The following is a 144,179-nucleotide window of genomic DNA, read 5'->3' as shown; positions in this document are numbered from 1 at the left end:
AGGAAGTCCCCGTTGAGCTGCAGCAGTGCCTCAGCCTCCCGCTAGCTCAGCTTCCCATGGAACCAGGGGTCCCCTCAGAGCTGCTCAGCCATGGACACCAACTGGGGAGGAGGAGGCATGTGAAGAGCATCTTCAAAGGGCTTCATGTCAAACAGATCCCAGGGTGTGCTGCCATTGATGGCAGGATTGGGGGTCCCAGCACCACCCCCTGCTTGCCAGGACTTGTCTAGGTTCTGCACGTTGACATTGGAGGGATCATCAAAGAGCTCTCTGGCTAGACAGGGTGGGGGAGGTGGCATCTGTTTGCAAACTTCTGGATCTCCCCCAACAGACTGTCCTAAAGGCAGTGTAGCTCCCAAGTGGCTGGGGGTCTGGGCACTTGGTGGAGTGGGTCAAGCAGCTCCTGGAGCGGCTCCTTCCCGAAGCCTCATGTATACCACATGCCAAAGAGGGGGTCCCTTCCCAGGAAGTCATTATAGTGCTGATGGCCAGGCGGCTCTCCCTCCTCCTCATCCCAAGCTAAGCCATCAAAGCCAGTCATCCTGTCATAGGGGGTGACGAGTTTGGGTGGTTTCCTGGGGCATTGTTTAAAGTGCAACTCGAAGGCTGGCCAGTGGTGCTGATGACATCCTGGGCAAGCCCTTGAGGACACTCCAGAATGTGGCAGGCCTTCTGATTCACAGGGTCTTTGGCAATGTTGGCGACATACTCGGCTGTGTCCGGATCCCCACTGGATGCAAATGAGATAGATTGCATATGATGGTTAGTGATAATGTTTGCAGTCTGCAACCATGACGTTGAGGCTGCTGGTGGAGATGGTGACAGTGATTATCATTCCAGCAAATTTCAGGTTACTCCTTCCCAGGATAGAGCTGAGTGGATGGCTACAGGGCTTTCTCCTCCCTGTCCCCCCCGCCCCTTGGCACCTGGCACAGCCTCACACACAAGACTGATGGCCTCCCTGGTGACCTGAGTCCAGGTGTTGAAGTCCAGGGCACTCATTGACTGCAGGACCTCCACACAGCCCATGTACCAAACCAAGTAGGAAACCCCAGGTCTCATGACTTTGTCACTGGGATGCAGCCAGCCCCACATGGGCTTATTGACAAAGCTCCCATGGCGGGTCCACTCCTCACCTCCCAGCTGGCCCCCTTCCACCTGAGTCCTGCACCCACCACCTCCACTCAGCTTGTTCATGTCCTGGAGGAGGGGTAGGGGAATGAGTCTGGCATGGTTGCCCCTACGATGCCCTCCCCATCATTGGCTGCCCTTCCTGGGTCCCCCTTAGGCCCCAGGTGTCCCCTGGCCCGATTGGCCAGCCTCAGGTTGCTCATCCAGGGAAGGAGCACAGGGTAGTGGGACTAGGGTTCCTAGGCAGAAGGGGCAGGATGGGCCCCAGGGATGAGGCTGATGGGGAAGGCAGCTCCTCTGGCAGGGTGGACCCTGAAGGCCCCTCCTTCAGCGATGACAGAGACTCATTCCGCAATGCATTGTACTTGGGCTTGTGGGGCAGGAGATTCATAGCTGAGGTGACAGAGGGGCTGCTGCTCAGCCTGGCCCCTCTGCCAGTTTGGGCAAGGAGGCCAGGCAGGCGGTATGCCCAAGCCCTTAGCCTGGTCGGACCTCTGTGGCCCAGGAGTCACAGAAGTCCTGGGGCATGAGAGGTACCAGTGGTTTCTGCTCCCCAGCTCAGACACAGACAGTTTTGGGCCCCATCCCCACCCGATGTGGAGCCTCTTCCTCAGATAAAACTTTTTAAGCTGAACCGAGGCATGGATTTGTATCATCAAATACCTATAAGTTGGGTAAGTTTCCTCTCCTCTTGAGGTTCCAAGATAAACCTGGGGCTCCTGGACCTGTCAGAAAGTGGCATTCTTTACCTACCACAGGTCAGAAACCTTGTACAAGGGTTGTGTAGACAAAGGTATGAGGGCAGTTTTGATTCCTTAAAGGAAAGCACACTATTCCAGTCAAAGCCCTGGTAAAATAATCAGCTTCTCCAATTGTGTCCTGTTACAAATGAAAACAGATTCTTTATGCAAATAATTGTATCGTCATAAGTCAAGAATACTTAAAAATAGTTTCCAAATCCTGGAGAAATCATGTAGAGAGAAAAAATATGCTCCAAATTTTGTTCAGAGGAGCATACTAAATTGTTAAAGCTGTCAATAGCTTTAAAGAAAAGTTTCAAGACTAAAAAACAAAACAAAGGATCAGCAACATTTTTAGTGAAAAGTCAAAAAGATTAGTCCAGTCCATGCCATTAATTCCTGTTTTGCTTGATAGTCATAAAAGTTTTAGCTCTCCATGAGTCCTGAAAGTGTTTCCTCTATTCTCAAGTCACAGTCTCCAAAGTTATCAGAAACCTGCATTCAAGAGCACTTGTTAAGAACTTTATAGCTAATTATAAAACCACCTTCTAAAGAGGACCAAAACAACATGACAATTGTCTATGGATAACAAAAATTTTAGGGCAGCCATACTTAAAGATACAATTGACAACGAAATGTTTTACCTCTGTGGCACACAATAATTTTAACATAACAATTATGATTATTACCGATAATGAACCCTAAATCATATCAGAATTACAGGAGTTTCCCATAATTTTGGAAAACATACCAATAACATATTTATACAAATACACCCCAAAGAAAACCAAACACAATTTCATATTTGACAATGCTTCCTGTATACTTTTTGTACCAAATGAGTCAAATTATGTCATTTTTGAACTTTAGGGAACCTAATATCTTAAAGAATTAATTAGGTCCAAAAATACATAATCTATCATTTCATTTTGGAAACCTTGTCAAATATAAAAGGTTTAAAACGCTTGATATTACAAAATAGAATCACAGGTCATTGTAAAATACATCATTCTAAATGAATCACCAAAGTGATAACTCAAGGGTTTCAAAAAAAAAAGGCCAAAACCATTATTTGTTGTGAAAGGAGACTTGATTTTCAAAATAACTCCTAATAATAACAGCATGAAGCTGATTAAATTTGTTTCTCAAAATTTTATAAACAATCTATAAAATTTTAATTTTTGACCATCAGATATAACCTCCGTAAGCCTTTATAACCTTTATTAAGGAGTTGGTTAGTGCTTCAGGAAAACCTTGTTAATCTGACACAGGGGCCCATATGCTGGTCTTGCATCAGTGTGTCTCTGACATTAATGATTAATTTATAGTGAAACTGAATTTATTTTATCTTTCAAAATCAGCCCTTACAATCTTCCATGTCCAAATCTTCCATGATAGTCTCTGGGCCTTGAGTTGACATAGCTTTAATTTTTGGCCTGTATCTCAGGAATACAGTTTATTTTGGTTGGTATCTTCTACGGGGCCTGAAGATGAGACTTTAATTGCTCTCAGTGTTTAAGATCTAGCAAGACTTGGTGCCCTTTTTACACTCAGGAGTCAAAGCCCTGTAACTCAATGTCACAAGGACATTAAAAGCACATACAGGAAGATACACGAATGTAATAACATTAATTAAAAACAATTTAAATCTCAGTTTTTTTCCTAAGCAAACCAAACGCAATAATAATGGCATAGAAATTATTTTAATAAAACGTACAATGTATTAGGCCAGTTACCAAAAGGCAAAATAAAAGACCTTCTGCAGTGCACAGAATATTATGTTGGAAGAAAACATTTCCTTTAGACCTTTAAGAAAATGTGCCTTTTAAAAGGGGAGTGAGAGAAAGCTAAAAAACAGCGAGATGCAATAAAAGTTGAACTTTGGGTTAAAAGAAATTAAAATAGCTTATAATTTATAAAGAGTAAATCAACCCCTTAAGAAAATTTCATTGTTCTAACAATTGATTTAGTGTATAAGTGTTTTTTTTAAGATCAAGCCCAATCTCTAGAAAGAGCATTATAATTTTTCTTTAATTATATACAACTTGATCATATAAAAGGGTTTTTTTTTTAAATCCTCTTTTGTGACTTACACAGACCATTCATGACATGCTGGAACTTTCTGGTTTGTCCTGAATATCACTCTTTCTAAAACAACTAGTCATTTTATTTTAGGTCTAAATTTACCATATAAGATTCTTTCTCATATAAAATTATTTCTCGTTAAGCTTTCTTACCACAAAAAACCTCTCTATTTTTATAACTTTCTTTATGTCTCTTATTTCCTGCTTCCTTTTCCTTGTTTTATATATAACCTTTAAATAAGGTTCAAATTACACAAAACTTTTCATCTTTTTAAAAAGTACACACTTTTTTAGCAAGAATGTTTTCCTACAATATATTTTTATTGGAAAATACCCAAATAATGAAATATCTATTATTTAATTTAATATAACTGTATATTCTAAGTTACGACAAGTTTGTCTATAAGTATTTATCCCATTACGTTTACTCATTTTATTTTAATTGTTTACCTAGATTATTTAGGAAAACTGTGATAGTCATCATTTAAAGTTATTGAACAACCATTGCAAAATTATAACTGAGACAGAGAAAAAGATTTGACCTAACTGACTCCATCTTGCTTTTAACCTCCAAGCTGTCCTTGTTCATTCCTGGGCATAGGCTGAACTAACTTTGGGAGGAACTTAGTTTATAGTTTAGCTTTGAAATGAATATGATAACAGTCCTTTCCCAAAACAAACCTTCTTATTGCCAGGGAACTAGACTGCCTAAAGCCACAGGATTAGAAGTTATGATAATCTTACTAAATTCGAGATGCAGTTATTTTCATTAAACCAATATCAGTCTTATAAACCAATATCAGTCTTATTTATTAAAATTACACAAGCAAATATTATGCTGTTTAGGGTTGGGTTTATAGTTTTGTAATCCCTATGCCAAATTTTGACAACTTACAGTATTTGGCAGGAATAAGTATGAAATTACTTGATTAATAAATGCAAACAAAATGTATGCTGGCAATTCTTAAGACATTTCTAATATTACTTTACCAATAATTTTAAAGCTAGCTTATTTAATAAAGATTTTAACTTAACTTACATAAACTTGAAAAAGTATTTGACTAGTCTTTTCTTTTTTCCTGATAAAGTATTTGATTCAAGTGCTTTTATTTTCTTAAGCCAATTAATTAGAGCTCTTTATATATTTTCAGTAGTGAAACATTTTGTACACAACACATAAATACATAGATGTATTAGGCATGCTGATAGAAGTACATCTTATAGATTTCCAAAACCTCCTCTTGTTTTTCCTGTCTTAAACTTGCAAACTCTTGATAACTTGTTTCCTTACCCTGGCAGTTGTCAGCTTCATAGACCTAAATCTGCATATTAAAGGAAAAAATTCTGGTGAAAATCAGATAGCAAAATTTACATTATAAGGTACAAAGAGACTGTCTGGTGAGCTAGAGGGAAATTGAAAGGGATTTAATTGCCAATTGAACATAAAATTATAGTAGTCTACTATAAAGGCCTTCAAATATATACACACACATATACATACACACATACACACACACACAAAGATTCTATAGCTTTTACTTCAGTGTTTTAGCCATGAGATAAATACAAATTCACCAGCTTGTAAAAAAAAAAAAAATTAGATCCAAACAGTGGTTTTTATTTCAGTGGAAAATAACAGCAGATTTAAAGCAGGCAGAAAAGAAAAATAGAGAAAATTGGGACCTACAAACTCTATAGTCTGCAGGTCAGCCTCGGGACTCTTTTACTTTAATGTAAATATGCACAAAAACCATATTACTTCCATTTTACTCTGGCAAGCAGAGGTTCCATAAAACTTACAGAGTGCTCAAAATGGGGTCATTCTCCTTATTTTCTCTTCATTCTTAGATTATTCATTTCCCAGTTTTTTTTTTTTTTCTTAAAAGGAGAAACTGAGCTGTGGCCTAAGGGTTTTGTGTTGTGGATCAATATGTGCTGCTTGTGGGCAGGACTCCACAGTTGGTCACAACTGAGTCAGTTCCACCCTCTTATGTGTCTCAGTTTCACTCCAGAGGTCTATAACCTCTGAGAGGGCTCAAAATGCCAGATGATCAGCCCTTATATGAGTTTCCTGGATGAGACATTTTTAAAATTAATTTTTCTTGGGGATTTCTCTACAGGGTCACTGCATGTCATGGGGGTCAACATGGGGGTAGTACTTGAGCTATTCCTTGAAGAATGTGTGTGATGTTTCAAGATCCAGAATTTCCAGAGCTTGAAGGACCCTACATGATATGGTGCACTTCTCATTGTACAGATAAGAAAACTGAGGCCCAGAGAGAAATAAAATCACAGGAAAATGTTAAGATTAGAACTAAGATTATTTCCATGTTACTCAACTTCAAACTATACCACAGGGCTACTGTAACCAAAAGAGCATGATACTGGGACAAATACAGACAAATAGACCAATGGAACAGAATAGAGAGCCCAGAAATAAGGCCACACACTTATGACCATCTGATCTTTTATGAAATCAATGAAAACAAGCAATGAAGAAAAGACTCCTTATTCAATAAATAATGCCAGTATAACTGGCTAGCCATATGCAGCAGATAAAATCTGGACCATTTCTTACACCATATGCAAAAATTAACTCAAGATAGATGAAAGACTTAAATGTAGAACCCCAAAGTATAAAAACCCTGGAAGACAACCTTGGCAATACCATTCTGAACATAGAAACTGGCAAAGATTGCATGACAAAGACACCAAAAGCAATCACAATGAAAGCAAAAATTGACAAATATCTCATTAAACTTAAGAGATTTTGCACAGTAAAAGAAACTATTAACAGAGTAAAGAGACAACCTACAGAATGGGAGAAAAATTTTGTGAACTATGCATCTGATAAAGGTCTAATATCCAGCATCTACAAGGAACTTAAACAAATTTACAATAAAAAATACCAAACAACTCCATTGAAAAGTGGATAATGGATATGAACATACACTTTTCAAAAGAAGACAAACATGTGACTGACAAGCACATGAAAAAAAAATCTCAATACCACTGATCATTAGAGAAATGCAACTCAAAACCACAATGAGATACCATCTCACACCAGTCAGAATGGCTCTTACAAAAAATTCAAAATAACAGATGCTGGCTAGGTTGTGGAGAAAAAGGAATGCTTATACACTGCTGGTGGGAGTGTAAATTAGTTCAGTCATTGTTGAAAGCAGCATGGCAATTCTTTAAATAGGTAAAAACAGAACTATCATTATTCCCAGCCATTCTATTACTGGGCATATACCCAAAGGAATATAAATAATTCTACCATAATACATATGCATGTGTATGTTCATTGCAACACTGTTTACAATAGCAAAGACATGTAATCAACCCAAACACCCATCAATGGCAGATTGGGTAAAGAAAATGTGGTATGTATACACCATGGAATACTATGCAGCCATAAAAAGAATACAATCCTGTTTTTTGCAGGAACATGGTTAGAGCTAGAGGACATTATCCTTAGCAAACTAACACAGAAACAGAAAATTAAATACTGCATGTTTTCACTTCTAAGTGGGAGCTAAGGGATGAGAGCACATGTACACACAGAGGGGAACAACACACTGGGACCTATCAGGGAGTGGAAGGTGAGAGGAGGGGGAGTATCAGAAAAAATAACTATTTGGGGGTTTGCCAAGATGGCTAACTAAAAGCAGCTAGCGTGCACAGCTCTCACAGAGAGGAATGCAAGGGTCAAGTAGATACAGTAACGTTAACTGAAACATCCAGGTGCATGCATTGGGACTAATCAAGAGGACAACTCAGCTGGGAGTGGTGGCTCACGCCTGTAATCCCAGCACTTTGGGGGGCCGAGGCAGGTGGATCACCAGGTCAGTTTGAGACCAGCCTGGCCAAGATGGTGAAATCCCATCTCTACTAAAAATACAAAAATTAGCCAGGCATGGTGGCAGGCCTGTAATCTCAGCTACTCAGAGGCTGAGGGAGGAGAATCGCTTGAACCCAGGAGGTAGAGGTTGCAGTGAGCCGAGATCGCGCCACTGCACTCTAGCCTGGGCAACAGAGCAAGACTCCATCTCAAAAAACAAACAAACAAACAACAAAAAAAAGAAAGAAACAAAACAGAAAAGAAAAGAAAAGAAAAAAAGAAAACAACTGGACCCACAGGGAATGGAGAAAAGCAAGGCAAGATGACAGCCTACCCAGGAGTGACATAGAGCCAGGAGAACCTCTCCCGTTCAGAAAAGCAGTGAGTAAATGTGCAACCCCAGAAACCTATGCTTCTCCCATGGGTCTTTGCAACCCTGGGCTCATGAGATCTCCTTGGAACCCACTCCATTAGGGCCTTCAGTCTGATATACACAGCTACATGGAGTGTCAGCAGGGCAGCCACTCAGGCACACATAGAGACCTGGGAGCCTTAGATACCCAGGGTTTCTGGGCTTCTCAGCAAAAGTAGCTGCAACTCTAGTAAAGCGGGAAGTTAAACCCCTGTACATGCCTCTAGGAAAGGGGTTGAAACCAGGGGGCTGGGTAGCAACAGTTTTCAGGTCCCACTTTCATGGCACTTCACAGGATAAGACCCACTGGCTTGGAATCCCAGCCAGCCACTGGTATGAGTGTTGCAACTCCCTGAAACAGAGCTCCTGTGGGAGAGATGAACCATGATCTTTGCTGTTTGGGCTACTTAGCCATTTCAGCCTTAGGACTTTGGAGAGTCCAAGCCACCTGGGGACAGAAGCAGTTCCCCAGCACACCACAGCTGCTCTATGAAAACGTGACCAGACTGCTTGTTACAGCGGGTCCCCAATCCTGTTCCTTATCACTGGGTGGGACCTCCCAACCAAGGTCTCCAGCCATCTCCGCTAGTGCTCTCTGGCTTGCAGAGATTTCAAACCTCCCTGGGATGAAGCTTCCAGTGGGAGGGACAGGACACCATCATTACTGTTTGGGTAACTTAGCCATTCCAGCCTTGAGACTTTGAAGAGTCCAAGTGAACTGGGGCTAACACAGACCCCCAGCGCAGCACAGGTGCTCTATGAAAATGCGGCCAGACTGCTTTTTAAAGTTCCCCATCTTGTTCCTCATCAGTGGGTGGGACCTCCCAACCAAAGTCTCCAGCTACCCCCACTGGTGTTCTCCAGCTGACAGAGGTTTCAAACCTCCTGGAATGAAGCTCCAAGAGGAAGGAGTGGGCTGTCATCTTTGCTGTTTGGGTGACTTAGCTGTTTCAGTCTTTGGACTTTAGAGAGTCCAAGGTGTCTGAGGGCTGGAGCAGAGTCCCAGCACAGCACAGCTCCTCTATGAAAACGTGGCCAGACTGCTTTTTAAAGCAAGTTCCTGATCTCATTCCTCCACACTGGGTGAGACCTCCCAACTGAGTTCTCCAGCTATACCTGCTAGTGTTCTCTAGCCAGGAGAGGTTTCAGGTTTCCAATCACCCTGGGATAGAGCTCCCAGAAGAAGGGGTGGGCCACCATCTTTGCTGTTTGGGTGACTTAGCTGTTCCAGCATTTGAGCTTTGGAGTCTCTGATATGACCAGGGGCCGAAGCAGACCCCTAGCATAGCACAGCTACTCTACAGAAATGTAGCCAGACTGGTCTTTTAAAGGGGGTCGCTGATCCCGTTCTTTCTCTCTGGGTAGGACCTTTCAACTGGGGTCTCCAGCCACCTCCTACAAGTGTGTTCAAGCCAGCAGCATATGCATACCTCACTGGGACTGTGCTTGCAGAGGGAGGGGCAGGCTGTCATCTTTACTATTTTACAGCCTTCACTGTTGATACCTCTAGGTACTGGAAAATCTGAGCTAACTAGGAAGTGGAGTGGGCCACTAGCATATCACAGCAGCCCTATGAAAAATTGGCCAGACTGTTACATGGGTGCCCATTTCTATAACTCCTCATTAGGCAGGTCCTCCAGGCCTGGGCCTCCAACCAGTCCCCGCCAGAGCTGTTGAGCCAACAGCAGCTCTGCAACTTCCTGGACAGAGCCTCCAGGGGCAACTGAAAGCCTTTCTGCCACCTATGCAGTGGAATTTCCCTTGCTATCCTCGGACTAATGAAGGTGCGGAGACCCTAAGTCCACACCTGCAATAAGCTGTAGTTGAGCCAAGGAGAGAAGGCCAATCCATCTCCCACAGGTCCCACCCACCCCCACTACTTGTCACAGACAGGAAACCCCCACTTTGGGCACAGAACACAGACCCTCTATCCTGGGCTGATTGCACTGAGTGATGACTGATCTGTATCTTTCTAGGGTGGTGTCTCCAGGAGACAAGCAAAAGACCCTTAGCTACAACCACTACTAAGTTCCCTTCCTCTGCTGCCTCCAAGTTTGGGAAGGAACATAAGCACTGATATCATCCCAGAGCTGCAGTGGGCAGCCCAGGAGTGCCATGCTGAAATCTACAGCCAGCACTCAAGGGGGAGAGGAATCCACACTTTCAGAGCATTCAGAAGGAACATGGATGTAACCGTGAGGAAACAGGGAAATCACACAACTGAGCAAGAGCCTATCAACTGACTAATACACCTAAGTGCCACCTACCAGATTATACCCCAAAGCTTCAACACCAGAAATACCTTGCTAACATACCCCACACTGAAACCAAGGACAAGAAATCAGCTTCAAATAAAGATGCTTCACAAAGAATCAGCCCTGTGAAAACATCCAGAAAAGAAGTCTATTGACTGTAATTAATCAACACTACAATTAAATGAACACACACACACACACACACACACAGAAATGAGAAAGAACTCCAGTAACTCAAATGGAAAGAGTGTTGTATGTCCTCCAAACAACTGCACCAGTTCTCCAAGAAGAATTCTTAACCAGACTGAGCTGGCTGCAATAACAGAACTATAATTCAGAATATGGATAAGAACAAAAATTATCAAGGTTCAGGAGAATGGAAAAACGCAATCCAAGGAAACTGAAAATCACAATAAAATGTTACAGGAGAGGAAGGACAAAGTAGCCAGTATAAAAAAGAACCTAATGGATCTGACAGTGCTGAGTAACACAATAGGAGAGTTTCACAACGCAATCACAAGTATTAACAACAGAATAAACCAAGCTGAGAGAAGAATCTCAGAACTTGAAGACTGGCTCTCTAAAAGAAGACAGTTAGACAATTTTTTTAAAAAGGAATGAACAAAACCTTCAAGAAGTATAGGATTATGTAAAGAGGCCAAATCTGTGAATCATTAACATCCCTGAAAGGGAGGGGAAGAAAGCAAATAACTTGAAAACATATCTCAAAATACCATCTGTGAAAACTTCCTCAACCTTGTGAAAGAGGCCAATAGTCAAATTCAGAAAATACAGAGAACTCCTGCAACATTCTACACAAGAAAGTCATCACCAAGATACACAATCCTCAGATTTTTCAAGATCAAAATGAAAAAAAGAATGTTAAAGGAAGCTAGAGAGAAAGGGAAGGTTACCTACAAAGAAAACCCCATCAGGCTAACAGCAGACTTCTGAGATGAAATACTCCAATTCAGAAGAGATTGGGGGCCTATATTCAATATTCTTAAAGCCAGAATAATAACCAGGTAACAACACAATGACAGGGTCAAATCCACACATATCAATACTAACCTTGAATGTCAACAGGATAAATGCCCCCACAAAGTGGCAAGCTGGATAAAAAAAGCAAGACCCAAAGGTATGCTGTCTTTAAGAGACCCATCACATGTAATGACACCCATAAGCTCAAAATGAAAAGATGGAGGAAAATCTACGAAGCAAATGGAAAACAGAAAAAAGCAAGAGTTGCAATCCTAATTTCAGACAAAACAGATTTTAAAACAACAAAGATCAAACACAGAAGCAGCCAGATTCATAAAGCAGGTGTTTAGAGACCTGTAAAGAGAAATAGTATCCCACACAATAATAGTGGGATACTTCAACATTCCACTGCCAATATTAGATAGATCATTGAGGCAGAAAATTAATAAAGATAATCTGGACCGGAACTCAAATGTATTAGTCCATTCTTGCACTGCTATAAAGACACACCTGAGACTGGGTAATTTATAAAGAAAAGAGCTTTAATTGACTCAGAGTTCCACCTGGCTGGGGAGGCCTCAGGAAACTTATAATCATGGCAAAAGATGAAGGGGAAGCAAGGCACATCTTCACATGGCCAGAGCAGGAGGAAGAGAGAAAGCAAAAGGGGACATGCTACACACTTTCAAATTACCAGATCTTGTGAGATCTCTATCATGAGAACAGCAAGGGAGAAGTCCACTCTCCATAATTCAATCACCTTCCACTAGGCCCCTCTTCCAAAACTGGAAAATACAATCCAACATGAGATTTGTGTGGGAACACAGAGCCAAATCATATCATTCTGCCCCTGGCCCCTCCCAAATCTCATGTCCTTCTCGTATTTCAAAACACAATCATGCCTTCCCAAAGGTCCCCCAAAGTCTTAACTCATTCCAGCATTAACTCAAAAGTCCAAGTCCAAAATCCCATCTGAGACAAGGCAAGTCCCTTGTGCTTATGAGCCTATAAAATAAAAAACAAGTTAGTTACTTCCATGATACAATGGAGGTACAGGCATTGGGTAAATGTTCCTGTTTCAAAAGAGAGCAATTGGCCAAAACAAAGGGAATACAGGCCCCATGCAAATTTGAAACTCAGCAGGGCAATCATTAAATCTCAAAGCTCCAAAATAATCTCCTTTGACTCCATGTCTCACATCCTGGCCATGCTGATGCAAGGGGTGAGCTTCCAAGGCCTTGGGCATCAACATTAGACCAAATGAATCTGACAGACCTCTACAGAACTCTCCAATTAAAAACAGCAAAATACACACTCTTCTCATTGTCACATGGCACATAATCAAAAATTGACCACCTAATTAGACATAAAGCAATCCTCAGCAAATGCAAAAGAACCTAAATCATACCAAACACTCTCTCGGACCACAGAACAATCAAATTAGAAGTCAAGACTAAGATATTGCTAAAAATCATGCAATTATATAAAAATTAAACAACAAGTTCCAGAATGGCTCTTGGGTAAATAATGAAATTGAGGGAGAAATCAAGAAGTTTTTGAAACCAATGAAAACAAAGATACAACATAGTAGAATCTCTGGGACACAGCTAAGGTAGCATTAAAAGGAACATTCAAAGCACTAAATGTCCACATTAAAAAGTTAGAAAGATCTCAAATTAACAACCTAACATCATAACTAAAAGAACTAGAGAAGCAAGAATGAATCAACCCCAAAGCTAACAGAAGACAATAAATAACCTAAATCAGAAATTAACTGAAGGAAATTGAAACACAGACAAAAAATTCCAAAGATCAGTAAATTCAGTTTTTAAAAAAGTAACGAAATATATAGGCCACTAGCTAGACTAATAAGGAATAAAAGAGAGAAGAGCCAAATAAACACAATTAGAAATGACAAGGGAATGTTATCACTGACCCCACAGAAATAAAAGTAACCATCAGAAACTACGATGAGCTCTTCTATGCACACAAACTAGAAAACCTAGATGAGATGGATACATTCCTGGACACACACACACACCCTTCCAAGACTGAACCAGGAAGAGATGGGTTTCCTGAACAGATTGAAAATGAGCCCCACAATTGAATCAGTAATTTATCAGTAATAAATAGCCTGCCAACCAAAAAAAAGCCCAGGACCTGATGAATTCACAGTCAAATTCTACCAGATGTACAAAGAAGAGATGACACTATTCTCACTGAAACTATGCCAAAAAATTGAGGTTACACTCCTCTCCAACTCATTCTATGAGGCCAGCATCATCCTGATACCAAAAACTGGCAGAGACACAATAAAAAAAAAAAAAAGAAAAACTTTAGGCCAATATCCCTGATGAACATCAGTGCAAAAATCCTGAACAAAATACTTGCAAATCGAATCCAGTGGCACATCACAAAGCTAATCCACCACAATCAAGTAGACTTTATCCCCGAGATGCAAGGTTGGATCAACATAGGCAGGTCAATAAATGTGATTCATCACATTCATCACATAAACAGAGCTAGAGGCAAAACCCCATGATTATCTCAAAAGGTGCAGAAAAGCCTGTCGATAAAATTCAACACCCTTTCAGGTTAAAAATTGTCAATACACCAGGTATTGAAGTAACATATCTCAAAATAATAAGAGTCATCAAGGACATACCGCCAGCCAATATCACACTGAATGGGCAAAAACTGGAAGCATTGCCCCTGGAAAACCAGCACAATATAAGGATGCCCTCTTTCACCATTCCTATTCAATATTGTATTGGAAGTTCTAGCCAGAGCAATCAGGCAAGAGAAAGAAATAAAAGGCATCCAAATAAGAAGAGAAGTCAAACCATCCCTGCTTGCAGATGACATGATTCCATGTCTAGAAAACCCCATAGTCTTGTCCCAAAAGCTCCTTCGGCTGATAAACAACTTCAGCAAAGTTTCAGGATGCAAAATCAATGTACAAAAATCACTAGCATTCTTATACATCCACAATAGTCCAGCCAAGAGCCAAATCAGGAAGGAAATTCCATTCACAGCAGCCACAAAAAGAATGAAATATTTAGAAATACAGCTAACCAGGGAGGTAAAAGCGAACCCAGAAATAAAGCTGCACATCTATTACCATCTGATCAAAGCTGACAAAAAGAAGCTATGAGGAAAAGACTCACGACTCAATAAATGGTGCTGGGTTATATATCTAGCCGTATGCAGAAGGTAGAAACTGAACCCCTTCCTTCAACATATACAAAAATCAACACGAGATAGATTAAAGATTTAAATGAAAAACCTCAAACTTTGAAATCCCTGGAAGACAATCTACACATCCTGGACATAGGATTGGACAATGATTTCATGACAAAGACATCAAAAGTAATCACATAAAAAGCAAAAAATGACAAATGGGATATAATTAAACTTAACAGCATCTGCACAGCAAAAGAAACTATCAACAGAGTAAACAGACAACCTACAGAATGAAAGCAAATATTTGCAAATTATGCATTCGACAAAGGTCTAATATCCATTTTCTGTAAGGAACTTAAATAAATTTACAAGAGAAAAGCAAGCAACCACAGTAAAAAGTGGGCAAACAACAAGGACAGACACTTTTCAAAAGACACACATGCGGCCAACAACCATACATAAAAAAAAGCTCAACATCACTCATCATTACAGAATGATTTGCAAGTCAAAACCACAATGAGATACCATCTCACACCAGTCAGAATGGCTATTACTAAAAAGCCAAAAAAATAACAGATGCTGGTGAGTTTGTGGAGAAAAGGGAACGCTTATACACTGCTGATGGGAGTGTAAATTAGTTCAACCATTGTGGAAAGCAGTATGGTGATTCCTCAAACAGCTAAAAGTGGAAGTACCATTTGACTCAGCAATCCCATTATTGGTTATATACCCAGAGGAATTTAAATCATCCTACCTTACAGACACATGTATGAGAATCTTTATTGCAACACTATTTACAATAACAAAGACATGGAATCAACCTAAATGCCTATTAATGACAGACTGGTTAAAGAAAATGTGGTACATATATACTGTGAAATACCATGCATTCATAGGAAAGATTATGTCATTGCAGGAACATGGATGGAGCTGAAGGCTATTATTCTTAGCAAACAAATGCAGGAACAGAAAACAAAATACTGCACGTTCTCACTTATAAGTGGGAGCTAAATGATGAGAACTCATGAACACAAAGAAGGGAACAACAGACCCTGGATTCTACTTGAGAGTAGAGGGTGGGAGGAGGGAGAGGAGCAGAAAATGTACTATTGTGTACTGGGCTTAATACATGTGCGATGAAAGAATCTGTACAACAAAATCTTATGACACGAGTTCACCTATGTAACAAACCTTGACGTACCCCAAAACCTAAAATAAGAGTTAAAAAAAGTAAATATTTGGTACTACGCTTAGTACCCAGATGACAAAATAATCTGTACAACAAACCCCCATGACCTCGAATTTATCTATATAACAAACCTGCACATGTACCCCTGAACCTAAAATAAAACTTTTTTAAAAAACAAAAGAACTAAGGGTTTTGGGTTCCCAGTTTGCTGCTCTGTTCACCAGGTGTTGTGAAGTGGGGTGATATGGTTTAGAAATGTGTCCCCAGAAAAACTCATGTGGAATTGATAATCCCCAATTTTGGATGTGGGCCCTGGTGAGATGTGATTGGATCATGGGGCTGGATTTCTCATTAATGTTTCAGCACCATCCCGCTTGGTATTGTCCTCATGATAGTGAGTGAGTTTTCATAAGATCTGGTCACATAAAAGTGTGTGGCACCTGTCCCATTATTCTCACTTGTTCTTGCTCTGGCCTTGTGAAGTGCCTGTTTCCCCTTTGCCTTTCACCATGATTGTAAGTTTCCAGTTGCTTCCACAGAAGCTGAGCAGATGCCAGAATCATGCCTCCTGTGCAGCCTATGGAGCCATGTATGAATTTAACCTCTTTCCTTTATCAATTACCCAGTCTCAGGTACTTATTTTTTCTTTTCTTTTTTTTTATACTTTAAGTTCTAGGGTACATGTGCACAACATGCAGGTTTGATACATAGGTATACATGTGCCATGTTGGTTTGCTGCACCCACCAACTCGTCATTTATATAAGGTATTTCTCCTAATGCTATCCCTCCCCCAGCTCCCCAGCCCCCAACAGGCCCCGGTGTGTGATGTTCCCCACCCTGTGTCCAAGTGTTCTCATTATTCAATTCCCACATATGAGTGAGAACATGCGGTGTTTGGTTTTCTGTCTTTGTGATAGTTTGCTGAGAATGATGGTTTCCAGCGTCATCCATGTACCTACAAAGGACATGAACTCATCCTTTTTTATGGCTGCATAGTATTCCATGGTGTATATGTGCCACATTTTCTTAATCCAATATATCACTGATGGACATTTGGGCTGGTTCCAAGTCTTTGCTATTGTGAATAGTGCTGCAATAAACATACATGTGCATGTGTCTTTATAGTAGCATGATTTATAATCCTTTGGGTATATACCCAGTAATGGAGTTGCTGGGTCAAATGGTATTTCTAGTTCTAGATCCTTGAGGAATTTCCACACTGTCTTCCACAATGGTTTAACTAATTTACACTCCCACCAACAGTGTAAAAGCATTCCTATTTTTCCACATCCTCTCCAGCATCTGTTGTTTCCTGACTTTTTAATGATTGCGATTCTAACTGGTGTGAGATGGTATCTCATTGCAGTTTTGATTTGCATTTCTCTGATGACCAGTGATGATAAGCATTTTTTTTCATGTGTCTGTTGGCTGCATAAATGTCTTCTTTTGAGAAGTGTCTGTTCATATCCTTTGCCCACTTGTTGATGGGATTGTTTGTTTTTTTCTTGTAAATTTGTTTAAGTTCTTTGTAGATTCTGGATACTACCCCTTGGTCAGATGGGTAGATTGCAAAAATTTTCTCCCATTCCATAGGTTTTCTTTTTCACTCTGATGGTAGTTTCTTTTGCATTGAAGAAGCTCTTTAGTTTAATTAGATCCCATTTGTCTATTTTGGCTTTTGTTGCCATTGCTTTTGGTGTTTTAGTCATGAAGTCCTTGCCCATGCCTATGTCCTGAATGGTATTGCCTAGGTTTTCTTCAAGGGTTTTTATGGTTTTAGGTCTAACATATAAGTCTTTAATCCATCTTGAATTGATTTTTGTATAAGGTGTAAGGAAGGGATCCAGTTTCAGCTTTGTACATATGGCTTGCCGGTTTTCCCAGCACCATTTATGAAATAGGGAATCCTTTCCCTGTTGCTTGTTTCTGTCAGGGTTGTCAAAGATCAGATGGCTGTAGATGTGTGGTGTTATTCCTGAGGCCTCTGTTCTGTTCCATTGGTCTATATCTCTCTTTTGGTACCAGTACCATGCTGTTTTGGTTACTGCAGCCTTGTAGTATAGTTTGAAGTCTGGTAGCGTGATACCTCCAGGTTTGTTCTTTTTGCTTAGGATTGTCTTGGCAATGTGGGCTCTTTTTTGTTTCCATGTGAACTTTAAAGTAGTTTTTTCCCATTCTGTGAAGAAAGTCATTGGTATCTTCATGGGGATTGCATTGAATCTATAATTTACCTTGGGCAGTATGGCCATTTTCAGGATTCTTCCTACCCATGAGCATGGAATGTTCTTCCATTTGTTTGTGTCCTCTTTTATTTCGTTGAGCAGTGGTTTGTAGTTGTCATTGAAGAGGTCCTTCACATCCCTTTTAAGTTGGATTCCTAGGTATTTTATTCTCTTTGAAGCAATTGTGAATGTGAGTTCACTCATGATTTGGCTCTCTGTTTGTCTGCTATTGGTGTATAGGGATGCTTGTGATTTTTGCACATTGATTTTGTATCCTGAGTCTCAGGTATTTCTCTATAGTGATGCAAGAACAGACTAATACAGAAAATTGCACCAGGAGTGGGGCATTGCTATAAAAATACCTGAAAATGTGGAAGCAGCTTTGGAATTGGTTAAGAGGCCAAGAGTTTGGTGGGCTCAGAAGAAAACAGAAAGATGAGGGAAAGTTTGGAACTTCCTAGAGATTGGCCAAATGATTCTGACCAAAATGCTGATAGAAATATGTATGATAAAGTCCAGGTTGATGAGGTCTTAGAAGAAAATAAGGAACTTATCTGGAACTGGAGCAAAGGTCACTTTTTTATGCCTAAGAAATGAACTTGCCTGTATTGTTTTCCTGTCCTAGGGATCTGTGGAACTTTGAACTTTAGAGTGACAATTTAGGGTATCTGGTAGAAAAAATTCTAGCCAGCAAAGTGTTCAAGATGTGTCCTGGTTACTTCTAACATCCTATCATCACATATGTGAGTGAAGAAATGATCTAAAGTTGGAACTTATATATAAAGGTGAAGCAGAGTGTAAAGTAGATTGAAAAATTTGCCGCCTGGCCATGTGGAAGAAAAGAAAAGCCAATTTTCATGGAAGTAACTGAAGCAGGCTACAGAAATTTGCATAAGTAAAAAGGAACCAAGTGCTAATAGCCAATACAATGGGGAAAAGGCCTCAAAGAGATTTCAGAGACCTTGCAGCAGTCCCTCTCATCACAGGCCCAGAGGCCTAGGAGAACTGCATGATTTTGTATGCCAGGCCCACAGCCCCCAATGCTCTACATAGCCTTAGGACACTGCTTTCTGCATCCTGGCCACTCTTGCTCCAGCTGTGGCTCAAAAATGCCCAGGCACAGCTCAGGGCTGCAGCTTTGGAGGGTGCAAGCCATAAGGCTTGGTGGCTTCCATGTGATGTTAAGCCTTCCGCTGCGTGGAGTGAAAGAGTTAGGGCTTGGAAGCCTTTGCCTAGATTTCAGAAGATGTACGAAAAAGCCTAGGTGTCCAGGCAGAAGATTCCTGCAGGGTTGGAACCCCCACAGAGAACCTCTACTAGGGCAGTGCAGAGGGGATATGTGGCACTGGAGCCCCCACACAGAGTACCCACTATGGCTTTGCCTAGTGGAGCTGTGAGAGGAGAACCACCATCTTCCAGCCCCAGAATGGTTGGTCCATTATCAACTTGCACTCTGCATCTTTAAAAGCCACAGGCACTCAACACAGAAAGCATCTGTGGAGGTTTAACCCTACAAAGCCACAAGGGTGGAGCTGCTCAAGGCCTTGGGAGCCCACTTCTCACACCAGTATGCCCTGGATTCGGGACTTAGAGTCAAAGAATATTACTTTGGAAGTTTAAGATTTAATGACTGCCCTACTGGGTTTCAAACTTGCATAGGGCCTGTAGACCCTTTCTTTCGGCCAATTTCTCCCTTTTGGAATAAGAATATTTACCCAATTCTTATACTCCCATTGCACCTTATAAGTAAATAACTTGTTTTTGATTTTACAGGCTCATAGGTAGAAGGGAGTTCCCTTGTCTCAGATGAGACTTTGGACTTTGAGTTAATGCCGGACTGAGTTAAGACTTTGGGGGACATTTGGGAAGGCATAATTGTATTTCACAATGTGAGAAGGACGTAAGATTTGGGGGCCAGGAGTGGAATGATATCGTTTGGAACCGTGTCCCTACCAAATCTAATGTCAAATTGTAATCCTCAGTATTGGATGTGGGGCCTGGTGGGAGGTGATTGGATGATGGGTTGGATTTCTCCTGAATGGTTCATCACCATCTCTCTCAATATTGTCCTCACAATAGTCAGTGAGTTCTTGTGCGATATGGTCATTTAAAAGTGTGTTGCGCCTCTCCTCTCAATCTTTTTTGCTCCTGCTTCAACCATGTGAAGTGTCTGCTACCCCTCTGCCTTCTGTCATTATTGTAAGTTTTCTTAGTTCTCTCCACTAGCCAACCAGGTGCCAGCATCATGCTTCCTCTACAGCCTGTGGAACCGTGAGCCAACTAATCCTCTTTTTCTCATAAATTACCCAGTCTCATATATTTCTTTATAGAAGTGCAAGAATAGACTAATACAGAAAGGGTTGTATTCTAGGTGCACACAATTTTTAAATAGCGGACCAGATCCCAAACGCTTGAAGGAACTACTTTAACCCATATCTCTTCCCAACACACACACATGCACACACACACACACACACACACACACACACCCCTTCAAACCTGGTCTGGAATCTTCTATTTTCCTGAAGAACATATTAATTTAGTAGGTGAAACACATAATACTGAATTCAAATTACAGGTCAAACACCAACTATTTTTTATTTAGTTATAAATGGGCCACATGTTGCTCAATGGCCTCTCTGACATAACCTGCCATCTCAAAAGCTTCAAGGTTGAGAGGCCTTCTTTCTGTTCCTTTTTGTCCAATCACCACAAGGCTTACAGACTCGATCTGAACTACCATCACTGCCCGGCTGCCCTGACTCTGGCCTTTAGTGCGCAGGTACATGGTGTTGTTGCCTTCAGTGTACAGATTGTCTCAAATCAACAAGCATTTGGTCCCTGCAAGGGTGACTCCTTGGAGAAACAACTTCTCTCTCCCCTCTCTTGCCAGTAAAATCCGAATTTCTTCCTGGGTCAACTGGAACAAGTTGCCTTCAGAGTAAGATGCTAATAACCAGGGTGGGGAATTGGTAATAATTACTGCATCACAGCACGTACCAGTCGGTAGAAAAAGAGTGAGGCAGTCCTGCCAGACCTCTTCACTGACATCCTGTATGCACTGCATGATTCAGGTAAGCTGTCTCTAGCAAGTTGGTCTTCAAAGGAAACTTGTTAGCACTTGGCTCAAGAAGTCTGATCAGCTGAGACTGAAATAAACTAAAAATACAGTCTATTTCTTATGGCCTTTCCCCAGAAGCACGGTATAGGAGGTCTTGGTGACTTGAATAAAGTTGTGTCTCAGCTGCCATCTGCTGTGATTTATCAAGCTACCTCAAGAATAGGAGTGAGGTCACAAATGTTCTGTGACTTTTTAAAGAGTCATAATCAACTATATCATTGGTGATCTCTGGCAGTAGCTTTCTGAGGCTGTATCTATAGCTATAAAGATAGTGGGTGCAAAGTATACTTACTTACTTCCCTGGTGTACAGTGGGAAAAATACCAACCCCCAATAGTAGGAAAGACCTTAGTAGAACATAAGTGGGAAATAATTGAGTTGAAGGCTTACATGTGAAATAGGACAGGTGAGATTTACTGCAGTAATTAGTATCTCATATGTTGGTTAATCTTACTGAGACCTGAGCTTTAGGTACAAAGTCAAAAAGCCCACAGGATTGTCAGTTCACAACTTCTTTTGAGATGATCACAACAGCTTCCTACTTGGTTTCCTTGCCTCCAGACTTCTTCCCTTTAGTTTACCCTCTGGCCTACATTAGCTGTTAGTCCAAAGTCATTCATTTAGTTATTTATCAAACATTTGCTCTTTGCCAAGAACTTGTCTAGGCAGTAGGGTACAGTAGTGAACAGAACAGAGACAAACTGCTGCCCTCATGGAGCTGACATTCTACAGGGAAGAAACAAATAATAGATGCTACTAGTATCTCTTTCACTGAAAATATTTTCATTAGCCTAGTAGTTTTTTCTTCCAGATTTTCTCTCTTATTTCCAGGCTTTCTCTACTCCTATGGGGGTACATTCTGACTTGTGGCTCTTCTGTAACCTTTGGCAAGTCAGTGTGTGTGCATCAATTTACCCTGAAATGACATCAACTTGCCTTAAAAAGGGAATGTTATGAGAAATCACTAATATTAATGGTAGGAAAAATTTGAGCTACTGCTAAAAATATTTGTCGTTTTTATTCAACAAATATTTATTGAGTGCCTACTATGTGTTAGGACTATTCTAGACTTTGGAAATCCAACAGTGAACAAAAAGTCCCTGCCCTCACAGAGATGACATACTAGAGAGGGAGGTAATAAATGACAAATACATCTATAATATATCAGGTAGTATTGATAACTATGAAGGAAAAAAGTTAAGAGTGTAGAGAATGTTGGAGAAGAAGTAGTGATAGTTTTATTTTATATATGGTACTCAGGTAGGTAAGGATTCTCTGATACAGAGACATTTCATCAGAGACCTGACAGAGATGAGGGAGTAAACATATAAATATCTTGGGGAAGAGCATTCTAGGCAAAGGAAATAACAAACATAAAGTCCTTGAGGCAGAAGAATGTCTGGTATATTTAAGAAACAGCAAGGAAACCAATATGACTTGAGGAGACAGAAAAAAGAGTGATAGAAGATAGATATAATAAGAGTCGTACTGGGCTTAGATATTATGTAGGGATTTATAGACTATGGTTAATGTTTGGCTTTTACTCTAAGATGGAGAGCCAGTAGACAGTTTTAAACCAAGAAATGATATCCTTCTAGATTCTAGATTCTAGTCCCATAGAAGATGCTATGTAGACTACAGGTTCTAGTGGGACCAAGGCCAAAACATGCAGACCAGCTAGAGGCTGTGGCAGCAATCCAGGCAAGAGGTAACAGAGGCTTGGGGCCAGGCACAGTGGCTCATTCCTATAATCCCAGCACTTTGTGAGATGGAGGTGGGAGGATTGCTGGAGTCCAGGAGTTGGAAACCAGCCTAGGCAACATAGAAAGACATCGCCTCTACTAAAAAAAAATAAAAAGAAAAAAATTTAGCCAGGCATGGTGGTACACCTGTAGTTCCAGCTACTTGGCAGGCTGAAACAGGAGGATCACTTGGGCCTGGGAGTTGGAGGCTGCAGTGAGCTATGATCACACCACTGTACTCCAGCCTCAATGACAGAGACATTGTCTCAAAAAATAAAAAATAAAATAAAATAAAACAGAGGCTTGGGCCAGGATGCAGCAGTGAGAAGTGATTGAATTTGGAGACAATTTTGAAGGAAGAACTCATGGGATTTGATGATGAATCAGGTATGGGATATGAGAGAAAAGGATGCCTCCAAGACTTTTGTCCTGAATGACTGTGCTATGTTTTAATGTTTGTGTCTCCTCCAAAATTGGTATTGAACCTTAATCCCAATGCAACAGTATTAAGAATTAATTATTAAGGGGCATTTAAAAGGTAATTAGGCCATGAGGGCTGTAGTCTTACAGATGGGATCAGTGCCTTATAAAAGGGCTGGATGGAACTAGCCATGTGTGTATCTCCTGCTATGTGAGGATACAGCGTTCATCACTCCAGATGGCATTTAAGATGCCATCTTGGAAGCAAAGAGAGAGCACTTCTCACCAGACACTGAACCTACTGGCACCTTAATCTTGGTTTTCCAGCCTTCAGAACTGTGATAAGTACATTTCTGTTCTGCACAAATTATCCAGTCTAGAGTATTTAGTTTTAGCAGCACAAATGCACTAGGATAAACTTGGAAGGATAAAATTGCAATTTCCTGAGATGAGTAATACTGTGTAAAGAGCAGGCTTGAGGATTCAGGTAGAAATCAAAAATTCTGTTTTGGATGTAATAAGTTTGAGAGGTCTCTAAGATACCTGAGCAGACATGTCAGTAGGCTGCTGAATATTATGTTAAGCTTTGAGTTCAGAGGACAGATAAAGATTAGAGATAAAATTTTGGGAGCTGTCCACAAATAGATGCTATATAAAGCCATGGCACTGGATGATAGCACCCAAGGAATAAGTGTAAATAAAGAAGAGGATCAACGTCTGAGCTCTGGCAGCATTATAACACATAGAGATAGGTAAAATGAAGTGAAACAGCAAAAGAGATTGGGAATGAGAAGTCAGTGATGTAGGAGAGAGAGTGGTATCCCTATCCCTGGAGCCAAGTGAACAAAATGTATCAAGGAGAAGGGAGTGATCAAATACTGCTGAGAGGACAAAAAGAGATCTGAGGATGACCAATGGATTTTGCAATGGGGAGAATATTGGTAACCTTGACAAGAACAGTTTGGTGGAGTGGTGGAAGAAATGCCTGATTAGAGAGGTTTCAAGTGAGAATAGGACAGGAATAGAAGAGAATGGATTTAGATAAATCTTTTGAAGGGTTCCGCTATAAAGTATAAGAGGAATGGGGGGATGGCAGGCTGGGGACAGAAATGTGCGTCCAAAAAGATATTTTTTAAGATTGGAAATACTATGGCATGCTTTCATGCTGATGGCAGTGATCTGGTAAAGTGGGAACATTTAGTAATAAAGGCAAGGAAACAAGTGAGCAGGCTAAAGAGAATGAAATTGAGTGGACAAGTGGCAGGGTTGCCTTAGGAAAGCTCAGGAAGAGTTCGTTAATTGAAGACAGATTATATGGGCTCACATGCAGGGCATCAAGCAAATTTGGCTTTGGGATGATGTGGAAGTTCCCTTCTCATAGCTTCTATTTTATCAGCAAACTAGGAAGCAAGGTAAGCATTTGAGAGAGAAAACAGAAATATTTGATAATAAAGTTGAGGAAAGGAAGCAACCTATCAATATTCATTTTGTCTTTACAATGTTCCTGGAACCTCATATACATTACATTTTGAATTTCCACAAGGACTTTAAGAGAATAGGTTTACAGATGAGAAAACTAAGGCACAGAGAGTTTCTGTAATTTGCCTAGGGCCATGTATTATTAGCATATTGCTAAACCAAAATTTGAACCTTGTCTGATTAGAGTCCCACACACTCTTTCCACTATCCTAAACAGCATGGAAACAAGGTTTTGAGTCTGAGTAACTGGGTATATGGTGGTGCAATTAGTAGGGATAGGAAAAACTTGAGAAAGAGCAAGTGATAGAGGTGGGAAAATGCAAGGGTGTTGTGAGAGAGTGTGAAAGATGAGTTTGTTTTGGGCCATGATGCCTTTAATGTGCTAGCAGGAACACACAAGTGGAACTGTCAGAGGGCAATTGGAAATTCTAAATTTGAACTCAGGAAAAAGGTCATGGTACTTGAGATACGAAGTTGGGCATTCCCTACTGAGGGTTCATTAGCCCCTTTTCACACTGCTATAAATAAATACCTGAGACTGGGTAATTTATAAAGAAAAGAGGTTTAATTGGCTCACGATTCTGCAGGCTGTACAGGAAGCATAGTGGCTTCTGGTTCTGGGGAGGCCTCAGGAAACTTCCAGTCATGGTGGAAGGCAAATGGAGAGTGAGGCACTTCACATGGCCAGAGCAGGAGGAAAGTGGGCAGGGGAAGGTGCCACACACTTCTAAGCCATCAGATCTCATGAGAACTCACTCACTATGGCAACGACAATACCAAGGAGGCTGGTGTTAAACCATTCAGAAGAAACCACCCCCATGATCCAATCACCTCCCACCAGGCCCCACTTCCAACATAAGGGATTACAATTAAACATGAAATTTGGTGGGGACACAGACCCAAGCCATATCCAGGAGTAAGGGTTTAACTTGTGGAAGAAATCAAGATAACCAAAAGAAAGAAAATAGAAGAGGAATGAGGATAGAAGCCAGGAAAATGTCTTAAAAAAAGGAGAAAGGAGCTGGGAAGGAGTCAGAGAAGGAACAGTTGGGGATGCAGGCAGTGAGTTTGTTTATAATTAAAGGTCAAGGGAAGAAAGAATGTCAAAAAGGAATATGAATCTATAGTTTTAAATGCTGTAAAACAAATAGAAAATGAGCACTGAGAAGAGCTGTTGGAATCAGCAGCTGGAATCAAGGATGATGTGAAAGAACCAATTGAGTGGAGTGGTAGGGAGGAGTGAGTTTGTTATGGAGAAGTGAAGGTGATGATAAGTAGACTATTCTTTTGAGATATTTGGCAGTGAAAGGGCTGAACATGATGGAACGATGGTACAAGGGTGAATAGGGTCATGGATCAAGGGAAGGGCCTTCAGGCTAGAGAAAAAGGCAGAATATGATAAACGAGTAGTTTTGCTAGCAAATGTTATAAGAACTCAAAGAAGAACAAAATTATTTTGTAGGGGCAGTGAGATTGCAAACCATAACACTGCAATAGTAGAGCTAGAAATTACCCTGAGATAGTGGCCAATACCCTCATTGTAACCTTGGTCAACTTAAGACCCAGAGAGGTGACATGATTTCCCCAAGGTCACATAGCAAGTTAGTGGCAGACCTGAGAGGAGTAGAACCCAGATTTCTCAAGTCTCAGATTGTTCTTTTTTCCACCACAAATCTGACTTGGAGCACACCACTGAGGGTCTGCACCTATTTGCCTCTCATCTGATAGCTGGTCCAGTGGGCCCTTCCTTGGTCCTCTTCCCATATCTATGATGGCAAAAGTGATGAGGATACCATAGTATTCCAGATTTTAACTAGGTTGATGGCAGCAGACACATAAAGGAGAGATAGAGAGGAGGATATACCTTTCCATATTTCAAAAAATATTCTCTGGTGACTTGCCCAAGGTCTCACAGCTAGGAAGCTCTTCAGAAACCCAATTGCCAGCATGGGGCAGCCTGTGTTACCGCTGCAGGATGCTATCATTGTAATATTAGAGTAAATGAGTGACATCTGTGTTCAGAGCCCTTATAGCATCAAGGAATGTGAGAAGGGTGGCAGTACTCGAATCTGGGACTTAAAGACTCGGCCAAACGTTGAACTTGAACCAGAATAATCAGTTCCCCGAAGAAAAGGGCACTTGCCAGGAAGCAAGATGGCGGGAACGGCTATGGTCAAAGTGTCGCGATAGTAGCTTCCGCCGAGGATCAGGTGACGAGAGTTTGAGCCAGGACCAGGAGAGCGGGCGTAGAAACCCGGGTTGGGGCAGGAGGCGGCTAGAGCGGCAGCGGCGGCGGCGGCGGCGGCATCCGGAGTAGCACTGAGATCTTCCGGTGCCGGGAATTGCGGTCATGGATCATATTACGGTACCCAAGGTAAGGAGAAGAGTTAAGCGAGGCTGACAGCTGCGAGCTTCCTGTTGGTGCTCACCTGGGAGCCCAGACACATCTCCTCAGCCTTCTCAGCCTTCTTTGACGCGTCTTTCCTGTGCGGCGTCCCGGGTTCTCTTTCTGGGTCCACACCCCCTTTCAACCAAACACCTCTTCTTAGGATCTGCTTGCGGGCGTCGGCGGCCGGGAAAGAGGTGGTCTGCGCCACTGTCCCCTTACGCGACACCGCCCCCGCTCCTGGTGCACGCCTGTTCTGGCCCTCTGACTCCAGCTCCTCCCTAGCATTGACCTCACATCCACTCTTATCTCAGCTTTTTATACTAGCCGCACTTGTAACCGCCATTCGCGAATACCCCACATTGCTCTGCCTCCTGCAGAGTTACTTCCTTTATCGAGCGTTTCTTCACCATCCTCTTGGCTCCTCCAGCCACTAACCTTCCCCAGGCACTGCCCAGAAGCCCCCTCTCGCCCCAGCTCCACGGCATGCCTGTGAGGGTTTGTGGGGCCACAGCATCTCTTCAGCCAAAGCTGGGCAATGGAAAAGGAAGGGGAGTGGGGCAGAGTGGATCTGGCCCTGCTCAGCCGGTAGGAGAAACCCAAGAGGTTTATCTAGCCAGTTGTCGCCTGTTTTTAGCCAGTCCCGAGTCAGAGTTACTTTTGCTGCTTTTTCCTCTCATCTTTCCAGATCCTACTCCTTCCCTTCCCAACGCCAGCCCCTTTCTGTTTCAAATCCACTTCCCTCCTTTCTCCTGTCTGGGGCTGGGGAACAGTGAAAAGTTCACAACTAGTCTGTGGTTATTTTTTCCTTTTGATCATAACACACGTGGCCCAGGCTAATTGAAGTCCTGGTAAAAAATCCAGCGTGTTTTTAATGGAAAGAGCATGGATTTTGAAGCCAGAAGACTTGAATTAAAGTGCTGCCCACTGCACCCCCACAGACTACTAGCTAATGACTTTGGACAAATTATTTAACCTCTCTGAGCCTTAGCTTTCCTCACCTACTGATAGGGTTTTTCTCTGTGTCCCCACCCAAATATCATCTTGTAGCTTCCCTAATTCCCGCGTGTTGTGGGAGGGACCCGGTGGGAGATGGTTGAATCATGGGGGCAGGGCTTTCCTGTGCTGTTCTTGTGATAGTGAATGGGTCTCATGAGATCTGATGGTTTTAAAAATGGGAGTTTCTCTGCACAGGCTCTCTCTTTGCCTGCTGCCATCCACGTAAGATGTGACTTGCTCCTCCTTGCCTTCCTCCATAATTGTGAGGCCTCCCCAGCCATGTGGAACTATTAAGTCCGATAAACCTCTTTGGTAAATTGCCCAGTCTCGGGTATGTCTTTATCAGCAGCGTGAAAACAGACTGATACACCTACCAAATGAAGATAATGAAATTTGCCCAGCTCACTTCACAAGATGGTTGTGGGATTAAATAAGAGGATATGTGTGAAAGAGTTTTTGTAACTAGTAATGTTTTGCCCACTTTTTAGCATAAGACTTTGATGCTGCCTGATGGGCAAAGCACAAACTCCAACCTTCAACCTTTTTTTCTGACTCCCTCCTCTTCAGGGCCTTTCTCTGTGGAGGATAACCACATCCCCTGTAAAAGCCAGCCTTGCCTTTTTCTGTGTCCCTTTGTTTCCAGATCATCTCATTTGTATGGGTCCTCTGACATGGTATAAGAAGGTGGTACCATTAAAGGAAAGGAACTTCTGTTGTCCAGACTCCCTCTTCTCCCAACCCACCTAAGCTTGGGCCACATTACTTGTCTAGTTCAAAATCAGCTCACTTGAATACTCCTTTTTTCTCTCTTTTGACAACTGAGGAAGATGGAGAGGCAGAACTGCTCCTGTCCATGAGTGTTAAAATATTAAAATTGCCCTGTTAGGGATTGAAGCTGTAAACTGGGCTGGCTGTATGGAAATTGGAAGGGAGAAGAAACCATTAACGGGCCCATATGAAAATTATGATAGCAGCTAATACGTATAGAATATTTATGTGACAGGCACTGTGTTAGATATTTTACATGAAATATGCCTTAAATCCTGACAATAACCTATTAGGAGATACTATTATTATTCCCATGTTACAGATGAGGAAACTGAGATGCATAGATGTGGAATGCTTGCCTATTAAATAAAGATAGGAGTGCTCAGACTGGTGCTGGGATAGGGTTCGTGCTCAAGAAAACTTAAACTTGCATCATGGTCAGACTCCATTTGTACTGCATGGATAGTGTCATTAGTCTTGAAATATAAATAAAAACTCCAAATGAAGACTTGATTCTTTAAGCAGAATTAGTATTTGTTTTGGTGCCTGGCAGAGCTGTGAGTGCCCGCAGGTGGTATGCTGCTGTGAGTCTGTTTTTTTCTCAGTTTCTAGAAAGGATTAGGGTTGCATTAATGGCTCAGGATTAAAATGGCCTCCCTTTTGTTAACTCACTATTTCTACAAAAGAGAGAGACATCTGCCTTGTCCATCTCAGGTCAAAGGGATAACTTTGAATTTGTCAGTCATTAGTTGTGCATGTAAAGTACAAAAGTGACTTTTATTTTTGGCTTTTGCTTGAGTCTTTTTCTTTACTCAGGAAGACTTTAAAAAATTATTGAAGTACAGTACACATAAAGAAAAATGTATAGATTGGAAGTATTCATTGTGCTATAAACTTATAAACAGGACACACCTCTGCAACCGCTACTGAGATTAAAAAAAAACAAACAAAAAAAACAAAACCAAAAAAAAAAAAAGAACATTACCAGGAGTCTGCTTCATGCCCCCTTCCAGTCAATACCCCTCCCAAGGGTAAACCACTATACTGACCTCTAACAGGATACATTCATTTTACTCTTTTGTTGTACTTAATATAAATGGATTAATACATTCTCTTTTGTGTTTGACTTCTTTTGCTCAACATTGTTTGAAAGATTTATCCATATTATTTCTTGAAGTTATAGATCATTCTCATTGCTATATTATGTTTTGTTAACATGCCACATGCGATTTATCCATTCTTCTGTTGATGGGGAATTTCCAGTTTCTGCCTTTCACCAATAGTACATTTTGACAGATTTAAATATACATTTTTGTTGGTATAGGCCATCGGAGTGGAATTTCTGGGTCATAGAATATGCATATGTTCATCTAGACACTACCAATTTTACATTCCCACGACCTATGTATAAGAACAGATCTATCTTTCTAAGATATAGCTTAGGGTTCAACAACCATTTTTGGAGTGTCTCAGACCTGCCCTAAAGTTTGGTGACTCTCCTATCTGAATCAGAATTTGTTCTATGTATTTTTCCCTACCTCATTGCATCTGTGTCAGTTGGCACCCAGAATTCTTAATTACTTTTTTTTCCTGGAATGGAAGCTTAATAATAAGGCTTTATGCAATTAATATTTATTGAGCTTCAACTGGTTTGACAATTTGCTGTGGTTTAAGAGTGCATACTTTGGAGCCAGGCTGTCTGAAATAAAATCTCAACTCTGCTACTTAACTAGCTTTGTGATTTTGGCAAATATGTAATCTCTTTTGCCTCAGTTTCTTCATCTATAAGACGGTGTTGAAAATAGTATCTATCTCACAGGGTTGTTATAAGAATTAAATAAGTTAGTATCTGTAAAGTGCTTAGAACAATGTCTGGCACATGGTAGATGCTTAATTTAGCTACCAGTTACTATCATCATCATTATTAATTATATGCAGAATCTCACACTGGGAGTTAAGGATACATAACTGGATATAGATATGGCAACTGCCCTCTGGGATCTCTTAATCAAGTAAGGTAATGAGATGCCAGGCATAAGGTCCAAAAATGAAAGAGACCGAAAAATATGTCTGTTCTGTCTTGTGATCTGATGGGAGCAGCCTGACAGGCAGGGAGAAGCTCTTCCAAGTTTACAGCCCCTTAGACCTCAGTAACTACTCTAGAGAGTAGTGTTAGGTGTTTAATTCATGAATCTCTTTAATCAAGGACAAGGATAATTTAGTCAAAAATCTGTTTTCTGGACTCTCCTTCACATAAATAATTGCTAGCTCATTAAGGAATGTTTTAACACAAAAAAAGTAATTTCTACATTTGTGTGGGTAGAAAAAAAGACAGTGGAAGATTTTATAGATTGTAAAGGACTTTGAATGTTACACTGAGGAATTTGAACTTGTAAATAGCCAAGGAGCTACTAAAGCTTTGTAAGTCTAGAAATGGAAAAGTTAGAAAGGACCTTTTAAAAGATTATCTAAATGAGGAATGGGGATGAAGTTTCTTTTTGGAATGATGGAAATGTTCTAAAATTACATTGTGATGATGGTTGTACAACTCCAAATTTACTAAAACTAATTGAATTGTATACTTAAAAGAGTGAATTTGGCTGGGCCTGGTTGGCTCAAGCCTGTAATCCCAACATTTTGGGAGCCCCAGATGGGAGGATCACTTGAGCCCAGGAGTTTGAGACCAGACTGGGTGACATAGTGAAACCTCATCTGTACAAAAAATTAAAAATATTAGCTGGGTGTGGTGGCTTGCACCTATGGTCTCAGCTACTCGAGAGGCTGAGGTGGGGGGATGGCTTGAATCTGGGAGGTCGAGGCTGCAGTGAGCTCTGATAGTGCCACTTCACTCTGGCCTAGGTGACAGAGTGAAACCCTGTTTCAAAAAAAAGGGTGAATTTTATGGTATGTAAATTATAGTTCAATAAAGCTTCTAATAAATAAGTTAATTAATAAAGATCATCTAGTGATGGTCCAAGCCTCTCATTTCACAGATGTGAAAACTGAGTCTCAGAGAGCTAGAGTTTTTTATCCAAGGTCAAACATCTAGCAAGTAGCAGAGGTAGCATTGTCTTTTAATTGTTTAGTATGCATAGCTTGTTCAGACTATAATAAACTGTGGAGTTATCACAGAAACAACATCCAAAATAATTGGAGTGCCAGATGGGTACAGAACGCTATCCTGGATAGTAATAATAAAAAATAATAACACTTTGTAGTATGTTAATAACACTTTGTAACACTTCGTAGTACCACACAGGAGATTACAATTTGTATGAAGCCTTCTTAAAAGCAGATAATTTTTGCCTTTACTTCCAGGAAACTAAGGCCAAATGTTCAGTCATGTTAACTACATTTGTCCTTGTACTTAGCATAATTGCTTCCTCCCACTCTTCATGGCTTTGGTTTTCTATTCTAATAACCTATTTGTAGATCTGTCTTTTATTATAAACAACCTGAAATGCATTTAGACAAGAAGCAGGGTCAAAATAAAGAAATATAAAACTGGGTAAAAAGTGTTTTTCATTATGAAGGAAATGAGATTTCTAGAGGTGAGAATTGTGCTCCCCTTCCAGTTCCCAAAATTGCAAATCCAGTTGGCTTCACTGTGATCCTTCCAGTCTAGGAAATAGTGTGATATAATTGAAAAAGCATGGACAAAGCTGGATTTGAATTCAATCTATATTATTTATTAGCCCTGAGTTCTTGGGCAATCACTTAAACACTCTGAGTCTGTTGGGACTATGATAAAGATTAAGATAAGGTATGATGAGGGCCTGGCACATTATAAGTGCTCTGTAACTGTGTGTTTTTTCGTCTTTCCATCAGAGCCAAACAATAGTAGAGGCTTTAATATACATTAGTCATGGGAGGTCTCAAAGATCAGCCTGTCTCAGGGAGATTTGCCTGAGCATCCAGAAAGGCTCTTGGTACTACATTGCAAGGAAAGAGGCTACCTAGGAAGCCCTGGTGGCAGTGGTCTGGCATTTTTGACACTGTTTTATAGGCATTGGAATAATTTTCCTCACCACCAAAACCCACTCCTTCAACCTCACTTTGTACTTGGGAAACCCCAACTAAGCAGTTACTCCCAGAAACCACTGGGATTTGTTTTAGGATTGTGTCTTTTTAGATATCATTTTCTGGTTTTTGTGGTAAAATACTTAAGGCTTTAGAGAGATTTTTTGCTAAGTTCTAAAGACATTTTCGTCATTTGAGACACCAATACTAGACAGAGAGTTAGGAGACCTGAATTCTGGCCCCACTTCTGATACTGACATGCTGTGTGATCTTAGACTGTCTTTTTACCTCTCTAGGCTTCACTTTCTTCATCAGTAAAATAATATTTAACCTTTATAGAGCAATTGCTATGTGCCAGGTACTATTCTAAGTGCTTTACATAAATATTACATATTTATATGCTAATTTAACCCTTGCAACAACACTATTATCCTCATTTTAAATATAAAGAAAGCATCCAGAAAGCTTAAGCAACTTGCCCAGAGCTGGAAATATGAAGCCAAACAGTCTGTGACCCAAGTATGTGCTCTTTACCTATGTACTATAGTGCTTCAATAAAATGAGCTGAGAGATATACTAGCATTTCCTAAACTATGTTCCTGATGAACACTAGTCCCACAAGATAATTTGTTTTAAAAAAATGATTCTAAGGTAAAATATATTAACACCACAAATACTGTGGAGATTCATAGTGAGTGTTCACCTATTAAAGGCTCCGAGAAGCCCTGCAATAAACCTGCTTATGTTTGTTTCACCCTGTGTTCCCCTATGCTGACCACAGAACTGTGTGTGTGCATGTGTGTACGTGCCTATTAACATCTGTGGAACTAGGATTCATAGAACATGCCTTAAGAAATGCTGGTATCAATCTGGAAGGTTCATTCTAACTCTTGAGTGCTTTCAGCATTTAAAAATGATAGATGTGGGGATCTCAAGATGCAGGATTCCTTTCCAAGTCTGAAATTTGCTTTAGTTGGAGGGACATGGAGAAGTAGGGTGTGGAGAGGCATAAGTTCAAGACTAGTCTGGATTGTATTTTTAACACTTACCTTCAGTGACCTTGTACATCTTGACACAAAAGTATTCCACCATTCCCCTTCCTTCCTCCTGTTACATATTTTCTCACTTATTACTTTAAAGAAGAGACCTAAATTAGAGAGGCTTGTCATGAAAGCCTGCCCTTTTTAGTACATACACGGCACAGCAGTTGTTTTCATGATGAATCCTCTCTGTTGTTGGAGGCAATGACACAAGCGGCAGGACTTGCTTGGGACATGGGTGTGACTGATGAATATCATTACGCTGGTTGGTATTCTAGAGCCAGGTGTCACTTCTTTTATTTATTATTGCAGTGCATCTAAGTTGTTACCAATAATTGCGGCAAATCAGGACAGTAGATGAATTCAGAGACCTCTGAAGTACACCTGATTTCCTCTCTTCCTCCCTTCCTAGAAAGGACATGAGAAAAACAAACAAATGTGGGTTATGGTTCACAGCTTCTCCAAGAGCAAAGTTCTTATAAATGCCGGAGTTCTCTATCTACAGCTCAGGAGTGGAGAAATAACAAAACAATTGGGTGGCCTGCCTGGGAATTAAAATCTGTACCTTACCTAGTGGTGGTCAGCCTCTTTTCTCCCCTTTTCTCTCTGTTTTCATCTTTCTCTGTCTCCTCTTTACTCTCCCTCTCTTCTCCTTTTTCTTCTCTCTCCTCCTCCCTCTTTTCCTCTCTCCTCCCTTCTCTTTTACCTTCCCTCCTGCATCCCCTTCTCTCCCCTTCCTTTTTGTCTTTTCCTTCTCTCTCACCCCAATCTCTCTGTCTCTTTCTCTCTTCCCCTCACCCCCAACCCCACACACATATTCTGTGAGACCTCAGTTTCTGCCAGGTAAAAGCACTACGGGTAGAGGAACCCTCTTATAACACTGTGTCAGAAACAGATGGGGCCCTGGTGCCCTTGAGTAGAAAGAGGGGAGGGTCTGAGTAGCTGCAAGTCTCCTAGAAGGTCCTACCTACTAAAAGGCACAGGATTCCTGCCTTGGGGAGACATGCTATATAGGAAGTCCAGCCTGGATAGCAATAATTTTCCCCTCTCTTCAGGCTTCCTCAAAAACTGTTCTCCAAGTGTCACACAGCACTCTTTGTACTTGCGTAATGTAGCCTTTTGGTAGGTAGTGCCCTGGGCCTTAGCAGGGATTTCTTATGAGTGGCCAGTTTTTCCTCTTGTCGAGCATCTCCTACCATTCAGGACTGCATAAGGATCTCTGGGGCAGTCAGGAGAAAGCAAAGATGCCTTGTTTTTTTCAATTCCTACTACTCATCCCTTGACCATTTCTTTCCCCTGAAGTGTGACTTCTTTTCCTGAGTGTGAGTGAGTGAGCCCCTGTGCAATTGACACTGATGTTTTTCTTTTAATCTAATCACAATACACTTTGTCTAGCAAGGGCAAGTTTCTTGTACATGGGATCAGTAGTGATGGCCCCTCTTTCACTTCTGGTGTTGTGTCTTCACTCTCTTTCTTAGGTAGCCTGGCTAGCATCTTAGCAATTTCTTGATCTTTTCAAAGAGCCAGCTTTGGGTTTTGTTGATTTTCTCTATTGATTTCCTGTTATCAATTTCATTGATTTCTACTCTGTAATATTTCAGAAGTTTACTTTGGATTAAATTTGCTCTTGTATTTTTTAGTTTTCTAAGGTAGAAGCTTAGATTACTGACCTTAGATTTTTCTTTGTTCTAATATATGCATTCAATGCTATAGATGTTCTTCTAAGCACTGCTTTTGCTATATCCTTCAAATTTTGTTAAGGTGTATTTTCTTTTAGTTTGAAATGTTTTAAAAACATTTTTCTTGCAACTTGTTTGATCCATGTGCTACTTAGAACTGTGTTGTTACATTCAAATGTCAGGCTGGGCACAGTGGCTCGTGCCTGAGACCCTAGCATTTTGGGAGGCCAAGGCAGGAGGATCGTTTGAGGCCAGGAGTTTGAGACCAGCCTGGGAAACATAGTAAGAACTCTTCTCTACAAAAAGTTGAAAAATTACGTTGGCATGGTGATCCATGCCTGTAATCCCAGCTACTTGGGAGGTTGAGATGGGAGGATCACTTGAGTCCAGGAGGTTGAGGCTGCAGTGAGCCATGATCATATTGAAAAATATGTTCTTAGAGAACTGACCCCTCTATTTTTATGTAATTCTTCTTGTTTTAGTCTGTTCAGGCTGCTATAACAAAAATATTATAGATTTAGTGTATTAGTTTTTTCTTGCATTGCTGTAAGGAACTACCTGAGACTGGGTAATTTATGAAGACAAGAAGTTTAATTGACTCACAGATCCACAGGCTGTACAAGAAACATGGCTGGGAAGGACTCAGGAAATTTACAGTCATGGCAGAAGGTGAAGGGGAAGCAAGCACACCTTCACATGGCAGAGTAGGAGAGAGACAGAGTGAAAGGGGAAGTGCTACACACTTTTAAACAATGAGATCTCATGAGAATTCACTGTCATGAGAACAGCAAGGGGGAAGTCTGCCCCATCATCCAGTTACCCTCACCAGGCCCTTCGTCAAACATTGGGGATTACAATTCGACATGATATTTGGGTGGGGACACAGAGCCAGACCATATCATTCCACCCTGGCCCGTCCCAAATCTTATGTCCTTCTCACATTTCAAAACACTATCATGCCTTTTTAACAGTTCCCCAGAGTCTTAACTCATTCTAGCCTTAATTCAAAAGTTCAAGTCCAAAGTCTCATCTGAGACAAGACACATCCCTTGTGCTTATGAGCCTGTAAAATAAAAAACAAGTTAGTTACTTCCAGATACAATGGAGGTACAGGCATTGGGTAAATATTCCCATTCCAAAGGGGATATATTGGCCGAAACAAAGAGGCTCCATGCAAGTTTGAAACCCAGCAGGGTAGTCATTAAATATTAAAGCTCCAAAATAATTTCCTTTGACTCTATGTCTCACATCCAGGCCACAGTGATGCAAGGGGTGGGTTCAGAAGACCCTGGGCATTTTGCCTTATGGCTTTGCAGGGTACAGCCCTCTTGGCTGCTTTCACAGACTGGTGTAGAGTGCTTGCAGCTTTTCCAGGTGCACAGTGCAAGCTGTGGGTGGATCTACCATTCTGGGGTCTGGAGGATGGTGGCCCTTTTCTCACAGCTCCACTAGGCAGTACCCCAGTGGAAACTCTTTGTGAGAGCTCCAATCCCACATTTCTCTTCCACACTACCCTAGTAGAGGTTCTTCATGAAGGCTCTGGCTCTGCAGCAGACTTCTGCCTACACATCCAGGCATCTCCATACATCCTCTGAAATCTAGGTGGAGGCTCCTATGCCTCATCTCTTGCCCTTTGAGCACCTGCAGGCTTAACACCATGTGGAAGCTGCCAAGGCTTGTAGCTTGCACTCTCTGGAGCAGCATCCTGAGATGTATCTGGGGTCCTTTTAGCCATGGCTGGAGCTGGAGTGGCTGGGACACAGCAGTGTCCCAAGGTTGCACAGGGCAGCAGGGCCCTCAGCCCAAACCACAAAACCTTGATTCATTCCTGGGCCTCCGGGCCTGTGATGGGAGGGGCTGCTGTGAAGGTCTCTGAAATGCCTTTGAGGTATTTTCTCCATTGTTTTGGCTATTAACATCTGGCTCTTCTTTACTTATGCAAATTTCTGCATCCAGTTTGAATTCCTCCCCTGAAAATGGGTTTTCTTTTCTACCACATGACCAGGCTGCAAGTTTTCTAAACTTTTATGCTGTGCTTCCCTTTTAAATATAAGTTAGAGTTTCAGATGATCTCTTTGCTCACATATATGAGCATATGCTGTTAGAGGCAGCCAGGGCACATCTTGAACACTTTGCTGCTTAGAAATTTATTCCGCCACATACCCTCAATCATCATTCTCAAGTTCAGAGTTCCACAAATCCCTAGAGCAGGGGCACAATGCCACTAATCTCTTTGCTAAAGCATAGCAAGAGTGACTTTTACTCCAGTTCCCAATAGGTTCCTCATCTCCATCTGAGACCACCTCAGCCTGGACTTTATTGTCCATATCACTATCAACATTTTGGTCACAACCATTCAACAACTCTAGGAAGTTCCAAACTTTTATCTTCCTGTCTTCTTATGAGCCCTCCAAACTTTTCCACCCAAAGCCTATTACCCAGTTTCAAAGCTGCTTCCACATTTACTGGTATCTTTTTAGCAATGTTCCTCTTTTTTGGTACCAATTTTCTGTATTAGTATGTTCTTGCATTGCTATAAGAACTACCTGGGACTGGGTAATTTATAAAGAAAAGAGGTTTAATTGACTCACAGCTTTGCAGGCTGTACAGGAAGCATGGCTGGAGAAGCCTCAGGAAACTTACAATAATGGTGGAAGCAAAGGGGAAGTAGGCACATCTTCACATGGTGGAACAGGAAAGAGTGAAGAGGAAGTGCTACACACTTTTAAACAACCAGATCATGTGAGAACTCACTCACTATCATGAGAAGAGCAAGGGGGAAGTCCACTCTTATGATCCAGTCACCTCCCACCAGGCCTGTCCTCTAACACTGAGGATTACAATTCAACATGAGATTTGGGTGGGGACACAGAGCCAAACCATATCACTCAGTGAGACAATAAAATTTATTGCTCACAGTTCTGGAGGATGTGAAGTCCAAGATAAGATGCATGCAGATTTGGTATCTGGAGAGGGCCTACTTCCTGGCTCATAGACAGTGGTCTTTTTGCTGCCTCCTCACATGGCAGAAGGGGCAAACAGGCTCCTTTAAGCCTCTTTCATAAGAGCACTAATCCCATTTATGAGCAGAGAGCCCTCATGAGCTAATCACCACCTAAATACCCCACCTGTTAATACTGTTGCATTGGCAGGGGTTAGATTTCAACATATGAATTTTTGAGGGACACCAGCATTCAGACCATTCCACCTCTCTTCATTCCTGATAACTTTCCTTGCTCTGAAGTCTTTTATGTCTTATATTAATATATGTACTTCAACTTATTTTGATTAGTGTAAGCATGGTATATCTTTCTGTATCCCTTTACTTTTTTTTTTCTATTGAGACAGTCTCTCTCTGTCACCCAGGGTGGAGTGCAGTAGTGTGCTCTCAGCTCACTGCAGTCTCTGCCTCCCAAGCTCAGGCAATCCTCCCACTTCCTCAGTCTCCTGAGTAACAGGGACTACAGGCACCCACCAGCATGCCCAGCTAAGTTTTGTAGAGATGGGGTTTTGCTGTGTTTCCCAGGCTGGTCTCAAACTCCTGGGCTCAAATGATTCTCCTGCCTTGGCCTCCCAAAAGTGCTGGGATTACAAGTGTGAGCCACCACAGCTGGCCATTCCTTTACTTTTTTTTTTTTTTTTGGCTGAAAACAATATAAATTTATTCCCTCACCGTTCAGGAGCCCAGAGGTCTGAAATTCACACGTTGGCAGGGTTGCCCTCTCTCTGGAGGCTTTAAGGGAGAATCCTTCCTTATTGCATCTTCCAGTTTCTGGTAGCTGTCAGCATTCCTGGTGGCTATATCCATCACTCCAATCTCTGCCTCCATTTCACATAGCCTTCTCTGTGTGCCATCTCCTCTCTGTCTTTTATAAGGACACTTATCATTGGATTTGCAGCCCACCTTGGCAGTCCTGGATGATTTCATCTTAGATCTTTAACTTACTTACATCTGCAAAGACCCCTTTTCCAAATAGGGTCACATTCACAGGTTCCAGGTATTAGAAAGAAGACCTGTCTTTCAGGAGGCTGCCATTCAACCCACTATAGGTGTTCAGCAACCTTTTTCACTTCTCTTTAACTACTTTCATTCCACTCTTGGCTGAGTATAATCCTTATTCTCTTTCCTAAATACTGATGGTACTTCCTTGACTGATTTGTGAGCACTAACTCTGTTAGTCCTTTAGGGTAAAGAGCATGCTTAGACTTCTTTAATTCTATAACATTTGACACAGTGCCTGGCATATAGTAGATTCTCAATGAATGTTTGTTAAATGGATTGTTGTAGGGAGGGATCATGCCTTGTTTATTTCATTTTCCCTTAAAATGCCTAACTCCATAGTTTGAAAATAGTAGATACTAGCGAATCTTGAATTAAAGAAAGAATACCTTTGAATATTCAGTTCTAGGTGTCTCCCAGGGGAATCTTTCTGAAACTTGGACCTCTGGTTGCCCTAGTGCTCTGCTCATGCACCTGTTTTGGCATTTACCACAGGGTGTCTTTTGTTATGTTGCATTGAGTTGGGTTTATGTGTGCATTCTTCAACAAATTGTAAACTTCTGGGAGTTTATAATTTATAATGTCTCATACATTCTACTTTTATTTCCCATAGGATGGTTTAGCACAGAATCTGGTACATAGTAGGCATTCAAAAAAGAATTACTGAATACTAGCTTTAGTTGTTTGTATTTTTGCTGTTGTCTGGCTCTGTGATAGAGTGAACATCGAGATATCTGGCTGAAAGAAAACTTCCTGAGTCCATTTGGCTTTTTTTCTTTGAGCCCAGTGCTGTACCATCTTACTACAAGATCAGTATTCTTTAGATTCAGTTACTTTGGCAGGAAGTTCCCATTATTACTGCCTTGTCTCTTCTAATCTGTCCCTGCCCAAAGAGAATGTGGTGTGCTTAGATTGGGGTATCTTGGCATCTTCCCCTAGTCTCCATGCTTTGACTACATTTTTGTTACCTTTCCTTTTCTCTTTTAGAGGGTGGGCCATAGGGGTGGGAGGTTTTTTCAGTTCCCTTCCTCTCCCCAACCACACATGGTTAATAAGTCTGTGGCAGTATAGTATAATGGTGTATTAGTTCATTCTCACACTGCTATAAAGAAATAACCGAAGATTGGGTAGTTTATAAAGAAAAGAGGTTTAATTGACTCATAGTTCTGCAAGCTGTACGAGTAGTATGGCTGAAGAGGCCTTAGGAAATTTTCAATCGTGGCAGAAGGTGAAGGGGAAGCAGGCTTATTTTCAAATGGCTGGAGCAGGAGAGAGAGAGAGGGACGTGCTACACACTTTTAAACAACCAGATCTCATGAGAACTCACTATCATGAGAAGAGCCAGGGGGAAATCTGCCCTCATGATCCGATCACCTCCCACTGGGCTCCTCCTTTAACATTGGGGATTATAATTCAACATAGGATTTGGGAAGGGACACAAATCCAAACCATATCAAATGGTTAAGAGTTTGGGTTCTTTCTTCTCACTGCCTGCCTTTACCTCACCACTTAACCACCCATGTGGTCTTCGATAAGTTAATTTACCTCTCTGAGACCCAGTTTCCACATATATGAAATGCTATTAACAATATCACCTGTCTTACATAGTTATTATGAGGATTAAATGAGATAACACATGTAGAGTATAGCACAGTGTTTATCATCTCTCTTTGTTCCCACTTTTGGCTTGGACATACTTCCTAGATTGGTGTTATTGGGGTCTGTGGATTGATTGGACCAGCCCTGTTAGAGTTATTTGTCTGACAATGAAGTACTCTTTTCCTTTAAGTGCATACATATGAATTTTAATTTGTCATTAAAAAATATTACAGAAATTGCACTCTTGGCCATTTATCCCAGAGAAATGAAAACCTATTTTCATGCAGAAGCTTGTGCACTATGTTCATAGCAGCTTTATTCATAATAGCCCCAAACTGGAAACTACCCATATGTCCCTTCAGTGAGTAAATGGTTAGATAACTTATAATATATCCATTGAAAAGAGGTAAACTATTGATATAGGCAAACACCTGGATGAATCTTAAGAGAATGATGCTGGGTGAATAAGGCCAATCTCAAAAGGTTGCATACTGAATGGTTCTGTTTATATAATATTCTTTAAGAATTAATTGTAGAGATGAAGAACAGATTAGTGTTTGCCGAGGGCTTGATGGAGGAGGGATGGGTGTGACTCTAAAGAAATAGCAGAAGGGAGTTTTGTGGTATGTATGTATGTATCATGATTGTGGTGATAGTTACACAAAGCTATACGTGTGATATAATTGCATATAGCCATACACACACAATTTATAACTGTACCTGGTATACATGTATAACTACATATATAATGGGTATAATCCAAATAAGATCTGTGGATTGTACCAATATCATTTTCCTGGTTTTGATGACATACTGTAGTTATTGTAAGATGTTAAATTTTGAGAGACTGGGCAAAAGGTCCTTGGGACTTTCCTGTAATTTTTTTTTTTTGCAATTTCCTATGAATCTATAATTATTTCATAATAAAAAAGTTTTAAAAATCTTAACATTAAGGATTACCCCAAATCCTGTCATTCTACATTTAGGCTACCATTTTCATTCCATTATGTTCTCATCCACTCTTTGTATGCATACCTACATTGTTTAACATATTTATAATATTTTTACTTAACTTTTTAATTTATTATTATGTTAAATATTTTTATACAGTTCTTGAAAAATTTTTAATGGCACCAAATTTCAGATCTAGTTAATTTTTTGGACACTTAATATGTGAAAGGCACCTACCTAGGAACCATAGTATTATTTATCTACTAAATAGTCCATTTTAATATAATGTTCTTAAATTTACCTAATCCTTTCCCCTATTATTGGACATACAGGTATTCCTAGTTTTCTCCTATTATTGGCAGAATCTCAGGGAATATTCTCATGTGTACATTTTCTGAGGATAAACTTCTAAGAGTAGGGATATTGGGTCAAAAGATACTAGTTCATACTTATATGTTCTTGACAGTTTTTCCATATTGCTTTCTAAAAGTGATATAGCATTGCAATCAGCAATGTATAAGGATAAATTTCTGAGGATAAACTTCTAAGAGTAGGGTATTGGGTTAAAGGATACTGGTTTATACTTATATGTTCTTGACAGTTTTTCCATATTGCTTTCTAAACGTGATATAGCATTGCAATCAGCAATGTATAAGCATACCAGTTTTGCCACAACCATGCTAGTATTTGATGTTTTGCAAATTTAATATGTATAAAATAGTAGCTCCATGTCATTTAAAATTAGCATTTCTGTCATTACTAGTGAAATTTAACTCATCACATTTTTATTTTCTCTTATGTGAATTATCTGTTCATGTTCTTTGGCTACTTCATCTGTTGAGCTTGTAATGCTTTTCTTATAAATGTAAATACGCTACTTATACTTTACAAGATTAATAAGGAGAACGTTTTTGATACTGATTGATTTGTTAATTGATTGAGATAGGGTCTTGCTGTCTCACTTAGGCTGGTGTGGAGTGGCATGGTGCAATCGCAGCCTCAAACTCCTGAGTTCAAGTGATCCTTCTGATTCAGCCTCCCAAGTAGCTGGGATTGCAGGCATGCACCACCATGTCTGGCTAATTATTTTTATTGTTTTTTGTAGAGACGAGTTCTTGCTATCTTGCCCAGGATAGTGTTGAACTCCTGGGCTCAAGCAATCCTCCCACCTTGGCTTCCCAAAGTGCTGGGATTACAGGTTTGATCCACCATACCTGGTCTGTCTTGGATACTGAGCATCCCTAATTAGAGCACATTTACAGTTACAGTCATGCATCACTTTACCATGGGGATATGTTCTGAGAAGTGCCTCACTAGGCAATTTTGTCATTGTGTGAACATAGAGTGTACTTACACAAACCTACTACACACCTAGGCTATGTGGTATATAGCCTATTGCTCCCACCACCATTGTATTTGTGGTATATCGTTGACTGAAACGTTGCTATGTGGTGCATGACTATATAAGAGAAAGCATCAAGGCCTCAGTAGATAAATGAATATCCTTTTCTTAAATGTCTTCAGGGAAGAAGGTGATACCATTTTTGTGTTATCCCTTTTAGCTATATGTAATTTGCCTACATAATTTGTCACACTGGCAGACTTTGGGCTAATGACTCATGGATGTCAACAAGAGAATATGTGAATGAAAAGATCATTGGGCTGGGGTTTTATGTTCACAAGCATCTCGCCTTTCCTTTTTTTTTTTTTTGTAAATGAAAATCATGACACCTAAGGGTATGGATATACATGTTAGAAGCATGGGTTCTGAACCACTCATTCACCTATGAGTTAAAGAGGCCAACATCATACAACACCATTTAAATATCTAAGATTATTTCTCATGTTTCTGAAAAGGAAAGGTGGCTTTTTGTTTTGTTCTATTTTTCTAACCTCAGGTGTATTGCATTGAGTTCATAATGTGCTGCTCAATTCTTGGTACTTATCATCATTGGTCCATGAAAAGCTACCTCTTGTTTTTATTTAATTACTTAGCTCGTTTTTTTCCCATTCCACTCCCCCATCACAGGCAAACATTCTAATATGATTAATGTGATTTATATTAGAATGTGTCTTTCAAAACATGATAGTTGTTTTATACACATGAATTTTTAGTTTATGTAGTGATGCCTTCTGTATATCATTGTTTCTTACTTTTTTCCATCATATTTATTTTGCTGTATGTACATCTAACCCATTGCTTCTAATAGCTGCATAATATCCCACCACATTTGACCTTCTGAATTGGCCTGTTCTTGCATTGCAATAAAGAAATACCTGAGACTGGATAATTTTTTTAAATTATACTTTAAGTTCTAGGGTACATGTGGACAATGTGCAGGTTTGTTACATAGGTATACATGTGCCATGTTGGTTTGCTGCACCCATCAACTCATCATTTACATTAGGTATTTCTCCTAATGCTATCCCTTCCCCTGCCCCCTACTCCATGACAGGCCCCCATGTGTGATGCTCCCTGCCCTGTGTCCAAGTGTTCTCATTGTGTGAAGTTTGGATCTTTCCTGCTTTCTCTTGTGGGCATTTAGTGCTATAAATTTCCCTCTACACACTGCTTTAAATGTGTCCCAGAGATTCTGTTATGTTGTGTGTTTGTTCTCATTGGTTTCCAAGAACATCTTTATTTCTGCCTTCATTTTGTTATTTACCCAGTAGTCATTCAGGAGCAGGTTGTTCAGATTCCATGTAGTTGTGTGGTTTTGAGTGAGTTTCTTAATGCTGAGTTCTAATTTGATTGCACTGTGGTCTGAGAGACAGTTTGTTGTGATTTCTGTTCTTTTATATTTGCTGAGGAGTGCTTTACTTCCAACTATATGGTCAATTTTGGAATAAGTGCAATGTAGTGCTGAGAAGAATGTATATTCTATTGATTTGGGGTGGATAGTGCTGTAAATGTCTATTAGGTCTGCTTGGTGCCAACCTGAGTTCAAGTCCTGGATATCCTTCTTAACCTTCTGTCTTGTTGATCTGTCTGATAGTGACTGTTGGGTGTTAAAGTCTCCCATCATTATTGTGTGCGAGTCTAAGTGTCTTTGTAGGTCTCTTAAGTACTTGCTTTATGAATCTGGGTGTTCCTGTATTGGGTGCATATATATTTAAGATAGTTAGCTCTTCTTGTTGAATTGATCCCTTTACCATTATGTAATGGCCTTCTTTGTCTCTTTTGATCTTTGTTGGTTTAAAGTCTGTTTTATCAGAGACTAGGATTGCAATCCCTGCTTTTTTTTTGCTTTCCATTTGCTTGGTAGATCTTCCTCCATCCCTTTTTTTTAAGCCTATGTGTGTCTCTGCACGTGAGATGGGTCTCCTGAATACAGTACACTGATGGGTCTTGACTCTTTATCCAGTTTGCCAGTCTGTGTCTTTTAATTGGGGTATTTAGCCCATTTACATTTAAGGTTAATATTGTTATATGTGAATTTGATCCTGTCATTATGATGTTAGCTGGTTATTTTGCCCGTTAGTTGATGCAGTTTCTTCCTAGCCTCGATGGTCTTTACAATTTGGCCTGTTTTTTTCAGTGGCTGGTACTGGTTGTTCCTTTCCATGTTTAGTGCTTCCTCCAGGAGTCCTCATAATGCAGGCCTGGTGGTGACAAAATATCTCAGCATTTGCTTGTCTGTAAAGGATTTTATTTCTCCTTCACTTATGAAGCTTAGTTTGGCTGGATATGAAATTCTGGGTTGAAAATTCTTTTCAAGAATGTTGAATATTGCCCCCTACTCTCTTCTGGCTTGTAGAGTTTCTGCCGAGAGATCCACTGTTAGTCTGATGGGCTTCCCTTTGTGGGTAACTTGACCTTTCTCTCCGGCTGCCCTTAACATTTTTTCCTTCATGTAGTGCTTGGTGGATCTGACAATTATGTGTCTTGGTGGTGTTCTTCTTGAGGACTATCTTTGTTGTGTTCTCTGTATCTCCTGAATTTGAATGTTGGCCTTCCTTGCTAGGTTGGGGACGTTTCCTTGGATAGTATCCTGAAAAGTGTTTTCCAACTTGGTTCCATTCTCCCAGTCACTTTCAGGCACACCAATCAAATGTAGATTTGGTCTTTTCACATAATCCGATATCTCTTGGAGGCTTTTTCTTTCTTTTTACTCTTTGGTCTCTAAACTTCTCCTCTCACTTTATTTCATTAATTTGGTTTTCAGTCACTGTTGCCCTTTCTTCCACTTGATCGAATCGGCTATTGAAGCTTGTGCATGCATCATGAAGTTCTTGTGCCATGGTTTTCAGCTCCATCAGGTCACTTAAGGTCTTCTCTACACTGTTTATTCTAGTTAGCCATTCGTGTAATCTTTTTTCAAGGTTTTAGCTTTCTTGCGATGGGTACGAACATCCTTCTTTAGCTCGTAGAAGTTTATTACTGACCTTCTGATGCCTACTTCTGTCAGCTTGTGAAAGCCGTTCTTCGTTTAGCTTTGTTCTGTTGCTGGTGAGGAGCTGCAGTCCTTTGGAGGAGAAGAGGCACTCTGGTTTTTAGAATTTTTAGCTTTTCTGCTCTGGTTTCTCCCCATCTTTGTGGTTTTATCTACCTTTGGTCTTTGATGCTGGTTACCTACAGATGGGATTTTGGTGTGGATGTCCTTTTTGCTGATGATGATGCTATTCCTTTCTGTTTGTTACTTTTCCTTCTAATAGTCAGGTCCCTCAGCTGCAGGTCTGTTGGAGTTTGCTGGCGGTCCACTCCAGACCCTGTTTGCCTGGATATCACCAGTGGAGGCTGCAGAACAGCAAATATTGCAGAGCAGCAAATATTGCTGCCTGATCCTTCTTCTGTAAGCTTCATTCCAGAGGGGCACCCGCCTGTATGAGGTATCATTCGGCCCCTACTGGGAGGTGTCTCCCAGTTAGGCTACACAGTGGTCAGGAACCCACTTGAAGATACAGTCTGACCTTTCTCAGAGCTCAAACACCGTGCTGGGAGAATCACTGCTCTCTTCAGAGCTATCAGACAGGGACATTTAAGTCTGCATCAGTTTCTGCTGCCTTTTGTTCAGCTATGCCCTGCCCCCAGAGTTGGGCTCTAGAGAGGCAGCAGGCCTTGCAGAGTTGCAGTGGGCTCTGCCCAGTTCGAGCTTCCTGGCAGCTTCGTTTACCTACCCAAGCCTCAGCAATGGTGGACACCCCTCCCCCTGCCAGGCTGCTGCCTTGCAGGTCAATCTCAGACTGCTGTGCTAGCAGTGAGCAAGGCTCCATGGGCGTGGGACCCACTGAGCTAGGCGCAGGATATAATCTCCTGGTGTGCCATTTGCTGATACTGTTGGAAAAGCACAGTATTTGGGTGGGAGTGTCCCGATTTTCCAGGTACATTCTGTCACGGCTTCCCTTGGCTAGGAAATGGAAATCTCCCACCCCTTGCACTTCCTGGGTTAGGCAATGCCCCACCCTGCTTCAGCTTGCCCTCCATGGGCTGTACCCATTGTCCAACCAGTCCCAATTAGATGAACCAGGTACCTCAGTTGGAAAGGCAGAAATCACTATCCCTTGCATCAATCATGCTGGGAGCTGCAGACTGTAGCTGTTCCTATTCAGCCATCTTAGAACAGAAGAGACTGAGTAATTTTTAAAGAAAAGAGATTTAATTGGCTCACAGTTCTGCAGTCTGTGCGGAAACCATAACACAGGCATCTGCCTCTGGGTAGGCCTCAGACAGCTTACAATCATGGCATAAACTGTAGGTGAGGAGCAGGCATCTCACATGTTTGGAGCAGGACCAAGAGAGTGCAAGGTGCCACACACCTTTAAACAACCGGATCTCAAAAGAATTCAGTCATTATCATGAGGACAGCACCAAAGGATGGGGCCAAACCATTCATGAGGAATTCACCCCCATGATCCAGTCACTTCCCACCAGTCCCCACCACCAACACTGGGCATTATATTTCAACATGAGATTTGGGTGGGGACAAGTATCCAAACTGTATTACCTGACTATTCTCAGAGTGATGGACATTTGCTGAGTCGTAGGAAATACATTTTTTTTTTTATTAAGTAGTGCCAGATTGCCCTTCCGAATGGCCCCCACCTGTCTGTAACCCCCTGGTTGTAGTGGATGAGGATTCCTATATGCCTTGAACCCTACCAACACTTGGCATTTTCTAGCTGTCTAGTTTTTGCAAATCTTGTAGTCTTAAAGCAATATCTTAATTTAACTTTATTTTATTTCCAATGTTTTGAGTTTCTCTTCATGGTTATATGCTTCTGGGATTGCCTCTTATGCAACTTGCCTATTCTTATGCTTCATATATTTTTCTTTTAGGGCCTCTTTTTCTTACTGAGTTGCAAAAGTCCCTTGTATATTCTAGATAATAATTCCTTGTTAGTTTTAGGAGTGGCACATATGTTCTTCCATTCTCTTATTAATTTTTAAAAAGTCTTTCCATGTTCATAGATCCAAGGTACTCTGCATTTTTCCAGTAACTTTATAGTTTTATGTAAAAGTTACATATAGATACATCTAGAATCTAGTTTTGTATATGGTGTTAGGTAGGGATATGGCTTTATCTTACTGCATGTACTAATACTGTTTCCCCAACACATCTAGTAAATACTGTTTTGTCTGTCAATTTGTAGTGCCATGTTTATGCTCTTATAGACTCCCATTTTTTACATCAATCTGATTTTGAGCTCTGGTCCTTTTCCATTGGTTTATTTTTCTGTTTTTTGCAATAGTACTAGAGGTTTTTTTGTTGTTGTTGTTGGTTTTTCTCCCCCACAGCTTTGAGTATGTTTTAATACCTAGTAGAGCAAATCTTCCCCTCTTTACTTTTTTTTAAGGTTGATTTAGCAATTTGTGGTGTTTTGTTCTTCTGTGTAAATTTAGAATAAGTTTATTAGAAAATCCACTTTGAAATATGATTGAAATTGTATTGAATTTATAGATTAATTTGAGGGATAATTGCCATCTTTATTATATTAAGTTGTCCTATCCATAAGCATAGACATTATTTCTTTAGATTATATTCTATATCCTTCATTAGACTTTTAAAGTTTTCTCTGTAAAGGTCTTGTATATGCTTGGTTAATTAAGCTAATTTCTAGATTCTATATAATTTTTGTTGCCATCATGAATGGTATTTTTTTAATTATGTTTTCTAAGTGGTCATTGCTGGTATAGGAAAATGTTATTGACTTTTGTAGGTTGATATTATATTTGGTATTCTTGCTGAACTCTTTTATATTAGTTCTGAGAGTTTGGTTGATTCTTTTCTTTCATTTTTTTCTAGTTCAATGATTACCTTCTGTAAGTGGTGCCAAATATAGAACTTCCCTTCTGGTCCTTGCATTTCTTAATTCCACGCCCCCTTTCCTCATATTATTTAGCCAGGATATTTAAAACAGTAGCAGTGATAGAGTCAAGTTTGTCGTGTTCATGATTTTAAATTAATGCAGTTAGTTTCTTCATTATTCATAACATACTTTGTAGGTTTTTTGTATATAATTTTTACCAAGTTAAGACTGTTTACTTTTATTCCTTGTTCACTAAGGATTATCATTATAAATAGAATTAAGCTATATTAAATGCTTCTTTTTCTGTATCAATTGAGATAAAGCATATGATTTTTCTTTTTAGTCTTGGTGATGTGTTACATTGACATTTTCTGATGTTGAACTCCCCATGCTTTCTTGTGATAAACTGCACTTGATCAAAATGTATTTTTTAAAATATACTGTTGATTCATTAACATTATTTAGCATTTTTTGTGTCTACATTTCATAAATGAAATAGCCCTAAACTTTCTTACTTTATAATTGTCTTCATTTGATTTTAGAATCAAGATTAAATTGCCCTCATAAAATGGACTGAGTAACTTTATTCTTTTTCCAGGGACTGGAATCAATTGGATAAGGTAGTAATTAATTATCTTTTGGAAGTTTAGTAGAATAAACCTATGACATCATCTGGGCCTGAGGGTTTTGTTAGGGAAAATCTTTGACTATTGCCATTTTATTTTTTTCTTCATATTTAAAAACATTTCTTGTAAGTTTTCCAATTTATTAGCATATTGTTGTTCATAATAGTGATAGTTTTAATTTTTTATGTTTTCCCTTTTTCATTCTGTATTTTGTTTATTTGCATCTTTTCTCTTTTTTAGCAAAGAGCTATCCTATTAACCTTTTGAAATAATTAAATTCTGGTTTGTTAATCTTTTCTGTTCAGGCTGTGTGTGTGTATCTGTGGAGGAGGATTCTCTGGTTTTGAATTTCTGTCCTTTATCATCTTATTTCTCTGTTCTTTGGCTTATTTCCATTACATTGACTGTTTAACTAGTATGTTGTTAACCTTTCTCATTTCATGATAAACTTACTTACTACTATACATTTACTTCTTAGTTCTGGTTTAACTCTGTCCTTCAAATTTTTATTTGTTGTGTTTTTATTATCATTCACTTTTAAATATTTCTTAGTTTCCTTTCCTTTTTCTTTTTAACCCAAGGTTAATTTAGTAATAAGCTATCGTGTTTTCAAACATATGCTACATTTTGGCTATTATTTTGTTATTAATTTCTAGTGCTATTGCATTGTGGTTGGAGAACCTAAACTGTATGATATTGAACGTTTGGAATTTATTCATGTTTCATTTACAGCTATAATCATGGTCTCCTTTTGGAAATTTTTTTTTTGTCTTGAATGTTCCATTTGTTGGATATAGAGTCCTACTCTGTATATAATAGCTTGAGTTTTTTAGTTGTAATGTGTAAGTGTTCTGTATCTTCACTTGATTTTTTTTTTTTTTTTTTTGGTCTGCTTGACCTATCGGTTCCTAAGAAGAGTATTAAAATATCCATGTGCACTTGTTCCTTTTCTCTTTGCAGTTCTGCTAGTTGCTTGATATATTTTGAGACTGTATTATACAATATGTTTATATTTATGATGGCTATATCTTCTTGTCCTATTGATTTTTGTCACGTAAATTCTATTTAGTCAGATATTGAGACTGCTACCTCAGCTTTATTTTGGTTCATATTTGCGTGGCATATCTTATTATTTTCAGTTTGTGACTCTAAAGTATATCTCTTCTAGTCTGAATATTGTTGAATCTTTTGTTTTAGTCTGTGTCTTTCTTTTAATTGGTAAGTTTAATTCATGTACATTTATTGCAATTACTTTTATATTGGGATTTAATTCTGGCATTTCTTTTTATGTATTTTATTTATGGTACTCCTTTTGTTTTGTTTTGTTTTTTCTCCTTTTCTGTTTTTTTCTATTCTTGGCCTGTGACATAAGATCTATCTTCATGTTATTTACCCTTACTGATTTTTTTACACATACAATAACTGCACCTTCTTCCAACAAGATAAGTACCTCAGCAGGCTCTCAGGTTCTATATATTTTCCAGTTATACATACCTCATCTTGTAAACTTTGTGTAGAATTTTTATCTTTTCTAGAATACAGGTTTTCCTATCACTTTCATAGTTTTTCCAGCACTGATTTCAGAAAAGGTAATACGGATCATAGTAGTTTTCCACCTTGGCAGGAACTGGAAAGACTCAAGTTTTGTAGCAAATTAACAGCATTTATCTTGCTTTGAATGGCCCCTCTTCAATCACAGGTGGTGAGTTGGTAACTTAATCAGTATTTTTTCCTCCAATAACAGGTAGAAAACGTGAAATTGGTGGATCGTTATGTGAGTAAGAAACCAGCTAATGGGATTCTTTATCTTACTGCAACCCACCTGATCTATGTGGAGGCTTCAGGTGCAGCCCGGAAAGAAACATGGGTATGTTCATGAGAAGAAGTATCAAAGGGTCTTAAAGAGTTGTGCATACATGCTCTCTATATGGTAGTTTCTTGAAATTTCAAGTGTAATTTTTAAATTGCTGTAAAACCTTTTCTTCGGCCAGGCGCGGTGGCTCATGCCTGTAATCCCAGCCCTTTGGGAGGCCGAGGCGGGCGGATCAGGAGGTCAGGAGATCAAAACCATCCTGGCTAACACGGTGAAACCTTGTCTCAACTGAAAATACAAAAAATTAGCCAGGCACGCTAGCGGGCGCCTGTAGTCCCAGCTACTCAGGAGGCTGAGGCAGGAGAATGACGCGAACCCAGGAGGCGGAGCTTGCAGTGAGCCGAGATCGCGCCACTGCATTCCAGGCTGGCCGACAGAGCCAGACTCCATCTCAAAAAAAAAAAAAAAAAAAAAAAAAAAAAAAAAAAAAAAAAAAACCTGTTCTTCAAAGGACCTATTCTAATAATCTTTTTATGGTCTGAATTGTATTACTCCTCTTTTTTCAAGTTATTGGCTCTGGTCATCGTAGTCATTTTATTCTACGTGGGAATATTCCTGGGGTTTAGCTAAATTATTTTTAGGTAGAATAGTTTCTGCTAATTTCCTGAACTATGTTTGTAAGCATCTTGAAGTAATTTAAAGGCTTGCTACCCATAAAATGTAGTTCAAGAACCAGCAGCATCTGTAGCGTATGGGAACTTGATAAAAATGCAGAATCTCAAGCCTAAGATTTTGAATTTCTAAAAAGGGCTCAGGTTATGCTGATGCTAAGGCCTCATGGACTTTACCTTGGGCAGCACTAATTTAGACCATCTCTCTGTCCTAAGACAGGATTTTACCTGGGTATATATGTGTGTGTGTGTGTGTGTGTGTGTGTGTGCATGCACGGGCATGTGTATGTGTTTCTTTTTACACCTGTAAGTAATGTTTTCTAATTAATTCAGCACCCCAACATTACTTTATGCCTTACCCATCCTAAAGATCATAATTTAATCTTAACTTAATCATTAGTTATATTTATACCTAGACCTCTCCATTTATAAGAAGTACAATATGCTTCTTTTATACAGCATAGCTTAGTGATTAAAGCTTTAGAGCCAGTCTGCTCAGGTTGAAATCCCAGCTTCAACATTTACTACTTTTGTATCCTTGGGCAAGTTGTTTAACTTTTCTGTGTCTTGCTTCCTTCATCTGTAAAATACAGATAAAATAATACCTTGAATTAGTTTTAAAAAGTCAAGATACAAGAATTATAAAGTGAGTGTTTGTAAGTGCTTACAACAATGCCTGGAACATGGTAAATACTATCATATAAGTATAAAATGAATTGAGTATGCATATGAAAGAAGTATCTTAATACTTCCTTTTAAAACTGAACTTTCCTCATATGAGATTGTATCTTGTCATTTTGCTGTGATAAGAATGTCAAAAGAGGAATGAAAGCTGGGCTAGACTAGGCTCTGATGCTAACTGGCTATGTAACGTTAGGCAAGTGATTCTTACTCCCTGGGCTTGTTTCTTCATCTGTAAAATGAGGTGGTTAGATTATATAATTAGTAAAGATTCTTGTAATTCTAACAGTTTAGGAACCAGTTCTTTAATACTGTGCCATAAGCCTATCTCCTATCTACCTGCATTTATAGACAGTACAGATGTCTCCAGATTTGTTCCTTTTGGGTATTATTTCAAACCCAGTGGACTGTATCTGGAAGGGAGAACTTACACTTATTTCTGCATGTCAAAGGAGGCTTATTTACCCAATTATGGAAGTTCTTCCCAGCCTTAGTCTGCCTACCTTCCCCTGACCCTTCCCAGTTTCACCACAATTGTTTGCCTGGGCCCTGATCTCGATTTTCAGTATTGTACTACCAAAATACACATCTCTCATGCTGACTGGAAGATCTTTGATTTTCTTGAGGTTGAATATATTAATTCATATTACATTTTGTGATACTTTCAGAACTGCCATGGCAGGACCTGAGTGTGACAAAACAGTTAAGATAGAAATTAATCATACCTGTGATCCCAGCAGTTTGGGAGGCTAAGGAAGAAGGATTGCTTGAGGCCAGGAGTTTGAGACCAGCTTGGGCAACAAAGCAATACCTAGTCTCTACAAAAGTTAAAAAATTAGCCAGGCATGGTAGCACACAACTGTATTCCTAGCTTACTCAGGAGGCTGAGGCAAGATGATCTCCTTTGAACCCAGGAGGTTGAGGCTGCAATGATTCATGATTAAGCCACTGCACTCTAGCCTAGGCAACAGAGCGAGACCCTGCCTTAAAAAAATAGAAAATTTATCCTAGGAATATCTGAATCATTTCCACACTTGCTCCCTTCTTAGATGGTGGATATGATTGAAAGACTTCATTGAAGAGATGACTTTTCCAAATAAATTAGGGGCTGGGGCATTGAGGTAATGGGAGAGCAGAAAAGGCACTATTGATTGGAAGACCATTCCAGGCACAGGACAGGGAGTCTAGAGAATGGAAAGAGCACATCCAGGCTCCATATTTGCAGAAACATAAGACAGGGATAGGAGGAGAACATCAAAGATCAAAATGCAAAACCATGATTCTATGGCTTTTTGAATCAATTAAGAGAGAATTATATTATTTGGACACATTTTGTTTCATCAGTTCCCTTTACATGCATTTCTTTTTTTGCTGGCATCAGCATGAACAGAAGTAATCATCCTACATTCTTTGCTTTACTGTCAGTAGAGTTTAAAATGTAGACGAATAGTTCCTCCCTAACATTTCTAGATAAATCCTTATTCCAGAACTAGAGTTTTTAGAATTCCCAGAGAAGAATCCTGGACTTAAGGTTAGACTGCTATGGTTCAAATTCTGTTTGTGCCACTTCTTGGCTATGTGATATCTGATGAGGAATTCACTTCTCAGAGCTTTGTTTTTTTTCATTCCTGAAATAGGATGATTACACGTCAAATGGCTCTTCCTAAATAGCTAATGGTCATGGACTACATTGTTTATAATAAAGCACAATATCAGCTATTAATAATTATCTTAATTAGTAATTTGATATAAGAAAAGAAATTCCTGTTTTCCTCTGTAACAATTATTCTGATTGTGAACTCTATCACAGCATGCTAAAAGCCATGTATTCTGAGCCGATCTACCAAAATTGTCCCACAAACTTGGTAATCTCGTATCCTCAAGGAGAGAGAAGTTTTCTAACACTGCAGTCTGCTTCTTGTTGCTTTACCACTATTATGCTTTAGTTCTATTTGAGAGAACCCCAGTTGTGTCTTACAAAGAATGGTTGTAGGCTATAGATGTAGCCTACAGATCTGGTCATGCTGTTACGATTACGGAGAGTCAGGAATACTGATAGTGATAGAGATATTGCACATCTGTATGTTTACGCTGGTTCTTTTATGTTTTTCAGATTGCACTCCATCACATTGCCACTGTGGAGAAGTTACCCATCACTAGCCTGGGCTGTCCCCTGACCCTCCGCTGCAAGAATTTCCGGGTGGCCCACTTTGTTTTAGACTCTGACCTTGTGTGCCATGAGGTTTATATTTCACTGCTCAAGCTTTCTCAGCCAGGTAGTTATGATAGTATTTTTGTCTAAAATCATTTTAATATTTTTCCAAAATGGTATAATGGAAAGATCAGGGCTATGGAGTCAGAGGAGGGTTTGGATCTGGGCTATGGATCCAGTGCCACTTATTAGCTCCATTATATTTGGGCAAGTTATATAACCTCTGAACTCATTTTCTTTACCTGTAAAAGTAAGGAGAGTAAAAGCTCTTCAAGGGGGTTGTTTTGAGCGTTGAATACCTTCATGTATTAGTATATAGTAGATGTTTAATAGATATTTTCTTCTCTCTCCCTCCCTCCTTTAAAGTATCACCTTGTGAATGTTTTCTCAGTTCAGGAAGGAAGACTGCTGTGGAAGAAAATTTGTTTCCTGTTGTCCTGCAGACTTTTTCTTTGGCCCACGATTTCCCCCCCTACTTTTAATTCCAACTAGAAGACCAAGGCAGTTCATCAAAGTCCTCATTAATGTAGGACTTAATGCTTCCTCCAGCATCACCCTTTCATTCCCCAGCCTCCACCCCTAGGCAATTAACCAGCTTCCTCTGATTTTAGTCTTTGATTTTAATCATGCTCTTACATTTTCTCTCCCATTTTTCCCCTTTTCCCTCAAAATAATTCCTCAATATTTGCTGATTTTTACTGATAAAGTTACCTACTGGATGCCCTAGCATTTTACAAGTCTGTGATAGGCTCCATTCATCTCTGGAGAAGTTGTTGCCATATAAATTGGTCAAATGAGTTATTTGATTGGATGCTGTATCTCGTGAAGGGAGGAAGCAGGACTGACAGATAAAAGAGAGGAAGGGGCCATTTATAAGTCAGAAGTTTCTATTGGTCTGACAAGTAGAATGCAAAAACACTGTTAAAGATGTGCAACATGTTACAATAAACAGTACTATTAGGACATGGGAGCCCAGTTAAAAACTTTTGGTAAGGACTCTTTTCTTAACTTGTGAAACCCTGAAGCCTCAGTTCAGTCAATTATCCAGCATTCTTTTTTTATAGGAAGCCAGGCAGAAAGATCCCACTTTGTATTGATAACACAAAAAATTAAAACATTTTTTAAAAGAACCCAAACAATATTCCAGTTTTTATTACTTACATAAAGGCAAACTTGCACACACCACAGTCCTTTTCTGGGACTGTTTGACAAACATTCCCTTAGGAAAAGGAAATCTAGCCTTTGTTTGCATTGTTTGATGATTTTTAGGTTTCATTCATCATTTTGTTTTCCATGCCTATCTCTCTTCTCCAGCATTACCTGAAGATCTTTATGCTTTTTCTTATAATCCCAAATCCTCAAAAGAGATGAGGGAAAGTGGATGGAAACTGATTGACCCAATATCAGACTTCGGGCGTATGGGAATACCCAACAGAAACTGGACCATAACAGATGCCAACAGAAACTATGAGGTAATTTTGTCCTTGTTTGCCTTTTGGTGCATTTAATTAAAATGGCAGAATATCAGGAAACAAGATTTTGAAAAAAGAGAGAAATGACTCATAATCTCTCTCTCCTTTCCATTCAACATTCAGCCATTCAACAAACATTTATTGAGTACCTACAGTGCAATAGGCATTGAGTAAGAGATCTCATCGCCTAAAGCATAGGGTGTTATGGGAGCATAGGTGCAGGGCATGAAAATCAGCCTAAGGAAGCCAGAAACATCCTGATGCTTTGCGGAGTAGCCTTGTGAAGGCTAATTTACTTTTAACACTTTTTATTTTTAATTATTATGGATATATAATAGTTGTACATATTTATAGGATACATGTGATATTTTTATACAGGCATACAATATGTAATGATCAGATCAGGGTAATTGGGGTATCCATCACCACAAGTATTTATCATTTATTTGTGTTAGGAACATTCCAATTCCGTTTTCAGTTATTTTATTATTGTTATCTGTCGTTGTCTTGTTTTGTTACTGAATACTAGATCTTATTCCTTCTATCTAACTGTATTTTTGTACCCATTGAGGATCCTCTTTTTATCCCCCCACTCCACTACCCTTACCAACCTTTGGTAACCATCATTCTACTCTCTGTCTCCATGAGTTCATTTTTTTTTTTTTTTTTGCTCCTACAACATATGAATGAGATTATGCAATATTTGTCTTTCTATACTTTATTCATTTCACTTAATATAATGTCCCCCAGTTCCATCTATGTTGTTGCAAATGGCAGGATTACATTTTTTTGTGGCTGAGTAATATTCTATTGTGCATATGTACCACAGTTTTCTTTTCTTTCTTTTTGAGACAAGGCCTCACTCTGTTGCCCAAGGTAGAATGTAGTGGCATGACCATAGCTCACTGTAGCTTCAATCTCTTGGGCTCAAGTGGTCCTCCCATCTCAGCCTCCCATGTAGCTGGGACCATAAGCACTCACCCCCATGCCTGGAGAATTTGTTTCATTTTTTGTAGAGATGGGATTATTGAACTCCCGGGCTCAAGTGATCCTCCCTCCTTGGCCTCTCAAAGTGCTGGGATTATAGGTGTGAACCACCCCGCCTGGCCAATAGTGGCTGTACTAATTTACATTCCTACCTATTGTGTATGAAGATTTCATTTTCTCCATATCCTCACTAGTATCCATTATTGCCTTTTTGATAAAAGCCATTTTAACAGGTGAAATGATATCTCATTGTAGTTTTGGTTTACATCTTTCTGATGATTATTGATGTTGAGTGTTTTTTCATATACTTGTTGGTCATTTGTATGTCCTCTTTTGAGAAATGTCTATTCAAATACTTTCTCCATATTTAATTGGATTATTTGTTTTCATTCTATTGAGTTTCTTGGGCTCCTTATATTTTCTGGTTATTAATTCCTTGTCAGATGGGTAATCTGCAAATATTTTCTCCTATTCTGTGGGTTGTCTTTTCACTTTGTTGATTGTTTCCTTTGCCATGGAGATTTTTAGCTCAGTGTTAACCCATTTGCCCATTTTTGTTTTAGTTGGTTGCGTATGCTTTTGAGCCATTACTCGAGAAGTCTTTGCCCAGACCAATATCCTGAAGTGTTTCTTTGCATATGGATATCCAGTTTTCCCAGAATCATTTATTGAAGAGACTCCTTTCCCCCAAATATGTGTCCTTGGTGCCTTTGTTGAAATTGACTGAACTGTAAATGTCTGAATTATTTCTGAGTTTCTCTCCTAATTTATACAGGGGGAGAAGGAAGGAGGTCAGGAAGTGAAGCCATATCATAAAGGGCTTCATGACCAAATTAAGGAATTTGAACTTTATCATGAAGACAGTTGTGAGCCACAAGAGTATTTACGCTTGAAAGGAACATATGTATATTTGTGTTTTAGAAAGATAACTGTTATTAGTGTGGAGAATTCATTTGCTGGAGCTAAGAATGCAGAAGAATGATATGTGAAGTTATGAGAACCTGAACTAAGGCAATGGCTGTAGATGGAGAGAAGGAGATGGTTTTAAAAGATATTTAGGTGGTAGAATTGAAAGCAACTGGTGACAGATCAAATGTGGATAGAAAAGTGGAGGAATTTAATATGCATCCCAGCTTTCCTGGTTTCTGGCTTTGATGACCAATGAGTAGTGGTGATGTTAACAAAGATAAGGACCACAAGAAGAGGGGCAGGTAGTGTCTTCAATTTTACACTTGACTTCAAGGTGATTAAACAGATATCAAGTATTTGATTTCAAGCATTTGGGTTTGGATCTCAAGAGCGAGCTCTGGGCCAAATATGGACATCTGGGAATGTGTTGGAGGTCCCAAAGACTGTTCCTCAGGTTTTGTGATTTACTAGGAAAATTCATAGGACTTGGTGTATAGTCATACTTATGACTGTGATTTATTACAGTGAAAGGATACAAAGCAAAAATCAGCAAAGGGAAAAGGTTCATGGGACAAAGTCAACAAAACCAGGAACAAGCTTCCAGAGTCCTCTCTCAGCAGAGTGGCATAAGGCACACTGAATTCCTCCAGCAGAAATTGTGACAACACTTATGAAATGTTGTCTACCAGGATGCTCATTAGAGGCAAAGTGCTCAGGGATTCTACTGGGGCCTGCCCACATAGGCACGTTCTGCCTAGTGTATGCCAGAATTCCAGAAGTCCAGAAGGAAAGCAGGTGTTCAGGATAAGCCACATTGTTTGTACAAACAGTTTTAAGTACAATGCAAGTAGGCCTTTCTAAGGGTAGTCTGATGGTTAATATTGTCAATGTGATTGGATTGAAGTATGCAAAATATTGTTTTAGGTGTGTCTGTGAGGGTGTTACTAGAGGGGAGATTAACCTTCGAGTCAGTAGACTGGGAGAAGCAGACCCACCCTTAATCTGGGTAGGCACCATTCCCTCAGCTGCCAGCACAGCTAGAAAAAGCAGGCAGAAGAAGGTGGAATGAGCAGACTTGCTGAATCTTCCAGTCTTTATCTTTCTCCCACGCTAAATGCTTCCTGCCCTCGAACATCAGACTTGAAGTACTTCGGCTTTTGGATTCTTGGACTTACACTAGTGGTTTGCCAGGGGCTCTCGGGCCTTCAGCCACAGACTGAAGGCTGCTCTGTCGGCTTCCCTACTTTAGAGGTTTTGGGACTTGGACTGATCCACTACTGGCTTTCTTGCTCCTCAACTTGCAGACGGCCTACCATGGGACTTTACCTTTTGATTGTATGAGTCAATTCTCCTTAATAAACTCCCTTTCATATATACATATATCCTATTAGTTCTGTCCCTCTAGAGAACTCTGACTAATACAGGTAGCAATCAGGCCTGCTAGGATAATTTTTCTGCAGAGTCATTGGTGTTTAAGTGATATCCCTGAATCGTTCATCTTTAACAGTGTTTTTACTATCATAATAAGACTGTAATTGCATTGACTTTCTGGTAACATAGCTTTGAATGTCTACTAGGTATGGGGATTGATGAGCTGTGACTTCGCAGGGTCATCTGTGAGGTGGCTTGTTAGGGTCATGCTTGAGAGGAATGAGTAGAGATTGGGTGTAAAATCTGTCCACCTCAAATGTGTGTCTGAGTCTCCCAAAGAAGGTCTGAAATACTCTTGTTGGTCTTTTTGATGTGTATAACCTTCTAAGCTGAATGGGGAGCTCCATTTATTTTTCTTTGTATGCCGTCTTCTCCAAAGTTTAAGTCCAGGTAAGGGGGTGGAATCACCACACTGAGTTCCACAATGGTTGAACTAGTTTCCAGTCCCACCAACAGTGTAAAAGTGTTCCTATTTCTCCACATCCTCTCCAGCACCTGTTGTTTCCTGACTTTTTAATGATGGCCATTCTAACTGGTGTGAGATGGTATCTCATTGTGGTTTTCATTTGCATTTCTCTGATGGCCAGTGATGATGAGCATTTTTTCATGTGTTTTTTGGCTGCATAAATGTCTTCTTTTGAGAAGTGTCTGTTCATATCCTTTGCCCACTTGTTGATGGGGTTGTTTTTTTCTTGTAAATTTGTTTGAGTTCATTGTAGATTCTGGATATTAGCCCTTTGTCAGATGAGTAGGTTGTGAAAATTTTCTCCCATTGTGTAGGTTGCCTGTTCACTCTGATGGTATTTTCTTTTGCTGTGCAGAAGCTCTTGAGTTTAATTAGATCCCATTTGTCAATTTTGGCTTTTGTTGCCATTCTTTTGGTGTTTTAGACATGAAGTCCTCGCACATGCCTATGTACTGAATGGTAATGCCTAGGTTTTCTTCTAGGGTTTTTATGGTTTTAGGTCTAACATGTAAGTCTTTAATCCATCTTGAATTAATTTTTGTATAAGGTGTAAGGAAGGGATCCAGTTTCAGCTTTCTACATATGTCTAGCCAGTTTTCCCAGCACCATTTATTAAATAGGGAATCCTTTCCCCATTTCTTGTTTTTGTCAGGTTTGTCAAAGATCAGATAGTTGTAGATATGTGGCATTATTTCTGAGGGCTCTGTTCTGTTCCATTGATCTATATCTCTGTTTTGGTACCAGTACCATGCTGTTTTGGTTATTGTAGCCTTGTAGTATAGTTTGAAGTCAGGTAGCATGATGCCTCCAGCTTTGTTCTTTTGGCTTAGGATTGACTTGGCAATGCAGGCTCTTTTTTGGTTCCATATGAACTTTAAAGCAGTTTTTGCCAATTCTGTGAAGACAGTCATTGGTAGTTTGATGGGGATGGCATTGAATCTATAAATTACCTTGGGCAGTATTTTCACGATATTGATGATGGGACGTATCTCAAAATAATAAGAGCTATATATGACAAACCCACAGCCAATATCATACTGAATGGGCAAAAACTGGAAGCATTCCCTTTGAAAACTGGCACAAGACAGGGATGCCCTCTCTCACCACTCCTATTCATCATAGTGTTGGAAGTTCTGGCCAGGACAATTAGGCAGGAGAAGGAAATAAAGGGTGTTCAGTTAGGAAAAGAGGAAGTCAAATTGTCCCTGTTTGCAGATAACATGATTGTATATCTAGAAAACCCCATTGTCTCAGCCCAAAATCTCCTTAAGCTGATAAGCAACTTCAGCAAAGTCTCAGGTTACAAAATCAATGTACAAAAATCACAAGCATTCTTATACACCAATAACAGACAAACAGAGAGCCAAATCACGAGTGAACTCCCATTCACACTTGCTTCAAAGAGAATAAAATACCCAGGAATACAACTTACAAGGGATGTGAAGGACCTCTTCAATGACAACTACAAACCACTGCTCAATGAAATAAAAGAGGATACAAACAAATGGAAGTATGCTATTATTTTCTAGAAAGGAAGGGATTGAGACATATAAGAACAAAATGTACTTTTAGAATTAGAAAAACAAAAATCATAGACAGGAACACACATAAAAACCCATCTTGAAATTCCTACGTGTGCATATCAGAGCAAAAACTATAACTGTAAAGAAGTAAATTAATATGAACAGACACAAATATGAAGCAGACAGGTAGTGGAGGAGGAAATACGATGTACTCTTTCATAAACTACATACTAGGTTCCTAGTATTCATATCTGGATGGCCTTTAAAACACCAGTCTGGGGGTAGAGGTGTTGACATTTTAGGTGTGACTTACTCTATGAAAAGACTGACATATTTTCTCAAGTTTATCAGCTTTTAGTGGTTACCAAAATATGTATTTCCAAAGAGACAGTTATATATAAATATGTATATTTATATATATTGTGCTTATTTTCTTTTAGATATGCAGCACCTATCCTCCTGAAATAGTGGTTCCTAAATCTGTTACCTTGGGAACGGTGGTTGGAAGTTCAAAGTTCAGAAGTAAAGAACGTGTCCCTGTGCTCTCCTACCTCTACAAAGAGAACAATGTAAGTTAAGCATATTTCTCTAATGAGAATTAAACTTGGCTCTGGAAGACCTGTTTTAAGTTTCATGCTGCCACTTAGTAGCTGTGTGACCTCAAGCAAGTTACTTAACTTCTCTGGACTTTCATACTTCTGAAAGTTTTTGAGAGGATCCCAGGAGGAATAATATATGTGTACTTTGTAAATTGTAAAATTTTATGCAGATGTTAAGTGGCATTTTAGTGTGTTTATTTCTTTTTTCTTTTTTTCCTTTTCTGTGGGATCCAGCTTTGTGGAAAGTTGTGAAATGACAGGAAATTAGTTGTATACAGGATTTTTTGGGGCTGTGGCCTCCCCGTAGAATACAGATATCCTTGATACTTTCTTAGTGCTTTTCATATAATTTCAGGTAGTAGTAAGAAAGTGCTTGACTCCTCTGTGTTTCAATCCCCTTACTTATGTAGTAAGTGATAATATTTATCACCTCTTGTAATCACTCTGAGATCTGGGGTTAGACAAATAGGCAAGTTGTCAGGTGGGCAACCATTCAAGTGCTAAGGAGTATAGTAATGCAATTGGGTGTCATATTATTGAAGTGAGTTGACCCCTTAAAAACCACATCAAAGTGTAATGAATTTCATTAACTAATCATTACCAGACATTCATGTTAAATAGTTATGTTGTTTTTGTGTTAAAGTGGCTTGAAACAAACCACCCTTCTGATTTGGCGTTAACTTCTGAAACTAGTGAACCCTGTTTTCTTAAGACACTGTAGATCTTTGCTCTATCTTGAATTCTGCTGCCTCTGCAAGCTTATGGTTTATGTGGGCAATATTACTCGGACTGTAAAAAGTGAGGCAGTTTCAGAAAAATAGCCCATTATGTATCGAGAATAGAATTTCACTAAGGAAATACTCATGATGTGATTTTTTTTTTTTTTTTGTAGTCTGATTTGCCAAGACTGGGTTGGAAATTAGAGCCACATGCCCAGGGTAGGCAGGAGGTTAAGCCCAATGTCAGTGGAGAATGACTTTAGAGTCACATTTCTCTTTGCTTTGGACACTATCTTAAGTTGGCTCATCCTCTCCCTCTACTCATGGAACCTGGCCAGGGTCAAGAAAGACTTTTGACCATTTGTGAATATAATCACTCAACTGACACACCTTTTCCTTACAGGCTGCCATTTGCCGCTGTAGCCAGCCTCTCTCTGGATTTTACACTCGCTGTGTAGATGATGAGCTCTTGCTGGAGGCCATTAGCCAAACAAACCCAGGGAGCCAGTTTATGTATGTTGTAGACACAAGACCAAAGGTATCTATTTGTCAGTGATTTCTTTGATATTTCTGCTTCTTGCAGTCTACCTCCTCATATATTGAGACATGCAGTGTTATTGGGAAAGTTAGGTTTGTGTATGTGTGTTTATTACATCAGACATTGTGTAAAATCATTTCAGGAAGCCATTTGGGGCTCCTTTTGTAAGGTTGTCACTGTCAAGTGAGGTTATGAGAGGGTATTTCAAACAACCTGGCTTTCCCACCTCAGTGTGACGTTCTGCATAGAAGGCTCCTTAACATCCCTCATCTTTTTTACCAAGTCTGTTCCTTAACCAGAATTTTCAGTATTCCCATTCTGTAGTCTAAATTTACTGTTAGAGAAAGAGCTTCAACTTAGACATTGGAAACTTACTACAACCAACATGTTTTTTTCTGTAAATGTGTTAGGCCACAGTAATTTAATAATACTTTGGTTCTCCCAAAGCACCAGGGTTCACAAATTTTATTGCTATGCAATTAACACAAAATCTTTAGCTCATATGGCAGCAATTCTTTTTTAGCATCTAGTACTGTTAGCTGATTAAATTTTTTCCAGTTTAGTACAGTGCAGTTTAAATTTTGGTCCCAGAGAATAAAAAAGACCAAGTTCATAAATTTGCCATGGATTTTGGCAGTGGACATGGATAGACCTAGTCAAATCCTTTGATCTTTCTAATAATCTAATGCTGCATGATTTGTTGCAATGTGTTTTCTCAGGCTTTGTCTCTTTCAAATATGAACATTGCTGAACAGAGTGTCCTCATATTAACCTAAGTATCAGCTTAAACTTCTCTCTGCATTAATTCCTTAACCTTCAAAGTTTTGTCTAGCTCTATATGGGCTGTAGAAGAACTCATTGTGTCCCACAAAGGAAGTAAAGGATAGATTCCCTATTCTTAAATGTTGTCCTTTTTACAAACAGCCCCAGAAAGAAATAATTTTGCTTATAATTTGGTATGTAAAGTGTGGCTGACTAAGAGGTTTCATTGCTGATTCTAGTCATTACTAAATTGGTGATTTTCATCTAAGCCTAAGCCAGATGGTTGTGACTTAAGAGTTGAGCAGTTGGATGTAAATGAAACCAGATAGTTGCCTTAGACAGCTTTCTGCCCCATCTTTGTGATCCCTCAGTGGCTATTCTCCAGAGCTACCTAGGACTGACTGAGCTCAGGAGAGAAAATAATTTCCCTTTCTGCTCAGGCCCATCCTTCAGTTTCTCAGAAGCTTGCTGTCTTGTTTCAACCATAACTGCATCTGAAATTCTGCAATTGAAAAGAGTTTAATCGAGTCTGTATCTTTAAAAATTAAATAATCTTAAAATAGTAAAGAGAAATACACCAAGCTTTTGAAGAAACAAAAGAGTTGGTGCCTTTTGTTCAAATCTAACACCAAAAAGCCCCTTTTAACAGGTTCCATTTTCCTCTCTCCAATTTGAGCAAATTAAGACAGGCCTAGAAATATCAGGCATTCCCTCTCTTCTGGATGGCTAGATCTGTACTTTTAGTAGGAACTATATTCTACTGACAAAATTTTGTTCTAGGAGTCAGTCAAACCTGTGGTCAAATCCTCCTTTCAGCCTTTATCCATATCATCTTGGGCAAATTGGTTCATCTCTCTGAGCCTATTTTCTTATGGGGATAATATAGCACCCATTTTGAGAGGCTGTAATGCGGATTAAATGAGATAATGTACATAAAGGATTTAGCACACTGTCAGGCATATAGTAGGAGCTCAATAAATACGACATTGCAATAAATATTACATCTGACATCCTGCAATTGGAAAGAGTTTAATCGCATCTGTATCTTTAAAGATGAAATAATCTTAAAATAGTAAAGAGAACTACACCAAGCTTTTGAAGAAACAAAAGGGTTGGTGCCTTTTGTTCAAATCCAACACCAAAAAGCCCCTTTTAACAGGTTCCATTTTCCTCTCTCCATTTTCCTCTCAGTTTACTACCTGAACATTAAATAGGTATCTGTTACTCAGATCTGCCAGACATATTTTTAAAGAGTGAATACTGGTATGAGGTAGCTAGTTATCTGCATTAGGTGGTCTACCCAGATCTGAGTAGTGACTAATGTAATTATTATTATTATTATTATTATTATTATTATTATTTTTGCTGAAGTATCACTCATAACAAACATCCTTGCTACTAGGTGACTATCGCTTATGCTTCCACAGGTGTTCCTTTGACATTTGTCATTAATTTAATGAAAGCTCAGTAACAGTATCAATGTGATAAAAGATCAAAATTACCATCACATTTCCCCTTTTAACAGATGTCTTGCATTGTAAACAGAATATGTTTAGCACACTGACTTTTTTCCCTCTGCATGTTCTAACTTGAATAGTTTGTGCTTTGAGGTTTTTGTATTCTTTTAATACAAAAATTATACCCTGTCCACATACATGCTCCTCTTGCCTTCTGAAATGTGCAATATTGGGAGATGAGAAAATAGGCCCAGAAAACAGAAAATCACTTAATTAGTAAGATGGTCATTATCATAGATGGTATCTTGGCTGCCTTCTAGTTATTATATTCATATTTCCACAAGTCTCATTTACTCCCTACCCCACCCAGCATTCTTCATATGACCTAGAGATTCTCTGATTACCACAAGCTGAACATAGTGTTAAAACAATTGGTGATGTTTCCATTTCAATTTTGTCAGTGAGTAAAAGTCATTTATCTCATGCAGTCACATTTTAGACATTTTTCTAGAATAGCTATTTAATTGGGCTGTATGTGGTGGCTTATGCCTATAATCCCAGCACTTTGGGAGGCCGAGGCAAGAGGATTACATGAGTCCAAGAGTTCAAGGCCAGTGTGGGGAACAGCCAGACTGTGTCTTTACAAAAAAATTAGCCAGGCATGGTGGTGCATGCCTGTAGTCTTAGCTGTTCAGGAGGCTGAGGCAGAAGGATTGCCTGAGCCCAGGAGTTCGAGGCTGCAGTGAACTCTGTGATTGTGCTGCTCCACTCCAGCCTTAATGACAGAGTGAGACTCTGTCTCTTAAACAAATAAATAAAATTAAATCATCCTAAAGTTCTTAGGCTTCTTTCTAGAGCTTCTCAGTTGTAAATATTTTTGAACTTTCACATGTTTCTCAGTATAAAACCCTTTCAGCTGAGAAAACATTTGTGGTAGGCAGCTCAAAATTATTATTTCAGTTTTTTAGATCAGATATCCTCATAGCTGCCATATCCTTTATCTCTTAAGAAAGGTTTTCATAATGAAACAAAACACTGTATCTCCCTATTTTCCCCTATATGAGTCTGTTACTAAAAGTACCTGATGTAAAAACTAGTGAAATTCTCTCCATTCCAGAATGTATCTCATCTGATTTAACTTCTTTTTAATTGGGTAGGATTTTAAACAGTTCAGAATGAGGCATTGAGATTGATGAACTCCATTCTTTCATCATCTGGCCTATCTGCTCTATTATGTCCTCCACTATTGCAGTTGAATGCCATGGCCAACCGAGCAGCTGGGAAGGGGTATGAAAATGAAGACAACTATGCCAACATACGCTTCAGATTCATGGGCATTGAGAACATCCATGTAATGCGGAGCAGTTTGCAGAAACTCTTGGAAGGTACAGGGATTTCACCTTGGCTAGGCAAGCGACCATAGCTTTGCATTATTATGTAAGCAGAAAACATGCCTGATTTGGGGTGGAATATAAAAGCAAGCAGGTGAGCAGAGTCAATAAGTGGTTAGGTGTTTAACTATTGTACGAATCTAGCTTACATAGTACTGAATTTAGCAGTGTTGGTCTGGAAAAGGGACTAAGATGTGCAGTTGCGTAATTCGTTAAAGTTCATCTGGGTCTAGTTGGTATGAAAATTATTTCTCTCTGTAGAAATACAGAGGTTGATTTTCAGGGATAGGCAAATCAACATAAGTATTAAATAAATTGGGATTCATTTTATCATCCTCAAGGTAAGAAATTACCTTTTTTAAATTTGGTATAAGGATTCAGTCTGATTTCATCACTGTGCTGATGAAGTTGAATTTAGACCTCAAAAGAATAAAGTTGATATCAGACAGTTTTGGTGATCTGTTATCGATTACAAAATGATTAGGGTCAGAAAGGGGGCAAGGTGAGATTGGGGCCTTACAAGACTCTTGGGTGTAGAGCATTTCTCCTAAAACCACTACCTAGGATTCCATGATGTTCTATGTCAACTCAGGCAGAGAAAGTGAAAACCTGCCTTCTTTAGTGAACTCCCCATTCTTCCTCTCCTTTCTTCAACTTTGTACTTGTGTAATCTGCCATGACCTTTCATTTATATCACCCTTGCCAGATCTCATCTGCTCAGTCTGCATCCCTTTAAAAATATTAATGTCCCTCTTCCTTAGGTCTCTTACTCCTTTCTTTTTTGCCCCAGAATATTTTATGGAAGAGGACTTTGTTTTACAGATTTTTAAGGCAAAAGATTTCCCTCTGCTGGGTAATTATTGCAAAGTGCATAAAAATTAACTGGTAATTTTTTTTTCAACCTATTGATAGAACAGGGCTACAGGGAGTAGATGGGGGTGTGGGAGTAGAGACAGATGCTGAGAGCCTTCAGAGTTAGCATAAGTGGGTGGGATTAGGATAGGGATCAAATATGTTTTCTAATCAGAGGAGGTGTTTTCCTGTAGATGCTAATTTAGTCTTCTGGCTCTCTTCTTGAGACATTTCTAGGGGCTTGAGAGTGGGTTCTACAGCGTGATAAAGCAGAGGCCCAGGCGAGGAGATCTGGTAGGCTTTAGACCTAGTTCTGTCCCTGACTCACTGTGTGGTTTCTAACTAATCATTTAACCTTTCTGCCTCAGCTTCCTCACTTACGATATGGAGATCCACTTTCTCCCCTTTCTTAATGAATAAACTGAGTTGATTGTGAATTTCAATCTCTGCTTCCTTTTCTACCTTAGTTTGTGAATTGAAAACTCCAACAATGAGTGAATTTCTTAGCGGCCTGGAGAGCTCAGGGTGGTTAAGACACATTAAAGCTATTATGGATGCTGGAATTTTCATTACAAAGGTAATAATCAGGACTTTTAAAATTTGCACTGACTTTAATTATGGGATATGTTGAAGTAGTAGTGTGCCATGATGGAAAGAATATTGAAAAGAAATCTAGTTTCTAGATTCAGCTCTGCCACTAATTCACTGTGTGCCCTTGGGCAAGTCTCTTTTCTTCTCTGGGTCTCAGTGTCTCCATCTTTAAACAAGGTGGTTTAACTAAAATCTAATGATGTAACTTTTAGGCGGCCACAGAATTCCTTGGGAATATGATTAACCCTCTCCCCCACTGGAAAAATGAACATATGATGATACATACAGAAAATGAACCTCAATTTCAGGGGGTCCACAGACCCCTGGACTTCACATTAAAAACTCTTAGGTGATCTCTAATTGATAATTGATAATAATTGATCTCTAGCTCAGTTATTCTGTGATATATTTTTGTGTTGATTCTAAGGTATTAAGTACAAGAGTGGGTGTGAAATAAATGCAGAGCTTATGTATCTATGAGTTTGCAGAACTCTGAGTACAAAGACCTGTTTTTTTAAACTTCTTCGTATAGATCTGCCTCCAAATGCAGTCTAGGCAGGCTTTGTCACCCTGTATTTATGCTGACTCATTTATTTTCTGATCTCTAGAACCCTAGGCTCTGTGGCCTTTGTTAAGTGGTTTGTTTTCTTACAAAAAACAAAAACAAAAACAAAATTCAGTGTATATTTTCTCATTTTGACGTTTTGTTTTTATATATTTCTACATGAGAACTCTCCCTCTTCATCCCACCCCCATTATTTGGTAAAAGCAAAGGAGATAATGACTTTTCATACATCTGCTATAATTTTCTCAGTTGAAGGCAATGTTATATATAGCTTCTGGCTTAAAAGGTTTGAAGATTGTATATAATGAACTGCCTTAAATATCCAAGCCCTAATGTTTTTTGCTTTCCTAATCCTGTTGCCTGCACTTTTCATTGTTATTGATGTTCACTATGTGACCCTGTCAGTTGTTTCAAGCTCACTATTCTAACTATTCTTTGTTCTGTTACTTTTTCATAGATTCTACATCCATATATCTATAGTTCCTTTCTGAAACCAAATTTATTAGACCAAAGAGAGTGAGGATGGATAAGAGGGAGATTTGATAGACAGTACAGCCTTATAAATATTGGTTGAATTAAAATGAATGAACCAAAAAGATAGGCTTGGATTGCACAGTGTTTCTGTGTTCCCTATCTCTGTTACTACCTATCCAGTATCCCAAGCTTGAGAACTTCAGTCAGCCCTGAATTCTACCTCTTCTCCTCCGTCTGGCTATTGCCAAGTCCCATGTGTTCTGCTTCAAAAGTGTTTCTCAAATCTGTCCTTTCTTCCCAGTCTCCACTGCTACTTCTCTAGTTAAGATAGCCACAATCCATTGCCCACAGTGTAATAATAACCTTTTAACTGCTTTACTTGTCTCTAGTAGTTACTCTTTAGTTCGGGAACCAAATTGCTACTAAAGTTATTTTTCTTGAACATGTCTGATCATGTCACTTTAAACTCAAAATTCTCCATTGGTTATCAATTCTATTACCAATAAGACCCCATAAGCTTGACATTCAGAGTCTTTCACAATGTCGCCCCAGCTTGGCTGTAGTGGACCTCTTGTTGTTCTATAACATACTGTGTTACTTCTTTTTCTCTCTCTTTTTTAAATGTTTATTTACCTATTTTCTCATTACAAAAGCAATACATGTACATTATCAAAGAAGTAAACATTTCAGAAATATATAACATAAAATGTAAACATTCCCCATAGTTTGTCCCACAGTGCACACACATCACTGATAGTAGTTTAATGTTTATGTCCTTCAGTCAGCACTGTCCATTTGAACTTTTTGTGATGATGGAAATATTCTGTATCTGTACTGTCTAATACAGTACCACTACATGTGGAAATTGAGCACTTGAAATGTGGCTAGTGAGACTGAGGAACTGAATTTATGATTTTATTTAGTTTTAACAAATTCAAATTTAAGTAGCTGTAGGTGGCTGGTGACTACCATATTGGACAGTGCTGCTGTAGAATTTTTCAACATATAGAGTTACACATATTAATACTTTGTGAAAATGAGCTCATACTGTGCATACTCTTTTTTTTGTTTTGTTTTGTTTTGTTTTTGAGACAGAGTTTTGCTCTTGTTGCCCAGGCTGGAGTGCAGTGGCGCAATCTCGGTTCACTGCAACCTCCGCCTACTGGGTTCAAGGGATTCTTCTGCCTCAGCCTCCTGAGTAGCTGAGATTATAGGAGCATGCCACCATGCCTGACTAATTTTTGTATTTTTAGCAGAGACGGGGTTTTGCCATGTTGGCCAGGCTTGTCTCGAACTCCTGACCTCAGGTGATCTGCCAGCCTTGGCCTCCCAAAGTGCTGGGATTACAGGCATAAGCTACCATGCCCGGCCCATACTGTTCTTTAATAGACCTTTTATACTTATACTATTTAATGAGCATTTGTTAAGACAGTTCAGTCAGTACTACGTCATTCTTTTCAGCAACTATGTTATATTCAATTGTGGTAATTTAGTTGTTTCTAATTTTTCACTAATGCAGATATTGCTGCACCAAATATTCTTAAACATGTATCTTTATAGAAGTGGATTTTCTGAGTCAAAGAGTACGAATGTTTCAAATTTTAATAGATGTGGCCAAATTGCCCTCCAAGTAGGTAATACCGGTTTCCATTCCTACCAACGGTGCCTATTTTTCCATTTTGGCAGCAATGATTATCATCAATCTTTTTGATCTTTGCCAATGTGATAGGTGACAGATTTTATATCATGTTTTAATTTGTATTTCTTTAATCATTAGTGAAATCCAGCATCATTTTCTGTCCACCAGTGACTTTTGACTCCATTTGGAGCCCTAAACAAAGAACATGGTTGCTGCCGTCATGCTCTGCTACTACCTGAGGTGTCTGCTTAATTGAGAAGTCAAAAAGGTTGAAAAACTTTTTTCCAGATCTCTTTAACTCCTTTTTTACCTGCAACCTGACTACCTTTCTAGGAATACCATTTTTTCTTGTACCCCTATTACAAAGATTACTCATTGTCCCACGTCATATGAACCACATGGCCCAGGGCAGTTTCACTATTCTCCTTGCTCCTTACAAAAGCCCCTCCTCCTTTCAGATCTATTTCATATAGCTATACCACCCTCTACACCTTCTAGTTACTCTTCCCCCTCCATTAAGGATGTTGGGAACAGCCTCGCCATCTTCTTTTCCATCCTGGTTCTTCCCATCATCTGAAGAGATTTCAGTGTCAATGTACAACTTATCAAACATTCTGCACTTACAATTATTTGAACTTTTTATAATTCCAGCTTTCACATCCTTAATCCAGCTGGCATAGTTCTTCTATCTCGTAGAAACCTATGTACTTTTAACTCCTCTTTTTCCAAACTTCTTTTTTCTTCCCTATATACCAAGACCGGGTGGTGTAGCACTTCATCCATTCCACCTTGTCTCTTATCCTTCCACTCTACCTGCCCTGCTAGCCACGGTCATTCTCTGCTCTTACACCCTGACCTCTAAGCATTGCTGCAAATAAATATATCCCATAGATATGTTAGTTGGTATTATCACAGGCTTATGCCTTATAGTCTTAGCTGAGCTGAACAGTTATTTTATGTGTTTTTGGTTGGCTCCCAGTCCTGTTTCACCAAGCAGATATTCCTTGTACCTTGCTTTCAAACTGGCTACACCATGGTAACTCCCCTCTCTATAAGCACATATTGAAACATGTCCTTCATGGAAAAATGTATATAATACCTCTTCTCACTATTATCCTTACCAACTTCTTTGCTATCTCAGTGGACATAGTGCCCCATCTTCTGTGTAAGGATACTCACTCTACCTATATTCGAAATTCCATCTCTTCCTACTTTAAGGAACCAACTCTATCAGTTAAACCCTCATTGTCTTACATTTTCAACCTATTCTTTTCGACTGGCTTCTTCTCTCAGTAGTATGCTCAAATATTTTCTCATTCCTAAAGAAAAAGTACTTTTTCAATCTTCTAGCTATTGCCTTCTTTCCTCTTGGTTAGAGCCTTCTGAAAAGCAGTTAGTCTTTCCTATTAGTACTTCATCTCCCATCACCTTTCAGCCCACTGTGATCCAATTTTCATATAATTACTATTGCTCTTCCAGAGGTCTTATGACCTTTGACTTGTCGTATCTAAGAGTCACTTGTTAGTCTTCACTCTATTTTGACCTCTCTGTTGCATTTGGCACTGTTCACTCCTTTTGACTTTGAACCCTTTTTGTAGTCCTGACTTTTATCCAACTATTCTCTCCTGGCTCTCTTTTTACCTTTTGGGCTTTTATGAACACGCTGACTCCTATAATAATCCTCCTTCCTCTACTTGCCCTTTAAAGGTCACTGCTTTTTAAGGTCTTTTCTTTTGTCACATTTGGTCTCTGCCTGGGCAGCGTCAACTATGCACACTATTCAGATAGTGGTGAAATCTATACTCTGGTTCAGATGTTTCCCTCTCCTGAACTTCAAACCCACATATCCAGTTGTCCCACTGGACTTTCCATTAGATGTCCCAGAACTACCTCAAACTCACCATGGCCAAAACGGAAATCTTCTTACATACCCCCACTATTACCTTGCTTTTGTGTTCATTATTTAGTCTAATGGCACTACCATCCACCTGGTTGCTAAACCACACATTTCGGAGTTATCTTTAACTTTTCCTTTTCTTTCATCCCATGACTAGTCTCTCAGTCTGTCCTGTTAAAATGTTCATAATTAAAATCCTTCTTCTGTTTTTCAGCTCCACTGCTACTACCTTACCTCAGGCCTATATGGACTTCCATGATTTTAGTAGCTCCCTAACTGGTCTTCCTATATCCAAACTCATGTCCTCTCAATCCATTCTCCTTACTGCCACCACAGTGATCTTTCAAAGATGTACATCTGATCATGGCACTCCTCTGCTTTCAACTTCCTATTGCCATCAGATAAAATGTATACTTGATTGGTCTGACCCTTGTCCTCCTAGCCGGCTCTATCTTTCCTTATTCTCTCACTTCCAGCTTAGCCTGAGCCATTAAGTGTTCTTCCTCTATGTTATGCCTCCTTCCAATGTACATGCTGTTACATCATTCCCCAGCCTGGAATGTCCTTTCCTCCTGGTCCATCTGGTAAATTCTTATTCATCTTTCCAGACCCACCTTAGTTGTCTTCTCCTCGCTGGTTATCTTTTGTGCCTTTGTTATACCTGGCATGGATTTTTCCCTTTTATTTTTCATTGGTTTGCAGTCATGCATTTAAGTGTTTGTCTCTTTTGTATTCCCAGTGCACATCATAGTTCCTCTTGTACAGTCACTCAGTAATTATTGGCTAGGTGTGTGGATGAATGAATGAGTGAATTAATGTCCTTCTTCACCTAAGGAAATCCAGCTCTTTCTTCAAGGGTCAAGCTTCCCTGGCTCCTGCAAAAGAATATTGTTACTACACATTACTGTATATTACCAGTAGTTTTTCCATTGTATTTTAATTATTTATTTATTTTCAGTCACCCTGACTAGTTTGTGGGTTCCTTAAAAGCAGAAACTGAGTCTTTGTATTTCTAATACCTGGCACATAGAGGCGCAAAATTGTTAGAATGAATAAATGAATGGTCAATATGTACCATTGCCAAAATTTCCCAGGTTAAATAACTGCCCAGATCTTTACATCATTCTGATTGTGTTTATACAATCGCTTGTTAAAGCGACCTAAGACAGGCACGCACCTCCATCTTAAGTTGAAAGCATTTGTGTTAGTAAGACTAAAACAGCTGGAGGAGATTGTTGTCAGATCTAGGACTAGAATGCAGAGCTGTCTGTGTTTTTGAGTGTGAATTCTTCCTCCAGTTCACCTATTCCTCTGAGAATTGATCCTTGGTTTCTTCAGAAGTTTAGTGAATTTAGAACTCCCCTCATCTTTCTTTTTGCCCTGCATTATGGGTTAGTTTTGATATTCTTTTCCTATTTGGTAAGCTCTCCTCTTGCACTCCATTGCTTTCCTTTTCATTCCCCATAGAGGATGCTAATGTTATGAGAAAAAATTAATGTAGCCCATAAGACGAGGTTCTCTGTGCTTTGGGGACTGTATTTGGCAACTCTTTAATCCAACAAGCTGTGCAAAGGTTGCTTATGGTACTTTTTTGCCACTTGTCTTCACAGGCAGTGAAGGTAGAAAAGGCCAGTGTCTTAGTCCATTGTTCTGATGGGTGGGACCGCACAGCACAAGTCTGCTCGGTGGCTAGCATCCTCCTAGACCCATTTTATAGGACATTCAAAGGACTCATGGTAAGAGAGCACGCTACTATATTTTAATTTGTGTAAGAGACAGATTGCGACAAAATAAAAAATAACTCTCAGACAGTATTTTTTTCTGCCAGAATTAGCTCTAAGTCTACAAAAATAGCTTTTCCAATTTAGCTTCTTTTCATTAAATTTAGGTGTGTACTATCTGTATACTCTCTTTTGTATGTTCAACCTACTTCTTACCTATCAGAAGGTAAGTTATGTGTAATAGACTACTGCACAGAGTAGGAAAAGCTCAAAAAGTTTGCAGAACTTAATGGATGACTGTCAAATAGACTGTCCAAGGGGCTTATTATCTTTAACATGTCAGCTGTTTGAATGTCAGACTTATGATTGTTTTCTAGTGCTGAATCTAAAGCCTCTTAGTTGATCTTTCTAAGAAACAGAACTTACCATAGTGGTTTATTCTCATTTCTTTGGAAAGCTTGTTTTTATTTACTTATTTATTTTTTTTTTTTTGAGATAGAGTCTTGCTCTGTCACCCAGGCTGGAATGCAGGGGTGTGATATTGGTTCACTGCAACCTCCGCCTCCTGGGTTCAAGTGATTCTTGTGCCATAGCCTCCCAAGTAGCTGGGATTACAGATGTGCACCACCATGCTCGGCTAATTTTTGTATTTTTAGTAGTGACTGGGTTTCACCACGTTGGCCAGGCTGGTCTCAAACTCCTGGCCTCATGTGATCTGCCCTCCTTGGCCTCCCAAAATGCTGGGATTACAGGTGTAAGCCACCATGCCTGGCTAGAATTTTTTTTTAATGGTTAAAAATGGTTTTGTTACTGGTATAAAGCTAAGAGCTGCCTTTGGATTTCTGTTTTTCAAAGTTTGAGTTTAATATCGTGCTTATCAGCATTGCATTTAGTTATGGCTCAGTGGCTTGTCACACATGTGAAAGCCAAAGGAAACTTGACTCTGTATATGTCTGAGAGCATCTTAAATTTGAAGGCACCCTGTATAGGCCTGTGAATGAAATCTAAGTTACTTACTTAGTTATCATTTAGGAAATTGACTATTTTATGATCAGTTCAACTATTTCAGCAAAGTGTTTTGACATTCTCGTGTGTATAATTAATTCATTTTATGATTTTCCTAATGCAAACTCTTTCTTTTGTATAAAATGAAGATCTTGATAGAGAAGGAATGGATATCCATGGGCCACAAGTTTTCCCAAAGGTAAAAATATACTCATTTTGAAGGAAGGGGCTGAGGATAGTTCATTAGGGCGAAGTATATCAAAACCTCAGTATGCACATGTAAAGGAAGGAAGAGGAAGTTGAACATGGCATAAATCTCTTTTCATCAAGAAACAAGTATTCTAGATACTATGCTAGGGCACTAAGGTGACAAAAATAACCAGAATATTATCCCTGTTTTCAAGGAGTACAAGTAATTATATCAAATTGTTAAATATTTCAAGGAAGAACAAGGCATCACAGGCTACAGAAGGAAAAGTGCTTAACATTGCACGAAGAGGTCAGGGTAGGCTTCCAGGAGTACACAGCATTTAAGGATGAATTTTTGGAAATGAATAGAAATTTAACAGGAAGAACAAGGGAATGATGATGTCATTCAGAGGGACTAATATCAAGACAATTCACCTTTTAACCTTTTGTAAGATAAAAGGTGCGTGCAGATTTGTCATTTTTTAAGGGGTGAGGACAAGGGCTTATATTTATCTGTTGTCTGCTATAAATCAAACTGCCTCACTAAGGCTTTACCTGTGTTATCAGAACAATCGATAAATATTTGTCAAATGCCTAACAATGTGCTGTATATTATATCAGACACTAAGCCGATTCCAAAGGCAAATAAAATTTGAGATTTGGCCGGGTGCAGTGACTCATACTTGTAATCCTAGCACTTTGGGAGGCCAAGGCGGGCCAATCGCCTGAGGTCAGGAGTTCGAGACCAGCCTGGCCAACATGGTGAAACCCCTTCTCTACTAAAAATACAAAAAATAGCCAGACATGGTGGCGGGTGCCTATAATCCTGACTCCTTGGGAGGCAGAGGTAGGAGAATCGCTTGAACCCGGGAGGCGGAGGTTGCAGTGAGCTGAGGCCACGCCATTGCACTCCAGCCTGGGTGACAAGAGTGAAACTCCATCTCAAAAAAAAAAAAAAAATTGAGTTTTACCCCAAGGAAATTAATTCAGGTCTTATTTCCCCCCATTGATATGCATTAATTTAATTTCATTTGGTTGCCACTCTCTAGCCATTTGGGTCCGTTTATTTATTCTTCCTTCACCCACAAACATTAGACCAGTCATTATGTTAGGTATTGAGAAGACAGAGTTGAATCAGATATAGTCCCTATCTCTTCTTTGAAAGAAAAGAAAAATCAGTGATGACGGTGTAGTATGATAAGTGCTTAAGACAGAGGAAAACATAAGCAAAGGAAGTTTACCCATTCTGGGGCAAAGAAGACTTCCTGTAATAGGTGACATTTTAACTGAGATTTAAAGTATGAGTAGATGTTATTTAGAAAGGGAGAAAGCATTCTAGCCCTGATGTGTTTGAAACCATAAAGGCATTAAACAGGATTACGTGTGTGAGGAGCTGCAAGCAATTCAGTGTGGCTGGGTCAAAGGGTGTGTAGGAAGAATAGAGGAAATGAGGCCAGGGAAGCGGAGCCAGTGAGGAGAAGATCATCCAGAGCCCTGTTTTTTTTTTTTTTTTTTTTTTTTTTTTTTTTTAAGCTGAAAGATTTGAGTGTTTTGTGTACATAGTAAAGCTATATTGGAGGACTTTGAACAAGGCAGTGACATGATGTTCAGATCTATATTTTACAAATATCCCTCTGACAGCATGTAGAAGATTGAAATTGGTGGCAAGGGGCTGAATTAGTAGGCTACCAGAATTGATGAGGGCCTGAAAAAAGACACAAGCAATGATACAGATACAAGGGTATTCAGGAGGTAGAACTCACCAGAAGATGGGAGAAAAAGCCTAATAAAACTCAAAGGTTTCTGCCTGAGGTAGCTGGGTTTATTGAGATAGAGGATATAGGATAATACAGGGCAGGTTTGGTGGGGAAGATGGCTTCAGTTTGGGAATTATTTGGCATGGGGCATCCAAGAGAAGATATCCAGTAGGGAGACTATTCAGTAGTAATCTGGAGCTCACTAGTTCTGGGTTGGATAGAGAGGTGATATAGAGGTTTAAGAGTTATCTGCATGTAATTGGTAGTTTAAACCATGGATTCAGATAAGGTAACTCAAAAAATTGTGCATAGAGGAAGAAGAGCCAAGGGGTGGGACAGAGCCTTGGATAATACTGACACCTGAAAGTCTAGTGAAGAAGGAAGTCCATGAAGGTGGCTGTGAAAGAGTGATTAGTGAGATAAGAATAAATCTAAGGATAGGAAAGAAGAAACATAAGAGAGGAGAATCTCAAGGGAGTAGTCAGCAGTGTCATATGCCTCAGAATAACCCAAGAATCAACTTTGGCAATATGCAGGTTTTAATGATCTTTAGTGATAACTGATTGAGTAAAGTGGTGAAAACAGAAGCCAAATGTTTGTGAATGGAAGCATGAGTGAGGGATGAGGAAGTGGAATGTGAGTATATAAATCTGTTTCCAAGAACCTTGGCTCTGAAGGGGGTAGAAGAGAAGGGGTCGGGTTTGGGTCTGAGGAAGTGTATTTCAAGACAGGAGATATTTGAGCAGTTTCTTAGGCTGAGAAGAAAGAAACATTAAAGAAGATAAGGTTGAAGATATGAAAGAGAGTGAGTTTTTGGTAGAGTAAGACTTCTGGGCAAATGGGTGAAAATTCCAGTCCAAATGAAAGATTAGCTTGAGCTATAATGAAGAACACCTTTTCCATAGAGATTAGGTGGAAAGACAGGCAGAAAAGGTGCTATATGTGAATATTAGAGGCAGAAGTTAGACATTTTTTTTCTACTTAATGGCCTTGATATTTTTCAGTGGCACTGGAGTGAAGGAAGATATGAAATGGATTAGGGGTTTGACAGGGTAGTTGAAAATTTGTATGAGCTGTAAAGATAATGAGAAAATGTTGTTAAGGACCTACACAAAGATTATTTGAGAGCAGTTAAAACACAGCTGAATGTGGAGACTCAATTTGAATGGTGTGAATTTGTATGATTTTATAATTTTCTTGAGCATTATTAATCAGTCAGGATGTGGAAGCAGAGAACATAGCTTTTCAGGCTGATCTGTGGTTGGATTTAGAAGGAAAATAATTACAAGAAAGACCAGAAAGCTGAACAAAATGGGGAGAGAGTAGTTAATAGGGCAGATCATGGAATTTAGGCTTGATAAGGAAAAAGAGAAGCCAATAGGAATCTGGCATGTGGAGATGTCCTCAGATGAGGTCTGCAGGAGTTAAGAAGATGAGCAGCCTTTGGAAATATAATATATGGTGTTCAGAGTGGGATATTGTGATTAAGATTTCAAAGGTGGAGTAAGAACTACTAGCCAGCCTGTGGCCAGTGGATTCAAAAGACTGGAGTAGAGGTAAAGATCAGTGAAGGTAATTTGATTTGCGTTAGTTAAGGAATCTGTTGAGCTAGTGTAAGTCATCTACATCAACAGAAAAGCTTAAGACCATCAGATTATTCAGAGAATGTAGGGAAGTGACACAGAGATTCTAGAAGACAGCATTGTGGAAGGAGAAGGTAAATAAGCTAAATAGCATGACCCATAAAGGAAGTGTTTTTAAGGGCATGAAAAGAATAGTAGCTTGGAAGCAGCAGAAGCAGCAGTAGGTGCAAGGAGAAAGCTAAACCCACCTCTGCTTTGTTTTAGGATTATGGTATGTGGAAAGTGGAATGATCAGCATTCTCCATTTTTATTTGACCCCAAGGAAAGGTGGTATCCTTGTGAGCCAGGTTGTAATTATATCAGAAGGTAGAGAACATTCAGTGTAGAAACTGAGAGTGCCGTGTTCGTTTCCAGTGGAATAGTGTTTCAGTCGATGATAGGGTTGGTAAAGAGAGCATTGTGGGGAGGAAACATTAAACAGTTCTGGGATGAGGTTTCATTCATGCACTTAATAAATGTTTCTTTAATACCTGTTTTGTGCCAGGTACTATGCAGTAAACAATATAGATGTGGTTGTTGCTCACATAGAGCTAAATGTAGCTATTTAGATTAAATTAATTAAAATTAAATACAATTAAAAATTCAGTTCCTCCGTCACAGTATCCACATTTCAAGTGCTTAACAGTTAGTGGCTGCTATATTGGACAACACAACTGTAGAAATTTTCCATCATTGCAGAAAGTTCTATTGGAAAGAGGGTGTATAAAAAAAATAGGCTAGATGACCAAAGGCTTTACAGTATGGATGACAGTGAAGGACACCAGCAGCTAAGAGGTCTGCTGGAATTGACTAGCTTTGAGATTCTGGCTGGCATTTTGGTATGAGGTGTTTCCTTGCCACTACCAACAGAGACAAGAGATGACCCTCTTACAGCCTATTCCCGACAGTGTAATCCTTAATGCTAACTAGTGTCTTTCTTTACCTTTATTTGCATCTCTCAGGTGTGGCCACCTCGATGGGGACTCTAAAGAAGTGTCCCCTATCTTCACCCAGTTCCTAGACTGTATCTGGCAATTAATGGAACAGTTTCCCTGTGCCTTTGAGTTTAATGAAAACTTCCTGCTGGAGATTCATGACCATGTTTTCTCCTGCCAGTTTGGAAACTTCCTTGGTAACTGCCAGAAGGATCGGGAAGATCTAAGGTGAATTTACTTTGTGAGAAGACACTGAACAGGGAGAAGGGGGTCAGTGCAAAAAGAATGTACCTACCACCCTGAATTTGTCAAGAAAGGGGAGGAGATAACAATAATAAAAAGAACTTTTGAAGCATAAAGCACTCAATGTTTGCGCAGAGATCTCTCAGAACCCTGAGATATCTCATCTGTAAAATAGGGATAATAATGCCTACTTTTTAGAGCAATCATGAGGATACAGTAAAATAATGGATGTACAAGGCCTTTGCAAATAATTAATTGCTGTGCAGGTATGAGTAGTCATTATCTACAGTCCTTTCTCACTCATATCAGAGATTACAAACTAGCAGCTCATAGGCCGAGCCCAACCCAACAGGCATGGTTTGTTTAGTCTGTGGAGTATTTTTTAAAACTCCTAATTCGTTGCCGACATTTTTGTTTATTTCCACAGGTTTTTGGGGAATAGGTGGTATTTGGTTACATGAATGAGTTCTTTAGTGGTGATTTGTAAGACTTTGGTTCACCCATCTCCTGAGCAGTATATACTGAACCCAATTTGTAGTCTTTTATCCCTCACCCCTTCCTACCCTTTCCCCGAGTTCCCAAAGTCCGTTGTCTCATTCTTATGCCTAGTTGCTAACATTTCAATATCAGTAGATTTCACATTAAAATCCAGTTATTTTAGGATTTTTTTTCTAAATATTCTGAAAAATCAGGAGCTTTGGCAACACTAGACTGTATTTTCTCATGATAATAAACAGCTAGAGCTGAATAGTAGCTGTTCCATTTGGATGAGGCAAACTCACTCTTGCTGACTGCACTTCTTACCATTCTCTATTCTTAACCCATTTCTAATGTTATCTGCCTAGTTCTAGTAGGCAGTTGAGTTTGCACCCCTCACTTAAACTAACATCTTGGCAATATATGAGACCTAAGTACTTTTCAAAATTGACAAGGTAGAGCTCCTATGAACAGTATTTTCATTATTTTAGAGACAGAGAAAAAGAAATAGGAAAGTAGCTGTTTCACAACTCACTCCTATTTCACAGCTGTTGGCGAGTTAGTAATTAGCCCAACTCTCAGGCCCCTTTATAGCATAGCAAGATGACATTACTTCTCTGTGATTTGGTTTTCCTGTCAACATAGAGAACAATAATGAGTCTTTCTGTTTCAACATTTGTACTTACTTGGTAGTTTCTTTCTTGATGCCATGCATGTTTCTGTCTCTCTGTCTTTACAACTAGACCTTTGTCACTTTCTCCCCAAATTCTTTTAAGATATTCATTCTGTCTTTGTTTACCTATGCATTAAACCCAGAATCTTTTCCATAATATTTTTCCTTCTCTTAAAATCAGGTATATGTCGTATTTTTCACACAAATCTGAATATCCATTTAAAAAATATAACAGTTGAACATTTTAACATATTTTAAAATAGTGATTACTTAAAATAAGCAGAAGTGTCATTCATTCATGAACAGAAAAGTATGGGCTTTAGAATCAGGCAGACTTGGGTTCAAACTTTGGCTCTGTCACCTACTAGCTATGTGACCTTGAGCAAATTAATATTTAGTCTAATTTTCTCATTAGTAATTTTGGGCTAAAATATCTCACAAGGTTTTATTGGGAAAATTTTAGGAGGTATTTTAGGTAAAGAGTCTGGAATAGCGTTTGAACACATAGTAAATACTCAACAAATTAGTTACCTTACCAATGCAATATTTTTTTTTCTGTTATAAACCAACAGCAAATGAGAAAGATGGATATACAAAGCCTTTGGCCTCACTGAAATGCTCTGACAATTGTAAAAGTTACAAGACCACAATTTTAGGTCTTACCACTTATATCACTCTTCAGTTATCCTTTAGCTTCCTTTGACATGGTGTGTGTGCAAATGACCTTCTCATGAATGGTTATATAGCAACTCTCTTTGAGAACTAGTGGATCTCATGTATTTTGAGGTGTTAACTAAGGGACTTGCTTACTGGTTAAGCAGCCTCCCCATGGTCTCAACTAAAGTATAAGAATCAATTTTGTAATATAAATGCCATAATCTTTAGTTGCCCACCTGGGATAACTCATGACATTTTCTAGTATAAATTTCCAATTGTCTTTCACTGTCTTAAACCTTCTGAAGGGAGAAGAAGCTGGCTTTAAGTAAAATGAAATATAGACGAGCCAGAAATTCACCCCATAGAACCTATCTCTTAACTTACCAGACTTGTAAAAGCAATTCCAGAATTTTTAAAACCAGAAAAGTCATTAGTTCATAAAATCCTTGATTTGGAAGATAACTTAGAGGTCACATTTAACAGTGAGGAAATAGGCCCAGAAAAAACTTGGAATTTTCTTAAGATCACACAGCTATTCCGCACAGAGACTGGACTTAGAATATCCTGTTCTCCAATATGGAACTCTTTCTAACCTCTCATTTATTTTAAAGATGGATAAATTGAAGCCCAGATAATTTGTTACTCTATCAACAGTTTTTATCCACTTATTTTTATTCTGTCATATCCTGTCCTCCTTTCTTGAGTTGGGTTACTTATTAGTAAAATTTGCTGCTTATCAGTTCAACAGGACTATTGAGATTACTTGCTTACTGCTTTTAATTTTTTGGCTTGTTTTTCTTTTCTAACAGAGTCTATGAGAAAACACATTCTGTGTGGCCTTTCTTGGTTCAGAGGAAACCAGACTTCAGGAACCCTCTCTATAAAGGCTTCACTATGTATGGGGTACTCAATCCTAGTACTGTGCCCTACAACATTCAGTAAGTTCTTAAGTTTTTCCCTCCTTTCTTACAGCAGGTCCCAGGGTCTCAGCTTCCTTGCTTCTCCTTGGATAGCTGCCACCATCTGTACAAGCCTGGCTATGGAGTAGGATACTCTGTCCTCATATCACCCATACGTTGCTGTTTCTGAAAACAAGAGCCCAATTCCTTTTGGTTTTCAGGGCTTTGCTGTTACCTGCTTAGGGAAATAAATAAGAAATTATAGTTGATTTGTAGGAATACAACCAGTCAATATAATGTTTGTTTGATTGATTTACTCTTCCTCTGTATCTTCTACTTTTCTTTCCCTTCTCCAACAAAGAAAAGAAAAATGAGAGAAATCAGGAGTGTGCTGGTAATGTTTGCTATATTTTTCCAAAGCTTCTGCAGGCTGAAGCACTCACAAAGAGTACAAAACAGAGATTAATATGTTTATTAGCTCTAATAGCTCATTTTGTGGATTCTTTAGGATTTTGTAAATATTAGATCATGTCATCTCTGAAAAGAGAATTTTATTTCTTCATTTTCAATTTGGATGTCTTTTATTTCCTTGCCTAATTGCTCTGGCTAGAACTTCCAGTACAGTGTTGAGTAAAAGTAGTGAAGAGAGGCACTGGTGTCCTGTTCCTGATTTTAGGTGGAAAGCTTTCAGTCTTTCACTACTGAGTATTGATGTTAGCTGTAGGTTTTTCACAAATTTCCGTTTTCATGTTTAGGATGTTCTGTTTCCAGTTGAGTGTCTATTGTGTTTCTTTTGCTGTTATTACATTTTAAATTTTAATTGACACAATCATTGTACTACATATGAGGTATAGAGTGATTATGCTGTATTTGCCTTTGTGTGGCTGGCTTATTTCGCTTAACATAATGTTCTCCAAGCTCGTCTGTGTTGCTGTGAATGACAGCATTTCTTTCTTTTTTATTGCTAAATAGTATTTCCTCGTGTATATATACCACATTCTCCTTCTCAATCCATCCGTTTATGGACACTTAGGTTGACTTCATGTCTTGGCTATTGTGAATAGTGCTGCAATAAACATGGGAGTGCACATATCTCTTCGACACAATGACTTCATTTTCTTTGGATATATACCCAGTAATGGGATTGACAGATAGATCATAGGGCAGTTCTATTTTTATATTTTTAGGAAGTCCATACTGTTTTTCATAATGAATGTATGAATTTACATTTCCACTGATAGTATGTCAGTGTTCCCTTTTTTCCACATCCTTGCCAGCACTTGATATGTTTTGTCTTTTTGTGAATAGCCATTCAAACTTGGTGAAATGATATCTCATTGTGGTTTTGATTTGCATTTTCATGATGATTGGTGATGTTGCATTTTTTCATATACCTATTGGCCATTTGTATGTCTTCTTTTGAAAAGTGTCTATTCAGATCTTCTGCCCATTCTAAAATCAGATTGTTTGCTTTGCTATTTAGTTGAGTTTCTTATATATTCTGGTTATTAATCCTTTTTAGAAGGATAGTTTGCAAATATTTTCTTCCATTCTGTGGGTTGTCTCTTCACTTTGTTCATTGTTTCCTTTACTGTGCAGCAGAAGCTTTTTAGTTTGATGTAATCCCATTTGTCTACTTTTGCTTTTATTACCTGTGCTTTTAGAGTCATAGCCAAAAAATCGTTGCCTAGTCCAATATTATGAAGTGTTTTCCCTATGTTTTCTTCCAGTAGTTTCATAGCTTTCGGTCTTTGATTTTTTAATCCATTTTGAGTTGATTTTTATATGTGATGAGAGATATGTACCTAGTTCCATTCTTCTGCATATGGGTATCCATTTATTTTCAGCACCATTTACTGAAGATTGTACTTTCCCCAATGTTTGTTCTTCACACCTTTGCCTGTATATGCATTTTTTTTTTCTGGGCTCTCTATTCCATTGGTCTATGTGTCTATTTTTAGATCAGTATCATGCTATTTTGGTTACTATAGCTTTGTAGTACATTTTGAAGTCAGATAGTGTGATATCTTCAGCTTTCTTTCTTTTTTTTTTCCACAAGTTTGCATCAGCTATTCGGGATATTTTGTGGTTCCATACGAATTTTAGGGTTCTTTTTTCTATTTCTGTGAAGAATGCCATTGGTATTTTGTTAGAGATTACATTGAATCTGTAGATCACTTTGGGTAGTGTAGACACTTTATTAATTCTTCCAGTCCATGAAGATGGGATATCCTTCTGTTTATCTGTATCCTCTTCAATTTCCTCCACAATATTTTATAGTTTTCAGTGTGAAGATCTTTCACCTCCTTGGTTAAACTTATTCCTAAGTATATGTTTTTTGTAACTATTGTAAGTGAGATTGTTTTCTTGATTTCTTTTTCAGATAGTTTACTATTGATGTATAAAAATACTGCTGATTTTTGTATCTTGCAACTTTACTGCATTTGTTTATTAGCTCTAGCAGTTTTTTGGTGGAGTCTTTTGGGTTTTCTGTGTATGGTGGACCCTTAAACAACACAGATTTGAAATGTGTGAGTCCATTTATATGTGGATTTTCTTCCACCTCTGCAACCACTGAGTCAGCAAGACCAACCCTTCTTCTTCCTCTTCCTCTGCCTACTCAACACAAAGATGACAAAGATGTAGATGTTTATGATGATCCACGTCCACTTAATTAATAGTAGATGTATTTTCTCTTTCTTATGATTTTCTTAATAATAATTTTTTCTTTAGCTTAACTTATAAGAATACAGTGTATAGTACATATAACATACAAAATCGGTGTTAATCAATGATTTATGTTATTGATCAGGCTTCTGGTCAACAGTGGGCTACTGGTAGTTAAGTTTTTGGTAAGTAAGAACTTATATATTGATTTTCCAGTGTGCAAGGGTCTGACACTTCTAACACTGGTATTGTTTGAGGGCCAACTGTATACACTCATGTCATCTGCAACCAGGGATAATTTAACTTCCCCTTTTCCAATTTGGATAGCTTTCATTTCTTTCTCTTGCCTAATTGCTGTGGCTAGGAATTCAAATACTAAGTAGAATAGAAGTGGTAAAAGTAGGCATTGTTGTCTTGTTCTCTATCTTAAGGAAAAACTTCCAACTTTTCCCTGTTCAATATGGTGTTAGCTGTAGGTTTGTCATATGTGGCATTTATTTGTAGTGAGGTACATACTTTCTGTACATAACGTGTTGTTTTTATCATGAAGGGATATTTAATTTTGTCAAATGCCTTTTCTTCATCTATTGAAATGATCATACGGTTTTTGTCCTTCATTCCATTAGTGTTCTGTGTCACATTTATTGATTGGCATATGTTGAGCCATTCTTGCATCCCTGGGATGAGTTCCACTTGATCATAGTGAGTAATCTTTTTAATGTGCTGTTGACTTCTGTTTGCTAGTATTTTGTTGATGATTTTTGCATTTGTGTTCATCAGGGATATTCTTTTTTAATTGTGTCCTTGCCTGGCTTTGCTATCAGGGTAATGCTATCCTTATAAAATGAGTTTAGAAATATTGTCTCCTCTTCAGTTGTGCCGACTAGTTTGAGGAAAATTGGTATCCGTTCTTTAAATGTTTGGTAGAATTCAGCAGTGAAGCCATCAAGTCCTGGGCTTTTCTTTGATGCGAGATTTTTATTACTGTTTTGATTTCATTACTCACTATTGGTCTGTTCAGATTTTCTATTTCTTCATTCTTTAATCTTGGAAGGTTGTATATGACCAAGAATTTATCCATTTTTTATAGGTTATCTGGGTTTTCTGGCATAGAATTGTTCCTGATACTGTCTTGTGATGCTTTTTATTTCTGTAGCATCAGTTGTAGTATCTCTTTTTTTGGTATCTAATTTTACTTGAGTCTTCTCTGTTTTTTCTTAGGCCGGCTAAAGGCATCTCAATTTTGTTTATCTTTTCAAAAAAACCAACTCTTTGTTTCATTGATCTATTTTATTTTAAGTCTCTCTTTTTTTTTTTTTTTTTTTTTGAGCAACAAGCCTGTTTATTTCACCCGGGTGCAGGCGGGCTGAGTCCGAAAAGAGAGTCAGCAAAGGGAGATAGGGGTAGGGCTGTTTTATAAGATTTGGGTTTCTTTTCTTTCCTTTTCTTTTTTTGAGACAGGGTCCTGATCTGTCACCCAGGCTGCAGTGCAATGCCACAATCATGGTTAACTACAGCCTTGACCTCCTGGGCTCAGGTGATCCTCCTGCCTCAGCTCCCTGAGTATCTGGGACTACAGGCGCATGCCATCACATCTGGCTAGTTGTTTAATTTCTTTGTAGAGATGGAGGTCTCACTATGTTGCCCAGGCTGGTCTTGAACTCCTGGCCTCAAGCAGTCCTCCCTCTTGGCCTCCCAAAGTGCTGGGATTACAAGTGTGAGCCACCTAGTTCGTCCTCTTTCTTCTCTTCTCTTTTCTTTATTTTCTTTCTTTCTTGAGATAGGATCTCACTCTGTTGACCAAGCTGCAGTACAGTAATGCAGTCATAGCTCATTGTAGCCTCAAACTCCTGAGCTCACATGATCCTCCTGTTTCAGCCTCCCAAGTGGCTAGGACTACTGGTACATGCAACCACACCTGGCTGATCTTAATTTTTTATAGAGATGGGTTCTTGCTTTGTTGCCCAGGCTGGTGGAAACTCCTGGCTTCAAGTGATCCTCCCACTTTGGCCTCCCCAAAAGTGCTGGGATTATAGGCATGAGCTACTGTGCCTGGGCGCTTTCATTTATTTCTACTCTTTATTATTTCTTTCCTTTTACTAGTTACAGGTTTACTTGGGTTTTAAAATGTTTAATTCCTTTGGTGCATTGTTAGGTTTTTATTTGTGATCTTTCTTCTTTTTCAATGTAGACATTTATTGCTACAAGATTTCCTTTTAGAACTGCATTAGCTCTGTCCCAAGGATTTTGGTATGTTGTATTTCGATTTTCATTTCTCTCAAGAAATTTTTAAACTTCCTTTTAATTTCTTCATTGACCTGTTGGTCATATAAGAGCATGTTGTATAATTTCCATGTATTTGTGAATTTTCAGAAGTTCCTGTTGTTACTGATTTCTAGTTTTATACCATTGTGGTAAAAAAATATACTGGAAATGATTTTGATTTTCTTAAATTTGTTAAGGCTTGTTCTACAGGCTACCATATGATCTGTCCTGGAGAAAGTTTCATGTTCTGTTGAGAAGACTGTTTATTCTGCAGCTGTTTGGTCGAATATTCTGTAAATGTTTGCTAGGTCCATTTGATTTAGTGTGTCATTTAAATGTGATGTTTCTTTATTTTCTGTCTGGATGATCTGTCCATTGCTGAGAGTGGCATGCTGAAGTCTCCTTATATTATTTTATTGCAGTCTATTCCCTTAGATCTATAATAATTGCTTCATTTATTTGGGTACTCTGGTGTTAGGTGTATACATATTAAAAATTTTCGTATCATCTTGTTGAAATAACTCCTTTTCATTATATAATGAACTTCTTTTCTCTTTTTATAGTTTTTGCCTTAAAGCCTATTTTATCTGTTATGATTATAGCTACTTCTGCTCTCTCTTGGTTTCCATTTGCATGGAATATCATTTTCCATCTCTTCACTTTCAGTGTACATGTCACTCTGGGCAGGTACCCCCTGGAATTGGTATGCCTGGCTGGTAAGTATGTAGGCAGTAGAAGTCTGCCAGTTTGGGGCAGGGCTCCATGGAAGCAACATGTCTGGCTGGTATGCCATTGTCACATGGGGGCCAAATCACCAACTTGGGGCAGGGGCACCTGGAAGCAATATGCCTGGCTAGTGAGTGCACAGGGTTGCACATGGAGAGTGAACCTGGCTCGTGAGTGTGCTGACTGTGCACATCGCTGGGCAGTACTCAGTTTCTTTACTTGGCAAGATTACCTATTCCTCTAGGGACAGAGTACCACTTGCCTTTGTGCTGGAGCAGTGGACTTAGGCTCTGAGAGGCTAGGGTTGGTTGCTGCAGTCACCAGAATGTGCAAGACAGAGCCCTTCCTAGGCAGCTTGTTCTCAGAGGATAGAGTGCTGTAACAGCTTGGCTGGGGAATGGTGCACCACCACTAAGGTGGTGTAATGGCAGTGCAGCTTCAGCAATGAAAAGATGCAGTTATTGCTGGCTCTTGGAGCAGGATACACGCTAGCTGTGGCTCTGTTTTCAAGATGGCACTGTATAGCTGCAGCTTGGGTTTTGGTGAGGGAAAGGTGTACAGCGAGTAATTAAATTGAAACCATAATAGAAAGTCTCCAATCAAAGAAAAGCCCAGGACTCGATGGCCCCACTGCTGAATTCTACCAATTTAAAGAACGAATACCAATTCTTCTCAAACTAGTCAACAAAATTTAAGAGGAGACAATACGTCCAAACTCATTCTATAAAAACAGCATACTCTAATACAAAAACCAGAGAAGGACATAACAGTAAAAGGAATATCCCTGGCCAATACCCCTGATGAACACGAATGCAAAAATCCTCAACAAAATACTAGCAAACAGGGCGTAGTCATGGTGGCTCACATCTATAATCCCATTACTTTGGGAGGCTAACGTGGAGGATCACTTGAGCCCAGGAGTTTGAGACCAGTCTGGGCAACATAGTGAGACCTCGTCTCTACAAAAAAAAAAAAATCAAAAAATGAGGCAGGAGAATGGCTGAAGCCTAGGAGATCAAGGTTGCAGTGAGGCATGGTTGCACCATTGCACTCCCACCTGGGTCACAGATCAAGACCCTGCCTCAAAAAAAAAATACTAACAAACAGAATTCAACAGCATGTTAAAAACGTAATTCACTATGATCAAGTGGAATTCATCCCAGGGATACAAAAATGGCTCAACATATGCAAATCAATAAATGTGATACAGAATGCTAGTGGAATGAAGGACAAAACCATATTATCATTTCAACAGATGAAGAAAAGTATTTGACAAAATTTAACATCTCTTCATGATGAAAACTTAACAAAATATGTATTGAAAGTATGTACCTCAATACAATAAAGGCCACATATGACAAACCCACAGGTAATACCATATTCATCAGGGAAAAGTTTAAAGCTTTCCTACTTGGAGTTTATTGAGCTTTGTAGATATGTAGATTAATGTCTTTCATCAAATTTGTGACATACTCAGTCATTATGTCTTGGAATATTCTTTCCGCTCCTTTCTATCGCTCCTGTCCTTTTAGGACTCTCTCTGTGCACTTATTGGTCTGCTTAATAATCTTCTACAGGCCCCTGAGGCTCTTTTCATCATTTTTCTTTCTTTTTGTCTCACAGACAGGGTAACTCCAGTGGACCTAACTTCAAGTTCATTAATTCATTCTTTTACCTGCTGAAATCTGTTGTTTAACTGTTCTAGTGAGTTTTTCATTTCAATTATTGTACTTTTCATATCCTTCTGTTTTGTTTTGTTTTTATTATTTCTGTCTCTTTATTGATGCTATCTATTTGGTGAGATACTATTCTCCAGGTTTCCTTTAGTTATTTTTCTATGGTTTCCTTTAGCTGTTTGAGCATATTTAAAACAGTTGATTTAAATTTGTTGACTAGCGGGGTGTTAAAATCTCCCATTATTATTGTGTGGGAGTTTAAGTCCCTTTGTAGGTCACTCAGGACTTGCTTTATGAATCTGGGTGCTCCTGTGTTGGGTGCATATATATTTAGGATAGTTAGCTCTTCTTGTTGAATTGATCCCTTTACCATTGTGTAATGGCCTTCTTTGTCTCTTTTGATCTTTGTTGGTTTAAAGTCTATTTTATCAGAGACTAGGATTGCAACCCCTGCCTTTTTTTGTTTTCCATTTGCTTCATAGATCTTCCTCCATCTCTTTATTTTGAGTCTATGTGTGTCTCTGCACGTGAGATGGGTTTCCTGAATACAGCACACTGGTGGGTCCTGACTCCTTATCCAGTTTGCCAGTCTGTGTCTTTTAATTGGAGCATTTAGCCCATTTACATTTAACGTTAATATTGTTATGTGTGAATCTGAACTTGTCATTATGATGTTTGTTGGTTATTTTGCTCGTTAGTTGATGCAGTTTCTTCCTAGCCTCAATGGTCTTTACAATTTGGCATGTTTTTGCCGTGGCTGGTACCGGTTCTTCCTTTCCATGTTTAGTGCTTCCTTCAGGAGCTCTTTTAGGGCAGGCCTGGTGGTGACAAAATCACTCAGCGTTTGCTTGTCTGTAAAGTATTTTATTTCTCCTTCACTTATGAAGCTTAGCTTGGCTGGATATGAAATTCTGGGTTGAAAATTCTTTTCTTTAAGAATGTTGAATATCAGCCCCCACTCTCTTCTGGCTTGTAGAGTTTCTGCCGAGAGATCAGCTGTTAGTCTGATGGGCTTCCCTTTGTGGGTAACCCCACCTTTCTTTCTGGCTACACTTAACATTTTTTCCTTCATTTCAACTTTGGTGAATCTGACAATTATGTGTCTTGGAGTTGCTCTTCTCGAGGAGTATCTTTGTGGCGTTCTCTGTATTTCCTGAATCTGAATGTTGGCCTGCCTTGCTAGATTGGGGAAGTTCTCCTGGATTATATCTTGCAGAGTGTTTTCCAACTTGGTTCCATTCTCCCCGTCATTTTCAGGTACACCAATCAGACGTAGGTTTGGTCTTTTCACATAGTCCCAAATTTCTTGGAGGCTTTGTTCATTTCTTTTTATTCTTTTTTCTCTAAACTTCCCTTCTCACTTCATTTCATTCATTTCATCTTCCATCAGCGATACCCTTTCTTCCAGTTGATCGCATCTGCTACTGAGGCTTCTGCAATCTTCTCATAGTTCTCGAAACTTGGCTTTCAGCTCCATCAGCTCCTTTAAGCCCTTCTCTCCATTGGTTATTCTAGTTATCCATTCTTCTAATTTTTTTTCAAAGTTTTTAACTTCTTTGCTATTGTTTTGAATTTCCTCCCGTAGCTCAGAGTAGTTTGATCGTCTGAAGCCTTCTTCTCTCAACTCGTCAAAGTCATCCTCCATCCAGCTTTGTTCCGTTGCTGGTGAGGAACTGCGTTCCTTTGGAGGAGGAGAGGTGCTCTGCTTTTTAGAGTTTCCAGTTTTTCTGCTCTGTTTTTTTCCCCATCTTTGTGGTTTTTTCTACTTTTGGTCTTTGATGATGGTGATGTACAGATGGGTTTTTGGTGTGGATGTCCTTTCTGTTTGTTAGTTTTCCTTCTACCAGACAGGACCCTCAGCTGCAGGTCTGTTGGAGTTTACTAGAGGTCCACTCCAGACCGTGTTTGGCTGGGAGTCAGCAGCGGTGGCTGCAGAACAGCGGATTTTCGTGAGACCACAAATTCAGCTGTCTGATATTTCCTCTGGAAGTTTTGTCTCAGAGGAGTACCGGGCCGAGTGAGGTGTCAGTCTGTCCCTACTGGGGGGGTGCCTCCCAGTTAGGCTGCTCAGGGGTGAGGGACCCACTTTAGGAGGCAGTCTGTCCGTTCTCAGGTTCTCAGATCTCCAGCTGCGTGCTGGGAGAACCACTACTCTCTTCAAACCTGTCAGTCAGACAGGGACATTTAAGTCTCTGGAGGTTCCTGCTGACTTTTTGTTTGTCTGTGCCCTGCCCCCAGAGGTGGAGCCTACAGAGGCAGGCAGGCCTCCTTGAGCTGTAGTGGGCTCCACCCAGTTCGAGCTTCCTGGCTGCTTTGTTTACCTAAGCAAGCCTCGGCAATGGCGGGCGCCCCTCCCCCAGCCTCGCTGCCGCCTTGCAGCTTGATCTCAGACTGCTGTGCTAGCAATCAGCGAGACTCCATGGGCATAGGACCCTCCGAGCCAGGTGCGGGGCACAATCTCCTAGTGTGCCGTTTTCCAGGCCCATTGGAAAAGCGCAGTATTAGGGTGGGACTGACCCGATATTCCAGGTGCCCTCTGTTACCCCTTTCTTTGACTAGGAAAGGGAACTCCCTGACCCCTTGCGCTTCGTGAGTGAGGCAATGCCTCGCCCTGCTTCGGCTCGCGCACAGTGCGCTTCACCCACTGTCCTGCACCCACTGTTTGGCACTCCCTAGTGAGATGAAAACCCCACTGTCAACATTAGACAGATCAACGAGACAGAAAGTTAACAAGGATATCCAGGAATTGAACTCAGCTCTACACAAAGTGGACCTAATAGACATCTACAGAACTCTCCACCCCAAATCAACAGAATACACATTTTTTTCAGCACCACACCACACCTATTCCAAAATTGACCACATAGTTGGAAGTAAAGCTCTCCTCAGCAAATGTAAAAGAACAGAAATTATAACAAACTGTCTCTCAGACCACAGTGCAATCAAACTAGAACTCAGGATTAAGAAACTCACTCAAAACCGCTCAACTACATGGAAACTGAACAACCTGCTCCTGAATGACTATTGGGGACATAACGAAATGAAGGCAGAAATAAAGATGTTCTTTGAAACCAACGAGAACAAAGACACAACATACCAGAATCTCTGGGACACGTTCAAAGCAGTGTGTAGAGGGAAATTTATAGCACTAAATGCCCACAAGAGAAAGCAGGAAAGATCCAAAATTGACACCCTAACATCTCAATTAAAAGAACTAGAAAAGCAAGAGCAAACACATTCAAAAGCTAGCAGAAGGCTAGAAATAACTAAAATCAGAGCAGAACTGAAGGAAATAGAGACACAAAAAACCCTTCAAAAAATTAATGAATCCAGGAGCTGGTTTTTTGAAAAGATCAACAAAATTGATAGCCCGCTAGCAAGTCTAATAAAGAAGAAAAGAGAGAAGAATCAAATAGACGCAATAAAAAATGAAAAAGGGGATATCACCACCGATCCCACAGAAATACAATCTACCATCAGAGAATACTACAAACACCTCTATGCAAATAAACTAAAAAATCTAGAAGAAATGGATAAATTCCTCAACAAATACACCCTCCCAAGACTAAACCAGGAAGAAGTTGAATCTCTGAATAGACTAATAACAGGTTCTGAAATTGTGGCAATAATCAATAGCTTACCAACCAAAAAGAGTCCAGGACCTGATGGATTCACAGCCAAATTCTACCAGAGGTACAAGGAGGAACTGGTACCATTCCTTCTGAAACTATTCCAATCAATAGAAAAAGAGGGAATCCTCCCTAACACATTTTATGAAGCCAGCATCGTCCTGATACCAAAGCCTGGCAGAGACGTAACCAAAAAAGAGAATTTCAGACCAATATCCTTGATGAACATTGATGCAAAAATCCTCAATAAAATACTGGCAAACTGAATCCAGCAGCACATCAAAAAGCTTATCCACCATAGTCAAGTGGGCTTCATCCCTGGGATGCAAGGCTGGTTCAACATACGCAAATCAATAAATGTAATCCAGCATATAAACAGAACCAAAGACAAAAACCACATGATTATCTCAATAGATGCAGAAAAGGCCTTTGACAAAATTCAACAACCCTTCATGCTAAAAACTCTCAATAAATTAGGTATTGATGGGACGTATCTCAAAATAATAAGAGCTATCTACGACAAACCCACAGCCAATATCATACTGAATGGGCAAAAACTGGAAACATTCCCTCTGAAAACTGGCACAAGACAGGGATGCCCTCTCTCACCGCTCCTATTCAACATAGTGCTGGAAGTTCTGGCCAGAGCAATCAGGCAGGAGAAGGAAATAAAGGGTATTCAATTAGGAAAAGAGGAAGTCAAATTGTCCCTGTTTGCAGATGACATGATTGTATATCTAGAAAACCCCACTGTGTCAGCCCAAAATCTCCTTAAGCTGATGAGCAACTTCAGCAAAGTCTCAGGATACAAAATCAATGTACAAAAATCACAAGCATTCTTGTACACCAATAACAGGCAAACAGAGAGCCAAATCGTGAGTGAACTCCCATTCACAATTGCTTCAAAGAGAATAAAATACCTAGGAATCCAACTTACAAGGGATGTCAAGGATCTCTTCAAGGAGAACTACAAACCACTGCTCAATGAAATAAAAGAGGATACAAACAAATGGAAGAACATTCCATGCTCATGGGTTGGAAGAATCAATATCGTGAAAATGGCCATACTGCCCAAGGTAATTTATAGATTCAATGCCATCCCCATCAAGCTACCAATGACTTTCTTCACAGAATTGGAAAAAACTACTTTAAAGTTCATATGGAACCAAAAAAGAGCCCGCATCACCAAGTCAATCCTAAGCCAAAAGAACAAAGCTGGAGGCATCACGCTACCTGACTTCAAACTATACTACAAGGCTACAGTAACCAAAACAGCGTGGTACTGGTACCACAACAGAGACATAGATCAATGGAACAGAACAGAGCCCTCAGAAATGATGTCGCATATCTACAACTATCTGATCTTTGACAAACCTGACAAAAACAAGCAATGGGGAAAGGATTCTCTATTTAATAAATGGTGCTGGGAAAACTGGCTAGCCATATGTAGAAAGCTGAAACTGGATCCCTTCCTTACACCTTATACAAAAATTAATTCAAGACGGCTTAAAGACTTAAATGTTAGACCTAAAACCATAAAAACCCTAGAAGAAAACCTAGGCAATACCATTCAGGACATAGGCGTGGGCAAGGACTTCATGTCTAAAACAGCAAAAGCAATGACAACAAAAGCCAAAATTGACAAATGGGGTCTAATTAAACTAAAGAGCTTCTGCACAGCAAAAGAAACTACCATCAGAGTGAACAGGCAACCTACAGAATGGGAGAAAATTTTTGCAACCTACTCATCTGACAAAGGGCTAATGTCCAGAATCTACAATGAACTCAAACAAATTTACAAGAAAAAGACAAACAACCCCATCAAAAAGTGGGCGAAGGACATGAACAGACACTTCTCAAAAGAAGACATTTATGCAGCCAAAAAACACATGAAGAAATGCTCATCATCACTGGCCATCAGAGGAATGCAAATCAAAACCACAGTGAGATACCATCTCACACCAGTTAGAATGGCCATCATTAAAAAATCAGGAAACAACAGGTGCTGGAGAGGATGTGGAGAAATAGGAACACTTTTACACTGTTGTTGGGACTGTAAACTAGTTCAACCATTGTGGAAGTCAGTGTGGCGATTCCTCCGGGATCTAGAACTAGAAATACCATTTGACCCAGCCATCCCATTACTGGGTATATACCCAAAGGACTATAAATCATGCTGCTATAAAGACACATGCACACGTGTGTTTATTGTGGCACTATTCACAGTAGCAAAGAGTTGGAACCAACCCAAATGTCCAACAACGATAGACTGGATTAAGAAAATGTGGCACTTATACACCATGGAATACTATGCAGCCATAAAAAATGATGAGTTCACGTCCTTTGTAGGGACATGGATCAAACTGGAAAACATCATTCTCAGTAAACTATCGCAAGGACAAAAAACCAAACACTGCCTGTTCTCACTCATAGGTGGGAATTGAACAATGAGGACTCATGGACACAGGAAGGGGAACATCACACTCCGGGGACTGTTGTGGGGTGGGGGGAGGGGGGAGGGACAGCATTAGGAGATATACCTGATGCTAAATGACGAGTTAATGGGTGCAGGAAATCAACATGGCACATGGATACATATGTAACAAACCTGCACATTGTGCACATGTACCCTAAAACCTGAAGTATAATTAAAAAAAAAAATTTGTTGACTAGCAAGTCTAATATCTGGGATTCTTCATAAACAGTTTCTATTAATTGTTTTTCCTATGAATGGGGCATACGTTTTTGTTTTTTTTCTTAATGCCTCATAATTTTTTGTTGTTGTTGTTGAAAACTGGGTAGTTTCAATATTATAATGTGGTAGAAATCAGATTTTTACCTCTCTCTAGGGTTTTTTGTTGCTACTTGTTGTGGGTTGTAATTGTTAGTTTAGTAGCTTTTCTAAATTATGTTTGTAAAGATTGTGTTATTTGCCACATGTAGTCAGTGAATTCTCTGTCAGTTAGCTTAGTTCTCAGATCGTGATCTCACAGAGATTTCCTTAAATTCCAGAAAAATAACAACAGTTCTCCTCGTCTTTGCAGATTGGCTTTTTGTTGGTGTATTATCTTCAATGCTTAGCTGGGCCACTTATATCTTAGCCATGTCCTGCTTCTGTAGAGTTTAAAAGTAAGCCACAGGTGAAAGCTTAGGGTCTTTTCACATATTTTCTGAGAATAGTCGTGACCCTCAGCATGTATCTGACCTCCTACATTCCCTGATATTTGCAGGAGCTTTCCAGAGCATTTTTTTTTCTCGTGTGTCTGCTTCCCCAGCCTTTTCCTTCCCAGGCTTTTTATTCTGTCTGCTGCTTGCTCCATCTATTATCCCTTGCCTCAGTTGGCTGTGGCTAGTATATTTGCCTTTAAGTGCTTTCAACAAATATTATGAAAAACGCCACTCTAGCTCTGAGAAAGTTCCAAGATGGGCAAAATAAAGTCAAGATCCTGAGCCCATACCTTAGGGAGCTACCAGGCAGGCCAAAATATATAACCATAGTTTTCTGAGATGAAGATGTATATTGCTTCCCTTGCAGCAGCGAGCCACATCAGTACTGTAGACTACCATCTCCAAGGCCGCCACTAAGCTGGGGAATAGGGGATGGCAGAGAGGGAAACCAACATGTTGTAGCACCCTCTTACCAAAATTTAGTAGTCTCTTAAGTCTCAGGATACAAAATCAATGTGCAAAAATCACAAGCATTCTTGTACACCAATAACAGACAAACAGAGAGCCAAATCATGAGTGAACTCCCATTCACAATTGCTTCAAAGAGAATAAAGTACCTAGGAATCCAACTTACAAGGGATGTCAAGGACCTCTTCAAGGAGAACTACAAACCACTGCTCAATGAAATAAAAGAGGATACAAACAAATGGAAGAACACTCCATGCTCATGGGTAGGAAGAATCAATATCGTGAAAATGGCCACACTGCCCAAGGTAATTTATAGATTCAATACCATCCCCATCAAGCTACCAATAAGTTACTTCACAGAATGGGAAAAAACTACTTTAAAGTTCATATGGCACCAAAAAAGAGCCTGCATCGCCAAGTCAATCCTAAGCCAAAAGAACAAAGCTGGAGGCATCATGCTACCTGACTTCGAACTGTACTACAAGGCCACAGTAACCAAAACAGCATGGTACTGGTACCAAAACAGAGATATAGACCAATGGAACAGAACAGAGCCCTCAGAAATAATGCTACATATCTACAACTATCTGATCTTTGATAAACCTGACAAAAGCAATGGGGAAAGGATTCCCTATTTAATAAAGGGTGCTGGGAAAATTGGCTAGCCATATGTAGAAAGCTGAAACTGGATCCCTTCCTTACACCTTATACAAAAAATTAATTCAAGATGGATTAAAGACTTACATGTTAGACCTAAAACCAGAAAAACTCTAGAAGAAAACCTAGGCAATACCATTCAGGACATAGGCATGGGCAAGGACTTCATGTCTAAAACACCAAAAGCAATGGCAACAAAAGCCAAAATTGACAAATGGGATCTAATTAAACTAAAGAGCTTCTGCACAGCAAAAGAAACTACCATCAGAGTGAACAGGCAACCTAAAGAATGGGAGAAAATTTTTGCAATCTACTCATCTGACAAAGTAGTCTCTTTTTTTAACTAAGCATTTCCCTGGTTTTTGTAGTTGGTGTAAGTTTATTTAAATTAGATTCTAGAATTTGAAAATGTTTATTCTTATAGTTTCTTCCTGCTTAGTTATTGCTTTCATGGAGGTACGGAGTTCCCTACTCCACCATTTTTGGTGATATCACCAATGATAGGTATTTTTCATTGCCACCAATTATTCTTTTTAGCTTTCAGTATCTCAAATGGGAACTTCTCAGTAAAGTGAAGGCGGTTTACATGTACTTATTGACAACTGTAGTGCCAGAAATTCTGCATTTCCTTAAGATATAAAAACCAGATTTAGGCTGGGCGTGGTGGTTCACGCCTGTAATCCCAGCACTTTGGAAGGCCAAGGCGGGTGGATCACCTGAGGTCAGGAGTTCGAGACCAGCCTGACCAGTATGGTGAAACCCCGTCTCTACTAAAAATACAAAAATAACCCCAGCTACTTGGGAGGCTGAGGCTGGAGAATTGCTTGAACCCCGGAGGCAGAGGTTGCAGTAAGCCGAGATCGCGCCACTGCACTCCAGCCTGGGCGACAGAGGGAGACTCTATCTCAAAAAAACAAAAACAAAAACAAAAACAAAACAAAAACAGTTTTAGGGGAAGATGGAGTCAACATATTTTTCCTACTCCCCCCACTAAGTAAAACTAAAGCCCATGGACATTATGAAACAAATATTAACCCATCATGAAAAATTCAGAGTAGAAGGCAGATTGACTAGGGTCCACAGGACCTAAGGAACAACACGATGGTGAGTTTCATGGGTTTTCGTTTTGCCTCATATAACCCAGACTTGGAGCTGAAGAAGCTGGCAACTCATAAATCACATGGGAACAGAAAAAAAGCCACAAATAGAAGCCATCTCTTTCTAGCCAAAGGACCAGAAAAGAGCCTAGTAACACAGAAAACTTGAGAAAATAACTGCTCTATGTCAAATACTACAGAAAACACTATGGCTCTACTTAGCCAGAAAAGGCCATGTCAGGAGTCTAGATTTCTGGCCTCATCAAGCTATCACAAAATACCCAAATGGCCCCCTGCCAGGGTGGTGTCAGAAAAGGCCAAGTGGGGAGTTGGAATTTAAATCCCTAAAAGACACTTCTGTTCCTGAGGTGTCAGTGGAGACCATATGGAAAGTCTGGACTTCCTTCCTCTCTCTACTTGGATATGATCAGAGGAAGCCTAGTGGAGAGTCTGGACTTTCACCTAGCATTAATGTGGCCATGCCCTGTGTTGTCATTGGAGGTCACATGGGGAAAAGCAATGAGCCACTTTTATCCAATGCAGCTAGGGTGTTATTAGCATAGACTGAGTGGGGAGCCTGAATCCCCACTTCTACCCAGTAGTACTCCCCAACTCAAGTGTCAGTGGAAACTAAATGGAGAACCTTGACTTACATTCCCACCTGGCAATAATGAGGAGGCACTCCTCCTTCTTTCTCCTGCCAAAACAGTGTTATAGTAAGCCTGCTAAAACAGCAGATCTAAATGCAATCCAGAGTCTCTTCACAAAATTACCTAAATATTTAGGTTTCAGTTGAAAATCAGCCATCAGACCAAGAACAAGGAAACTATCAACTTGAATGAAAAAAGGCAGTCAATGGATGCCATCATTATGATGCCTCAAGAAACAATTGCAAACATGATTGAAACAAATGAAAAAAGTCTCAGCAAAGAAATTCAAGAATAAAGGAGAACCAAATGAAAATTATTCAAATGAATAATATAGAAATGAAAAAAACTAAATGGATCAGCTCAACAGCAGAGTAGAAGGGAAAGAGGAAAGAATACATGAGCTTGAGATATAAAAATAGAAACTACCCAGTCTGGGAGAAAACTGACTGAAAAAAATAAATAAACAGAGTCACAGGGGTCTGTGGGACAATAATGAAAGTTCTTACACTCATATAATTGGAAACTTGGAGGGAAAGAGGAAAGATGGAAGACCTCAAAAAGCACTCAAATAAATAATGGCTGATAATATTCCAGTATGGAAAAAGGCTTCTACGTATAGATTCGAGAAGCTGAGTGAACATCAAACAGGATAAACCCCAAATAAAGTTACATGAAAATACATCATAGCAAAACTTATGAAAACTAAAATACTCTTTTTTTTCTTCTTTTTTGAGACAGAGTCTCGCTCTGTCATCCAGTCTGGAGTGCAGTGGCATGATCTCGGCTCACTGCAACCTCTGTCTCCCAAGTTCAAGTGATCCTCCCACCTCAGCCTCCCGAGTAGCTGGGACTACAGGCATGCATCACCACACCTGGCTAATGTTTTGTCTTTTTAGTAGAGACGGGATTTTGCTATGTTGGCCAGGCTGGTCTCGAACTCCTCACCTCAAGTGATCCACCTGCCTTGGCCTCCCAAAGTGCTATGATTACAGCCGTGAGCCACTGCACCTGGCCTAACAAACTATTGAAAGCGGCAGGAGAGAAACGACACCTTACTTATAGGGGAAAAACAGTTTAAATGACAGTGGATTTCTCATCAGAAATCATGGAAGCCAGAAGGAAGTTGCATATTTTTAAGTGCCAAAAAAAATACATCAATGTGAAATCTTATAAATGGTGAAAATAGTCTTTTTTTGAGACTGGGCCTCGCTCTGTCACCCAGGCTAGTGTGCATTGGTGCAATCATGGCTCACTGCAGCCTTGACCTCCCAGGCTCAAATGATCCTCCTGCCTCAGCCTCCTGAGTAGCTGGGACAACAGGCATGCACCAATCATGCCCACCTAATTTTTGTATTTTCTGCAGAGTCGGGGTTTTGCCCCATTCTCCAGGCTGGTCTTGAACTCCTGAGCTTAAGTGATTTGCCCACCTTGGGCTCCCAAAGTACTGGTATTATAGGTGTGAGCCACTGCATCTGGCCCAAAAATATTCTTTAGGAATGAAGGAGAAATGATGATATTCTCAGATGAAATAAAACGTGTTTGGCACCAGCAGACCTACCTTAAAAGGAAGACTTAAGGAAGTTCTCTAAAGAGAATGGAAATGATGAAAGAAGGAATCTTGGAACAGCAGAAAAGAAGGAAGAAGAATGGAAATAATGGAAATATGTATAAATACAATAGACTTTTCATCTCCTCTTGAATTGTCTCAATGTATGACAGTGGAAGCAAAAATTATAACGCTATCTGATATGATTCTAAATGTATAGAGAGGAAATGTTTAAGATAATTATATTATAAATAGGGGAGGGAAAAGGGATGTAAAAGGAAGGGGGATTTGTAGACTTCATTCAAACTTATAAAATGCTGACACCACTACACCATGATACACGGACACACAGAGAGAGTATGTATAGGCACACATATAATATACTGCCTAGAGAAACCACTGAAAGACCTATACAAGGAGATACACTCAAAAACACTTTAGATTAATCAAAATAAAATTGTAAAAAAGTAACCCACAGGAAGGCATGACAACAGAAATGACAGATTGAACAAACAAAAGCAATAACATGGGGAATTAAGCTCTAACATATATAATTATCTTAAATGTAAATGATCTTAATACACCAATTAAATGAAAAAAGTTAGCAGAGTGGATAAAGACATACATGCTGTCTACAAGAATTGCACTTCAATTATAATGAAATAGACAAGTTGAAAGTAAAAAGGATGGAAAGAGAAGCATTATGAAAACATAAATGGAAGCAGCAGAGGCCATATCACATAGTATCAGATTAAATAGACTTCAGAAGAAATTTATTTGGGCAAGATGGCTGATGACATAGCCAGGTGGAACAGCTGCCACCAAGGGAACTGGGACAACTGGTGCACTCCTAGAAGATCTTCAGAGGGAAGGCACTGAGAGTAGGCAGAGGGAAGGCACTGAGAGTAGGCAGAGGGAAGACACAGAAGCTGGGCTGAAGTGGGAGGAAGCTAGGGACCCTGTACGGGGCCACCATGCCTGGGACTTGTTATTGGCTCCTAACAACAGTGGGGGAATGGGTGAGTTGAACTGGCAAGGAGCAACCCTCTCTTGCCATGGGCCTCTCGAATCCTGGCAGGAGGAGACCCCCAGATCACGATGGACACCTGAGTTGGCAGGGAGAGCAATTTAGAGAAGTGTTAGGGGCAGCATGCCAGCCAGTTGTGGAGCACAGAGGGTTTGGTGCAGGAACATCTGTATTGGAGCAGAGCCAGGGATGCCCATCCCCCTAGGCTCGACTTGCTCTCATAGTAGACTTTAGTCCTAGGGGAACTAGTGGACCTGAACTCTGCAGGGTGGTCTTGTCCATCACTCAGGCCAGTCCAATCTGTGCACCCCTTGGTCTTCTGGCCTCTCTTAGGGCCCCAGCCTGGCCACATTGCAGTGCAGTCTCAGTACCCTGGGGGTCTGCATCATAGCTTCTGAGCTGGTGGACTGCACCTGACTGCTGATGAGCTATAGCAGGGTGGCCCCCGAGGTCACGTACCATCCCATCCACTCGATACCCACAATACAGCTTCCCCTGGGCCCAGGGCCACTTCCCACATTGCCTTGACAGCACATGTATATATGGGGCCAAACTTGCCTTCTTCCCTGCCTGGCCAGCACATATACGCACTGAACCGTGTTGTGCCACTGCTGCCAGCAGGAGTTCACTACAACCCTCTACCCTCCACCGCTGCTGTACCGCCATTGCATTTGGAGCCTTGGCAGGCACAAAGCCAGGCAGTTCAACCCCTGCAAATGAAACTAGGCGTGGAGACTAGCACACCCTCCCCTACCCTGAGCCTGCATGAGCATGCACAGAGAGTGGACAAAGTCCTGTACCCACCAGTGCCCTACCCCCATGCTAACACCACTAGCAGGACCACATACACAGTCACCAGCCAGGCCCCTGCCCTCCTGAGCCTCCACCGCCACTACTGTGAATGCCTGCATAGAGGCAGGCACCCTGGCACCTCCTAGCACCCTGCTGCAGCAAACAAGCATGCACCCCGCTGTGCTGCCACTGCCACCACTGCTGACACATGCAAACAAAGATGAATCCCACTACCATCACCCTATGAAACACTTTAGCTGTTACCACCCATTAGAGTGTAGTGACCAGCGGTCCATGAGCACCTCGGCCCTTGTAGCACAGCAGGTTCATAATTTCAAGGAGCCAAAGAACAAAGCAGAGGCTTGATAGCAGTCATCCAGAGTTAGCACATGCAGTTCGGGAGTCCTGAGCTGAGGCTTGCCCCCCTAAAATCTTCCAGAAATGAACCCAGTCAACTGAACCCACCTTTTGCCACAATCAAATCCCAAGGTCATCAAATAGAATAAAATTTAAAAAAAATCCAAAGAACAGTGACTTCAAAGATTGAAGAAACATCAGCTGATAAAAATGAGAACCAGTGCAAGAACTATGACAGCTTGAAAAGCCAGAGTGTCTTCTTTCCTCCAAATGACAGTACTAGTTCTTCAACAAGGGTTCTTAACCAGGCTAAGATGGCTGAAATCACAGAAATAGAATGCAGAATATGGAAAGAAATGAAGATAATTGCTCCATCTTTTTGGTCTTCTGATTCAAGACACAACAATATTGAAATTAGGCCAACTAATAACCATACAATGGCCTTTAAGTGTTCAAGTGAAACGAAGAGTCACATGTTTCTCACTTTAAATCAAAAGCTAGAAATCATTAAGCTTAGCAAGGAAGACACGTCAAAAGCTGAGAAAGGCCAAAAGCTAGGGCTCTTGCACCAAACAGCCCAAGTTGTGAATGTGAAGGAAAAGTTCTTGAAGGAAATTAAAAGTGCTACTCTAGTGAAAACACAAACGATAAGAAAGCAAAACAGTCCTATTGTTGATAAAAGTTCCTAACTGTCTTCAATTCTTTGAAGGCTGAAAGAGGTGAGGAAGCTGCAGGAGAAAAGTTGGAAGCTACCTGAGGTTGGTTCATGACCTTTAAGGAAAGGAGTCATCTCCATAACACAAAAGTGCAAGGTGAAGCAACAAGTACTGATGTAGAAGCTGCACAAGTTATCTAGAAGATCTAGCTAAGATAATTGGTGAAGATGGCTACACTGAAGGACAGATTTTTCAATATAGATGAAGCAGCTTTCTATTGGAAGAAGCTGCTACCTAGTACTTTCATAATTAGAAAGAAGAAATCAGTGTCTGGCTTCAAAGTTCCAAAGGACAGCCTAACTTTTGTTAGGGGTTAATGCAGCTGGTGACATTCAGATGAAGTCAGTGCTCATTTATCATTCCAAAAATCCTAGGGCCCTTAACAATTATAATAAATCTATTCTGCCTGTGCTCTATAAATAGAACAAAAAAGCCTAGATGATAGCATGTCTGCTCACAGCATGGTTTACTAAATATTTTAAGGTCACTTTTGAGATGCACTGTGGAGAAGAAAAGGTTTCTTTCAGAGTATTACCGCTCATTGACAATACACCAAGTCATCTAGGAGCTCTTATGGAGATCTGCATGGAGATGAATGTTTTCATGGCTGCTAACATAACATCCATTCTGCGGCCCATGGATCAAGGGGTAACTTTGACTTTCAGGTCTTATTATTTAGGAAATACACTTTGTATGGCCATAGCTGCCATAGATTGTAATTGCTCCAATGGACATGGGCCAAGTAAATAAATTTCTGGGAACGATTCACTGTTCCAGATGCCATTAAGAATATTCATGATTTTGGGCTGAGACGATGGGGTTTTCTAAATATACAATCATGTCATCTGCAAACAGGGACAATTTGACTTCCTCTTTTCCTAATTGAATATCCTTTATTTCTTTCTCTTGCCTGATTGCCCTGGCCAGAACTTCCAACACTATGTTGAATAGGAGTGGTGAGAGAGGGCATCCTTGTCTTGTGCCGGTTTTCAAAGGGAATGCTCCTTAAGCTGATAAGCAACTTCAGCAAAGTCTCAGGATGCAAAATCAATGTGCAGAAATTACAAGGATTCCTATACAACAATAACAAACAAACAGAGAGCCAAATCATGAGTGAATTCCCATTCAAAATTGCTACAAAGAGAATAAAATACCTAGGAATCCAAGTTACAAGGGATGTGAAGGACCTCTTCAAGAACAACTAAAAAGCACTGCTCAACAAAATAAAAGAGGACACAAACAAATGGAATAACATTCCATGCTCATGGGTAAGAAGAATCAATATAGTGAAAATGGCCATACTGCCCAAGGTAATTTATAGATTCAATGCCATCCCCATCAAGCTACCAATGACTTTCTTCACAGAATTGGAAAAAAATGCTTTAAAGTTCATATGGAACCAAAAAAGAGCCCGCATTGCCAAGACAATCCTAAGCAAAAAGAACAAAGCTGGAGGCATCATGCTACCTGACTTCAAACTATTCTACAAGGCTACAGTAACCAAAACAGCATCGTACTGGTACCAAAACAGAGATATAGACCAATGGAACAGAACTGAGCCCTCAGAAATAACACCATACATCTAGAACCATCTGATCTTTGACAAACCTGCCAAAAAAAAAGAAAAAAAACAAGCAATGAGGAAAGGATTCCCTATTTAATAAATGGTGCTGGGAAAACTGGCTAGCCATATGTAGAAAGCTGAAACTGGATCCCTTCCTTACACCTTATACAAAAATTAATTCAAAATGGATTAGAGACTTAAATGTTAGACCTAAAACCATTAAAATCCTACAAGAAAACCTAGGCAATACCATTCAGGACATAGGCGTGGGCAAGGACTTCATGTCTAAAACACCAAAAGCAATGGCAACAAAAGCCAAAATTGACAAATGGGATCTAATTAAACTAAAGAGCTTCTGCACAGCAAAAGAAACTACCATCAGAGTGAACAGGCAACCTACAGAATAGGAGAAAATTTTTGCAACCTACTCATCTGACAAAGGGCTAATATCCAGAATCTACAATGAACTCAAACAAATTTACAAGAAAAAAACAAACAACCCCATCAAAAGGTGGGCAAAGGACATGAACAGACACTTCTCAAAAGAAGACATTTATGCAGCCAAAAAACACATGAAGAAATGCTCATCATCACTGGCCATCAGAGAAATGCAAATCAAAACCACAGTGACATACCATCTCACACCAGTTAGAATGGCCATCATTAAAAAAACAGGAAACAACAGGTGCTGGAGAGGATGTGGAGAAATAGGAACACTTTTACACTGTTGGTGGGACTGTAAACTAGTTCAACCATTGTGGAAGTCAGTGTGGCGATTCCTCCGGGATCTAGAACTAGAAATACCATTTGACCCAGCCATCCCATTACTGGGTATATACCCAAAGGACTATAAATCATGCTGCTATAAAGACACATGCACACGTATGTTTATTGTGGCACTATTCACAATAGCAAAGAGTTGGAACCAACCCAAATGTCCAACAACGATAGACTGGATTAAGAAAATGTGGCACATATACACCATGGAATACTATGCAGCCATAAAAAATGATGAGTTCGTGTCCTTTGTAGGGACATGGATGAAACTGGAAAACATCATTCTCAGTAAACTATCGCAAGGACAAAAAACCAAACACCGCATGTTCTCACTCATAGGTGGGAATTGAACAATGAGAACTCATGGACACAGGAAGGGGAACATCACATTCCAGGGACTGTTGTGGGGTGGGGGGAGGGGGGAGGGACAGCATTAGGAGATATGCCTAATGCTAAATGACGAGTTAATGGGTGCAGGAAATCAACATGGCACATGGATACATATGTAACAAACCTGCACATTGTGCACATGTACCCTAAAACCTAAAGTATAATAAAATAAATAAATAAATAAATAAATAAATAAAAAGAATTATAGAGAAGTTCTATCTAAGCCACTATTAAAAAAAAAAAAGAATAAAAGAGAATTGGATGCCCATATAAGTAAAAGGAAAATGAGCCTAGGCCTTGCTATGAAGCAGTGTCCAAATGGAAAATGTTGAATGAATGTCTGGCTCAGTGATGGACAGTCAGTATCATTTTTAAAATCTAGGGCTCTCATTCATGAATTAGACTCCTAGTCCTGGAGTGACTATGTACAAGAGTGTGGTAGTGGTGCTGTATGTGAACACATGCAAGCTTGATTTGCCTTCAGGTGGCTGATAACCTAGTAAATCATCAAAATGAGATCATGAGTGTTAATGTACACTGAACATAAAAACAAATACTGAATCAGCAGCAGACATTTGTTTACTCTGCAACTTATGTTTTCTATTTCCCCTTACCCCTTTTCCTCCCCACCCCTGCAAGTTTTTATTTACCTAGTATGGCTTTCTTTTTAGTTGACTCCCAAGTCAGAAAACATTTCGGGAAGGTTTTCCTGTGCATTTGCACTGAATGAATGTTTGATACTATGAATGTCTTTCCTTATTAAAGCTAATTTGTGTAGATTTTTGCATGAAAAAAATCATTACTTTTTCTCAAAACAGACTGTGCTGCAGTACACAAGTTGCCATAATAGTATAAAACAGTAAAATGTGCTTAAAAGGCCATGCTTTTCACTTTCGGAGAGAACATAAAGATCTTTGCATGAGGTAAATTTACAGCATAGTTCATTTTCAGATTTTGTTGGGTCCTGTAGAGAAGAAGAAGAAAAAAGTTTCAGTTGTGGTAGAATACCATGCTGTATTTAAATGTTACTTGTTTTCAAACTTTGTTTTATATGAAAATGATGTGGAAACTTCTAAAATGGAATTTGGCACATATGTACTGCTTCATAAAGACTGATCAAGTAGTTTTTATAAATTGAATAATACCTCAGTTTTGAGGTTATGTACAGTAAATGTGATGTAATTTGTACAGTAAGAACTCTTTATAAGGTGGCTCATTTTAGGAAATCCTGTGCCTTCCCCTTTGAGCACAAGTATTGTGTGAATATATCACATTAACCACCATTAGCCTCTATATCTACTTTGTGTTTAAAAATCAACTAGCAATTCTGAAACACTGTAGAATGGATAAAAATTGTTTTGTGAACATAACTCTGTTGAACTAGAGTATTTTTGCAGCATGCCTTGTCATCAGAAATATAAAGTTTAAAACTAGTAACAGCAGAAAACTAGCTTATGAAAATTATCCAAGTAGAGTACAAGCTAGGCTGTCTTGGGGAAATAAACATTAAGACTTAAAAAAAAAAAGAAAAACGTTCAACATCATTAGCCAATTTGGTAAATGCAAATTAAAAGTTCAATCAGATACTACTACACATTTATCAGAATGGCTAAAATAAAAAAAAATGTTTTACAATACAAAGTGCTGTCAAAGATACTGAAAAGCTGAATTTTTCCTGCCTTCCTGGTGGGGATTATAGTGACTTTGAAGGATTTTACATCTGATAAAAACCAAACACCGCATGTTCTCACTCATAGGTGGGGATTGAACAATGAGAACTCATGGACACAGGAAGGGGAACATCACACTCCGGGGACTGTTGTGGGGTGGGGGGAGGGGGAGGGACAGCATTAGGAGATATACCTAATGCTAAATGACGAGTTAATGGGTGCAGCAAAACAACATGGCACATGGATACATATGTAACAAACCTGCACATTGTGCACATGTACCCTAAAACCTAAAGTATAATAATTAAACACACACACACACACAAAAGAAATACACAATAAATTATTCTTAACTATAAAAAAAAAAAAAGAATCCCGAGATGGCATTAACACACAGCAAACTTTAAGTGATCCTTTGACAGATTTGCACCTGGGAAAATCCTTCACAGCACGAGGCCATCCAGACTCGCTGGTATAGGCCTGAGGGCACAACCCATAAGGGGAGGAAGGCTAAGGAACTCATGAAGGAGACAGGGCTGACATGTCTATTAATATATGATGTTGCTAGGCAGCACAGCGGGGAGTCTGTGGGTCAGGGAACTCTGAAGACCAGCAGCAGCTTGGGGTCTTTATTGCCCTACACTTTTTCTTGTCTATGGGTAGTAGATATTTTGTGAAGTTTTGCAGTGTATGTAAAGCAGGCAGGCTCTAATGCCTAAAAATATACTCGTGGGCTATATTTAAAACAACTGGATGTGTAAAATTTTCACATTGGTACTATCAAGCTTTTCAGCTAATGGGTTCCTAACCTGTAATGAAGAAGTAAACAGCATAGGGTCCATATACAGAGGCTATCTCTGTTTCATTTATGTAACAGTCCGTCCTCTGGCCCCATGGTATTTTTTGCTTCTTTTGGTTTTTGTAAAATATACATAACATAAAATTTACCATTTTAACCATTTTAAGTGTACAGTGTAATCAGCAATCAGAAGTTGTGCATCTACCATCATTATCCATTTTCCAAACTCTTCCATCATCCCAACAGAAACTCCATAGCATAACAAAATAACTCTCCATTTTCCCCTCCCAGCAGCCCCTGGCAACCCTCTATTCTACTTTCTGTCTTTATGAATTTACCTATTCTAGGTAGCTCATGTAAGTGAAGTCATATAATATTTGTTTTTGTATGTGTTTGTGTCTGGCTTATGTCACTTAGCATAGTGTTTTCAGGGTCCATCCATGTTGTAGCATATATCAGAACTTCATTCCTTTTTGAGGCTGAAAAATATTCTATTGTATGGATATAGCACATTTTGTTTAGTCATCCATTGATGGACATCTGGGTTGCTTCCACCTTTTGGCTTTGGTTAATAATTTGTCCATGAACATTGGTATTCAACTGTCTGTTTGATTTCCTGCTTCGAGTTCTTTGGGGTATATACCTAAAAGTGGATTGTTGGATCATACGGTAATTTTATATTTAACTTTTTAAATGACTTCCAAGTTGTTTTCCACAGTGGCTGTGCCATTTTACATTCCCACCAGCAATGCACAAGGGCTCCATTTTTTCTGTATCCTCACCAATAATTGTATTTTTCCTTTTTTTTTTTAGATAGTATCCATCCTAGTGGGTACGAAGTAGTATCTTGTGGTTTCGATTTGCATTTTCCTTATGACTAGTGGCATTGAGCATATTTTCATGTGCTTATTGTCCACTTGTATATCTTCTTTGGAGAAATATCTATTCAAGTCCATTGCCCATTTTTGAATTGGGTTGTTTTTTGTGTTTGAGTTTTAGGAATTCTCTATATATTCTTTATATCAATCCCTTACCATATATATGATTTGCAAATATTTTCTCCCATTCTCTGGTTACCTTTTTATTCTCTTGATAGTATCTTTTGATGCACAAAATTTTGATAAAGTACAGTTTATCAATTTATTCTTTGTTGCCTGTGCTTTTACTGTCATATTGAGGAAATCATTGCCAAATTCCATGTCATGAAGATTTCCCCCTATGTTCTCTTCTAAGAATTTTACAGTTTTAGTCTTGTAAATCTTCTTGTGAGAGAAAAAAAGAATTTTACAGTTTTAGTTCTTGCATTTAGGTTTACCTCAAGAGAATCTAGGAAAAAATTGTGTGTGTGTGTGTGTGTGTGTGTGTGTGTGTGTGTATGTGTGTGTGTCAGAGACATCTCATTTTAAGTTTTATCTCAGGTGCACTAATGGGAGAGCCAAAGTAATAGCTTCCTTTAGTTTATCTAGTACCTCGTTGCTCAGGTTCTCACTGAAAAGTGAGACTTACAGGTGACTCAGTAGCAAATATTGGAGGTGAGGAGTGTGTTGGAGCCAGAATATAAACATTCCTATCAAATGTTGGATCTTCTTTACCAATGTGGGAGGTTGGACCACTAGGAGTTTGTCTTACCAGACTGAGAATAGTTCACCCTTCTGAGTTCCAAAGGTAACCCCAAGATTTAATAGAGAGGTCTTGTACCTTATGTGGGGCAGTTGCCCATCTGCTATAGATGATATTTATGTTCTCCCAAATTCATATGTTGAAATCCTAACTTCCAATGTGATGGTATTAGGAGTTGGGGCCTAGGCATTAAGAAAAGGCAAAGCCCTCATGAATTGGATTAGTTCCCTCATAAATGAGACCCCAGAGACATTGTTTTCTCCTTTTGCCATGTGAGGACACAGCAAAAAGACAGCCATCTGTGAAGTAGGAAGAGGACCTTCACAAGATGCCAAATCTGCTGGCATCTTGATCTTGCACTTCCTAGCCTCCATGACTGTGAGGAATAAATATCTATTGTTTATAAGCCACCCAATCTATGGTATTTTGTTATAGCAGCCTAAGTGGACTAAGACACCATCCCCTCTCATTTAAGTGTTTGCTCACAGTTGTGATAGCCTCAGAGACAGAATCTTGGTAAGATTTAGTAAGGAGGATTTTATCAATATAATGCCAAAGCTGAATTTCTGGTGGAAATAATGGGGCAGGCATCTAGGTCATATCCGCACAAGTTCGATCACAGGGCTATTTGAGTATCCCATAGGTGGCTGGGAAAAAATATACTCTTCACCCTCAAAAGTGAAGGCAAATTGTGATTAACTCTCCTACAAAATATTTCCCAATTGGAGCGTGTTAGGCAAGTCTATAACTCCATGCCATTTATCTATGTTGTTTTGAAATGTCATCCATTAAAGTGATGATATCTGGTAAAAGTGTTCCAATAAAAAGGTTCTCTTATTTAACTCTCTATAATTAGCCTCCGTTTATTAATAGTGGCTTTACACATAGGCTATACCAGGGGATTGAGAGGTGAGATGGTAAGAATCAGTACATGTTATTTAAATAAGCTATGATAGCCTATAATCCTTCAGGGTCTTGCCTTAGCTTGTACTGTGCTGTATTTACCACCTGCACTGGTAGGGGAAAGTTAACTGGTTCCCACCAGGTAGTGCCCACCAATACCATAAAAGCATTAGGTTCTATGGAGTTACTAGCTGATTGAAAAAGTCCATTCAAATAAGGAAAAGGGATAGTCTCAGGGGTACAACCAGAATCAAAGCATCTTTTAGCAGAACTGGATCAATTTTAATAGTTAAGTAAGTAATTGCTCCTTTACATAATCATCCTCCTGGACAGGGTGAGGGGTGAGGGGATTCCTTTAGAGCATGAGTGACTCTTAGGATTAGGGAGATTTGGGCACCTATGTGCAACAAAGCCAGCCAATGTTGTAGAGCCAAACTACAGTTAATATGGTAAAAGGGTGATTGTCTACTGGAAGTAGCCACCTTCTGCAACCACCAGATCCCTATGTGGGGGTGGGTGCCTGCCACTGGAGGAGATCAAGAGCAGGCTTCCCAAGTGAGGCTGACTTTGAATACCTGCTGCAGATTATAATCTAACCCTAGTAAATGTTAATACTTGCTTCACCAATGTATGAGAGAACATCCGATTTGGGCCCCTGTGTCCCTTAGGGTCCAATGTAACCCCTTTTGTTTATCTCAGGGTTCAAGCTAAACCACAGACCTGGCTCTACGTGGTTTGCTTGGTCTAGAAGGGTGCAGCATAACTGTTGATAGTAATTTTGATTTAGGCTAGATGGGGTTATAGTCATAGAATTAACAGGCAACACTTGAGTTTGTCTTTCATGTATTTCTACTAAATCCAGTGAAGCTATGAACTCTTCAGTTGTTTTAGCATTAGCCATTATTGCCCAAAAAGAGGACTTACACTTGTCAGGAGCCCTCCTGAGAAATAAGTGGTTACACATGGGATTGAATTCCGTTTCCTCTGGACTTGCCAAGTCATCATGCTGCAGGTCATCTGTTGCCCGATAAACCCACTTCAGCATCCCCAGCTGATGCAGGAGATCTTTGGCCTTGGTTAACATTTTCCATTGACAGTCTTGCCAGGCCTTTATAGGGCCTAATATAGGATGGAAAGCCCACCAAGCCATAAAAATCCCCATCAACAAGGTATATGTGGACTGAGGCACAAAGCCTGTTTTGAGGGTCACTCCTACGTTCCATGCTTATTATGTGGGATGCTTTGGCAGTGACACCATTTTTTTCCATCTTGTACTATGGCAGCCAATTGTTTAATTCCCCTATTAGGTGGAGTTTGCTCCCTGCCAGATACATTCTGTATATATAGTCAGGCAGCCCCTTTTTCATTCAGTTCCTGGGTCAGGTCCTTAAGGAGAGACTGGACATAAGGGCAAGAAAGATGATGCATTTTCTGCTCCAAAAGAGAAGTGGCCCTCTTCTTTTGTTTTTCTGTCTTTATGACTTTGCCGTTGGTTACTGGCAAAGCAGAGGGTAAATGATCCTAGTCCCTAGCATGATGACACCATGCTGCTGCTTTCTTCTTTAGAGGTCACCAATTCTCTTCCCCAGGATCTTCCCTTCCGACTCATCTCTTGCAGGAGTTTGAGTTTCTACCTCCTCTCTGCACAAACCCTGGTGAAAAGCAACCAACAGCGAGGTCCAACATGCACCTACTTTATGGTTTGGAGCATCCCTTGAGTAGGATAGCCACTTCCTTTGGTGTCCTGGGATATAACTTTCCTTGATTTAGTCAGTTGAAATAATGCTTTAGTCAGCTCAGCCAAAAGATGGAGAGCTCAACATACTTCCAACAAAGGACTAGAATGAGAGTATCTAAAGCATAATTGTCATGATAGCAGAGGACTACTAGCTGCTTGCAAGTGTCTCCCAATTGTGCTTAGGAGACCAGTATCGGACTGACATCTCTACCTTATCAGCTTGTTTGCCTGCCATAGCAGTGTCCAATGACAAGGATATTCTCTCATCTCAGAGTATTCTCATCACATATCACCAGTCTGGCCATGGGGAACTCTCCTACTATAGCCCATTATGGGATCTGGGGTAACCCACATGTGGTCCAGAGGTATGTACTTTCCCTTTTTCTATTCAGGCCCACAAGTGCCTACCTAGTGCCTTTTTAGTGGGAGACCCAGGTGATCAGGCTGACCTTCCCTGGGCAGCTTGGTGCCTCTCTCTCAAAAGTCAGTTCTGATGGCGAGGATTTACTCAAATACTGGCACTACCACTTGTCCAGGCTCGTGAGGCATGGGGGAGACCATAGAAAATATAGAGTGTAATTCAGTACAGAAGAATGCCATGCCAAAGTTATGCGAAGGTGTTCCAAATTCCGGGTCCCAAGCACTTAAGGTCGTCCAGGGTTGTTTTGACTTGGTAGGTCCCATATTGATTTCCTGGTCATCACCAAAATTCCATCCTTGTTGCCACTTGTAATGAGTTGAGGGATTTCAGGACTGATCAAGGAAAAAAATGAAAAGATATGACCACAGTAGCACACAACAAGCTTTTTGAGGGGGGTGTGGGGTGTTCAGCAGGCAACACTTTGACAGATTTGCATGAGTGTAGAGGCCAGCACTCAGAAGGGGAGGAAGGCAAGGAAACTTCTCTTCAAGAAAGAGGAATATCAGAGGGGCTTACATGTTTAGATCACTAGGCAGCATGTCAGGAAGTTGCTGGGTCAGAGGGTTCTGAAGGGCAGCAGTGATGTGGGGTCTTTATTACTCTGGGGTTAATCTTATCTTTGGTTAGCAGATGTTGGGTGCAGTTTTGTGGGGTATGCAAGACAGGCAGGCTCTAAAGGGTTAAAAAATATGCTTAGTTTGGCTATTTAAAACAATTGGATGTGTAAAAATTTCAGTTTGGTACTGGTAGGCTTTTGAGCGAATGGGTTCCCAGCTGCTAAGAAAAAATAAACAACATAAGGTCCATATGCAGAGGCTACCTTTGGCTCATTTATGTAATAGAAATATGAAATAGTATGGAGCCACTTTGAAAAACAATTTGTCAGTTTTCTAAAAAACTGAATATGCAAATGCCATATGCCCCAACAATTGTACAAATTGTACTCTTGTCCATATATGCCAGAAAAAAAATCAAACTTTCTGTTTATATGAAAACCTCTACATGAATATTTATAGTATTTTTATTCATATAGTCAAAAACTGAAAACAACCCAGATGTCCTTCAACAGGTAAATGGTTAAACTTACTGTGGTCCATCTGTACCATGGAATATTGCTCAGCAATAAAGAACAAACTAAATATATGCAACACCTTGCAGAGAATATGTTAAATGAAAAATGCCAGTTTCAAAATGCTGTGTACTGTATGGTTTCATTTACATAAATTTCTTGACAAAATTAAAGAAATAGAGAACAGATTAATGGTTATGAAGGGCTAAGGACAGAGTCCACACTCCGAGGAGGTGGTGGGTATGAGGGGGAGGTGGGTGTGGCTACTAAAGGAGAACAGGAGTTTGCCTAGCGGAATGGTTGGTATCTTGACTATCAGTTTCAGTATCCTGGTTGTGATATTGTACTGCAGTTACCCATTGGGGAAACTGGGTAAAGAGTCCATGGGAACGCTATTTTTTCTTTTTAAATTTACTTTTAAGTGTAGTAAAATACACATAAAATTTACCTTTTTGACCATTTTTAGGTGTTAGTTCACTTTTTTAGGTTTTAGGTTAGTTCCAAGAAGGTCCATTACCTTCTTGACCATTTTTAGGTGTTAGTCCACTTTTTTAGGTTTTAGGTTAGTTCCATTTTTAGGTTTTAGTTCGGTAGTGTTAGGTCAATCTTTAGAAATTTTTCATCTGAAACCCTACCCATTAAACAAATCATTTCAACTGAAACCCTAACCATTAAACAAATCATGCCACCTAGCCCCTGACAACCACCAATCTACTTTCTATTTCTGAACATGACTTGACCAGGTACCTCATATAAGAGGAATCATACAATGTTTTTCCTTTTGTATCTGGCTTATTTTACTTAACACAGTGTCCCCAAAAGTTATCCATATTGTAGCATGTGTCACAATTTCCTTCCTCTTTAAGGCTGAATAATATTTAATTGGTTGTATATACCATATTTTTTTATCATCTGGCAGTGGACATTGGGTTGCTTCCTCCTTTTGGCTTTTGTGAATAATACTGAATGGAACATTTTTGAAAAAGTATCTTTTTTGAGTTCTTGCTCCCAACTTATTTTTTTTTTTTTTTTTTTTTTGCGATGGAGTCTCACTCTGTCACCCAGGCTGGAATGCAGTGGCACAGTTATAGCACACTGTACCTCTAATTCCTGGGCTCAAGTGATCCTCCCACCTCAGCCTCCCAAGTAGCTAGGACTACATACATGTGCCACCACACCCAGCTAATTATTTTATTTTTGTAGAGACAGGGTCTTGCTATGTTGTTCAGGCTCCTATTCTTTTGATACGTATCCAAAAGTGGAATTTCTGGATTATATGGTAAATCTCTTTTTACATTGTTGAGGAAGCACCATAGTGTTTTAAATAGTGGCTGCATCATTTTATATTCCCAACAGCAGTGGACAAGGTTTCCAATTTTTCCATATCATCACCAAAACTTGTTATTCTTTGTTCTCTGTTCTTTTTATTGGGATAGTAGCCATTCTAATGGGTGTGAGGTGATATATCATTGTGGTTTTGATTTTCATTCCTCTATTAGTGTTGCTGAACATCTTTTTCTGTGTGTCTTGTCCATTTTAATTTCTTTGGAGAAATGACAAAGTCCTTTGCACACTTCATAATTGTTGTTGTTGTTGTTGTTGTAGGAGTTTTTAATATATTCTGGATACTTATATATTTTATTATACTTTAAGTTCTAGGGTACATGTACACAATGTGCAGGTTTGTTACATATGTATACATGTGCCATATTGGTGAGCTGCAACCATTAACTTGTCATTTACATTAGATATATCTGCTAATGCTATCCCTCCCCCCTCCCCCCACCCTACAACAGGCTCCGGTGTGTGATGTCCCTCACCCTGTGTCCAAGTGTTCTCATTGTTCAATTCCCACCTGTGAGTGACAACATGCGGTGTTTGGTTTTTTGTCCTTGCGATAGTTTGCTGAGAATGATGGCTTCCAGCTTCATCCATGTCCCTGCAAAGGACATGAACTCATCATTTTTTATGGCTGCATAGTATTCCATGGTGTATATGTGACACATTTTCTTAATCCAGTCTATCATTGTTGGACATTTGGGTTGGTTCCAAGTGTTTGCTATTGTGAGTAGTGCCGCAATAAACATACATGTGCATGTGTCTTTATAGCAGCATGATTTATATTCCTTTGGGTATATACCCAGTAATGGGATGGCTGGGTCAAATGGTATTTCTAGTTCTAGATCCCTGAGGAATTCCCACACTGTCTTCCACAATGGTTGAACTAGTTTACAGTCCCACCAGCAGTGTAAAAGCATTCCTGTTTCTCCACATCCTCTCCAGCACCTGTTGTTTCCTGACTTTTTAATGATCACCATTCTAACTGGTGTGAGATGGTATCTCCTTGTGGTTTTGATTTGCATTTCTCTAATGGCCAGTGATGATGAGCATTTTTTCATGGGTCTGTTGGCTGCATAAATGTCTTCTTTTGAGAAGTGTCTGTTCATATCCTTTACTCACTTTTTGATGGAGTTGTTTGTTTCTTCTTGTAAATTTTTTTGAGTTCTTTTAGATTCTGGATATTAGCCCTTTGTCAGATGAGTAGATTGCAAAAATTTTCTCCCATTCTGTAGGTTTCCTGTTCACTCTGATGGTAGTGGTTTTTTTGTTTTGTTTTATTTTGTTGTTTTTTTTTTTTGCTGTGCAGCAGCTCTTTAGTTTAATTAGATCACATTTGTCAATTTTAGCTTTTGTTGCCATTGCTTTTGTTGTTTTAGACATGAAGTCCTTGCCCATGCCTATGTCCTGAATGGTATTGCCTAGGTTTTCTTCTAGGGTTTTTATGGTTTTAGGTCTAACATGTAAGTCTTTAATCCATCTTGAATTGATTTGTGTGTAAGGTGTAAGGAAGAGCTACAGTTCCAGCTTTCTACCTATGGCTAGCCAGTTTTCCCAGTACCATTTATTAAGGAGGGAATCCTTTCCCCATTTCTTGTTTTTGTCAGGTTTGTCAAAGATCAGATAGCTGTAGATGTGTGGTATTATTTCTGAGGGCTCTGTTTTGTTTCATTGGTCTATATCTCTGTTTTGGTAGCAGTACCATGCTGTTTTGTTTACTGTAGCCTTGTAATACAGTTTGAAGTCAGGTAGTGTGATGCCTCCAGCTTTGTACTTTTGGCTTAGGATTGACTTGGCAATGCGGGCTCTTTTTTTGGTTCCATATGAACTTTAAAGTAGTTTTTTTCCAATTCTGTGAAGAAAGTTATTGATTGCTTGATGGCGATGGCATTGAATCTATAAATTACCTTGGGCAGTATGGCCATTTTCATGATATTGATTCTTCCTATCCATGAGCATGGAATGTTCTTCCATTTGTTTGTATCCTCTTTTATTTCATTGAGCAGTGGTTTGTAGTTCTCCTTGAAGAGGTCCTTCACATGCCTTGTAAGTTGGATTCCTATGCATTTTATTCTCTTTGAAGCAATTGTGAATGGGAGTTCACTCATAATTTGGCTCTCTGTTTGTCTGTTATTGGTGTATAAGAATGCTTGTGATTTTTGCACATTGATTTTGTACCCTGAGACTTTGCTGAATTTGTTTATCAGCCTAAGGAGATTTTGGGCTGAGACGATGGGGTTTTCTAAATATACAACCATGTCATCTGGAAACAGGGACAACTTGACTTCCTCTTTTCCTAATTGAATATGCTTTATTTCTTTATCCTGCCTGATTGCCCTGGCCAGAACTTCCAACACTATGTTGAATAGGAGTGGTGAGAGAAGGCATCCCTGTCTTGTGCCAGTTTTCAAAGGGAATGCTTCCAGTTTTTGCCCATTCAGTATGATATTGGCTGTGGGTTTCTCATAAATAGCTCTTACTATTTTGAAATACGTCCCATGAATACATAATTTATTGAGAGTTTTTAGCATGAAGGGCTGTTGAATTTTGTCGAAGGCCTTTTCTGCATCTATTGAGATAGTCATGTGGTTTTTGTCTTTGTTTCTGTTTATATGCTGGATTACGTTTATGGATTTGCGTATGTTGAATGAGCCTTGCATCCCAGGGATGAAGCCCACTTGATCATGGTGGATAAGCTTTTTGATGTGCTGCTGGATTTGGTTTGCCAGTATTTTATTGAGGATTTTTGCATCAATGTTTATCAGGGATATTGGTCTAAAATTATCTTTTTTTGTTGTGTCTCTGCCAGGCTTTGGTATCAGGATGATGCTGGCCTCATGAAATGAGTTAGGGAGGATTCCCTCTTTTTCTATCAATTGGAATAGTTTCAGAAGGAATGGTACCAGCTCCTCCTTGTACCTCTGGTAGAATTCGGCTGTGAATCCTTCTGGTCCTGGACTTTTTTTGGTTGGTAAGCTATTACTTATTGCCTCAATTTCAGAGCCTGTTATTGGTCAACATCTTCCTGGTTTGCTCTTGGGAGGGTGTATGTGTTGAGGAATTTATCGATTTCTTCTGGATTTTCTAGTTTATTTGTGTAGAGGTGTTTATAGTATTCTCTGATGGTAGTTTGTATTTCTGTGGGATCAGTGGTGATATCTCCTTTATCATTTTTTATTGCATCTATTTGATTCTTCTCTCTTTTCTTCTTTATTAGTCTTGCTAGCAGTCTATCAATTTTGTTGATCCTTTCAAAAACACAGCTCCTGGATTCATTGATTTTTTGAAGGGTTTTTTGTATCTCTATCTCCTTCAGTTCTGCTCTGATCTTAGTTATTTCTTGCCTTCTGCTGGCTTTTGAATGTGTTTGTTCTTGCTTCTCTAGTTCTTTTAATTGTGATGTTAGGGTGTCCATTTTAGGTCTTTCCTGCTTTCTCTTGTGGGCATTTAGTGCTATAAATTTCCCCCTACACACTGCTTTGAATGTGTCCCAGAGATTCTGGTATGATGTGTCTTTGTTCCCGTTGGTTTCAAAGAACATCTTTATTTCTGCCTTCATTTCATTATGTACCTAGTAGTCATTCAGGAGCAGGTTGTTCAGTTTCCATGTAGTTGAGCGGTTTTGAGTGAGTTTCTTAATCCTGAGTTCTAGTTTGATTGCACTGTGGTCTGAGAGACAAAGCTTGTTATAATTTCTGTTCTTTTACATTTGCTGAGGAGAGCTTTACTTCCAACTATGTGGTCAACTTTGGAATAGATGCGGTGTGGTGCTGAGAAGAATGTATATTCTGTTGATTTGGGGTGGAGTGTTCTGTAGATGGCTATTAGGTCTGCTTGGTGCAGAGCTGAATTCAATTCCTGGATATCCTTGTTAACTTTCTGTCCCATTGATCTGTTTAATGTTGACAGTGGGGTGTTAAAATCTCCCATTATTATTGTATGGGAGTCTAGTCTCTTTGTAGGTCTCTAAGGACTTGCTTTATGAATCTGGGTGTTCCTGTATTGGGTGCATATATATTTAGGATAGTTAGCTCTTCTTGTTGAATTGATGCCTTTACCATTGTGTAATGGCCTTCTTTGTCCCTTTTGATCTTTGTTGATTTAAAGTCTGTTTTATCAGAGACTAGGATTGCAACCCCTGCCTTTTTTTGTTTTCCATTTGCTTGGTAGATCTTCCTCCATCTCTTTATTTTGAGCCTATGTGTGTCTCTGCACATGAGATGGGTTTCCTGAATACAGCACACTGATGGGTCTTGACTCTTTATCCAATTTGCCAGTCTATGTCTTTTAGTTGGAGCATTTAGCCCAGTTACATTTAAGGTTAATATTGCTATGTGTGAATTTGATCCTGTCATTATGATGTTAGCTGGTTATTTTGCTCTTTAGTTGATGCAGTTTCTTCCTAGCCTCGATGGTCTTTACAATTTAGCCTATTTTTGCAGTGGCTGGTACCGGTTGTTCCTTTCCATGTTTAGTGCTTGCTTCAGGAGCTCTTTTAGGGCAGGCCTGGTGGTGACAAAGTCTCTCAGCCTTTGCTCGTCTGTAAAATATTTTATTTCTCCTTCACTTATGAAGCTTAGTTTGGCTGGATATGAAATTCTGGGTTGAAAATTCTTTTATTTAAGAATGTTGAATGTTGGCCCGCCACTCTCTTCTGGCTTGTAGAGTTTCTGCCGAGATATCCTCTGTTAGTTTGATGGGCTTCCCTTTGTGGGTAATGTGACCTTTCTCTCTGGCTGCCCTTAACATTTTTTCCTTCATTTCAACTTCGATGAATCTGACAATTATGTTTCTTGGAGTTGCTCTTCTCGAGGAGTATCTTTGTGGCATTCTCTGTATTTCCTGAATTTGAATGTTGGCCTGCCTTGCTAGGTTGGGGAAGTTCTCCTGGATAATATCCTGCAGAGTGTTTTCCAACTCGTCACTTTCAGGTACACCAATCAGACGTAGATTTGGTCTTTTCACATAGTCCCATATTTCTTGGAGGCTTTGTTCATTTATTTTTATTCTTTTTTCTCTAAACTTTTCTTCTCACTTCATTTCACTCATTTGATCTTCAATCACTGATACCCTTTCTTCCAATTGATTGAATCAGCTACTGAAGCTTGTGCATACGTCACGTAGTTTTCATGCCATGGTTTTCAGCTCCATCAGGTCCTTTAAGGACTTCTCTGCATTGGTTATTCTAGTTAGCCATTCGTCTAATTTTTTTTCAAGGTTTTTGACTTCTTTGCCATGGGTTCAAACTTCCTCCTTTAGCTCAGAGAAGTTTGATCGTCTGAAGCCTTCTTCTCTCAACTCATCAAAGTCATTCTCCATCCAGCTTTGTTCCATTGCTGGTGACGAGCTGCGTTCCTTTGGAGAAGGAGAGGCGCTCTGATTTTTATTACTTTCAGTGTTTCTCTTCTGTTTTTTCCCCATCTTTGTGGTTTTATCTACCTTTGGTCTTTGATGATGGTGACATACAGATGGGGTTTTGGTGTGGATGTCCTTTCTGTTTGTTAGTTTTCCTTTTAACAGTCAGGACCATCAGCTGCAGGTCTGTTGGAGTTTGCTGGAGGTCCACTCCAGACCCTGTTTGCCTGGGTATCAGCAGCAGAGGCTGCAGAACAGCGAATATTGCTCAATAGCAAATGTTGCTGTATGATCGTTCCTCTGGAGGTTTCGTCTCAGAGGGGTACCCAGCTGTGTGAGGTGTCAGTCTGCCCCTACTGGGGGGTGTCTCCCAGCTAGGCTATTCTGGGGTCAGGGACCCACTTGAGGAGGCAGTCTGTCCGTTCTCAGATCTTAAACTCCGTGCTGGGAGAACCACTACTGTCTTCCAAGCTGTCAGACAGGGACATTTAAATCTGCAGAGGTTTCTGCTGCCTTTTGTTCAGCTATGCCCTGCCCCCAGAGGTGGAGTCTACAGATGCAGCCAGGCCTCCTTGAGCTGCAGTGGGCTCCACCCATTTCGAGCTTCCAGGCTGCTTTGTTTACTTACTGAAGCCTGAGCAATGGCGGGCACCCCTCCCCTAGCCTCGCTGCCGCCTTGCAGTTCCATCTCAGACTGCTGTGCTAGCAGTGGGTGAGGCTCTTTGGGCGTGGGACCCTCTGAGCCAGGTGCGGGATATAATCTCCTGGTGTGCCGTTTGCTATGACCATTGGAAAAGCACAGTATTAGGGTGGGAGTGACCCAATATTCCAGGTGCCATCTGTCACAGCTTTGCTTGGCTATGAAAGGGAATTCCCTGACCCCTTGCACATCCTGGGTGAGGCGATGCCTCGCCCTGCTTCGGCTCATGGTCGGTGGGCTTCACCCACTGTCCTGCCCCCGCTGTCCAACAAGCCCCAGTGAGATGAACTCGGTACCTCAGTTGGAAATGCAGAAATCACCCATCTTCTGCGTCACTCATGCTGGGAGCTGTAGACTGGAGCTGTTCCTCTTCGGCCATCTTGGAGCTCTCCCCTTCTGGATATTAACTCCTTACTAGATATATGATTTGCAAATATTTTCTCCCATTCTGCAGGTTGCCTTTTCACACTTCTGATAGTGTATTTTGATACATGAAAGTTTAATTTTGATGTAGCCCAATTTATGCATTTTTATTCTTTTGGTCGTATATCTGTGATATAAGATTGCTGAATTCAGTATCATGATGTTTTATCCTGTGTTCACTGTAAATAATTTTACAATTTTCACCCTTACCTTTAGGTCTTTTATACACTTTGAGTTAATTTTTGTTTATGGTGTAAAGTAAGGGTCCAACTTTATTCTTTTTTTTGTCTCTTTTTTTCTAATTTTATTTTATTTTAGGTTCCAGGATACATGTACAGAATGTGCAGGTTTGTTACATAGGTAAACATGTGCCATGGTGGTTTGCTGCACCTATCAACCTGTCGTCTAGGTATTAAGCCCCACATGCTTTAGCTGTTAGTCCTGATGCTCTCCCTACGCCTGCCCCTTCTGACAGGCCTCGGTGTGTGTTGTTCCCCTCCCTGTGTCCATGTATGGTTCCAAGTCTTACCTATTGTGAATACTGCTGCAATAAACATACATGTGCATATATCTTTATAATATAATTATTTATATTCTGTTGGGTATATACCCAGTAATGGCATTGCTGGGTAAAATGGTATTTCTGGCTCTAGATCACTGAGGAATCTCCACCCTGTCTTCTGCAGTGATTGAACTGATTTACATTCCCAACAACAGTGTAAAAGTGTTCCTATTTCTCCCCAGCCTTGCCAGCATCTATTGTTTCTTGACTTTTTAATAATCGCCATTCTGACTGGCGTGAGATGGTATCTTGTGGTTTTGATTTGTGTTTCTCTAATGATCAGTGATGTTGAGCTTTCTTTCATATGTTTGTTGGCCGCATAAATATCTTTTTTTTTGGAGAAGTATCTGTTCGTATCCTTTGCCCTCTTTTTGATGGGGTTGTTTTTTTCCTTGTAAATTTGTTTAAGTTCCTTGTAAATTCTGGATATTAGAACTTTGTCAGATGGGTAGATTGCAAAAATTTTCTCCCATTTTTTAGGTTGTCTGTTCACTCTGATGATAGTTTCTTTTGCTATTCAGAAGCTCTTTGGTTTAATTAGATCCCATTTGTTGATTTTAGCTTTAGTTGCAACTGCTTTTGGCAATTTCATCATAAAATCTTTGCTCATGCCTATTTTCTGAATGGTATTGCCTAGATTTTCTTCTGTGGTTTTTATGGTTTTGGGTTTTATATTTAAGTCTTTAATCCATCCTGAGTTAATTTTTGTATAAGGTATAAGGAAGGGGTCCAGTTTCAGTTTTCTGCAAATGGCTAGCCAGTTTTCCCAGCACCTTTTATTAAATAGGGAATCCTTTCTCCATTACTTGTTTTTGTCAGGCTTGTCGAAGATCAGATGGTAGTAGATGTGTGGTGTTATTTCTGAGATCTCTATTCTGTTTCATTGGTCTATGTGTCTGTTTTGGTACCAATACCATGCTGTTTTGGTTACTGTATAGCCTTGTAGTATAGTTTGAAGTCAAGTAGTGTGATACCTCTAGCTGTGTTCTTTTTGCTTAGGATTGTCTTGGATATATGGGCTGTTTTTTGATTTCATATGAATTTTTAAGTAGTTATTTCTAATTCTATGAAAAATGTCAATAGTAGTTTGATGGGAATAGCATTGAATCTCTAAATTACTTTGGGCAGTATGGCCATTTGCATGATACTGATTCTTCCTATCCATGAGAATGGAATGTTTTTCCATTTGTTTGTGTCCTCTTTCATTTCCTTGAGCAGTGGTTTATAGTTCTCCTTGAAGAGGTCCTTCACATCCCTTGTTAGCTGTATTCCTAGGAATTGTATTCTCTTTGTAGCAGTTGTGAATGGAAGTTCATTCATGATTTGACTCTCTGCTTGTCTATTGGTGGTGGTATAGCAATGCTTGAGATTTTTGCACATTGATTTTGTATCCTGAGACTTTGCTGAAGTTGCTTATCAGCTTAAGGAGCTTTTGGACTGAGATGATGATGTTTTCTGGATATAAGATCATGTCGTCTGCAAACAGAGACAATTTGACTTCCTCTCTTCCTATTTGAATACGCTTTGTTTCGTTCTCTTGCCTGATTGCCCTGGCTGGAACTTCCAATACTGTGTTGAATAGGAGTAGTGAGAGAGGGTATCCTTGTCTTGTGCCTATATTCAAAGGGAATGCTTCCAGCTTTTGCCCATACAGTATGATATTGGCTGTGGGTTTGTCATAAATAACTCATATTATTTTGAGATATGTTCTGTCAGTACCTAGTTTATTGAGAGTTTTTAATAGGAAGGACATTGAATTTTATCGAAGGCCTTTTCTGCATCTATTGAGATAATTATGTGGTTTTTGTCATTGGTTCTGTTTATGTGATGAATTATGTTTATTGACTTGTGTGTGTTGAACCAGCCTTGCCTCCCAGAGGTGAAGCTGACTTGATTGTGGTGGATAATCTTTTTGATGTGCTACTGGATTCAGTTTGCCAGTATTTTATTGAGGATTTTTGCATCAATGTTCATCAGGGATATTGGCCTGAAGTTTTCTTTCTTTATTGTGTCTCTGCCAGGTTTTGGTATCAGGATGATGCTGGCCTCATAAAGTGAGTTAAGGAGAAGTCGCTCATTTTCAATTGTTTGGAATAGTTTCAGAAGGAATGGTACCATTTCCTCTTTGTACCTCTAGTAGAATTTGGCTGTGAATTCATCTGGTCCTGGGCTTTTTTTAGTTGTTAGGCTATTTATTCCTGCTGCAATTTCAGAACTTGTTATTTGTCTATTCAATAATTCGACTTCTTCCTGGTTTAGCCTTGGGAGGGTGTATGTGTCCAGGAATTTATTCATTTCAATTTCATTCAATTTCATTCTTTTGCATGTGGATATAAAGTTTTCCCAGCACCCATTTGTTTGAAAGACTGTCCTTTCTGCATTGAATTGTCTTGGCACTGTTATCAAAAATCACTTCATTGTATATGCAATGGTTTATTTCTGGGTTCTCTGTTCTATTCCATTGGTCCATATGTGTGTCTTCATGCCAGTACAATATTGTATTGATTACTGTAGCTTAATAATATCTTTTGAAGTCAAAAAGTATGTGACCTCCAACTTTGTCTTATTTTTCAAGATTGTTTTTGCTATTCAGGGTCCCTTGCAATTCCATATGAATTTTAGGATGTATTTTTTCCATTTCTGTAAAAAACCACCATTGTGATTTTGATGGAAACTGCATTAAATCTGTAAATCACTTTGGGTAGTATTGACATTGTAACAATATTAAGTCTTTCAATTCATGAACAGGGAATGTCTTTCCATTCATTTGTGTCATCTTTAATTTCTTTCAACAATATTTTGTAGTTTATTGTGTATAAGCCTCTTACCTGCATGCTTAAGTTGAGTGAAAGCAGGCTTTCTTATCTTATTCCCAATCTTAAAGGTAAAGCTTTCAGTCTTTCAACACTGAGTATGATGTTTAGTATTTTCATGAAGATTTTTGCATCTATATTCAGTATCAGCAATATTAGCCTATAATTTTCTTTGGTATAAGGGTAACTCTGGCTAACATAATATGAGTTTTGAAGCATGCCCTCCTTTTTGATTTCTTGAAATAATTTGAGAAGTGTTAGGGGGAAGGGGTGGCTGTGGGCACAGCTTCATCAGACTTAAGTGTTCCTGCCTGCCAGCTCTGAAGAGAGCAGTGGATCTCCCAGCACAGCACTTGAGCTCTGCTAAGGGACAGACTGCTTCCTCATGTGGGTCCCTGACCCCTGTGCCTCCTGACTAGGAGATACCTCCCAGCAGGAGTCGACAGACACCTCATACAGGAGAGCTCTGGCTGGCATCTGGCAGGTGCCCCTCTGGGACGAAGCTTCCACAGGAAGGAACAGGCAGCAATCTTTGCTATTCTGCAGCCTCCACTGGTGATAACCAGGCAAATAGGGTCTGGAGTGGCCCTCCAGCAAACTCCAGCAGACCTGCAACAGAGGGGCCTGACTGTCAGAAGGAAAACTAACAAACAGAAAGAAGTAGCATCAACATTGGCTGGGCACGGTGGCTCATGCCTGTAATCCCAGTACTTTGGAAGGCCGAGGCGGGCAGATCACAAGGTCAGGAGTTCGAGACCAGCCTGACGAACATGGTGTAACCCCATCTCTACTAAAATACAAAAAATTAGTTGGGCATGGTGGCGCCCACCTGTAGTCCCAGCTCCTCAGGAGGCTGAGGCAGGGGAATCACTTGAACCTGGGAGGTGGAGGTTGCCGTGAGCTGAGATCTCACCATTGTACTCCAGCCTGGAGGACAGACTGAGACTCTGTCTCAAAAAAAAAAAAAAACAGCAAAAGAAATAGCATCAACATCAACAAAAAGGACATCCACACAGACGCCCCATCTGAACCTCACCAGCTGCGAAGACCAAAGGTAGATAAATCCACAAAAATGAGGAAAAACCAGTGCAAAAAGGCTGAAAATTCCATAAGCCAGAGTGCCTCTTTTCCTCCAAAGTATCACAACTCCTTACCAGCAAGGGAATAAAACTGGAGGGAGAATGAGTTTGACGAATTGACAGAAGTAGGCTTCAGAAGGTGGGTAATAACAAACTCTTTTGAGCTAAAGGAGCATTTTCTAACTCAATTCAAGGAAGCTAAGAACCTTGAAAAAAAGTTAGAGGAATTGCTAACTAGAATAACCAGTTTAGAGAAGAATATAAATGACCTGATGGAACTGAAAAACACAGCACGAGAACTTCATGAAGCATAAACAAGTATCAATAGCCAAATTGACCAAGCGGAAGAAAAGATATCAGAGATTGAAGATCGACTTAATGAAATATAGCATGAAGACAAGATTAGAGAAAAAAGAATGAAATGAACAAAGCCTCCAAGAAATATGGGACTATGTGAAGAGACCAAACCTACATTTGATTGGCGTACCTGAAAGTGATGAGGAGAATGGAACCAAATTGGAAAACACTCCAGGATATTATCCAGGAGAACTTCCCCAACCTAGCAAGACAGACCGACATTCAAATTCAGGAAATAAGAGAACACCACAAAGATACTCCTTGAGAAGAACAACCCCAAGACACATAATCATCAGATTCACCAAGGTTGAAATGAAGGAAAAAATGTTAAGGGAGAGAAAGGTTGGGTTACCCACAAAGGGAAGCCCATCAGACTAACAGCAGATCTCTCTGCAGAAACCCTACAAGCCAGAAGAGAGTGGGGGCCAATATTCAACATTCTTAATGAATTTTCAACCCAGAATCTCATATCCAGCCAAACTAAGCTTCATAAGTGAAGGAGAAATAAAATCCTTTACTGACAAGCAAATACTGAGAGATTTTGTCACCACCAGGCCTGCCTTACAAGAGCTCCTGAAGGAAGCACTAAACATGGAAAGCAACAACTGGTTCCAGCCGCTGCAGAAACATACCAAATTGTAAAGACCATCGGAACTATGAAGAAATCGCATCAACTGACAGGCAAAATAACAAGCTAGCATCATAATGACAGGATCAAATTCACACATAACAATATTAACCTTAAATGTAAATGGGCTAAATGCCCCAATTAAAAGACACAGACTGGCAAATTGGATAGAGTCAAGACCCATTGGTGTGCTGTATTCAGGAGACCCATCTCACATGCAAAGACACACATAAGCTCAAAATAAAGGGATGGAGGAATATACACCAAGCAAATGGAAAACAAACAAACAAAAAAAGCAGGGGTTGCAATCCTAGTCTTAAAACAGACTTTAAACCAACAAAGGTCAAAAAAGACAAAGTACATAATGGTAAAGGGATCAATGCAACAAGAAGAGCTAACTATCCTAAATATATATGCACCCAATACAGGAGCACCTAAATTCATAAAGCAAGTTCTTAGAGACCTACAAAGAGACTTAGACTCCCACAGAATAATAGTAGGAGATTTTAATACCCCACTGTCAATATTAGATCAATGAGACTTGAACTCAGCTCTAGACCAAGCCAACCTAATAGACATCTACAGAACTCTCCAACCCAAATCAACAGAATATACATTCTTCTCAGCACCACACTGCACTTATTCTAAAATTGACCACATAATTGGAAGTAAAACACTCCTCAGCAAATACAAAAGAATGGAAATCATAACAAACAGTGTCTCAGACCACAATGCAATCAATTTAGAACTCAGGATTAAGAAACTCACTCAAAACTGCACAACTACATGGAAACTGAACAACCTGCTCCTGAATGACTACTGGGTAATTAATGATCCTGAATGACTGCTGGGTAATTAATGAAATTAAGGCAGAAATAAATAAGTTCTTTGAAACCAATCAGAACAAAGACACAGCGTTTAGAGGAAAATGTATAGCACCAAATGCCCACAGGGGAAATCAGGAAAGATCTAAAATCAACACCCTAACATTGCAGTTAAAAGAACTAGAGAAGCAAGAGCAAACAAATTCTAGCAGAAGACCAGAAGTAACTAAGATCAGATCAGAACTGAAGGAGATAGAGACATGAAAAACCCTTCAAAAAATTAATGAGTCCAGGAGCTGTTTTTTTCAAAAGATCAACAAACTAGATAGACCACTAGCCAGACTAATAAAGAAGAAAAGAGAGAAGAATCAAATAGACACAATTTAAAAAGCATTAATTCTTTAAATATTTGGGAGAATTCTTCAGTGAAGCCTCTAGCCCTGGGCTTTTCTTTCCTGGGAGGTTTTTGATTCCTGATTCAATTTCTCTACTCAGTATTAGTCTGTTCAGTTTTTCTTTGTGAGTCAGTCTTGGTAGGTTGTATGTTTCTAGGGATTTATTAATTTATTCTAGGTTATCCAATTTATTGGTACATTGTTGTCTTTATCATCTTTTTTATTTTTGTTGCATCAGTTGTAATGTCTCCTGTTTTGTTTCTGATTTTATTTATTCAAGTCTTCCCTTTTTATTTCTTAGTCTAGCTAAAGTTTTATCAATTTTGGAATTTTTTTTCCAAAAAATAAACACTTCTTAGTTTCTTTCTTGCCTTTTTTTTTTTTTTTTTTTTTTTTTTGGACAGAGACTCACTCTGTTGGCCTGGCTGCAGACTGGACGAGGCTCAAGCAGTCCTCCAAACCCAGCTCCCAAGTAGCTGGGACTACAAGCATGTGCTATTTTCTAAATGTTTTGGTAGAGATGAGGTCTCTCTATGTAGTCCAGGCTGGTCTCGAACTCCTGGCCTCAAACAATTCTCCTGCCTTGGCGTCCCAAGGTTCCGGGATTATAGACGTGAGCCACTGCACCTGGCCCCACCTCTTTGTTTCTTTGATTTTATATTCACTATTTCATTTATTTCTTCTCTAACCTTTATTATTCCTTCCTCCACTACCTTTGGGCTAGTTTGTTCTTTTCCTAGTTCCTGAGATATAAAGTTAGGTTTTTGATTTTAGATCTTTCTTCTTTTTTAGTATCACTATAAATTATCACTATAATTTATCACTATAAATTTCTCTTTTTTATTAATATTTTTAATTGGCCAGTCATAATTGTATATATTTCAGGGGTACAATGTGATGTTTTGATATATGAATAAAATGTGGAATGATTAAATCAAGCTAATTAACATATCCATCACCTCATTTAGCCATCATTTTTGTGGTGAGACACTTGAAATTTACTCTCTTCTCTTCAATTTTGAAATACGCAATACGTTATTGTCAACCATGGTCACCATGCTGGGCAGAAGACCTCAAAAAGTCATTCCTTTTATCTAACTGCATCTTTCTACCCTTTGGCCAACATCTCCCCATTCTCTCCTATCTGAACCTCTCATATCCACAATTTTACTCTCTGTTTCCATGAGTTTGATTGTTTTAGATTCCATGTATAAGTGAGAACATATAGTTTTTGTCTTTCTGTGTCTGGCTTATTTCACTTACATAATGTCCTCTGGTTCCATCTACGTTGTCACAAATGACAGCATTTATTTCTTTTTTAAGGTAGAATAGTATTCCATTATGTACATATATATCACATTTTCTTTATTCAATCACCTATTGATGGACTCTTAGGTTGAGTCCATATCTTGACTCTTGTGAATAATGCCAGAATGAACATTAGAGTGCAGATATTTCTTCAAAATACTGATTTCAATTCCTCTACCCAGAAGTGGGATTGCTGGATCATATGGTAGTTCTATTTTTAATTTTTGTCAAACCTCCATACCGTTTTCCATAATAGCTGTGCTAATAAATTTCCTTCTTAGTACTGCCTTTGCTGCATCCTACATGTTTTGGTATGTTGTGGTTTTGTTTGTTTCAAGATACTTTCCAATTTCCCTTTTGATTTCTTTGACCCATTGGTTGTTTAAGAGTGTTTAAGTTTTTTAATTTCCATATATGTTTTAACTTTCCAGGTTTCCTTTATGCTATTGATTTCTAGTTTCATTCCATTGTGAACAGAAAAAAATACTTGGTATGATTTTAATCTTCTTAAATTTGATAAGCTCTCTTTTATGACCTAACATGTGACCTATCTTGGAGAATGTTACATGTGCTTTTGAAAAGAATGTGTATTGTACTGTTATTGGGTTGAATATTCTGTATATCTGTTAGGTCCATTTGGTCCATAGACTTGTTCAAGTCTGCTATTTGTTTTTTGATTTTTCTCTCGATTGTTCTATCCATAATTGAAAGCAGAGTATCGAAGTAATCTATTACTGTATTTCTGTCTGTTTCTCCCTTCAGTTCCATCAGTGTTTGCTTTACATATTTAGGTACTCTGATGTTGAATGCATATACATTTATAATTGTTATAGTTTCCTGGTGTATTGATACTTTCATCATTATATAAAATTCTTCATTGTCTCAGTGACATTTTTTGACTTATAGTTCATTTTATCTGATATTACTATTGCCATACCTGCTTTTTTTAAGTTACAGTTTGCATGGAATATCTTTTTTTATCCCTTCACTTTCAGCGTATGTGTGCCCTTAAATCTAAAGTGAGTCTCTTATAGACAGCATATAATAGGATGTTTTTCTTAAACTATTCAGTCATTCTGTGTATTTTTATTGGGGAGTTTAATCCATGTATATATTTCAAGTAATTGTTGATAGGGGAGGATTTACTGTTGCCATTTTGTTCATTGTTTTCTGTTTGCCTTGTAGGGATTTTGTTGTTCTTCTTCTTTTCATTTCTTGCTTTCTTCCTTTATGTTTTGTTTTTTTGTTTGTTTGTTTGTTTAGTTTTTATATTAGTATGCTTTGATTACTTTCACTTCTTTTTTTTTTAACTTCTGTAGGTATTTCCTTTGTAACTACCATGGGGCTTACATAAAATGTCTAACAGTCTAACACTCTGTCTTAAGCATGTAACAACTCAACTTCAATTATGCACACATTACACGTTTTCTTCTTCTCTATGTTATTCATGTCAAAGTTTACATTTATTTATATTGTATATTCATTAGCATACTTTATAATTATTTTAATACTTTTTTAGACTTTATACTACAATTAAAAGTGATTTACCCACAACCATTAGAGTAACATAGTATTCTTTATTAGTTTATATACTTACCTTCACCAACAACTTTTATACTTTTTTATGCTACTGTGTTGCTATTTAGCATTCTTTCATTTTCATTTTCATTTCCCTTTCAATCTAAGAAGACTTCCCTTTAGATTTCCTGTAAGGCAGGTCTAGTGGTAATGAACTCCCTTAGCTTTTGTTTGTCTGGGAAAGTCTTGATCTCTCTTTCGTTTTTGAAGAACAGTTTTGCCACATATATCATTATTGGTTCATAGTTTTAGTTTTCCTTCAGTGCTTTGAATATATTATCCCACTGTCTACTCTCTTCTGACCTGAAAGTTTTTTTTTTGCTGAGATGTCTGCTGATGGTCCTAATGTATTTTCCTGCATATGACAAGTTGGTTTTATCTTACTGCTTTCAAAATCCTGTCTTCGACTTTGGCAATTTGATTATCATATGCCTTAGTGTGGATTTCCTTAGATTCATCATATTTGGGTCATTTTGGCTTCCTAGATCTGGATGTCCATTTCCTTCCCCAGATTTAGGGGGTTTTCAGTCATTACTTCTTTAAATAAGATTTCTAGTCCTTCTTATATTCTCTTGGGACTCCCATAATGCATATATTGGTCTGCTAATTAATGGTGTCCCATAGGTCCTTTAAGCTATTTTTTTTTATTCTTTTTTCTTTGTGTGCCTCTGATTGGATAATGACAAATAATCTGTGTTTGTCTGCTTAGTCTTTTTTCTGCTTGCTCTAGTCTGTCATTTAACTTCTCTATTGGATTCTTTACTTCAGTTATTGTATTCTTCAGCTTTAAGACATCTGCCTATTCTTTTACATTTTCTGTCTCTTTGTTGAAATTTTCATTTTGTTCATGGATTGTTTTCCTGAGCTTGTTGAGATTTTTCCATGATGGATATATTGAATTCTGTGTCGGGTAATTCATATATTTTCATTAGAGTCAGTTTCTGGAGTTTTAGCGTGTTTCTTTGTTCAGATTGTATTACATCAGAAGAATCCACTCTCACTCCCAGTCATATGGATTGGCCTTGTACGGGAGAAGACATTCACCAGCCAACCAAGCCAGAGCTTCTGTGGGCCTTTCAACCCATTGTCCTAGTTTAAACTGCTGTCTTTGTTATTAGTGTCCCCCAGGCATCCAGAGTATGTCCAGTTTCATCAATGTTCCTAGACAGGTGGCACAAAAGCCATTCCCTTGGTAGCTCCTGGAGAATTTAGAATGCTGTGTGCATGTTCCAACTCTTTCCCCTTCCCAGGGAGAAGCTGGGAACTGGGATTTTCCCCCTACCCTGTGTTGAGCCAGGTACAGGAGCTGTGGTACATGTCTACATGCTAGTTGAAACTGCCACTTTCTTCTCTGTAGCCCTCAGGATACTATCACATGCCAGACCCTTTCAACTCTTTGAAATAGGTGAGAAAGAAGCCAGTCTTTCAGGTGGCACCTGGAGAAGTTGGGATGTTAGATGTGCAGTCCAACTTCTTCCATTCTGAGGTAGAAGCTGGGAATGGGGGTTTCCTCCTGATCCTATGGCACTGTGCTGGGAGTTGGGATTATGATGAGTGGATGTTTCTGCTTTTTCTACAGGTGTTTTGTTTACAATCTGGTTGGTTTCATACTTATCCATGGTGCAGAAACTTCTCCATGAGTTGCTGGATTTCTCATAAAGGGAATTGATCCTTGTGTTGCAATTAAATCAGTGTATCCATTGGGGGAAGGAGAGTCCAGGGCTTCCTATTCTGCCATCTTGCTGATGTCATTCCTCTCCCTTATTATTTCATAAAACTACATGTGAGTCTATAATTATCTCAAAATCATAATTTGATTGTTTAAAAGAACGTCAAGTTTGCTCAAGTCTAAAATGTCTCCTTCAGCTGAGATTTTTCTGCTGGTATCTTTACTCTTCCCAATTATGAGCATGTCCAGGCTTTTTAATGTCATCAAATTACAGTACTCATGAGATTTTCCCACCTACTAGGCCAATATTTTCTTGGCACAAGGAAAACATTGGTAATCAATTACTCCCGCTAAACTAACCCACTTTTCCCCCCATTTTTGTCTATTTGAGGTTCTGGTGTGGGATGTATAACCGCTTTGACAAAGGGCTGCAGCCCAAGCAGAGTATGCTAGAGAGCCTCCTGGAAATTAAGAAACAGAGAGCAATGCTGGAAACAGATGTGCATGAACTAGAAAAGGTGAGGAGAAAAGTCCCAAAGAGAGATCTTCTTGCCTCTTCTGAGTAGGTCCAGCCTGCTTGGAGTTGAATTGATACTTGTGGAAAGCTGACTGGCTGGCTTTTTTATACTCTTTGGCTTTTCATGTGTCCCGTGTCTACAAAGCTTTGAGCATAACTCCTTTTCTTACTTCCCAAAATGTGGTAAATATGTCACTCAACTAGATAAACAAGTGAATTTGTTCCCTTTATCTCTTTTTGGATCTGGATGAAATGAGTAGGAGGAACAAGAGGGAATGACTAGGGAAATCACATAGCATTAAGAGAATAAGTATAACATCTAGGGTATACTGATAAGAACAGTGCAATTGCTGTTTTCCAATTAAGAAAATCTTATAAAAGAAGATTCTTATTTCCTTCCCATGTAGACTGCAAACTCTGCTTATTGAGTGACCATGTTGGACACTTGTTTTTTAATTACAGGTTATAGAAGTCAAAAAGTATTTCTTGTTGATTTCATAAACTGAGCTGCTTATGAAATGTAGGAATCCCTAAGGGTTTGTTTGAAGGACAGGGGAAAGGTACCTCTTAGAAAAGAATTATTGGAAATGGTGTGTTATTTAGGAACTGGGTGTGAACCCACTTTAAGCCAGATAAGGCATAGCTTTTCTGCTCCCTGTAAGTAAACAAATGTCATTTTATTGTGAAAATAAATGTGTTGTGATTACATCAGATCCCAAACTTTTTAATGTCCTCTTGGGAGTCAACAGCCAGTTACTTGGTTCCATTTTTTAAAAAGGTGGAGGGGGGCGAACTAAAGCATAACTTAAAATCGTAGGAAACATGCAACCCCGAGAAGGTCCAGTCCTAAGTAGATTAGATGTAGTAGAGAAACTTCTTCTTACGGCTCCTCTTTTAGCTACTAGCAGATTCTTCCACAAGGCCCTCAGGGAAGGTGCCCTATTATTGACCCAGCCCTCTCGCTTATCCCTGCCTGACTCCTGAGAGAGAATCAGATTCATTTCACATATACCCTGATCACTCTGGAAAGACTTCCTTTTGAAGTGTGTATGTGTTTTTATGTATGTGTGTTATTAACTTTCTTTTTTTAATACAGAGCAGAAAAACAAAGCGGCTGATAATATCACCCAGACAACCCTGTTGACTTTTTTTAAAAGGCAATATAAGTGTAAAGTTAGAAAATACAGAATGCAACAAGGTACAAAATGAAAAGTTTAAAAGACTCCCCCCACCACCTTCAGAAAAATGTATGCATTTTTCTGAAGAGAAGGTCCATAATTTTCATCAGATTTTCAATGGGGACTTATGACCCCCAAATAATCACTGTTGTAAAGTATCAGTGAATCATTATATTATCTCTGAAAGTGAAAATATCTGATAGAGGTAGCATGATGTAGACGACAGGTCATAGACTTTGGCGTCAGGCAGATGCAGGGTCAGATCCCAGTTCTTTACTTTGTACATGTGCGAATTTGGGTGACTTACTTAGCTTCTCTGAGCCTCAGTTTCTTCATCTGTAAAATACAGCTAATACCTAAACTAATAGGTTTATTATAAGGATAAAAGGAAATACTGTGTGTAAAGTGCCTAGCACATAGCAATATTCAATAAATATTAGTGATCTATTCCCCTGCCCTCTCCCCATCTTGTGAACAAAATTGCACTTATCATAAAAGAGGACTTTTATAGATATAAGACCTTTGAGATTCTTCAATGGTAGGGCTTCTAAAGTACTATGGCATGTGATGAGGGAAAGATGTTGTGGGGGAGGGGGTGAACAAAAGGTCATTTGCTACCATTATAAGTGACAGCAATAGGATCTCTGCAGATCAAGGTGATGTTTGCCTAGTTTTTCTCCTGTTTCTAATACTTCTCAACCCTTTCTTGCTCCTGAGGCAGAAACTAAAAGCCCATGATGAGCCACCAGAAGAGATCTGTACCTGCTCTCAATTAGGAAACATATTATCCCAGCATCTGGGAAGTCCTTTGACCAATCCTCTTGGCTTTATGGGTATTGATGGAGACCTGAATACCTTGATGGAGAATGGCACCCTATCCAGGGAAGGAGGCCTCCGAGCTCAGATGGATCAAGTAAAAAGCCAGTGTGCAGACCTCCACCATAACTGCTGTGAGATTGTGGGCAGCCTTAGGGCCATAAATATCTCTGGGGATGTGGGCATCTCTGGAGGGACAGGCATCTCTGAGGCCATGGGCATCTCTGGAGACATGAGCACCTTTGAGGCTATGGGCTTCTCCGAAGACTTAGGAATCTATGGGGCCATGGACATCTCTGAGGCCACTGGCATCTCTGGAAACTTGGGTATTTCTGAGGCCAGGGGTTTCTCTGGGGACATGGGCATCTTGGGGGACACAGGCGTCTCCAAGGCCAGCACCAAGGAGGCAGACTACTCCAAGCATCAGTGAGGTAGTTACTCATCTTCCATGCTAGGTATACCTACAGCAGCTACAATGATTCTTGTCCCAGAGAGGGCTATGCTGCTTTTCCAATTGGTTTAAGTGGGTGAAGCCAGGGCACCCCTCTCCCCACTTAAGTCTGGAAGGGAATTACTTTACTGATTAAGTGACCAATATGTTCATATTAAGCAGTACAGAGTGTAGGCAAGAGAAAGAATATGTTATTGTTCTAAAATGGGATTTAACTATAGAAATGTTGCCTCTCAGCTGAGACACATATTAAGCTGGTTCTACTGTCTGTTTTCCTTAATGATCGACCTCCCCTATTTTCTATCCTCACTGCTGTAATATGAGAGTGAAGTGGAAATATTGTCACAATGGTCAATAATGACCCTTTTGAGGGTATGGAGAGATGGTATACAGCAGGTAACTGTGAATTGCAGAATAAATTAAAAGAAAATTTTATTTTCAGGTATGCTTAGTCATGGGATGTTAGCTAACATTATTGCCAATGGAGACATACAATATTTTCCTGAGAAGGAAATCAAAATGATGCTTAATTGTTAGCATAAGTGCATGGGTGCTTGGTGGTTTGAAACATGCGACGAAAGTTTTCTTAAGTTACAACACTTGCTTTCTCCAACCCACACCCCAGCTAGGTCTTGTTAAAATACTTAGCCAATTCCTTTTTTCGTAGATAGCCCATAGGTAAACTTGAATCCACTACAGTCTAAAATTATAAATTTCAAATTAATGGGGTTTGAATTAGTAACATTAATTGCATCAGTTCAGGAAGTAACTGAAAATCTCAGTGCTTCAGACTCAGACTGAGACATGGTCTGTGTGCCTATCTGGGTTTGTGCAAAATAGGACCCTTTTTAGGTCTTTTTATGAAAACAAATGGTTTTGTTTATCTAGATATCACATGAGGTTTGTGGATGTTTTAGACACAATTGGCACTACTTTTAAATCTGGTAGGTTTATCACCTTGTGCTAATGTACAGTTTTGAAAAAAGTCCATTCTGATAGCAGATCCAGATACTCCTGGGGAAAAGGATGTATTTTTATTTAAACACCAGTTTTTCTCCTAGGGGTTGATATACTTGATGGGTTTTTTATCTGTCCTATTGGATATTCAGTCATGATTTTGCTACTTCCACATACTGAGAGTAGGATAGGCCTCGGTCAGTTTGGGTCATGCTCTGTATATTCTCAGCAATTCCAGAACTCTTAATGCCAACAGAATCCAGGTCCTCACCCAAAAAGTCTGTTCCAAATACTCTATATTTGGCTTAAGCTAAAACATTAGATGACTTAAAGAGGCATCCCTTGATTATCACATCCAGTTGTGCACATAGAAATCTCTAAAAGATTACCTCATTAGGTGCTTTTCTTTGAAAGAAAGAGGTACCTTTTAAGGGTTTAATTTAAATATGGGAGAGGAGTGCCAGGATAGCTCCTTGATTTCTTATCTCTAGCTATAACCTGTAGACCCAAAACATCCTCTTTAGTGGAAGAACTCTAAATCATTTTGGTTGTCTTTTTTTATATGTAAGCAGGAGTCATTTTTCTATTTACTTCCTCTTGGTAAATTTTTAACTTTTTGTTTTTGAAGAACTCGTAATTTATTTGGGTCTTTCCCATTAATAAATAAGGGCCATATTTTACTTCCATATTCTTGATAGCTCCCTTGATCCTATAATTTTAAAGCATCAAGATGATTTCCTTTTTTTTTATCTCTCTGGTCCTCCTCTTTCCACTATTTAGTCCTTGCTTTATATAACCTAAATCATCAGATGTTGCCAGTTGTCATTTGACTTCTTTTGGGAAAAAAAAATGGGGTTTGTGCACACCATTTTAATCTGGAGGCTACATCTACTCCTGGCTTTGTGAAGGAAGTTGCCAAAAAGGATGATGGTACCAATCTGCCTCCAGTGAGCCATTCTGGATCTTGCTCCCAGATCTTTCTCCCATATCTCAATCTATATATTGCAGTTTATTAACTAGCATGATGTTCTGGATAGAGTATGTTTAGTTTTCAGGGAAGTTGAAAGTAAAAAGGTAAATGGCAAGACGTAGTAGTTTTTGCAAATTCTATAAAAAACTAAAGAGTCTTGATTTATTCCTAAAGATCTGTACAGGGACAGTACATAGTACCTAATCTTATTTCTTAGATCAAAAACAAAATTAGTCAATAGTGAAAGGAAGGTCTTTTCAATATGATTCTAAACTAAGAAGGAGTAAACCACAACCCTGGTATTTCCAAAAGCAAAAACAACATTTTTAAAAGACTGGATTATTTTGTTAATTATCTAAGGCCATGTGATCAATCTCAGTCTCAAAATCTGTGAGGTCAATTTGTTTGGTCTTTGATATTTTTATTCCCCAACATGCCACATTATTGCTTACATATAAAATATACAGAACTTAAAAAAACTGCATGAAAATCAACTATTTATTCTCAACACCAAACACCTTTTAGTTTTACAGTTGGATTTAAAAATCTGAGAGAAGAAAAAGATGGAATCCAGGTATTTACACACTATTAAAAGCAGATTAGCTATCTATAGGTAGGAGCCCAGCAATAGTGAGGAGACTCTTGAAGGCAAGTTGCCAGGAGTACTAGAAAAGATGATCTATTAATGGCTTTCACTTCATACTCTGATATAGCACCTATCCTGTGAAAGAAATGTGACTCCCTTCACCCACTGTCATACCTTTCCAGTTCCCCAAGCAGAAATTCCATTCTCATGTGACTACTGTACTTAAATAGGAAGGCATTTAACCACCTGCCACTGTCATCCACTAATCTGACCTCTGCCTACTTTCTACACGTTTCACAGGCCTGGGGTTACTGCTTATCTTTTCTATGCATGAGGCAGGCTCTGTTCCTGTGCTTGTGGCCATGCTCAGATTCTACCATGGCCACCGTTTTAAAAATTCATTAATTATTTACTTAGTTTATGGAATGACAGATTTATCACAGTAATAAATAAAACAATTTTAAGTAACAAATAACAGCTAACAGTTTGACTTTTTAAAGAATAAATTCACGAATAAGGTTTGCTCTATGAAAGAAAACCTGAAACTCTATATAGAACTAACTACAAGAATCTAAAGCTTATGGTGCATATATTAGACATGTGTATCTTTGGAAAGTACCCTTAGAAATTATGTTCAATTACCAGCAAGTCAGTTGTCATTGCCTGCCAACATGCATGAAACACCTCTTGTCTGAGATACTCCTCACACTTCACTGGAAGTGAGACCTTTCTTAGAACACTTCCAGCCAAAAGGAATCCAAGTCTTTTTAAGAGGTGCTTTTCAAACCTAATTGGTAACTATTTAAGCTTGGTCTTAATTTAGTAGAAAGAGAAGTTTAATAATTAAAGATGATCATGTCAGTTCTTTGTTACATACTGGCTTTTATTAAACACCCAACTCTTCTTGATGCTAATTAGGCTTTGATATACTATTGGGAAACCTTTCTATGAGAGTATTTTATTAAGTGTCCTTTTTCTAAACAATTGTGTAGGGTAATGTAAATTACCTTTATGTTAAAATATCCTTCTCAAAAGGGGTTTACTGTACTCCAGATTGGTTTATACCGAGGAAGATAATTCTCACTTTATTAATTTCCAATGTGTATGATTTAGTGATATCTAAACCAAATCTTTACCCCACCTTCAGGCGTCTCACTCTGAGAATTCTTTGTATGATACAGGCAGATATGATTCCAACCAAATCTGGTTGCTTTATTCTAAGTGCCAAATCTAAACCTGCCTTTTTATGTACACATTTAAAAACAAACAAAAAGACAAGGCTTAAGCCTTACATGTTATTCCTATGTTTTTTTTTTTAAATATACTGTGAAGAAATGGTTGAGCTGTCAGGCAAAAACAGACATGGAAAGATGTGAGGTCATAACGGACTCTTGTTTTCTTGTCCTTTTAAAGGCAGTTGTGATTTCAGAGTATTTGATGGTGGCATAGAAACTTTTCCAAAGCAAAAAACAAAAACAAAAAACTTGCTTTTCAAGCCCTACAAAACATGTCTTCTCTGATTCCCTGGCTGTGATACTGACAGTCTTTGCCTTCCCCTTAAATAGGAAGTACTAGTATTGTCACCAGTCTTGGCAGCCCATGTCTCCTTTACATGTCAGTGCAAGTAAAAGCATGTTATATTCTCTGTGATTTGTGACTGTTTTCACAAAAGAGAAGTGTGCTTTGAAAGCAGCTGTCTCCATGCACATGTATGTTTATTGTGGCACTATTCACAATAGCAAAGACTTGGAACCAACCCAAATGTCCAACAATGATAGACTGGATTAAGAAAATGTGGCACTCATCTATTCACAATAGCAAAGAGTTGGAACCAACCCAAATGTCCAACAACAATAGACTGGATTAAGAAAGTGTGGCACATATACACCATGGAATACTATGCAGCCATAAAAAAGGATGAGTTCATGTCCTTTGTAGGGACATGGATGAAGCTGGAAACCATCATTCTCAGCAAACTATCGCAAGGACAAAAAACCAAACATCACATGTTCTCACTCATAAGTGGAAATTGAACAATGAGAACACATGGACACAGGAAGGGGAACATCACACACTGGGGCCTGTTGTGGGGTTGGGGGAGGCGGGAGGGGTAGCATTAGTAGATATACCTAATGTTAAATGACGAGTTACTGGGTGCAGCACACCAACATGGCACATGAATACATATGTAACAAACCTGCACATTGTGCACATGTACCCTAAAACTTATAATAATAATAATAATGAACATATTCCAAAAAAGCAAAAATTAAAAAGAAAGCAGCTGTCTCATTTAGACCCATGGATCTTGCAGGAGCTGAATAAAAATATGCTCAGAAGTTGGCATGTGTGAAACCAATGGCTTCCATGTTTAGTCTGGTGTCCTGTCTGTTGGTGCTTTTTAAAGCATTGGTGGTAACCTAAAAGCTTTTTTCTCTTCCAAAGCTTTATTAACCTTTCAACCATTTTCATGGCTTTGTACTCTAACTTTTTAGAGGGCTCTACACCAGCCTTTACAGAATCCCAGTTGTGGAGAAGGAGGTGGGACGGGTCGGGGGAAGAGAGTAATACAGAAATATACCTGGCCAGTTCAACAGAAAAAGTATATACCTATCCATGATTACCAGCATTCCAGTTGTTTAAAATTTCATGTGCTCCTTGAGATTAAATTGTTCACAGTAAGATCCAAAAGTCTTTTCCAAGTGGTACTGGGACCAATATATTTTCTTTTTAAGGCTTTTACACTGGTAGAAACTGTTTCCTTAAGAATGCTGTGAGATGTATATTTTCTTTGTCAACATTTTTCTCTGTTGTGATATGTAGTCCTGGGTTTTCTCTTCTTTTAGAGAGTGAAGGATGATGGGTGGTATTCTCTCCCCTTAATATATCCCTGAGGCAGATCAGTCCTTAGCACTTTTTTGCCTCTTTTGCTGAAGCAACATTGGATTTCTCACCTGTCAGGTGAGAAACAAACACCAAAGTCATAGATAATCAGTGTTCAAAGACCCATGTCCTCTGGTCCCACTTCACATGCATTTGGCCATACCAGTTCACATAAAGTGCCTCCAAGTCTCCACTTCACTTGCATTTGCAGACAGGGTGGTTTCTTCATTTTGTGAATGCCAGTGAGAATGCAGAGCACATATTCTGCTTCTGAAACAGAGCATGTTGTATATTATAGTTTGACAATGCCTCTGGCTTACGAACAGCTAACAAGTTCAGTCCTTTTGGAATATAGCTCATAGTATAGCTATTTGTGTGTGTGTGTGTATGTGTGTGTGTTTACTCGAACTTTAGTAGCATCTGGTCTCATAGGTTATTTGGGCATTCAGATGAA

General features: G+C 39.4%; 1 protein-coding gene and 1 pseudogene across 1 annotated transcript; one reads left to right on the top strand and one right to left on the bottom strand.

The window, feature by feature from the left end:
- Positions 1-1,522, bottom strand: part of LOC101176901 — a 1,748-nt pseudogene extending 226 nt beyond the window's left edge.
- A 25,529-nt stretch (positions 1,523-27,051) lies between these two features.
- On the top strand, positions 27,052-138,764 carry MTMR8 (myotubularin related protein 8). The gene is made up of 14 exons (XM_003272648.2): positions 27,052-27,177; positions 51,864-51,986; positions 55,398-55,560; positions 56,811-56,968; positions 62,725-62,853; positions 64,006-64,140; positions 67,612-67,744; positions 69,070-69,179; positions 75,379-75,504; positions 76,644-76,693; positions 81,025-81,225; positions 83,857-83,985; positions 135,759-135,885; positions 137,784-138,764. The coding sequence occupies exons 1-14, from the start codon at positions 27,154-27,156 to the stop codon at positions 138,306-138,308; spliced, it is 2,133 nt and encodes a 710-aa protein (XP_003272696.1). The 5' UTR covers positions 27,052-27,153; the 3' UTR covers positions 138,309-138,764.
- Positions 138,765-144,179: the final 5,415 nt, after the last annotated feature.

This window comes from Nomascus leucogenys, chromosome X (genome assembly GCF_006542625.1).
Source record: "Nomascus leucogenys isolate Asia chromosome X, Asia_NLE_v1, whole genome shotgun sequence".
NCBI lineage: Eukaryota > Metazoa > Chordata > Mammalia > Primates > Hylobatidae > Nomascus > Nomascus leucogenys.
Note: the sequence above shows the minus strand (reverse complement) of the source record. Positions and strands in the feature narration are given on the sequence as shown.

Excerpts from the sequence above, each read along its gene's own strand:
- MTMR8 (XM_003272648.2), top strand. The coding sequence starts at position 27,154 with ATGGATCATATTACGGTACCCAAG. Across the intron at positions 27,178-51,863 it reads ATCATATTACGGTACCCAAG|GTAGAAAACGTGAAATTGGT; the intron begins GTAAGGAGAAGA and ends CTCCAATAACAG. Across the intron at positions 56,969-62,724 it reads ATGCCAACAGAAACTATGAG|ATATGCAGCACCTATCCTCC; the intron begins GTAATTTTGTCC and ends ATTTTCTTTTAG.